The 142,818-nt window shown below is 35.9% G+C and overlaps 11 protein-coding genes, 1 long non-coding RNA gene, 1 other non-coding gene and 1 pseudogene across 25 annotated transcripts; 8 read left to right on the top strand and 6 right to left on the bottom strand.

Moving 5' to 3' along the window:
• Positions 1 to 165: 165 nt before the first annotated feature.
• Positions 166 to 3,405, top strand: LOC122021766. Its single transcript, XM_042579921.1, has 4 exons — positions 166 to 306; positions 405 to 500; positions 2,207 to 2,728; positions 2,800 to 3,405. The coding sequence occupies exons 3-4, from the start codon at positions 2,210 to 2,212 to the stop codon at positions 3,037 to 3,039; spliced, it is 759 nt and encodes a 252-aa protein (XP_042435855.1). The 5' UTR covers positions 166 to 306; positions 405 to 500; positions 2,207 to 2,209; the 3' UTR covers positions 3,040 to 3,405.
• A 3,745-nt stretch (positions 3,406 to 7,150) lies between these two features.
• Positions 7,151 to 7,639, bottom strand: LOC122019028 (E3 ubiquitin-protein ligase RNF181-like). Its single transcript, XM_042576539.1, has one exon. The coding sequence runs from the start codon at positions 7,637 to 7,639 to the stop codon at positions 7,151 to 7,153; it is 489 nt and encodes a 162-aa protein (XP_042432473.1).
• A 38,963-nt stretch (positions 7,640 to 46,602) lies between these two features.
• On the top strand, positions 46,603 to 57,715 carry LOC122019922 (endoplasmic reticulum-Golgi intermediate compartment protein 3-like). 2 transcript variants are annotated; one of them, XM_042577553.1, is made up of 12 exons: positions 46,604 to 46,985; positions 48,636 to 48,709; positions 48,868 to 48,951; positions 49,065 to 49,145; positions 52,418 to 52,498; positions 52,654 to 52,746; positions 53,522 to 53,701; positions 53,823 to 53,890; positions 53,991 to 54,042; positions 54,279 to 54,332; positions 54,404 to 54,493; positions 57,268 to 57,715. In XM_042577553.1, exons 1-12 carry the CDS (start codon positions 46,847 to 46,849, stop codon positions 57,424 to 57,426), a joined length of 1,155 nt encoding a protein of 384 aa, XP_042433487.1. In that variant the 5' UTR covers positions 46,604 to 46,846; the 3' UTR covers positions 57,427 to 57,715. The 2 variants fall into 2 exon arrangements, with proteins under 2 accessions (XP_042433488.1, XP_042433487.1); XM_042577554.1 differs by lacking the exons at positions 53,823 to 53,890; positions 53,991 to 54,042 and having other exon boundaries at positions 46,603 to 46,985.
• A 473-nt stretch (positions 57,716 to 58,188) lies between these two features.
• Positions 58,189 to 64,883, top strand: LOC122021288 (thioredoxin H4-1-like). 3 transcript variants are annotated; one of them, XM_042579390.1, is made up of 6 exons: positions 58,189 to 58,370; positions 60,064 to 60,128; positions 62,951 to 63,070; positions 63,952 to 64,074; positions 64,597 to 64,767; positions 64,858 to 64,883. In XM_042579390.1, the coding sequence occupies exons 2-5, from the start codon at positions 60,108 to 60,110 to the stop codon at positions 64,738 to 64,740; spliced, it is 408 nt and encodes a 135-aa protein (XP_042435324.1). In that variant the 5' UTR covers positions 58,189 to 58,370; positions 60,064 to 60,107; the 3' UTR covers positions 64,741 to 64,767; positions 64,858 to 64,883. The 3 variants fall into 3 exon arrangements, with proteins under 3 accessions (XP_042435324.1, XP_042435325.1, XP_042435323.1); XM_042579391.1 differs by having other exon boundaries at positions 58,189 to 58,349; positions 64,597 to 64,883; XM_042579389.1 differs by having other exon boundaries at positions 64,597 to 64,883.
• Positions 64,884 to 66,088: 1,205 nt separating this feature from the next.
• LOC122020489 (B3 domain-containing protein Os07g0679700-like) lies at positions 66,089 to 79,685 on the top strand. Of its 3 annotated transcripts, none has more exons than XM_042578437.1 (13): positions 66,089 to 66,432; positions 66,517 to 66,686; positions 68,218 to 68,299; positions 68,395 to 68,496; positions 69,863 to 70,572; positions 70,684 to 70,780; positions 71,029 to 71,203; positions 73,436 to 73,512; positions 73,682 to 74,074; positions 75,286 to 75,335; positions 75,821 to 75,934; positions 77,351 to 77,418; positions 78,588 to 79,685. In XM_042578437.1, the coding sequence occupies exons 2-13, from the start codon at positions 66,571 to 66,573 to the stop codon at positions 79,361 to 79,363; spliced, it is 2,760 nt and encodes a 919-aa protein (XP_042434371.1). In that variant the 5' UTR covers positions 66,089 to 66,432; positions 66,517 to 66,570; the 3' UTR covers positions 79,364 to 79,685. The 3 variants fall into 3 exon arrangements, with proteins under 3 accessions (XP_042434371.1, XP_042434370.1, XP_042434372.1); XM_042578436.1 differs by having other exon boundaries at positions 73,673 to 74,074; XM_042578438.1 differs by lacking the exon at positions 66,089 to 66,432 and having other exon boundaries at positions 66,640 to 66,686; positions 68,218 to 68,294; positions 73,673 to 74,074.
• Positions 79,686 to 82,175: 2,490 nt separating this feature from the next.
• Positions 82,176 to 90,188, top strand: LOC122019751 (putative potassium transporter 8). 4 transcript variants are annotated; one of them, XM_042577260.1, is made up of 11 exons: positions 82,176 to 82,387; positions 82,923 to 83,008; positions 83,090 to 83,225; positions 83,409 to 83,643; positions 83,724 to 83,969; positions 84,433 to 84,486; positions 85,304 to 85,564; positions 87,055 to 87,107; positions 87,190 to 87,316; positions 87,436 to 87,690; positions 88,994 to 90,188. In XM_042577260.1, exons 3-11 carry the CDS (start codon positions 83,187 to 83,189, stop codon positions 90,052 to 90,054), a joined length of 2,331 nt encoding a protein of 776 aa, XP_042433194.1. In that variant the 5' UTR covers positions 82,176 to 82,387; positions 82,923 to 83,008; positions 83,090 to 83,186; the 3' UTR covers positions 90,055 to 90,188. The 4 variants fall into 4 exon arrangements, with proteins under 4 accessions (XP_042433194.1, XP_042433193.1, XP_042433191.1 ...); XM_042577259.1 differs by lacking the exon at positions 82,176 to 82,387 and adding an exon at positions 82,447 to 82,576; XM_042577257.1 differs by lacking the exon at positions 82,176 to 82,387 and adding an exon at positions 82,457 to 82,707.
• A 1,569-nt stretch (positions 90,189 to 91,757) lies between these two features.
• Positions 91,758 to 91,829, bottom strand: TRNAP-AGG. Its single transcript has one exon. It is a non-coding gene; the product is annotated as a tRNA-Pro (tRNA).
• Positions 91,830 to 91,893: 64 nt separating this feature from the next.
• Positions 91,894 to 100,260, top strand: LOC122020182 (DEAD-box ATP-dependent RNA helicase 18-like). Its single transcript, XM_042577980.1, has 11 exons — positions 91,894 to 92,228; positions 92,815 to 93,051; positions 96,634 to 96,891; positions 97,211 to 97,290; positions 97,419 to 97,524; positions 97,600 to 97,713; positions 98,037 to 98,135; positions 98,251 to 98,340; positions 99,084 to 99,190; positions 99,261 to 99,404; positions 99,674 to 100,260. The coding sequence occupies exons 1-11, from the start codon at positions 91,956 to 91,958 to the stop codon at positions 100,113 to 100,115; spliced, it is 1,950 nt and encodes a 649-aa protein (XP_042433914.1). The 5' UTR covers positions 91,894 to 91,955; the 3' UTR covers positions 100,116 to 100,260.
• Positions 100,261 to 101,799: 1,539 nt separating this feature from the next.
• Positions 101,800 to 112,060, bottom strand: LOC122020609. Of its 4 annotated transcripts, none has more exons than XM_042578610.1 (8): positions 111,889 to 112,060; positions 110,584 to 111,606; positions 104,431 to 104,554; positions 103,662 to 104,318; positions 103,208 to 103,587; positions 102,384 to 102,485; positions 102,162 to 102,305; positions 101,800 to 102,056 (listed from the first exon to the last, which is right to left on the bottom strand). In XM_042578610.1, the coding sequence occupies exons 3-8, from the start codon at positions 104,483 to 104,485 to the stop codon at positions 101,922 to 101,924; spliced, it is 1,473 nt and encodes a 490-aa protein (XP_042434544.1). In that variant the 5' UTR covers positions 104,486 to 104,554; positions 110,584 to 111,606; positions 111,889 to 112,060; the 3' UTR covers positions 101,800 to 101,921. The 4 variants fall into 4 exon arrangements, with proteins under 4 accessions (XP_042434544.1, XP_042434542.1, XP_042434545.1 ...); XM_042578608.1 differs by having other exon boundaries at positions 110,584 to 111,589; XM_042578611.1 differs by having other exon boundaries at positions 110,584 to 110,735.
• Positions 112,061 to 113,371: 1,311 nt separating this feature from the next.
• On the bottom strand, positions 113,372 to 118,050 carry LOC122019826 (beta-1,4-xylosyltransferase IRX9-like). Its single transcript, XM_042577372.1, has 3 exons — positions 117,294 to 118,050; positions 115,477 to 115,735; positions 113,372 to 113,837 (listed from the first exon to the last, which is right to left on the bottom strand). The coding sequence occupies exons 1-3, from the start codon at positions 118,037 to 118,039 to the stop codon at positions 113,688 to 113,690; spliced, it is 1,155 nt and encodes a 384-aa protein (XP_042433306.1). The 5' UTR covers positions 118,040 to 118,050; the 3' UTR covers positions 113,372 to 113,687.
• A 621-nt stretch (positions 118,051 to 118,671) lies between these two features.
• On the top strand, positions 118,672 to 124,345 carry LOC122019827 (UDP-glucose 4-epimerase GEPI48-like). 2 transcript variants are annotated; one of them, XR_006122047.1, is made up of 10 exons: positions 118,672 to 119,007; positions 120,118 to 120,167; positions 120,435 to 120,570; positions 121,680 to 121,781; positions 121,865 to 122,092; positions 122,995 to 123,076; positions 123,271 to 123,353; positions 123,446 to 123,537; positions 123,726 to 124,015; positions 124,092 to 124,345. XR_006122047.1 is itself a non-coding variant. In XM_042577373.1 (9 exons), exons 1-9 carry the CDS (start codon positions 118,807 to 118,809, stop codon positions 123,883 to 123,885), a joined length of 1,134 nt encoding a protein of 377 aa, XP_042433307.1. In that variant the 5' UTR covers positions 118,672 to 118,806; the 3' UTR covers positions 123,886 to 124,345. The 2 variants fall into 2 exon arrangements, 1 of the variants encoding a protein (XP_042433307.1); XM_042577373.1 differs by having other exon boundaries at positions 123,726 to 124,345.
• Positions 124,346 to 124,515: 170 nt separating this feature from the next.
• LOC122020959 (probable serine acetyltransferase 1) lies at positions 124,516 to 125,824 on the top strand. The gene has a single exon (XM_042579020.1). It carries the CDS (start codon positions 124,569 to 124,571, stop codon positions 125,460 to 125,462), a length of 894 nt encoding a protein of 297 aa, XP_042434954.1. The 5' UTR covers positions 124,516 to 124,568; the 3' UTR covers positions 125,463 to 125,824.
• A 1,547-nt stretch (positions 125,825 to 127,371) lies between these two features.
• On the bottom strand, positions 127,372 to 128,530 carry LOC122021592. The gene is made up of 3 exons (XR_006122580.1): positions 128,028 to 128,530; positions 127,882 to 127,929; positions 127,372 to 127,671 (listed from the first exon to the last, which is right to left on the bottom strand). It is a non-coding gene; the product is annotated as an uncharacterized LOC122021592 (long non-coding RNA).
• A 1,303-nt stretch (positions 128,531 to 129,833) lies between these two features.
• LOC122019968 lies at positions 129,834 to 138,880 on the bottom strand (annotated as a pseudogene).
• Positions 138,881 to 142,818: the final 3,938 nt, after the last annotated feature.

The following is a 142,818-nucleotide window of genomic DNA, read 5'->3' as shown; positions in this document are numbered from 1 at the left end:
CCTCCCTTTTCTATTTCACCGTGCCCTAGTTTTCCCTTTCTCCACCACGCCGGCTTCCCCCTAGCGACGCCGAACCCTAGCTGTCTCCATCGCCGCCTCTCAGCACCGACCCGAGCCCTCTCCGTTCCCCTTTCTCCTTCTTCATCGCGGCGCCGGTGACGCTCGACCCGCCGCCGGCCGAACCTCCTTCTCCCCTCCCCTTTCTATTTCACCGTGCCCTTGTTTTCTCTACATTGGGGCATCAACTTACTAGAAAAGAGGTTCTCCAGAAACGCACTGACAGAGGAAGAAAAGAAGGCTTTCAAGGTAATTTGCTTTAGAAGAAAAATGTCTTTTTTGTGTGCGACTGGAATTTAGATGAGTAATAGAATGGACACTGAATCGTTAAATTTAATTTGCTGCAGAAACTATTGAAAGAAGATGGCTACTATACGATCAGAGTGTCATCTAATGTGTTAGATCCTCCGGGAAGAGATTTTGTTGTTTCATCAGTCAGAGTTGTGAGTAAACAACCCGTTGATTTTTTGATCCTTCTGTTTAACTTCAAATTTTTTCCACTTGTTCTATTCACTTTTTCATTCTAATTTGAACCTGAAAGGCCAAATAATGTTTCTGAAAATGCAGTTTTGTTTTGTAAGCACCATATAGTAAAAAGATAGTGTCAGATCTTGAGGCCCAGTCTTATAATATGAAATAGTAAAAATAAAGTTCATTATAGAGGTATGCATGAATTACAAGTCAATGACATAAGACTTGGATGTACATACCAATTTTTTTTCTCTACATGCTTTAACTTGCTTAGGGTATTGCTTTGGGCATTACATTTTCTAATATATGTTGCTCTACATTTTTATGTCGGCTTTAATATTGGCAATTTTTAGAGATTACATTATGGGAGGGCATAATTCAAGTATCGAAATTGAGAAGTATGATTGGTCAAAGACAAATGTTGCCATGTTTGTCGATATCATTTATGAAAAAGTGAAGCACAATAAGTTACAAACATCTACCTTCACTAATACGGTTTGGGAGGAGATCAACAAAGAATTATATCAGGTTACGAACAAGAATTATGGTGTAGAAAGGCTCAAAGGTAAATGGAATCGTCTACGCACAAGACAACGTCTTTTTGCAGCATTGCTTGCGCATACTGGTGTGACAATGGATCCTGACACCAATAAAGTGAATGCTCCAGAGGAAGTGTGGGCAGAATTTTATCTGGTAAATACTTATATCTTATCAAATATATAATTTTATTGTATGTTTATGTATAATAAAATGTATTTTTTTGTAATCAATGGAACAGAAAAATAAAAAGGAGTATAAGTCAATACGAAAGGAAGGATGTGATCATTTTCACATTCTTAGTGAAATTTTCGGCGGGACGACTGCAACTAGTGATATGCATAGAGCTTCTACTCAATTACCTCCCACATCTGATGAAGAGAGAGAGCTCGAAGAAGCATTCATTAACAGAGGTGTCAGCTCATATGTTGAAGTTGTCGATGACGAGAATGAGGACGTTGGAGGGGAACCTAACAATCGCCGACGTCGTAGTACAGAATCAACTGAGAGTCATCGACGAAAAGATCCTAAGCGTTCAAAAACTGAAAAATATGTTGCTTATATGGACAAGTGGAGTGATACCTTGCAACACCTGAGTCAAGAATCTATTGCTAGGCAAAAATACCTGGATTTGAGGGCTACTAAGTTAGAACGCGAACAAGAAATTTCTTCCTCTACTGGAACGAGCGGGTTCAGTGATCCTTACTCTATAGATATGTGCATGCAGGTTTTAAATCAGATGGATGACTTATCAAACCAAGTGTACACAAAAGCTACAGAAGCTTTCGGTAAACCTTGGCTACGAGAGGTTTTCATGAAAATTCCATCAAATAGGAGAGTCTGATGGTTGGATTGCCTCAATCTCGACCGTGTGTAGGGTCATATGTTGACAAGTTCATGGGGATTGCTTTTATTACCTAGCCAGAGACTTTTTAAGTAATGATGGTTTTTGATTTTGTGACTTGAATGTGTAAGACATATTTGCTATTTTGTGGATTGAATGTTTAAGACATATTTGATATTTTGAAATTCAATGTTGATGACTATGTCATGCTTTTTAAATTTTAATTGTTTATTGGTTTGCCTCAATTCATAATTAATTTTATACATGTGTGCTGAGTTTAATATTGATTTATTGCAGATCATGTCAAACTCTGATGATGAATCTGATGACTATGATGAATTAGGCTCAGATATCAATTTGCTTCTTATTTTGAGCCATGCAAATGATTTTTTTCATGAAATGACTCAGTTTCATAGATCTATTGATCGGATGCCTTGTCGAACGTCATCTCTTACTGGGAGGATGTATATTCAAGAAATACTTGATGGGCACCCTCAAGTTTGCTTTGATAATTTTCGTATGTCGAAACATGTGTTCGTGAATTTTTGTAGGACATTAAAAGAGATGAATCTATTACAAGATGGAAAGAAAGTTACTGTTGAAGAAGGTGTCGCTATGTTCTTACTAATCATCGGGCACAACACACGACATCGAATATGTGCAGATCGATTTCAACATTCATTGTACGCTTGTAGCAAGTGGTTCAAACGAGTTTTACGAGCTGTTTGTACATTGGGCACACATATTATTCGACCATATGAACACAATGGTGTCCATCCTCACATATTGCATAATCCAAAGTGGTTTCCATATTTTAAGGTATATATTTTACCCTAATGTATCTAGTTACATTAACAACATATCTTTACTAAGACATTGTGTATTTTTAGAATTGTCTTGGAGCTATTGATGGAACTCACGTATCGGCATGGGCACCGACATCAATTCAAACATCTTTTCGTGGTAGAAAGGTTATTGTCACACAAAATGTGATGCTTGTATGCGATTTCGATATGCTTTTTACATTTGTGTATACAGGCTGGGAGGGGACAACAAATGATTCAAGGGTGTTCATAGACGCTTTGACTAGGCATGAAAATCATTTTCCTAAACCTTGCGGTGGTAAGTAATAGAAAAAATGCTCTATATATATTCATTTATGTAGGTATTTTACATTATTAATTAATATGATAATACTATCACAGATCAATTTTATTTGGTTGATTCTGGTTACCCAAATATGCCGGGGTTTCTTGCTCCGTATCGAGGTCAACGCTATCACTTGAGAGATTATCGACGGCAAGGCAGACCAAGGGGGAAGGAAGAGTTGTTCAATTATAGGCATAGCACATGTCGTAATATTATTGAGCGATGCATTTGTTGGTCCCTTTGGAGGCCGGCAAGAGGGGAGGGGTGAATTGCCCTACAAATTAAAACACGAACCTTTCTCGGATTTCAACTATATAATGAACACTTGTAATAAATAAATAAAAGAGACTAAGTAAAGAAAAACAGACACTGGAGTTTTACTTGGTTTGCAATCAGGGGATTGCTAATCCAAGGAATGTAAGCGCACTATCTGATTCTCCTCTGGGCGGAGTAGCCTCTTACAGCGTTGAACGTACAAGAAGAAAAGTAAAGCACACAGAAGTTGATTACAAGTTCGTTGTTCTGATTAATTGATTTGCTTCTGGACCAAGGCTATATTTATAGCCTTGGTCGGGGCGCCTGGAAGGGTTCCGGGCGCCCTGGGGGGATAAAACTTTATCCCCCAACGTTCAGATCGAGTTTGACTCGATCTGGTCAAAAACCTCATTCCGGGCGCCCCGGACCCCAAAAGTCAACTCTGGTTGACTTTTTCCGTCTGGTCGCTCCGCTTCGGTTCAGCTCGTCTCGGTCCGGGTCTTCTGTTCCGGCTCCACTAGCTTGGGTGATCTCGGCCATCCGGAATAGGGCTCACCCGAACCCATGTTCCGGCCTTCTCCTCGAGCAGCCTTCCTTCCCGGTTTCTCGTCCCTCGAACGCCGCGCACGTTCTTCTCGTCCACCGATGTACTCTTCCGCGGACACCTCGTCCCTCGGACGCACCGAGCCCGTCGGCTCTCTCCCGTGCCGTCCTTCTCGCTAGCCGCGTCTTCCGCTCGACTTCCTGTGTTCCTAAGTTCCTGCACACTTAGACACAAGGGTTAAACAACGCAGGACCTAACTTAACTTGTTTGATCACATCAAAACACCTCGGGGTTCCAACAGCATTGGGGTGCTTAAGGCAAGATTTCGAATTTTAAAAGATATGCCAAACTATCCAATTACTAGCCAAAGATTAATTCCACTTGCATGTTGTGCGGTGCATAATTTCATACGTCGGCATCATGCAATGGATAATTTATTTATGGAGTATTCATCTGAAGATATGCTCATGTCTGGAGTTGAAGATAGTTTTGGTGATCAAGAGTCGATTCCAATTGATCCAAGCCAAACAGCTCAGATGGGACACATACGTGATGACATTGCAAGTCATATGTGGAATGATTATATGGAGCATCATCCGTAATTAGCTAATGTCTGGTTTCAGCCTTTTATGGCTCTTGATTTTGTTATGAATGACTATTATAATTGGCTGTTTTTTGTTTTAAATTTTGGTTGGGAAGCTTTTTGTTACAATCTGTAATTAGCTCAGATGGGAAGCTTTTTGTTACAATCTGTAATTAGCTCAGATGGGAAGCTTTTTGTTATAATCTGTGACTCTTGATTTTTGTGAAGGAATAGAAAAGACAACTTTACCCTTGAATATTATGTTACAATCTATTTTATATCTGTTTTATAATTTCATTGTTCAATACCATTTCCTTGCAAATAACTGCTACATCTAGATTCTTATTTGTTACTTTCTAATTTTTGTTTCCAGTTCTTTCCTTTACTTCTAAAGTTGATTGTGTGGAATGGGAAGAGGTCAGCATTGTCACTCATTTGATGTTATGATATGTAATGCTTTCTCTACGTTATGTGATATTTTTTGAACTTTTTTTATATGATGTTAAAGTTTTGTAATGCTAAAAGCGTAAAGAACGCAACAGTTTGTTTTTATAAGTAGCTAATGTCTTTTGTAATTAACTTTCCAGATTGGCGAATGCATTTATGATGCTTTTGCCAGCAATGATGTCAACTGGATGATATGTAGAGTTTGGTTCAATCTAAAGTTACTGTGATGAAGGTATACACAAGTTATCATCACAGTAATTTTTCTTGTACATTTGGTCATTTGGTCATTTGTTATCAGTTATTCCAAGCATGTTTTTTTCTTGTACATTTGGTCATTCGTGATTGCCACTAAAATTTTGTTGAAATGTATGCAGACACTTGAGGATCTAGGTTCATCTTTCTTTCATAGATAAGGATTTTGTCGATACAAATCACAATCGCGTAGAACGTGCCATGTACTAGAAGACCAGGAGAAACTACAACTGTTTCATGCTTATTGCAGAATAAGTGAACTTTTTCCCATTCCAAAGTTCTAAAGGTCATCAAAAGTCATGTTGGATTGTTTTGTGAAATGCGAATATATTTTTATCGCAAGTGGTTCTCAATTATTACAAATACATTTATCCAACTATTACAAATACATTTATCGCAAGAATAGGATCATCTCCTTGGGTTATATTGAATTGAGTAATGTGACTCAATGAGATCAAATGTTAGTCGAGTGGCATGTAGAGAACTCGATTGCTGAGCTTGACAGGCTCTATAGATTGATGACTTGAGATAAATAACATTTATATAGAAGTATAAAATAACATTTATATAGTTTAAATAATTTAATTTCAAAATTTTCTATTTTAATAAAATTCTTAATTTTATTAATTTTTTTACATTTTACTATATTTTTTTAAATTTTCAATATAAACGTACCAAACGCATTTTCTAATTTTCTTTTTCAGAAAATAGAATTCCAGTATATCATACCAAACACATTTTCTGTTTTCTGAAAACAGAAACAGAAAACAGGAAAACAGAAATAGAAAATAGAAAATATTTTCCAAACCAAACGCCCCCTAAGGTTTTTGTTGATTCCGGGGTTAACCATTTTTTTTTACCAAAAATACCCTCCGATAAGAAAAAACATAAAAAAAAGAGAAAAAATGTAAAAAAATATTAAAAAATGTAAAAAAAATAAAAAAATGTTTTAAAAATAAAAAATTTAAAATTTAAAATTTAAAAATAAAAAATAAAAATTTAAAAAATGTTAAAAAATTTAAAAAAATAAAAAAAATTTTATAAAAATTTTAAAATTTAAAAATTTTAAAAAAATTTAAAAAAATTTAAAAAAAAAGATTAAAAATTTAAAAAAAAAATAAAATAAATAAATAAAAATTAAAATTTAAAAAATGTAAAAAAATAAAAAAAAAATATAAATATAAATAATATAAAAATATAAAAACATTAAAAAATAAAAAAAACACATAAAAAGTAAAAAAAAAATATACAGGAAAAAGAAAAGTAAAAAAATATTAATAAATAAATAAATAAATATTAATAATAATAAATAATAATAATAATAATAATATATTGTATAGTTGGTTTTATAACTTAGGGTAATACGGTAAAATATTAAACTAAGGTATTCATTAAAACCTTCAAACAAATAAGTTTTTGTTACATTACCTAAGTTGAACCAAACAACATTTGATTATGTTTTATTCCCTATAACCTTGGTTATGTGATTACCTGGTAATCACATAACCAAGGTTATACATGATGACTTGAACCAAACGCACCCTTAATGTTTTAGGCTGTTGGATCTGATGGAGATTTGATGATCGATCGAACTTGTTAAGGAGAAGGAGCACAAGTGAGAATAAAAAGATAACGATCATTTCTCTATGCTCCATGAAAAAACAAGTGTCTCAAAGATGAAGTAGCCATATCAAAATTGCTCGATTTCGGAAAATCTTTAATTTAATTATGATGAAATCTAATTTAAGACAATTTTACAGTGGACATAATAATAATAATTCAAATATCAAATTATAAATAAAATGTTATTTTAGTGTTTTTTTAAAGAGAAGTATTTTTAATAACAATATGAATAATTAAGAGTTTAAAAAAAAATTACCTCAATATATGCAAATCGACCCTTTATTTAATAGAAAAGAAAAATATTATCCTCCAGTGCAAATAAATTTTGCAGCGTCACCTTCCTTAATGTACAAAAATGGAAAATAAAAGGATGAAAAAGAAAAAAAAATCACCACGCCCACACCGGAACATAAGCGAGCCAATCCATGGCCGCATCGTCGGCCTCCTCCTCCTCCGCATCCAGCAAGGCGTCCCGGCAGAGGGGACACGTGGACCGCCGGAGGACGAGCCAGGGGTCCAGGCACCGCCTGTGGAAGAGGTGCTCGCACCGCAGCTCCCGCACCTCCTCCCCCTCCTCGATGTCCGACAAGCAGAACACGCACACCACCGGCGACGGCGCCTCGTACCGAGTCACCCCCAGGTAACTCTTGCCGCCACGAGCGTCCCACTGGACCCGATCTCCGTCGCCAGAAGCCTTAGCATCGTGGCGGTGGTGGCCGGGCCCGTCGCCGGAAAACAGAGAGCCCGGCGGCCACGCGTGCTGCTCGATGAGCGCCGCCACCAGCCGTAGAAGAAGCGTGTTGACTGAGAGGTATAGGAGGTCGGAGAAGTGAATCGAGAGGAAAGAGATAAGAAAGCATGCGAGAATGAATTCCATGGTTGATTAACGAGCATCATAGTCAAAAGAAGAGTATTTATATCCAAAAGAAAATAAATCATTTAATTTTATTTTATTTTATTTTAAACAAAATTATTTAACCCTTTGTAGTATAAATAATAAAGAATATCAAATTTTGAATCTCAAATAAGATAAATATTTTAAGTACTATTTTCCTATAAAAAGCATGATTATAATTAAGTAGATTCGCTGAGCATGACAATTAAACATATTGTTTCACTTCCATTGGTTTGGATAGAAATTTGAGTAATAAAAATACTTAATTTAAGTCTTATAGATAAGGAAAATTAAAATCTACCCTTCCTTTCTTTCTTTGCTTTAGTTCATTCCCTTTCAAGTAAGACTTGTAGTTCCCCTTCACTTCCATGCCCTTCTCTCACCTCCTTTCAAACCACGTTTGGTCCCACCTCTAAGACCTAATCTCCTTCTCTTTCCTGTTAGGCGTTAAGTGATTCTCATCTTATAGAAAACTTTATAAATAAGTATAATCCAACGTCTTATTTATTAGTCAACGGTTCTATTCTCTGGAGTTCCCCTTCTCATTTTCGGATAATTCGATCATTTTGTACAGGCAGTGCCTCAAATTAATTCAAAGATATCAATGGGACCCATCCGGGGTCAGTGGCGTTCACCCAATTTGAGTCACGTTTGGGCACTACACAGACAGCCCTCCTTACATCACCTCCTCTCAAACAAAGGATTTATTAGTCATTTTTATTAGATTCCATTCCAGTGAACATCCATCATTAATGAATGTGTTTTAATTTTAGTCGCTTACTTTCCCAATCCAAGTGGAGTTATAAAGTCATCCATTAATGAATACGAGCGTTAAGCCTTGAATTCGAGCTACCAAAGTGTTTTTCAAAAGCACCTAATGATCTTTCATTATTCAAAATTAACTACTAAGAGCACAATTATACTCGTCTGCAATATTAACTAGTACAAGGGTATTAATGCATATTTTCACTAAGAGTAAAAGCATGGCGGCCTCGATGTGATTTTCATGAGCGTATTAATTGTATACACTTCAAAAATACACATAAATGTGATCAAAGTGTCTTTTTTTAAAACAGAATGAAACTGACTTTAACGATTATCCGCTTTTTCCTCCTCTAAATATTACGGATCACGGGGATGCTAATCTTTTAAGTTGTTGATCGTGACATGAAAAATTTTATAGAATCAATTGATCATCCTAAATTTAATATTATCTGATTCAATATTTTTTCTAAACATTTTGAATTTATTTATTTATCTTTAATTATACTTTAAAACTAACTAAAAGTTTATTCTGTGACCGACAAATAACCTGTCTTAAGTGGTTCGGGCGGGCGCAGCAAAGCACGTCGAGGCCAGAAGCCATACCCTACTCACCTAATTAAAGATCTCTGTGGTGGCGTGTGCATAGATTGGTGGTGGTGGTGGATCCGCAAGGTGGTTGCCCATCGACTTCGTGACGGGGACGTGCTGAGTGAAGACCTTGACACGTTATTAAGAACACCAATTCATTCGGCTAAATCGACGGCTTAATTTACGTCGGTCAACGCTCCAGCTCGGGCGTTTTAATTCTGCCCTCGCGGTTGATCCTGGCAGATCTCGAATCCGTTCAGATTTTAAATCACTGGAAATTAAAGGCTCGACCGGGTCGAACTTGATAGACGGGTCGATTAACGTCGACGAAGAGAAGAGCGGAACGGAAAGTGATGGCTACCTGCTTTGTACGCAATTAATGAGTTTCCTGTGCAGCGGAATACACCGGTAAACGCAAACTGAGTTGAAACGAAATGCAGTGATACTTTGGACTTTCGAACAATCAATCGTGTCTCTAGGCATTAAGGCATTAAGCTATTTGGGCAGACTTAATTGAGGAGGCTGGCCTACTCTCCTGAAATTTAAACAGGGCGAGGATATGCACGTCTGTGGGGCCGCGGTGGCTGAGATGTGTGACGCTTACATTGGATAGGTAGCAAAGCGGTCAGGCAGGCTTGATCTGATATGATTAGCTTTATTGTGGATGGGCTATGCTGGCCTTGGTCTGACTTAGTCCTGGGTTGGGTTGGATGGAAATGACGGGCTTAAAGCCAGTTGTGACTTGCACATTTAAAAAAAATTATAGTAACTATTTTTTTAGAAATTGATAATTATTCAATAACCTCTTCGTATTAGTCACCGTGCATACACATTATACACGTAATATAATATATGAATACATATAAATTAATATCACAGACTCATAAATTGAACTTAGTAAGGGTGTGTCGGGCCCATATAGTAGTGCAACATAAGGACGACGCTCGAGAACTCCAGCAGCAAGTTGTAAGCATCCCGGATTGGTTTGATGCGGTCAATCAAGTCAAGTTAAGTCCTGTTGTATTTTGATCTTTGTGTCTAAGTGTGCAAAAATTTAGGAACACAAGAAGACAAGCGAGAGACGCGGCGGACAAAAAGGATGACACGGGAATCGAATCAACAGACTCTGTGCATCTGAGGAACGAAAAACTACGGAAGAGTACACCGGTAGAGTGAGAAGGTTGCACGCGACGCTCCCGAGGAAAGAGAAACCGGAGCAGAAGACTGCTTAAGGACAAGACCGGAGTTGAGTTCAGGTGAGCTCAACTCTTGATGGTCGAAGAATCACCCAAGCAACTAGAACCAAAGTCGAACAAAGTCAACGTTGAGTTGACCTTATCCAGGCTCATGGACCAAGTCCAGCTGCCTAGACTCCAAGCGCCCGAAGTGGGTCTGGGCTCCCAGACCCCTTGGCACTGCAGGGGTGCCTCGGTGAGCTGTTGTTGCGGATGACTTCATATATCTACATCAGCAACACTCCAAGAGCCCCGCGCGAGGATAAAGTTTTATTCTCAAACCATTGTATAGCCGTTGTGAGCAAATGAGATGCACCGCTGGGGGCGCCCGGATCGGCTCTAGGCGCTCCAAGTGCCACATCGGCAAATAGCTAGCTATTTTCGACCGGTGGGCTATAAATATAAGCCTAATCTTCTTCATTTGGAATAAGACTCGACAACATTTTCTGTACTTTTATTTTCACATTCTGTACTTTCTTTTCTGTTCTTCAACGCGTGTACGAGGCTTCTCCGCCTCCGTGGATTCGCTCATAGAAGGAGATAGTAGTGAACTTTTATTGTCTTGTAGTAGCAATCTTCTAATTACAAACTAAGTAAATCCAATCATCTTGTATTTTCTTTTTATTTCATTTTAATTTAATTAAGTACTTGTCTAACTTAAGTCGAAAGTTTTTTAGAAGGGTATTTTTATAATTTCAGACAATTCACCCCCTCTTGTCGGCCACACGAGACCAACAATTGGTATCAGAGCCATGTTACTTCAAAAGGATTAACCGTCATCTAAAGCACAAGAAATGGTTAGAGCTAATATCTATCCACAGAAGTTCGAGGGAGACTTCGCGATTTGAAAGAAAAAGATGAAAGTATTTTAAAAAATGGATTTTGAAATATTATTAACTATTAAATATAGCTTTATAGAACCCAAATATTAGCATGGAGAGGTGAAGGAAGAACAACTCTGGAACAAGAAAGAACAGAGTGACTCCGTGGCAAACGAAAAGACAAATTTCCATCTGCTTAGTGCTCTGCCACCTCAAGAGGTTAACCATGTCAGAAGCTACACCTTAGTCAAAGAACTTTGGGAGAAATGTCTGGAGTTACATGAAGATACCTTGGAAGCAAAGCTAGGGAGAAGGGACATCCTCATAAATCAACTAACAAATCTTCAGATGAACAAGGGAGATAAGGTGGCCCAACTCTAAGTGAAGATCAAGGAACTAATCACCAAACTCAACTACCTCGAAGAAAAGGTAACAAATTGAGACGCAATTCGATACGCGCTCAACACCTTATCGAGAACAATGGAGTGTCGACTTTAGTAGATGTTTATTACATCTCTAAGGATTTGAGGTAAGTAACTTAGAAGAACTTCTTACAACTTTCGAAACATAAATCTAGATGTACATGAATGATAAAAGAAGCAGAGATAAGCTATAACTCGGCACTAAGCCAAAAAGAAGGACAAACCCAAGTCAGAGTCATCCCTTGACAAAGATCAACAAGCATTTATGGTAAGAAAGTTTTAAAAAAATATATATATAACAAATTTAAAGAGATGCAGACTCAAGAAAATCCAAGGAATAAATGAAAGATTTGACGCTACAATTGTTAGAAAGAAAGGCATATTAAGGATTGTTGGACAAAACAATCTGTTATCGGAGATTTTGAAAATTAGCTGAATTTAAATACACCAAATTAAATTCAACTTATTTATCGAGATGACCTGAGCGAGCGACCTAGCGAACTAACCAAGCGAGCTGAGGCCGAACAGGCGAGCAGCCTAGCGAAGAAGGGGTCGAGCGAGCTGCGACCGGATAGGCGTGCAACTGAGCGAAGAAGAGGTCGAGTGAGTTGCGGGCGGACAGGCGTGTAGCCGAGCGAAGAAGAGGTCGGGCGAGTAGAGAGGCCGAGCGAGTGAACGGCCGAATGGGTGAGTCGTAGACCGAGTGACCTAGTAGCCAAGTGAGTGATCCGAACAAGCAACCGAGCGAACTGGGCGAGTAATTGAGCAAACTAAGGGAGCGAGCTGAGGCAGAACGGGCGAGCAGCAGAGCGAAGAAGGGGTTGAGCGAGCTACGACCGGATAGGTGTGTAGTCGAGTGAAGAAGAGGCCAAACGAGCAGAGGGCCGAGTGAACGCAAAGTCTGATCGAGTTTGCGGAAGCAAACGTAGAATTCAAGTGGGCGGATGGACCGAGGCCTATGAGGGTCGCAATTTCTTTGAAACAGATTCACCCTACCTCAGATTGTGCTTCGAGGTTTTCTTAGGTCGTCTGTTTTCTAGGATACAACGGTGAACCATGATTCCTACAAGCACTGATGGTCACGGCGAACTGAGAGGTATCTGACTGCTATCACGGGCACTGCACTCCGTCGGCAAAAGATGCACGACAGAAGAGAAGGGGAACATAGGTGGAGAGATTCAACTTTTTGAGCATGTAACCTTTTGTCTGTGGTCGTAGCCTCCTTATATAGGAATTCAGACTAATGAGCAACATTATTGATAGTTTAATGATCATTATTCGCTAGTTGTGAAACGCTAACATTTCACTCGGCTGTATTAATCTTTAATTTAATGCATCCGTTACACCCTTAAATAAGCAGCAACAAGTTTATGTAGCAAAATATTGGTTGTTCCACTTGTGTAAATTTTTCCTTGATAAGTCCAGTATTTAGCACGCATAGGTGGTGCTCATACACAAGTCAACTTGGTTCAGTGCAATCCGGGCTTTGGATTTTCACCCCCCCCTGTGCACCCACGTGTGAGAGAGAGCATCTCCCCATGCATTTGTTCACATCATCAATGCATATCAATATGATGGACCCTAAACGGTCGACTAGAGGAGAGTGAATATCCTTGTAAAATTTAAATGAACCTTTCTCGATCTTTATAGATTAAAAACAATCAACACTTGCATAAACAAAATAAATGACTAAAAAAATAAGAGACGCAAAAGGGTTATTTGATTACAACCGGGAAGGTTGTTAATCCAAGAAAGCTAGAAGCGCACTAAACTCTCCTTCAGGCAGAGAAGCCTCTTTACATCAGTTAACACACTCAATTACAGAACAGAACTTAAGAAGATTTAGTTACAAGTGTTGTTTTTCATTTCCTAGGTCCAGGGGTCTTTTTATAGCCCTTGGAAAATCTTATCCTAGGCTGGAAGGCGCCTCCAACACGATGAAAGACACCTCCAATGAGGCAACAAGGGATAAAATTTTATCCTTTGCCAATGGAAAAATTTGCCCAGTTAAAGGTGCCTTCAAGTGATTGAAGGCGGCTTCCATGAAGTGTTAAAGGCACCTTCAAGCGACTAAAGGTGCCTTCCACTAGAAGGTTGTGAGGACGCCTTTAATCCATTGAAGGTGCCTCCAACAACTACTACTGAGCACCAAACTTCTCCTTTGGCTCTTTCGCTACTCTGCTCGCTTGGATGATTTTGGCCAACCAGAATAGGGCTCACCCGAACACATTTTCCAGCTTTCTCCTCGAGCAGTCTTCCTCCCAGCTTCTCGTCCCTCGGATCACCACGCGCATCCTTCTTGTCCGCCAGTGTACTCTTCCGTAGCACCTCATCCCTCAAGACGTATAGAGCCCGTCGACTCTCTCTCATGTCGTCCTTCTCGCTAGCCGCGTCTCTCGCTCGACTTCCTGTGATCCTAAGCTCTTACACACTTAGACACAAAGATTAAATACTAACAAGATCTAACATGACTTAGTTGATCACATCAAAACTACCACAATGTACTAACAGAAACAATATAAACCAACTAATATGTATTGAAACTTTCAATGTGGGACTAAAGTCTCATTCACAATGGAGCTTCATGCGTCTTCTACCTTTTCTCCATTCACATATATCCAACAATCCCCCATATGAATAAAAATAGGGTATGTGATAGCATTAAGCGGTTGATTACAGTATAGGATAAGTAGGTTTTACCCTTTGAACATTTCCTTAGGAAGATCTGTTTGCTTACTAACTGACAGTAGACGTGATATCCTTGAACTGTTCTTCCATCTATATAAGCATTGACATATCTCACCCAAGACTCTCCTTGATATAACTCAATTTTTATGAGTGTGTTCGTTCTTAGCCATGAACACGTCTGGTTCTGTGAGAAGTTCTAAGAATTGTACCTCTAATTCTCTTCGAAGCGGCCCCACTTCTTTCTCATATAGGATATCTCTTAAGAGTATTCCACATTACTCTTCTTAGATCATTAAAAGTCTATGCTTAACCTCCATCCTTCACTAATTTATTGGGTCATTCCCCCACAGTGAACAACTTTGTTGGTACAATTAGGTTGTCTAGTTCTTGGGATCTTCAGTCTGCATAGGTTAGGTTTCCTTTGCACCAACATTTCTCAACGACATCAAACTCATCCCTCGTGAAGAGCTTGTAACTAACTCTCTGTTTAACCCCTTAGTTAATGAATTTTCTAGGTTATCCTTTGACTTCACATAGTCAACAGAGATAACTCCTATTGAGAGTAGTTGTCTAATGGTAATATGTCTACGACGTATATGCCTAGACTTACCATTATACAGATGGTTTTGTGCTTGATCAATTGCTGATTGACTACCTCAATGTATGTAAATTATCGGTATAGGTTTTGGCCATCTCAGAATATCTTCTAAGAATTATCGTAGTCATTCAGTTTCTTCACCACATTTGTTAAGAGTTACAAACTCAAATTCCATTATGGATCTAGTTATTACTGTTTACTTAGAAGATTTCTAGAATATGGTTGCACCTCCAAGAGTGAATACATATCCAACTCGCATCACTGTATCCTTCGATCAAAGTAGGATATCTCATATAGTACAGTCTATATTCACGAGTATACCTCATGTATCTCAGTATTCTTATTATCCCTTTCTAGTGCTCAATACCAGGATTACTCATGTATCTACTCAGTTTACTTACTATGTAGGCTAAGTCTGGTCGTGTATAACTCATCAGGTACATCAGACTTGTAATCACTTGAGAGTACTCTATCAAAGAGATACTTTCATCTCGATGTTTCAATAGATGTTGACTCGTATCTATCGGTGTTCATACCAACGCAGTATCATCCTTAGTAAATTTCTCAAGAATCTTATCTACATATGAGACTGGCTAAGAACAAGTTCTTCTGTTGTTCTAAGAATTTAGATTCCTAGAATCACATCAGCTAGGCTCATATCTTTCTTGTCAAATCTTGAGTTCAACATATCTTTAGTGAATTTGATTATCTTATCATTACTCCTATTGATAAGTATGTCATCTATATATAAGTACAAGATGACGTAGTCATTCTCTGTGGCTTTCATATAAACACTATTGGTGTAGCGGAGTCGGCAAGAGGGAGGTGGGGGGTTAATTGCCTATCTAATATAAAAAGAAACCTTTCCTAATCTCTCAACTCAGTTTAGTAGCAATGGCATAATTATAATAGGTTAATTGAACAACTATAAAATAAAAGAGGCAGAATAATTTACTTGGTTACTGTTGGGACCAAAATGTAGCTAGAGGGGGGGGTGAATAGCTCGGCACGATCTCGTGCTCGTCGGATTTACTTGGTATCCACCTCAACAAGAGGTAACTAATCCAAGGATCCACACACTCACGCACCCTCCACTATGAAAACACTCCTTTTCGGTAACTACCGAAGGCGGAGAAGCCCTACAAGCTCACAGTACAAGAAGAAAGGGAATGGAAATATAATACAAGCAAAAGCTTACAAGATATGCACAAAACCCCTAACCCTAGATTCTTCCTCGCCTCTTGACTTGGACGTGCACCAGCACAAGCCTCCAAGAACCTTCGAGATCTGGCGTGAGAGCTTTGTGGAGTCGTTGTGAAGATATGCGTTGAGAAAGAATCGGAGCCGTGAAAGTTCTGTCGAGAGAAATGCTCGCCAACAACTATATCCTGCACCAACGGTCAAATCCCAATCAATTGGGGAGGCTTTGGATCGATCGGCCGATCGATCCAGAGCGCCTCTGTGCTCTTGGGAATCGCCTGGATCGATCAGCTGATCGATCTAGGGCTTATTGCGTAGAATCACAGCTCCCAATCGATCGGTTGATCGATTGGAGGCTCCCAATCGATCGGTCGATCGATTGGGAGGCTTTCTGTGCGATTGGCGATTCTCCCCAATCGATCCACTGATCGATTGGGAGAAGGCTTGTCGCAGGGACTCGCCCAATCGATCAGTTGATCAATTGGGCATGAGTCAATCGATCGGTTGATCGATCCAGCTCTTGTTTTTGCCTAAAAATAAGTCCAAAGTCTCATAGACCAACATCCGGTCAACCATGACCTGTTGGTACATCATGCCTAGCATCCAGTCACCCTCGACCTGTTAGGACTCTCTCACCAAGTGTCTGGTCAATCCCTTTGACCCACTTGGACTTTTCTCCTCGTGCCAAGTGTCCGGTCCTCCATGACCCACTTGGACTTCCACCAGATGTTCGGTCAACCTTGACCCATCTGGATTTCCTCGTGTCAAGTATCCGGTCAATCCCTTTGACCTACTTGGTCTTTCCAACACCAGATGTCCGATCAACCTTGATCCATCTGGATTTTCTGTGGCTGGCTTCACTCAACAGGACTTTCACCTAGCTTCACTCACTAGGATTTTCCTTTTGCCTAGCTTCACTCACTAGGACTTCTCATTTACCTGGTTTCACTCACCAGGACTTTCCATACTGCCTAGCTTCACTCACTAGGTCTTTCACCTGGCTTCACTTACCAGGATTTTCCATACTGCCTAGCTTCACTCACTAGGTCTTTCACCTGGGTTCACTCACCAGGATTTTCAGCTGCCCAACTTCACTCACCGAGACTTTCACCTAGCTTCACTCACTAGGATTTCCCATCTGTCTGACTTTACTCACCAGGACTTTCCTTCTGCCTAGCTTCACTCACCAGGACTTTCCAGTCAAGTATCCAATCAGCCTTGACCTACTTGACTCTCCTTCACAATCTCCCCACATGAACAATCACACCTGCAATCTTCATGTGTTGTCTACATGTATTGTCAAACATCGAAACTCAAACATGAAGACTCGAGCTTGATCCAATTCAAACTCAGTCAACCAGGTCAACCTTGACCTAGGGAATATTGCACCAACAGTTACAACCTAGGTGGTTGTTAATCCAAAGCAAATGAAAAAGCACTAAAAATCTTCTTCATTGAAGGTGGAGAAACCTCTTACATTCGTTGAATGCTCAAAGAAGAACTAGGAAATGAATACTAGAGTTGTCTATTTTCTAAGTTCAGGGATCTTTTTATAGCTCTTGGAAAACTCTATCCACAGCTTGAAAGTGCCTCCAAGATGGTTCAAGGTGCCTTCTATCAAATAAGTTTTATTCGCAGCAAATAAAACTCTATCCGTGGTAAACGACTATCGGAAGGCACTTTCGTACTATTCATCGAAGGTGGCTTCCATCCATAGAAGGCGCATAAAAGGCCCCTTCCACAGTGCAACTCAGCTAAACGCTGATCTCTTCGCGTAGTTCTTCACGTAGGTGATTCTCCAGCTACTTGAAGTTGAGCTCACACGAACCCAACTCCAAACTTCTTCTAGAGTAGGTTTCCTCCCCGGCTTCTCATCCCTCGAATGTCATGCACATCTTTCTTGTCCACCGGCATACTCTTCCACAACATTTCGTCCCTCGAATGCACCGAGCTCGTCGACTCCTTTCTCGTGCCACCCTTCTCGCTAGTTGCGTCTTCCGCTTGACTTCTTGTATTCCTAAGCTCCTGCACACTTAGACACAAAGATTAAACACAACAAGACCTAACTGAACTTTGTTGACCACATCAAAACTACCCCAGAGTATTTACAGACACATTTATCACATTCATTAATCTTGAATTCACATTCCTTCATTGTATTATTAAGTTTTTCATGCCACTGCTTTGGTACCTGTTTCAAGCTATATAATGAATTTACCAATCTACAAACCTTATTTTTCCGTCCTAACACAGAAAACCCATCTGATTGTTCCATGTAGATTTCTTCTTATAAATTCTCGTTTAAAAAGGTTGTCTATCCATCTGATGTATTTCGAGATTCCATAAAGCGGTAATAGCCAACAATACTCTAATAAAAATTATTTTCGACACCTGATAATATGCATCAAAGTAATCGAGACCTTCTTATTGTCAGTATCCTTTGATTATCAATCTGGCCTTATGCTTATCAACTATGCCATTTAATTTCATTTTCTTCTTGAAGATCCACTTGTTGTTGGTACGGGAAGTATCCGACGATCGAACTTGAGTTTTGATAATGGAAAAGGGTTCAAAGTTAAGGTTATTTGTGGTCTAACAAGTTTGAATGAGATTGCAAAAAAGTCCTAAGGGTTCTTAGGCTAAAGACCTAGCTGCGGTTAGACGGGTGGAAAACCTAAGGGATGGTAACCCTAGGTCCTAGGGGGTGGTGACCCTAGGTTCTAGGGGGTGGTAACCCTAGGCGGAAAGTCTTGGCGTGTCGAAGGCTTCGGGAAAAAATCCTAAAGTCAGGGATTCTAGGTTGAAACCCTGGTGTCGCGAACCGGCTGGAAGTCTGAGCGGGTCGTGGAGCGAACATCCAGCATGAAGACTGGAAGCTTTAGATGCTGAGCAAAAGTCCAATTGGTCTGGAGGATTAATCTGGCAACAGGTAACTTCTACTGAGAGGAGTAGATAAGCACGCGCTCCCCGAAGAGGGAGCAGTAGGCGTCGATTTAACTTAGAATTTTGACAAAACTCAAAGTCAGAACTGGGCAGTCAGAGGCTGTCAAACTTCAATTTATATATATTATTTTATACCTAGACAAATTATATTTTGCAGAAAATAAGGGGCTGGAAAAAACTAGTCTGAGCACCCGGACTCCGGGCGCCCCGAGCTTATCCGGGCACCCTGAGCTTATCCGGGCACCCGGAGTCGGTCCAAGCATCCGGAACTCAAAAATTATCGCCAAGCTGATGTGGCGCGTGCGGAGTGGCCGAGCCACATGGTCCAGGCGCCCGGAGGGGTTCCGAGCTCCCAGAACAGCCTATAAAAGTAGCTTCGACTAGGAGCTTCAGGACAAGACAATGAATGACTTTCGCTTCTTCGAACTGCTCAGAAAATGCTTCTATGACGCTCGAAAAGCTCCGACGACGATTCTTCTAGAGACTTCCTCATACAAAGTTGTCGGTATTATTTTACTTAAAAGTTACTTGTACTACAACTGTAATCATTTTATATTATTTTGGATTGATTAGTGATTGTCCATCGAAAGCACTCTTACATACGGGGCTTGGAGTAGGAGTCGCCACAGGCCCTGAACCAAGTAAAATCTTGGACTTGTTAGTATTGTTGTGTTTTCTTTTCTTTCATTATTCCACTGCGTATTTACTTAAAACGAACGAAATAGTCATGAGCGTTATTCACCCCCTAGTGCTTTTTAATCCTACAATTGGTATCAGAGCAGGGTCGCTTCGAATCGTTGAAACCACCATTCAAGCAATTTTTTTGTGGTATTAATTCTTTTGTTATATTTAATCGGAATTGGTATAATTGCCTTATTCCGATTGTTTTATCGTGATTTAGAATTTGTCTCTCTCAAAGTTGGTGCAACACCACTCGAGCTCGCCTATTTAAATTTTTTATCCCACACTACTAATCCAAGACTAAATCTTGGAATAAGTTTTCATGTTTTTCTGTTGTGCTAGATTTTTAAATTGCCCACCAAGAAGGGTATAGCACTGCACGCTCTCCCCTCTTCTCTGGCGAGGATTTTGGCTACTGGAAGAGCCGAATGGAGTATCACCTCAAGATGCAAGTCGAGATGTGGATAATCATCCAAACTGATCTCGACCTTCCACTCGACACGATGGAAAGCCAGTATCATGCGTGAACTGGGACACCAACTTGATGAAGAAAATCGAGGTCAATGCCAAAGCAACCTGCACCCTTCAATGCGACTTAACCAAAGAAGAGCTGAACCGAGTCATCCCATTCTCAAGTGCGAAAGAACTATGGGAGAAGCTGATCGTGCTGCACGAAGGCACTTCCGATACAAAAGTAAGTAAACATGATTTAATTTTAAATAAATTATATAATATAAAATTATAGGAAGGTAAGTCAGCGAGCCATATTCATGCTACCATACAAGATCTACTGAACGGACTCCACGCGATCGGACAAAAGGTGGAAAATTGCAATGCCATCAAGTATGCATTAAATGCATTTTCAAGGAACACCTTGTGAGCATCCATGGTAGATGTCTACAAAATGTCTAAGGATTTGTCGTTAATCAAATTAGACGAATTATTTTCTGAATTTGAGTTACATGTGCAGACTAATACTACTCTGGCCGAGAAAGGTATTGCTTTGATTGCAGGTACAAGCAGAACGCGGGAAGTAAAAGCAAAGCACAAAACTGAACTTAAGTCTGAAGATGAACCAGACTCAAAAGACGACAACGACGAGATCACAGCCGAGCTGGTAAATCTGGTACAAAAACTCTACAAGAAGAAGAGAGGATTCACCAAGAAGGGCATCAAGAAAGTGATTCAGTCCAAGATGGTACAATCAAGTCTAAAAGTAAAATCGGAGGTAACTTGCTACAGATGCAACAAAAAGGAACACATCAAAGTCAACTGTCCGAACCAAAAAGAAGCGAAGAAGCAAAAGAAAAAGAAAACACTACAGGCGACATGGGATGAGTCTTTCTCAGAAGATTTTGATGAAGAACTCGAACAGACGAGCTTCCTCGTGCTTATGGCTCGAGAACAAGTCGACAAATCAGAAACCAAGAGTGAGTCAGAAATAGAATATGAGAGAAGCCACAGATCCATATCTGTTTTCGAAGGGCCTAACCCCACTGTAAGTACTTCTCAGATAACTAAATTGCATAATTTGGTTAATTATCTTATGCATAAGTTAGCCAAATCTAACCTCCGAGTCAAGTCACTCCAGAAGGAGGTAATAATCCTTAAGGAGGAGACTAAACTAAGTCTTTTGACTGAGCCAGTTCAAAATGAAAATTCAACTCAAATCCAACAACTTGAGGAAAAAAATTTCAATTTGAAAACTCAAGTTAAAGAACTAAAGAATATGTTAAAACGGTTCACTTTGGGTTCCATGAATCTTTATCTGATTCTTGGAAAACTAAGAGCCGTATACAACATATCTGGACTTGGATTTAAGGCTAAATTAAAATACAAGTCTTACTTATCACTTGTAAATAGAACTAATAGAAAAATAGTCCAAGCATGAGTCTCGAAGTCAAACTTGGTTAATCAAATTGGACTTGATCAATATTGGATCCCCAAGGATCAAATCTACTATCTTGATAGATCCTATCGAGACTATAATCTAAGGGAGCCAATAGAAAGACCATTTTTATCGATAAACAGATTTGTTTGATACTTGCTTTACTGCTTTTCTTATACATGCTTAGACTAGGCTAGATAACGACCTAAGCGTGATTCACACTTGACTAGTTAGACCTAGGAGTTTTAGAAAGAAAATTAAATAACCAATTTCTTTGAAAAACTTTGTCTAAAAGTGGTGGATGATCTCATACCCAAGAAGGTCAAGTGCCTCGCCACAGCCTGGAAGCCAATCATTGAAATAAATATTTAATTGACTAACTGTAAAACTTTAGTCTGACTCAATTGTAAATCAATCCTTAGATAGTAATCTAAATTAAAGATAAAATTAACCATCTCACAAAAACTTATAAGGTTTCCTGATTGATAATTTAGAAAAGGGTGAGATAGACTTAGGTAAAAATTTAGAATAAAACTTAATCAAATTAATTAATTAATTAAATAAACTTAATCAAACACTACAAGAAAAAAGCCTAACAACAACAGTTTTTCACCGTTGTCATAGGCCCTTTCGGACTGTTGTTAAATGTCGTGTTGTTAAAGAGGATGCCCAAAGACAACAATTTTTAACCGTTGTCTTTGAAGACAAAGACAACAGTTTTACAACGGTAAAAAACTGTTGTCTTTTTATTCAACGACAACAGTTGTTCACCATTGTCTTTGAGCGTATTCCTTTAATAATATGCTCTTCAACAACAGTTTTGAACTGTCTACGACAACGGTTAAAAATCGTTGTCTTTTTAGCCAATGACAACGGTTAAAAACCGTTGTCTTTTTAGCCATCAATGTTATTTAACATCAGTTTGACAATGATTTTTCACCGTTATCTTTTAATGCCATTGACAACAGTTTCGCATATTTAAACTGATGTCTTTGGGTACAATATACAACATTTTGACAATAAATAAAAAACTGAATCTTTTCCATCATTTTATAACCATTATTTTATTTAAATAATATATCTACAAAATATCATTGATCAAAAACCTACAATCCAAACATCATCATCCAGTGCAAATTTCATTAAAGTACCAAACATCATTAAAGTACCAAACATCAACATTCAAACATCACAAAAGTTTACAAAACTAAATAGTACCCATAACAATATATCACACATATATATAAAGTCTAAAATATCTTGTTTTGTTGGATCAAATCTTCTCTACCTGTGCATCTTCTAAACACCCTATGCATCTTCTAAACACCATATCGAGAACTGCAACCTTTTCTGCTTTCTCCTCCCTCCTAGCTTTTCTTTTCTTTTTTTCTCCTTTCTAGGTATGGTCATTATCTTTTCCCTGAGGTAAATAGCATATGATTGCAAGTTAATTCATTTCCCAGGAGTAAATGGCATAAAGATGATGATGACAAAGACGCTGTACACAACTTTTAGAAATCAATGCAACATAATCTTAAAGAATAACATTATAGCAGGATAAAGATGCTAAAAAGAGCTGTAGATTGAAGAACAATCTATCATTGATCTAGACTTCTTTGATCAAAAAATATGCTACAATCCCAAATTAAGGCATCTCATAGCGCAAAACAAATATCATTGAATTTTGAACTACGATATGAAATAACAAAACAAATATGAAATTAAACCTGAGGAACAAAAGAGTAAAGCAAGTATGGAATCTAATCCTAATTAATGAAAGACATCCTATCTATCCATTAGTAGTGATCTCATAGCGCATTGTCACTCTACACTACGATTTCACCATTAACGGAACCAAACTAAGGAATGAAAGAGCAAAGCATTAAATGAACCTAACCTAAGAAATGAAAGACGATGCAAATAAGAAAACCTAGTCTAACTTAAACTATGATTGTAAGGAAATTAAAGACAACATAAAATAAGCAACTAAAGAAATTAAGCATAGAACGTAATCTAGAGCATTAAAGAAATCTAATCCTAATTGCATACAATAAAAGGACAACTATCACTAACATTTAACCAAACAAAGCATTGAAATAAATTAAGGAACTAAAAATCAGTTAACAAATGTGTATCTTGAAACTTTGTGAGCATGGAATCTCTTGATGCATTCACTTTTGTTGCAAAGTTAGTTTTGTAACCAAAGGTTGTTTAAGCTTGAACGAAAATAGATGGTTGGTTTATGCACTCATTTTTAATGAAGTGCTTTTACTATTCCTTCAAATAACAAGTCAAAGTTCTCTAAATATTTACTTTACACAAATGAAAACAAGAATATATTTATTTCTTCGTTCAGGGGATAAACTCCAAACAAAGTAGAGGCTACATAGAAAAAAGACTACGGAGAAATGTGATCAATCCTTTTCCTATTTCTTCAAACTAAACAACTAAAAGATAACAAATCTTTTTAAAAAAAAATTAAAAAAACAACTAAAAGATAACTTATAGATATTTCATTCACCAAAGTTAAAAATATGTGCCAAAACTCAATTGATTTGAGAAGGAAAAGGAATGGGAGTTGTGACTTACTTGTAAAGTGCAAAAAGTGAAGAGGGTGATGACAATGTTCCTGTGATTGGTGTGCACAATGCCCTAGGATTTGTTCCCAAGGACTAGACCAGTAGCCTAGCCAGCAACACCAATGACATAACCAAGCATCTGGCAGGAAATATGGAGGTAAAACCATGCAGGGTCTGCGGACTTGAATGTCTTCAAATATCTGGCAAATATTTGACCCAGTGGAAACAAAACACCCCAACTAACAACACAAAGAATTCCATGGGTCTGCAAAGTATGGAAATCACAATCAAATCGATGATCAAAGGTTTATAAACAACTAAAAATTAAGATTGTGAAAGACCTGTTTTCTATCATTGATCATCGATTTGATTGTGATGACCTGTTTTCTTCCTACTGGGGTTTATAAACAACTGACAATCAAATCGATGCTTTGTTCGGAATCTGATGAAGGAGCTTCACACAAAACGCCCAGCTCCTGAACTCCCAGAACCGATGAACAACAACCAAATACCGGCTATGCTTGCTGCAACAACGGTGATGATGAACGAATCTTCCACCAAGGAACCCCCTGGGATGGAAGATGAACGGAAGTAATGGAGGTGTTGGAATGAACCACCGCCAACCTCTGCCTCTACCGCCTGAACCCCAGTAGGAAGAAGTGAAGAAGACCGCCGTAAGGTGAAGGATCTTATCGGAGAACCCCTCCGACAAGGTGGATGCTCGTTGCTGCTGCCGTCGCTCGCTATTGCCGCCAAGAGATGTTTGCTGCTGCCGCCACCGATTGGAATCCAGAAGAGGAAGATTGGGCAGTGGATGGCCGGCCGGCGGCGGTGTGTGGGCAGAGGTTGCCGCCGACCGTTGGTGAAGGAGAAGAAGTGGAAGGGCGGTGGCGTCGCGAGCCCTAGCTCGAGGAGAAGCCGCGCGAGATCAGAATCGAGGGTTCTGGTACTGTGTCGTGCGAAGAAATAAAGGAAAGGGAATGGTTTTCTCCTCCTTTAATCTGGGCCGTCCGATTTGATGAAGATGGATCCATTTGATCTAGCTGATGAAGAGATGAGTGGTGCGGATCTAGTTGCCTTCTTGCTTCGATCCAATGGTCCATGTAGCTTCAAATCTGGATGGAGGGTTGGATGGCTTAGATCTGAATGAAGGAGGAAGATTTCTCTTGATCTGGATCAACGGCTCATATTAATTCTGCTTGATCTCCATCATTTGACCTCCAAATAAAGTCAAATTTGGAGGAGGAGCGTCTTTCGCGGAGGAGTCGCGAAGGAGGAGTCGGAGATAGGTTTTTATTCGTTTGAAGAGTCACAGAGAAGTGGGTTTTAGGTTTTTTTCATGAAGTTAAAAAAACTATTGTGTTTTTAGGATTCAACAACATTCAATAGACAACAGTTTAATAAAACTGTTGTATATTATCACATAAGCAACACTAAAAGATAATAATTTTTTAAAACCGTTGTCTTTGACACACATTAGACAACAGTGTTTTGAAAAACTGTTGTTATTTAAAAAACATTATGGTGAACAACAACAGTTTTCAATAAAATTGTTGTTAAATGGAAGAAAGACAACAATTTCTTGAAAAACTATTGTCTATTAGGTGTAGTTAAATCCAGAAATTCTTGTAGTGAAATAAATTAATCAATTAAATAAACTTAATCAAATAAATTAATCAATTAAATAATCTTAATCAAATAAATAAATTAATTAAAAATCTTAATCAAATAAATTAATCAATTAATAAATAAATAATCAATTAATAAATCTTAATAAATTAATTAATTAATAAATAATTAATCAATCTAGCCAATTTATAACTTAACTTAACTTAATAAATCTAATTAACTTAATAAATTCAATTAAACACAAAATTATCTCACAGCTACCCATAAAAATAACATGATTGAAAATCTAGATTGAGTGAGATGGAAAATAAGAGGTTGAACCTAATCCAATCTATCTTACAATCCTTTAAAATTGGTTCCAAATCAATACTTTATGTGTAGGAATATAACGATTTGGACCAATGGATGTTGGATAGTGGATACTCCAGACACATGACTGGAGACCGATTGAAGTTCACCAAGATAAAATTCAAAAATCTAGGGTTAGTTACATTCGGCAACGACAGAACACTTAAGGTAATCAGAACAGATAATGTCAAATTGAGTTCCGATTTTTATATTTGAAAAGTTTTATTGGTTGATCAAATGAATTTTAACTTACTTAACATTAGTCAGTTATGTGACTCAGGGTACTTAGTCACATATTCAAACTTTGAGTGTCTAATTAAAAATGTCAAAAAACCTAAAATTACACTTAAAGAAATTAGAAAACAAAATATCTACACAATTGACCTATCAACTTCCTCACTAAGGTGTCTCCTGATACAATAAGAGGAAACTAAGTTGTGGCACAGAAGACTGGGTCACACTCATACCAGGCTAATTTCAAAAAGGAGTCAAAATGACTTAGTTAGAGGTTTACCCAAATTAAAAATTATAGAAAATACAATCTGTAATGCTTGCCAATAGGGTAAACAAACCAAGTCAACCCACAAGTTAACTAACTTAAATAAAACTAACTCAATACTTGAGCTCCTACACTTAGACCTATTTGATTCACATAGAGCCAAGTCACTAAGCAAAAATCAATATTGCTTAGTTATAATTGATGATTACTTAAGATTTATTTGGGTAAATTTCTAAAAACTAAAGATAAAACTTACAAAATCTTTAAAACCTTTTGCAAGTTGATAGAAAATGAAAAATATACTAAAGTTAAAAGAATTAGTGATCATGGAGGGGAATTTGAAAATCGTAAATTTACTGAATTTTATGGAATTAATGGATGCAAACATGAGTACTCATGCCCTAGAAACCCCCCCCCCCCCCCAAGGGTCTAGTAGAATGGAAAAATAGAACCCTACAAGAAGTCGCTAGCATCATGTCAAATGAATATAACCTAATAATCAATTATGGGTTGAGGCAATAAATACGACTTGTTACATTCAAAATAGAATTTTTAATCAATAAATTTCAGAATAAAACTTATATGAAATATATTATAATAAAATCTCCAACCTAAATTATTTAAAGGTATTTGGATGTAAAGTCCACATTCTAAATACTAAGGACTACTTAGGAAAATTTACGTCAAAATAAACCCCAGGAATCATTTTAGGGTACTCCATAACCAGTAGGGTTTATAGAGTTTATAACAAAAATACCCTAAAAATTGAAGAAACAACTAATGTGATTATTGATGAAGAAAATAACTTAACTAATTTAACAAATGAAAATATCAATCAAAATACAAAAAATACTAATACAAGAAACATAGACGATGATGAAAATTTTCAAATTAAATCTAGTGAATCACAAGAACCAATTATTGACACTAATATAAGACCATCAAGAATAAGTTCCAATCACCCATCTGACCAAATTTTGGGTTACCCAACCCTAGGTGTACGAACTAGATCATTTTATAGAAACCTAAGTCAGATAGCTCTTATTTCTAAAATTGAACCCAAGACTATAGAAGAAGCTCTATGTAACAACCCACCTTCTACACTACTACTACTACTCTAAAGGTGGATGCTACTTAACTACTAACTCTACTTAACCGGTATAATTAAAAACCACATGAAAACCCTACCGAAAAATTTCGACAGAGTCTCCCCTGTATCGGTGACCTTAAACTGATATACAAACACTATATACGCAGCCACAGGCGGCTGGAACTTATTTCAAACAACCACGCAATTTATATATAACAAAAAGAAGCAAAATACCAAAGGAAACCAACTCTAACAAAACACGACAAAACAATCCAAAAAGTAATATGTACAAGTTCTAAATACTTTAAACAATTAAACCAAAACACTCTTAATAAATTCTTGACAACTTCTTAGATCACTTCATAGTCCAAACATCACACACCCATCAAGCCTCCCCTTGTCGCCTCCTTCATATCATTTTGGCTTTTCCTTTATCTACAGTAGGAGGAAATGCAAACTATAAGCATAAAGCTTAGTGAGCGCTATCTAATTCACAAAAACTCGATATACATGTATATAATTAAAAACATGCTAAAACTGAATGCTAACATGTAAAGCTACTCATGCTTATACATAGCAAAAGAATCATACTAACTGAAATACTAAACATGTATAGCTAATCATGCTCATAAACCAATAAAGGAATCATACTAACTGAAATACTAAACATGTATAGCTACTCATGCTCATAAATAGTGAATAACAGTAAGCTAACTCATGCTCTTCTAATAGTAAAGAAACATACTGAAAGACTAAACATGTAAGGCAAGTCTATACTATCATGCTAACGTAAAGAACTTAACTTACTGAATTTTAAACACCTTCTGTATCTTATTTCACTTGCTTAATACTTATACTTTAATACTTTTATACTTCAAAATAATAATAAACTTCTCTTGGGCCCGGCATTGTACCAATTTGCGCGCATCCTTAATAAGAGTCGAGGTAGCTAATACCGAAACTACTAAGGTACTTCTAGGCGATCTTGTGCCTAGGGGTGATCTAGGAGCCCACCCAATGGACCTTGTGTCCGGTACATGTCATTTAAAAGTAAAATACTTATTTTCTTTTTAACTATAACTTCCTTATACTTGTTATTCTTTTAGCTCTTCTAATATAAAATGCCTTGGCATTTCTTCAAGCACCTTGCGTGCTGCTAATCCTCAAATGCTGGATTTTAGGATCAGGTTTAAGACCTTGGTCTTTTCTTACTTATTACTTCTCATAATCTTCTAGAAGAGTTTAACATGCTTGTGTAGTAGCAAGAAAAATCTAATTCTGCCTGCTTAAAATTAAATGGCTAAAAATAAGATCTTAAAACTGAATACTAGCATGGTAACAAAAGATTTAACTTGCTGGAACTTAAAGAAGCCTAAACTGCTTACTTTCATACAAATTGTCTAGTTCATGCTTAGTAAACCAACAAGAAAACCAAACTTGTAATGTACAATATTGCTGTTCGTGCTAGTTAATTGCAAAGGAACATCTAACTAAAATGTTATTCATACTAACATAATAAGAATCTATTCATGCTTGTTAATACTAACAAACTTCTTAAACTATCTACTCAAAATAAGGGGTTGTTCATGTATGGTAATTAGCAAGGAGGAATCAAAACTAAGACGCTGCACATTCTCAACTGATAGCAATGAAAACTTCTGTACACGTACACATGATAACAAACATAGGCTCTTGTTAAGGAACTAAATGAAACATGGAAAAGTACACAAGGAGGAGGGATGTTCTATGCTCCAAATGAAGCTGTCCGTATCTGCAGAAATACACCAAGGTAGGTTATTCTATACTCCAATTGGAGTTGTTCATATCTACTGCAAATACCACAGAAAATAAGACTGTTCGTGCCCCTTTCACAGCGCAAACCGAAACCTCACAGCAAGCTCCAACTCAAGCTAAAACCTACTGGGATCTTCAAACTTATGTAAAACTTGTTCCATTTGTTCATAGCTTATACCTTAATTGACAATTTGAATGCTATAGGCTTACAAAACCCAAGTCGAAGGTAAACATGAACTTGAAATTCCTTTAAGTTAATCACAACCTATTTTGAAGTATGTCCGCATCTCAATCTGAGAATGAAGCTACAAGATGGCATTTAAACATTTGTAGATTCATTTCCATAAGATACAGAACTATATATAACTACATATATATGTAACTATTTCTTGTTATTTAATGTTGGTGCAACATCCCTCAGGTCAAGGTTGACCTGGTTGACCAAGTTTGAGTCTTGGTTTGGGTTTCGATGTTTGACAATACAAGGTTGATTGAAGAAGAGTCAAGTAGGTCAAGGATGACCGGATACTTGACTGGGAAGTCCTAACTGGGATGTTAGGCAGAAAAAAGTCCTGGTGAATGAAGCCAGGCAGAATAAAGTCCTGGTGAGTGAAGCTAGGTGAAAGTCCTGGTGAGTGAAGCCAGGCAGAAGAAAGTCCTGGTGAGTGAAGCCAGGCAGAAGAAAATCCTGGTGAGTGAAGCTAAGTGAAAGTCCTGGTGAGTGAAGCCAGGCAGAAGAAAGTCCTGGTGAGTGAAGCCAGGCAGAAGAAAATCCTGGTGAGTGAAGCCAGGTGAAAATCCTAGTGAGTGAAGCTAGGTGAAAGACCTGGTGAGTGAAGCCAGGCACGGGGAATTTCAGATAGGTCAAGATTGACCAGACATCTGGTGGGAGTCCAAGTTGGTCAAGGGAGTGACCGGATACTTGGCACGAAGAGAAAAGTCTAAGTGGGTCAAAGGGATTGACCGGACACTTGGTGGGGAGTCCTGGCAGGTCAAGGGAGTGACCAGATGCTAAGCATGATATACCAACAGGTCAAGGTTGACCGAATGTTGGTTTGAGAGGCTTGGGACTTGGTTTTGGGCAAAAACCAAGAGCTGGATCGATCAGTGGATCGATCCAAGAGCTGGATCGATTAGTGGATCGATCCAGGCTTTTCCCAGCGAACAGAAAGCCTCTGGATCGATCAGTGGATCGATCCAGACCTTTCCCAGCGAACAGAGAGCCTCTGGATCGATCAGTGGATCGATCCAGAGGTCCCAATCGATCAGCCGATCGATTGAGACGCTGCTGGTTCGCGCGATAAGTGCTGGATCGATCCAAGCATTTTTCCCAGAGCACAGAGGCGCTCTGAATCGATCCGTGGATTGATCCAAAGCCTCCCCGATCGATTGGGAGCTTTCGAATCGATCGGGATCCGACAGTTGCGTTATATTTGAGCTGCAGGCATGCGATGGCTATGAAAGAACTTCACCGATTCACTCCAGATACTCTCGAGGACCTCCATAGCTCTCTCCAAGCTCCAGATCGCCAGTTCTTGAAGATTCTTGGAGGCTTTTCCAAGTCAAGAGGCGGATCAAAAACAAGAAGAAGAAGTTAGGGTTAGGATTTTTATTGCACATCTTGTAAGCTTTTGCTTATCTTGTATTTCTCTTTCTTCTTCTTGTATTGAGAGTATTGTAGGGCTTCTCCGCCTTTGGTAGTTACCATAAAGGAGTGGTTTTCTTAGTGGAGGGTGCGTGAGTAGGTGTGGATCCTTGGACTAGTCACCTCTTGTGAGGTGGATACCAAGTAAACCAACCTTGTTAGCGTTGTGTGGTTTGTTTCTTGTATTTCCGCTGCGCATCTTTGAAGAAACAAGCAACGACGAGCACCTAGCACGCGACGAGCTATTCACCCCCCCTCTAGCTACTTTTCGGTCCCAACATTTAATTCATTCTAGATGCTCAATTAAACTAAACCATTTCTTGATCCTTCTTTGAAACCCACGGCAGCAACACCAAAATCGCAAGAACTAAAAGGAAACCAGCCGAACAACAGGAAGGCACAGAAATACCAAATCAGAGTTCATTCACAAATCAAGACTCGCGGAACTACTCCTACTGCAGGTGAGTAGCAACTCACCTCGCTGTTCTTGGACTTACAACCGAAAAGGAGAAATCTAGGGTTCGGAGGTATGGCTGTTTCGACGAGCCCTTGACACTTGTGTGCTCTCCTCGACGAGGTGACCACCACCGTGTGAAGATCTCACGAAAAAGGTGCTCGGCCGGCCGTCAAAGTCGATGCCCTAGGCTCGGCGTTGTTTCCGCCCGATCATAGGAACGTCGTCGCGCGTGAAGAGAAAGAGGAGAAGGAAAATTAGGTTTCGGCTAAAACCTAAGTTCTCCTTTTAATACCTAAAACTTCTGTCATCAACTACTACTTAAATATATTCGCTTCCCTTCTTAATCACAAAACAACTGCAGACCGATTGGTTGGGCTGGGTTCGGCTGAGGTTCTGCTCGGGTCGAGGTCTTGGGTTCGAGTCTCACCTTCAACGTTTTTTGTCAAAACTTCTTTCTTTTTGTAACCCTACTAAACGACCTCCAAAAATTACGTAAAAATACTCTAAAAATTACTAAAAATCTCTATAATATTTTAAAAGTATTTCTAAATATTTTTATGGACTTTTAGAACTTGAAATAGGGAAAATTGGGTCGTTACACCCTACCTGACCCAAACTGGATCTTAGCAATGCAAGAGGAGTTAACCCAATTTGAAAGAAACTAAGTCTGAGAACTTGCACCTAAACTCATAAGTAAAACCATAGTTGACACTAAATGGGTATTTAGAAATAAATTGGGTGATAAGGGTGAAATAGTAAGAAATAAAGCTACATTGGTAGCAAAAGGGTTCAACCAAGTAGAAAAGTTAGACTATTATGAAACCTATGTACCCATAACCAGACTTGAATCCATAAGAATGCTGCTAGCCTATGCAGCACATAAAAGATTCAAGTTATACCAAATGGATGTAAAATTTACATTCTTAAATGGGTTCATCAAAGAAGAGGTGTATGTAAGTCAACCCCCAAGATTTGAGGATTTGGACCACCCAAACCATGTCTTTAGGTTAAAGAAAGCCCTATATGGACTAAAACAAGCACCTAGGGATTGGTATTAATGCCTATCAACTTATATAATATCTAAAGGGTTAAAACAAGATCAAATAGATCAAACTTTATTCATAAAAATCTTAGAAGAAGACATCTTTATAGCCCAAATTTACGTAGATGATATAATTTTTGGCTCAACCAATACTAAATTTTTTTAAAAAATTACCAAATTAATGTAAAATGAATTTGAAATGAGCCTAGTTGGGAAACTTAACTTTTTCTTAGGCTTACAAATTAAATAAACCAAAGAAGAAATATATATTTTTTAAACAAAATATGCTAAGGAACTAATTAGAAAGTTTGGCATGAAAAATTCTAAAAATATAAATACCCCAATGGCAACTAATATTAAAATTGACTCTAATATAGAAGGAAAATAAGAAGACTTAAAATATTATCGAAGTACTATAGGAAATCTACTATATCTAATTGCAAGTCGACCTGATATTCTGTTTGCAGTAGGTATGTATGCTAGATATCAATCTTGTACAAAAGAATCACACCTAACAAATGTTAAAAGAATACTTAGATACATTAAGGGAACCTTAAATGTAGGACTTTGATACCCTAGGACTAGCACCTTTGATGTAATTGGCTATTCTGACTCAGACTATGCCGGATGCAAACTAGATAAAAAATATATAAATGGAAGCTGTCAATTTCTAGGTCAGTGCCTAGTAAGTTGGTTAAGCAGAAAGCAACACTGTGTTGCTTTATCTACTACTGAAGCAGAGTATATAGCCATGGGGGAATGCGCATCCCAACTATATGGATAATGCATACCTTAAAGGACTATCAATTAGAATATAAAAATATAAAAATTTTAATTGATAATATAAGTTCAATTAATCAATTAACTTAACTAAAAATCCAATCCAACACTCAAGGACTAAACATATAGAAGTGAAACATCACTTTGTAAGTGATCATGTAACTAAAGGTGATATTGTAGTTAACTATGTTGAGTCCAAGTCAAACCTGGCTGATATTTTCATAAAACCCTTACCTGAACTTGAGTTTAGTGCACTTAGAAGTCAAATAGGGATATGCTTAGTAGAATAGAGTTTACTTTAAAAAATATTCCTATTTCAAAAGTTATAATTCTAGGAAACATATTTTGAAAAATTCCACTTTTACTAGATTTTCAAAAGATTGGACTTAGCCTAGGTATTTATCCCCAAAAAACATGTTCGCCTAGGTCTCAGCCAGAGCATCTCACAAGCACACTAGGTTTACCTTACTTGTGTATGAAAAATACTTAGAATGGTGTGAGATGTATAGGGTACTGCCTGGACTTTAGAATGCTTATGTCTATGCATCAACATAAGTTTGGGCAATAAATATCAAAATCAAATTAAGTTATCAATGTTTAGTCAAACTGGGACACTTATTTAATTTGACTAACCAAGTGAAAGCTACTGCCTCATGATAAATAACTAGTAGCTAAAGGCTAGACATTTGTTTAAAAGAAGATGCTTAAAGTTGGAAAATATGTTGTTACTCATGCTTGGACTCTAGAACTTTAAAACTAGGGAGTGAAAATAGTCAAGTTAAATATCCTTGAAAGTTAAAGTATTATTTTTCAAAATTTCAAATTATTTTTGAAAAAGAAAGTTCAGTTTTTATTTTTTTATGATTAAACAAAACTATTTAAATAAAATTATTTTTAAACTAAGTGTTTTCAAGCTAAGTGTTTAAACAAAATTATTTTTAAACTAAGTGATTTTAAGTTAAATGTTTAAATAAAATTATTTTTAAGCTAAGTACTTACCTAAGTTTTGATCAAATTTTTTTTACTAAGCTTTTATCAGAATGTTTTTATCAAACTCTTTTTAAAGCCAAGTTTTTATCAAACAATTATCAAAAGTTTTACAAGAAATCTTTTTATCAAAAGTTTTTCAAAAATCTAAGTACTTGACAAAGTTTTTTTTTGAAAAGTTAAGTCATTTTTCAAATCTAGCAAAGTTTTTGGTAAACCCTAAATCACTTTTAAAGCTTAACAATTTGCTAAGAACTTGCCAAAAAAATTTTCAAGTAAGAGTCTACCTTTCTGCGGGAGCTAGGAATTTCCTATCTTTACATCTTTCTCTCTGTTTAATATTTTTTTTTTGATATATGACAAAGGGGAGACAAAAGTGAAACTTAAGCATGAAACAAGAAAGGTGAAAATTAAGTAATTAAAAAGTGAATAAGTGATTAAGGGGGAGCTACAACAAGTTGTTCTAAAAATTACATTTTTTTAATTGCACTTGATATTGAATCTTGATATTGCATCATTTTAACTTATATGCATTTATGTTCTTATAATCAAGTTATATTTTACTTAACTTTGAATTTTGTTGTCATAATAAAAAAAGGGGGAGATTGTTGGTGCGGGAAGCATCCGACCATCGAATACTTTAAAAAACTATTTTAAAAAATCATTAAAAAAACTAATTTAAAAATTCTTTAGAAATTATTTTAAAAATTATTCTAAAAATTCTTTAAAAAACAATTTTAAAAATACTTTAAAAAACTATTTTAAAAAATCTTTAAAAGCTAATTTAAAATTTTTTAAATTTTTTTTAAAAATTCTTTAAAAACTATTTTAAATTATTATAAAAATTCTTTAAAAAAATTATTTTAAAAACTCTTTTAAAAAAATATTTTAAAAATTCTTTAAAAGACTAGTTTAAAAAATCCTTTAAAAATTATTTTTTTAAAAAACTATTTTAAAAATTATGTAAAAATATTTTAAAAATTCTTTTAAAATTTATTTAAAAATTCTTTTAAAAATTATAAAAAAATATTTAAAAATTCTTTTAAAAAGTCATTTTAAAAATTCTTTTAAAAAATTATTTTAATTTTTAAAAAAAATAATCATTTTAAAAATTATTTTTTAAAAAATATTTAAAAATTCTTTTAAAATTTATTTTAAAAATTCTTTCAAAAATTATTTTACAAATTATTTTAAAAAATATTTTAAAAAATATTTTAAAATTTCCTTTAAAAATTATTTTTAAAAATCATTTAAAAATTCTTTTAAAAAATTATTTTAAAAACTCTTTAAAAAATTATTTTAAAAATTCTTTCATAAAAACTATTAAAACTCATTTTAAAAATTCTTTTAAAAATTATTTAAAATTATGTTAAAACTTATTTTAAAAATCCTTTTAAAAATTATTTTAAAATCCTTTTAAGAAAAACTATTTTAAAAATCATCTTTAAAACTATTTTAAAAATTATGTAAAAAAAACATTAAATCATTTTGAAAAATTCTTTTAAATATTATTTCTCACTTTAATAAAATTCTGTTAACAAAATAATAATAATAATAATAAATTATTTTTATAGATTATTTTCACTTTAAATTATTATTTAGACTTTAAACTTATTTTTAATCTCAAACATTATTTTAACCTTGAAATTACTTTTAAACTTAATTTAACTTAGCTAAAAATTAAAACTTAATATTGAAATTACAATTTAAATTTAAAAATTTAAACTTAAACTTAAAATTAAACTTAAACTTAAATTAATCACTAATATTAATTTAAATCTAAAATCAAAATTGAATCAAACTATGTTAATTTCCATGAAACATATTATAAAAAACATTTTAAATTCCCTTTAAACATTGTTTTAGTAATCCCATTAAAAATCCCTTTAAAAATAAATAATAATAATAATAATAATAATAATAATAATAATAATAAAAATCTTTTAAATTCATTTAAAACTTAGACACCTATTTTTAAAACTTAAATTCCATTAACTTAAACTTTAAACCTAATTAAGTATAACTTAATTGTCTCACTTTAGTTGAGAACTAAAATTGACTTAAATTAAACCTTACCTAACTGTGTTTAATAACTTTAACTTCACCCTAACTTCAAACTAAATTAATACTACTTAAAAGGAAGTAAATAAAAAATAATAATAATTATAACTAACACTTTCATTGATCAACTCAATCAATTAATACGAAATTTAAATTATTTCACTAAGTACTAAATTATTAAATTAAGTAAAAACTAATCAATAAATTATTGATAATGGTTAACTGCTATTGAATTAATAAAATTAACCTTAAACTAAAGTTAAACACTTGAATCTAAAATTAATTATTGATTAATCAAAGTCAAATAAACAATTATACCAAGGATACAGAGATAATTATGTGTTACTAAATCCCCTAGAACACTTAGGTAGAAAATATTAACACACTCAAACCTTAGCATTATATTAAGGGGGATAATAAAATAAGAAAGATTAATAAATTAAGGGAGAGTAATAAGTTAAAGGAGTATCAAATTCAGGGGGAGGTTTATCTTTTTATCTCCTTAAGTGTTATTTTTTTTTCTCTTTAAAATCTCTTTAGAAAATATTCTTAGCAAATATTTTCAAAAGCTTTATTTTAAATGTCAGGTTTAGGGGAGGATTAAATCAACTTATTTTCACACTTAGCACCAAAATTATTTTCTCGTTAAGTACCTAATATATTCATTTTTGAAAACTAGCGTTTATAAAACTAGGCTTTTAAATTGGATTTTATAAACTAAGGTTTTGAAAATTGATTCGTTTACAAACTTATTTTGAAAAATTTTAATTAGTTTTGAAAAAGTAGGTTTTTCAAACTTAGCTTTGAAATTTTGATTTTGAAAACTTATGTTTGAATTTTTTTTTTGGATTTTATAAACTAAGGTTTTGAAAACTGATTCATTTACAAACCTATTTTGACAAATTTTAATTAGTTTTGAAAAAGTAGATTCTTCAAATTTAGCGTTGAAATTTTGATTTTGAAACTTATGTTTGAAAAGTGTTTCAAAAGTTGAAACTCATTTTGAAAATTTAAACCTTGATCTTGAAACCTTGGTTTTAAAAACTCATGCTTGAAAATTTAATTTCTTGAAATTTAAATTACTCAAAATATACTAAGTTAGGTTGCTAAATTAAGTATTTTTCAAAACTTAGTTATGTTACAAAAGTTAAGTTACTATATGGTGAATTTAAAACTCCCCCAAGTTGACTTGACATCATTCTAGTCGAGATCGTGACTAGATTCCGGTCTCGGGAAGACGGAATCTAAGTCATACTTTTTTGTTGAACTCATAAACTGTGCTAACACTTTGTTTTGCAGGTTACACATTATATATTTGCCTCGGACTAACCTTGTCTTGCAGGAGAAGGATTTTCTGGAGAAAGGAGGTCCGGGCGCTCGGAGGCAAATATTATCCATTTTGAGGCGTATACACATGGAGCTCGCTGGTTGAGCCTACCACGTCACACCAGGGCGTCCAGAGGGGATCCGGGGCGCCCCGAGCCTCATATAAAAGAAGGGTCAGGAGTGGAGCTTCAACAACAAGCTAAAAACGCTCAGACTGCTCTACTGTGCTCCTGTAACACCGCGAGGCCACTCCGACAAAAGCACTCTCTTCAATTTAATTCTTTTCATTTTGTCGATATTTTCTTTTCTGTCAATTCTTGTACTTAATTCTTTTGTAATCATCATTCGAATTGATAGTGATTGTCCAACGAAAGTACTCAACGTGTACGGGCCTTGGAGTAGGAGTTGACACAGGCTCCGAACCAAGTAAAAAGGTTGTGTGTTAGCATTGTTCTTTCTTTTCCGCTGCGCTTACTCTTTTCGAAAGAATTTTCGTAATCGATATTCACCCCCCCCTCTATCGTACGATCACGATCCAACATTATATGCCCACTTTGAGGAGTTAGCATCCTCTCGGATCTTATACAGAAACACATGCTCAAAGAATGAGGTATTTCTCGATTCTATTATCAAGTTCTTGTGTATCTCCGATATTTATAACTCATACACAAAAATTGATATGCACTGTTGTTCTGTGCATATCCAATAAATATGCAATCAACATTTTTTGGTCCTATCTTAATCCTTTTCGGATCAGACACCAAAATTTTGGTAAGACACCTCCATATTCGTAAATATTTATAAGATGGTTGTCTTCCATTCCACAACTCATAAGGGCTCTTATATATTCTTTCGGAGAATTTTATTTAAAAGGTAATTAGCTATTGACACAATTTCCTTCCACATGAACTCTGGCAGTCCAGAGCTTAATATAAGAGTATTCATCATCTCCTTTAGAGTTCAATTCTTACGCTCGACAATTTCATTTTGCTGAGGACTATAAGGAGCTGTAATTTCGTGTTTGATCTCATGTTCAACACACAACTCAATGAACGATGATACATATTCACCATCTCGGTCACTTAGAACCACCTTAATCTTTCTATTAAGCTGGTTTTCAACCTTATTCTTATAGAGTGCAACTTTCTCTATAGCTTCATCCTTACTTTTGAGAAGATATACATAAAAGTATTTTGTGTTATCATCTATAAAAGTGGTGAAGTATTTATTCCTATCATATGTTGGTGTACCTTTGAGGTCGCACACGTCGGTGTGAATTAGCCTGAGTGGTTCGTTGCTTCTTTCAATATGTTCAAAGGATGACCTTTTATCATTTTTACTTTAACACAAATCTCACACTTGTGTTTCAGGTCAAGGTGGAATGCATGTATGCTTTGCATATTTATTAATCTACGTAAGACATTGTAGTTAACATGTTCTAGTTTACCATGCCACAAACATGAAGACTCAAGCATATAGCTTTCATTTATATTTATCTTAGGCTTAATGGCCATTACATTGAGCTTAAATAATCCATCAGATACATAGTCTTTTCCAACAAACATTCCATTCTTAGACAATACAACTCTATCTGACTCAAAAATAATACAAAAATCATGCTTGCTTAATAGTGATTCGGATACTAGATTCTTCCGAATTTTCATAACATACAACACATTGTTCAGAGTAAGGTCCTTGCCTGAGGTCTTCTTCAGCACCACTTTTCCTTGGCCCATGATGTCCGAGATTGCTGAGTTCCCCATGAATAATTTGTCTCCATTGACTTTTTTAAAGTTGTAGAGAAGCTCCTTGTTGTAGCACACATGTTTGGTGACTCCAGTATCGATCCACCATTACCATGAGTTTGAACCGATTAGGTTCAGTTTTGAGACCACTGCGCAGAGGTCATCCATTTCTGGTCCCTCGTTCAGGTTGACCTCTTGCTTCTTCTTCGGCTTTCTGCATTCTGAAGATTTGTGACTGGCTCGGTCACAATTGAAGTACTTCCCAGAGAATTTCTTCTTGTTGATGCCTCCTCTGGGTCATATCTTGGGAGACTTGGGATTCTTCTGTTTCGAGTTTTAATCGTACTCGACCTCGTTGACTTTCATAGTAGTCTAAGAGAACAACTTTCTCTTTGAACTCTTATTGTCTTCTTCAATGCGAAATCTAATAATGAGTTTCTCCACATTCATCTCCTTCTGCTTATGCTTCAAGTAGTTCTTAAAATCCTTCCAACTGGGGGGCAGCTTCTCAAAGAGAGCAGCCACCTGGAAGATTTTACTTAGAACCATCCCTTTTGAGTGGATCTTGTGCAAGATCACCTTAAGCTCCTGGACTTAGCTGATCACTGTATTGGAGTCAACCATCTTGTAGTCCAGAAATCGACCCATGATGAACTTCTTGTCCCTTACATCCTCCATCTTGTACTTCTTGTCTAGAAACTCTCACAACTCCTTAGTTATTCTGTTCATGCTATATACAGCGTACAGTGAGTCAAAAAGGCAGTTGAGAATGTAGTTTTGACAAAGGAACTCAGAATGAGTCCATGCCTCCACTACATTGATGGTCTACACATTAGCAGCCTCAACACGCTTGGGAAGGTCCTCGGTCAAAAACCAAGTCAGATTGAGCGTGGTCAAGTAGAAGAGCATATTCTGCTGCCACCTCTTGAAGTTCAGTCTACTGAATATCTCTGTCTTTTCCTCGTGATTGATTGACACAGTTCCAATCGGGGCAGAGGGGGTATTCATGTGTTGAGTCTATTGCACCTCAACACTTTGTTCTATGTCCATCTCAACAGAACCGAATATATTTCAAGATTGTTGGATAAAATAATCTGTTGCCGGAGATTTGGGGAATTAGCTAAATTTAAATACACTAAATTAAATTCAACTTATCTGTCGAGATGACCTAAGCAAGCGTTCGAGAGAACTGACCTAGCAAGCTGAGGCTGAACTGGTGAGTAGCCAAGTGAAGAAGGGGCTGAGTGAGCTGTGGCTGGATGGGCATGCAGCCAAGCAAAGAAGAGGTCGAGCAAGCTGTGGCCGGACGGGTGTGCAGCCGAGTGAAGAAGAGGTCAGGAAAGTAGAGAGACTAAGTGAGTGAGTGGTCAAACGGGCGAGTCGCAGACCAAGTGACCGAGCGGCCAAGCGAGCAAGTGAACGAGTGGCTGAGCGAACTAAGCGAGCGATCGAACGAATTGACCGAGCGAGTTGAGGCTGAATGGGCGAGCAACCGAGCGAAGAAGGGGCCGAGTAAGCAGTGGCTGGACGGGCGTGCAGCCGAGTGAATAAGAGGCCGGGCGAGCAGAGGGTCGAGCGAACGCAGAATTCGAGCTGACGAATGGACCGAGGCCTATAAAGGTTACAATTTTCTTGAAACAAATTCACCCCACCTCCGGCTGTGCTTTGAGATTTCCTCGGGTCGTCTATTTCCCAGGATACAATGGTGAACTATAATTTCCACCTAGCACTGACGGTCACGACGAACTGAGAGATACTCGACTACTATCACAAGGGGAATGTAGGTGGAGAGCTACCTTTTTCTTGTGGTTGTAGGCTCTGTATATAGGAGCTCAGACCAATGGGCAACGTTAATGATCGTTTAATGATCATTATTCGCCAGTTGTGAAATACCAACGTTTCACTCGACTGCATTAATCTTTCCACTTGGGCAAATTTTGCCCCTACCGGTCCGGTATTTGGTGCGCGTAGGTCGTGCTCGCACCTAAGTCAACTTGGTTCAGTGCAATCCAGGCCCTGGATTTGCACCCCCCCCCCCATGCACCCACACATGAGAGAGGGTTTCTCCCCTATGCATTTGTTCACATCATCAATGCATGTGAATCAATATAAATCAACCAATATGCCTTGAAACTTCTAATGTAGGACTAAAATCTCATTCACAATGGAGCTTCATGCTTCTTCCACCTCTTCATGTTTCATGCTTCATGTCCCCTTGGGACGGTCTAGTGGCTAGTACATGAGGTGTTGCTACTATGAGGTCTGGAGTTCGAATCTCAGCAAAGTCGAGATAAATGTCTCCCTTATGTGCTAGTCATTATTCCAAAGACTAGTAGCCGCCTATGATTTACCTCCTCCATGTTGGCCCTGGGACGAGTTGGCGGGGGCGCTAGGAGCGAGCATATTCACCTTTTGCCACTACATATATCCAACAAGGATGACTACCCAGAGCTCAAGAATGAGAAAGACAAAGGGTCAAGGTGAACTAAACACATAAATCTCAAGGCTACCTGAGATTAGGGGTGTCAAAAATGAACCCGACCCGATGACCCAACCCGAGTCGACCCAAAAAAAATCGGATTCGGGTTGGGTATTTTCGGGTTCGGGTTGGAGGGTTGGAGAGTAAAAAAGTTTCGGGTTGGGTCGGGTCGGGTTGACCTGGATTGACTTAAATATAGGGTTTTGTGGGATTTTTGGGGGTTAAATCAAATTTTATTTTAAAAATTTAGATTTTTTTATGTATATTAATATCATGTCTGTATGATAATGATGGAGTATTGAAATAAAAGTGAAGAATTATAGAGAAAATAGCCCAAAAAAGTCGTTTTGAATCGAATTTTCGGATTATATGGGTCGGGTTCGGGTGGATCAGGTTGGTCGGATTCGGGTCGTGTTCGGGTTGGGTTAAAAAAAAACTCAACCCGACCCAACCCAACCCAACCCGACCCGACCCACCCAAATTGACACCCCTACCTGAGATGAAAGCTACTCAGAATCTGAGATAGAAGCTTATGCTGCACTGACACTGATGGTGAGTCACGAAGAATCAAGTAACTTAGAAGCAAGCATCGATGGAGGGGGAGTCATATCAGAAGACAACAACGATGAAGGGGAAGAATCGAACTTCATATCCGATACGGTAAGTGAGGTATATCTTCTACCTCCTGATTAATTGTATTCAGGTATAAAATCTATGTCTAAGGCTCTATAATAACTTAAAACAAAAAATTAAAAAAGGAAATTTAGAATTAAGAATAACCCTAGTAAAATTTTGTCGATTAGAAAATTTTGACATATTAAAAGTTGAAAATGAAAACTTAAAGGATCAAATAGAAAAACTAGAAAAAGATCATTTATAACACATGTTCAAAATTCTAGGAACTATCAAGCGCTAAATTGGTATTTTAAATATCACAACGATCAAATTAGAAAAGTAATAAGAAAATATATTCTACTAAAATTTTTAATTAATTCAGTAGATAGGAATCTATATTGAGTTTCTAAATCAAGTTTAGGTTAAATATTTATGTATATTTTAATTTTAATTTGCCTTAATATTTTCTTTTCTTTGTATACTTAAAATTGTCTAAATTTTCAAATAAATTGTCTCATTTTTTTATGTTTGAAATTAATTAGACTTTAATTTTTTTCCTGAAAAAAAAGTTATTACTTATTAGTAGAAAAAATTTGAAAATTTTTCGACTATTAAATAATTTTTTATAAATTTTTTTAACCAAAATCATATTTTTAATATTTAAAAAGTTTTGCAAGTTATTTTGCAAAAAAATTATTTTTCTATGATAAAATATTATTTGTTTACAAGATATTTTTTTAATATTTTTTTATTAGCTTATTTATTTTGAATTATTAATCAAAAATAATTTCTTATATTTTAAAATTATCTAGACATTATATTTGAAATTTTTAACTTTTTGCTGGATAAATATTAGATTTTCTATATTCAAAAAATTTATCATGATTTTTAGATATTAAATTTTATTTTTAAGCATTTAATTATGAAAATTGGTATCTCTGATTAAATCATTTGTGTGGGTCAAAATAAATATTTATTTGCCACCAAATTTTTATTTTGACCTTTCTATTTGACCATTAGAATAATTTTTAGTATTTTTTAAAAACTTAAAAATAATTTTTAAATGTTTTTTTTTTCGAAATTGGTTGTTTTTAACTTTTGAAAATTTATATAGTCACAACATAATTTTTGAAAAATCTTCTAAACTTAGAATTTTTTTCAGCTTTTTTAACCCTTAATTTTTTTGATGTAATAAAGGGGATAGTAATTTTGGGGTTAAGTGGGAGATATTTTGCAATATTTCTTTGTACTTAATAGAAATATCCTACTTGTAATAATTATCAAATTATTGTATTATTATAATAATGGCTTATTTTATGTTTTGATTAACCCTAACTTAACTTGGATTAATGCATATAAAAAAAGGAGAGATTGTAAGTACCCCAAGTTGATTTTAATGTGATCAACCAAAACTAAGTCAAATCAGGTTCTATTGTGTTTTGATCCTTGGTATGAAAGAACTTAAAAACATAAGAAGTTGAGCGGAACATGCATGAGGCGGACGAGAAGGATGATACGGAAATCGAGTCAATGGACTCGGTGCATCCGAGGGATGAGAAGCTATGAAAGAGTACATTTCTGAGGGATGAGAAACCTGAGCGGAAGACTACTCGAGAACAAGGCCAGAGTTGGGTTCGGGTGAACTCAACTTTGGATAGTCGGAGAATCACCTAAGCAATCGGAGCCAAAGTTAGAGCTGTCAAACGGGTCAACCCGTGGCGGGCCGGGCCGGCTCGTGGCGGGCTAACCATTTGACGGGGCGGGGGCGGGCCAACCCGTCAACTTGGCGGGTTGAAAATTTTCCAACCCAACTCATTCTAAGGCGGGGTTGCGGGTTTGGCGGGCCAACCCGCGGGCCCATAAAAAAATTTAAAAATATTTTATATCTTCAACATTTTACTTCAAAATTTTTTCTACAATTAAATGTATACATAAACATGTATTTTAAATATAAATGAACACAAACGAGTACTTATGTTGGATAAAAAGTACTATTTTTATTTCAAAATTATAACAAAGAAAGATAATAAATTGACATAAAACTTAGCTAACATGTGTTTTTTAACCCGCGGGCCAACCCAAGCCCGAGCGGGCTGACCCGCGCGGGTCGCGGTCCTAGGCGGGTCGGCCCACGGCGGACTTGGGTTGATAAAATTCTAACCCAACCCGTTTAAATTGTTTGGCGGGACGAGCCAACCCGACGGTCCCAACACAAATTGACGGTTCTAGCCAAAGTTGAACAAAGTCAAAGCTAAGTTGACCTTATCCAAGCGCCTGGACCAAGTCTAGGCGCCGAAGTGGGTCTAGGCGCCCGGACCCCTGGCACTGCAAGAGCCGCCTCGGCGAGCCATTGCTGTGGATGACGTCGTATGCCCACGTCAACAACACTCTAGGTGCTCGGATGGGATCTAGATGCCCGGACAAGGATAAGTTTTATCCTCATACCATTGTGTAGCCGTTGTGAGCAGATGTGATGCACTGATGGGAGCCACCCGGATCAGGTCCAGGTGTCCGGAGTCGCCACATCAACAAATGACTATTTAGACCAATGGACTATAAATAAAGTCTCAATCTTCTTCATTTAGAACAAGACTCGACAATAGTTTCTGTACTTTCATTTTCACATTTTGTACTTTCTTTTCTGTTTTTCAACGCGTGTATGAGACTTCTTCACCCTCGAAGATTCACTCGTAGAAGGAGATAGTAGTGAACTTTTATTGTCTTGGAGTATCAATCTTTTGATTACAAACCAAGTAAATCTAGTTGTCTCGTACTTTCTTTTTATTTCATTCTAATTTAATTATGTGCTTGTCTAACTTAAGTCGAAAGTTTTTTAGAAGGGTATTTTATAATTACAAATAATTTATCCCTCTCTTGCCGATCGTACGGGACCAACACAAGCTACTATAAGAAACTTTTCTCATAAAAAAATAATTTAATTTTTTATCTTAAGCTACTATAAGAAACTTTTCTCATAAAAAAATAATTTAATTTTTTATATAAGATATTAAATTGATAAAACAGATACTACACCTGATCCTTACCAAAAGATTGAAAAAGATATGATTTCTAATATCGTCGATATAAGGTGTTGTCAATCTTAGTATGTGAGACTAAAGAGAACCATGATAATGTGTATTTTTTATATAAAAAAATAATTTAGATAAAATTATTAGTAAATTTTAAAATTATTTTTAGTATGAAAAGAAAATATATTAATATAATTTAATTTTGTACTTTATCAAAAAATAATTATTAAAGGTTTTAAATTTTTAATTAAATAGTAAGATTTTATTTATTCCATTGGGTAGATTGAAGAAGAAGAAAAATTAAGATAGAAAAAAATCTCTGCTGAAAAGAAATGAAAAGAAAGACCAGAAGAATGGAAAGAGAGGGGAAAAAATTCGGAGATCGTGTGGGTGCGTGTAGAAAAATTGGAGTTTTTCTGGGACGATTAGTGGTTAGTATATAAGGGATTAACATTATAAAATATGGAGTTTAAATCTTGATAAAATCATGATAAATATCTCTCTTATATGTTAATCATTATTTCAAAAATTAATAGTTGTCTATAATTTATCTTCTTGTAGTTATCCTGAGATGAATTAGTGAGGGGCTAAGCTAAACGTATTTATTTTTACCACCGTGTAAGAAAAATTGAAGCAAGAAAAAAAATTGAAGACCAAGGATAAAAAAAACTCGTTTTATCCCATTTTGAAATGCTTAAAAATTGACACAGAAGAGGTCATTCTTAGTAAATTAATGATCAAAAAATAAAATCCCTATAATAAAAATTAAAAAATATATATAGAAATATCTAGTCGATTTAACAAAAAATTTAGTTTAGTAGATGTTTAATGTGTTTTATGTTTTTATTTTATATGATTGTAGATAAAAACACTCTTTTATCTGGTGGATTAAAAATCTATTTAATAAATACTTAAAAAATGTATAAAAATATTTTTGTTTTAGTAGAGTCAGTGAACAAAAGGCTTAAGCATGAGGAGATTGGATCCGACCCATTTGGCCACTCGCGGTCTCGCAATAAATCTGCTCCAGTAGAGAAATGACTCAATTAGGTAGCTTCCACAAGACGCCGGCGGCGACCTAATCGCGCTCTCGCCTCCGATCCGGTTCTTCTCGACCTCGGTCGGAATCGGCAGCGGAGGACGGAGGAGGGGGAGAGAGAGAGGGAGAGAGAGTGATCCTTGAACTCTCTCCGGGGTTCTTCTTCCGGAGCTGGTGCTACAGAGGGGTTAAAGTGGGGCTTTCCGCTGTCCTGCGATGGAGATCTTGAATAAGTTGAGGAATCTGGACGCGTACCCCAAGATCAACGAGGATTTCTATAGCCGGTCGTTGTCCGGGGGCTTCATCACTATCGTCTCGTCCGTCGTCATGCTGCTCTTGTTCATCTCCGAGATCAGTGAGTCCGCCTTTTTATTTATTCCCTTGACGTTACGTGCTCTCTTACGTTATGGATATGGCAAGTATGGCGAAAGCGGTTTTCGTTTCTCTCCCAATGCAGACTTTTGATCAGCAGCTAGTTCTTCGGACACGTAGCTAGGTTAACTTTGGCTTTCTTTTTTCCCCCCTCAGTTTCCTTAGAAAAAATGGAAAACAAATCTAGTTGTTCGCCATTCATCGCCGTACACTCTTCACTAGTCTTTGCATAATGGACTTAAGGGGAATGTGGGTAAGATTGCATTTTGTTGCCAAAGATCTCCAGAACCTTTTGGAGATAAGATTGCATTTTCTTTCTATATGTGGATATATATAATAAAAGAAAACAGAAAAGCTAGAGAGTAAATTTGATTAAAGTAGGCAACTTTTTAGGCTATATACAGCTAAAAAAAAAAAAAAAAGACACCCCGGTGCACGAAGCTCTCGCTATGCGGGGTCCCGGGGAAGGATCCATTGTACGCAGCCTTATCCTACTTTTTGCAAGAGGTTGTTTCAAGATTCGAACCCGTGACCTTTTGGTTGCATGGTAACAGCTATAAAGTTCACTATAAATTGCATCGCACCTTATTATAGACACATCTCCCTTGGGAACTTCTTTTACTCTGCTTATGCAATCACACAGTTCATCTCGACTTGGCTGCATGAACTAGATCTCTATGTCGTGCAAAGAGATAGTTGCATAATGCAAGAATTTTTTTTATATTGAAAATAGACAACATATAAATTTTAACAAGTTGCATTGTAACTTATTATAAAGCTTAATCATTGACTGTTCAGTCTTTAAACTTCTTTTACTCTGCTTACAAAGACAGTAAATTCAATTTGACTTGAGCATGAATTATATTCTATATGTCCCTGGTTTGCTACTCTCCATGATTCTAATCGTCTTGGCAATGTTTTGAGACCAGTATATGAGGGTTTTTTCTTGTTCACAATGGAAGGTTGGATAGTGTCAATATGCTTATCTAGAATTGAATACACCCTCATGATATTGTTTTGACATCTAATCTTCTTAAAATGAATGTTTGTCCATGTTAAAAAATACATGTATTTGTTTGTATTGCATTAAACTGCTCTTACCAATATATTTTATGTTGCAATTATTATGACAAGGAATATGATTTCGGATGTGTTATAAAGTGTTTTGTAGATGTTGTACATATACTAACAAGTCCTAGAAACTTCTCTTCTCTCTTGATATCTTCTCCCTCTTTTTTACTTGGGTTGATAACAAAGTTCTTGTCCACAGAATAAATTATGTGGTTGTTTAGCTCTGCTTGATTAGCTTGGAAGTATTGTCGATATGCAACGTCATGTTTTCCTTTGGTGTATTTTTTTACTGAAAAATTTTTTATGGATGATGGTATTTGTACACTTAACTGATAGCCTTTGTAACATTTTTGGTTGATGGTGTACTTGTACACTGAACTAATAGCTTTTGATTTCTGCATGCGAATACATTCATGAAGATCTTGGAAAGTTGTTGAGTGTTAAACTTTTGCAAACTATATATTATTTAAATGTTTTCAAAAGTTGTTGAATGTTAAGTTTTTGCAACCTTTCTATTATATAAATGTTCTATTATTCAAAAGTTGTTGAATCTTTTCTGCAGGAATGTACCTTTATGCAGCAACTGAAACTAAGCTAATAGTAGATACCTCCAGAGGGGAAATGTTGCGTATCAATGTTAGTAAACACATTCTAAAGAATATGTTTAATTTAGTTATGTAGTAATTTCATGCTTCTCACTAAATGATTCTCCCAACCTAACTTATTGAGTTCTTTAAGGTTTTCTCAGCATCTACGTTACCATTAGAGCATATTTATATTTCATGTTGTTGCAGTTTGATGTTACCTTTCCAGCAATTCCTTGTTCTCTTCTCAGTGTTGATACAATGGATATCAGTGGTGAGAGGCACTATGACATAGTATGTATATGCTCTTTTTTGTACCATGGTTATTCCCTTTTTGTTTCTGCTTTCTGCTCTCCATATATAACTTTCTAGTGACATAGTTCAGAAACCACTAAATGATATTGCAGAGACACGATATTGTGAAGAAAAGAATGGATCATCTGGGTAATGTTATTGAATCAAAACAAGATGGTGTTGGTGCACCTAAGGTAGGTATATGAGAAATTTTGTATTCATGAGAGATATTATGTAATACCCATAGTTGTCAAATAGTGAAGAATCACTAGGAAAAATGTCTCTGGTTATTTCAATTTTCTAATTTTTAGGTTTTTAGTTTCAGAAAATAAAAATAGAAAATAATAAACATTTTTTACATCCACTTTTTGATTGCATTGTATAATAATTCCCCCGCTTTTTGACCACCCAGAAAATACTTGATCTTTCCCAAAAGAATTACTGAAATGGTAAAATCAGAGTAATGAAAGTATAAAATAGTTGACTATTTTCAAAACCAAACAAGACCATGCAATAAAATTATTTCATGTATAAGATTAGAAAAGATTTTCAAATATCTTAACAGTTTCATATCATGTATCATGAAATATGAAAAAATTAATTATAACAACAATCAAGTCTTATCCCACTAGGTGAGGTCGGGTATATGGATCCTTTTACGCCATTGAGCTCTATCTCTTACTATATCATCATTTATACTTAAATAAATTTTATCTTATTTTATTGTTGCTAACGAAGTCTTTTTTGGTCTTGTTTGATATGTGTGTTTGTCATAATTTCATATCGCTTAACTGGAGCATTTACTAGTCGTCTAAGTATATGCTCGTACCATCTTAAACGTGTCACTCAGAGTTCTCTCTCAATAGATGCAACTTTGACTTTCTCTCTAATGCTTTCATTTCTTATACTATTCATCCTCGTATGTCCACACATTCACTTTAACATTCTCATCTTTGCAACTCGCATCTTCTTCTGCTCATGTGCTCGAGTCATAGTCTAATATTCAGCTCCATACAACATAACAAATCTAACTGTGATTTTATAGAACTTTCCTTTAAGTTTTAGAGGTACTTTATGATCACATAAATCACCCGATGTTCTCCATTTCAACCATTATGCTTGTATTCTACATAGGACATCTCTCTCAATCTCTCTATCGTTTTGCAAAAATAATCCTTAATATTTAAACCTCTCGGTCTGGGTAACTCGTCGTCTCCCATCTTAACAATTGTTTCATTACGTCTAATATTACTAAACTTAAATTCCATATATTCTGTTTTTATTCTACTAATCCTAAAATATTTTCCTTCTAGTGTTTCCTCTAAGATTCTAGTTTAGCATTTACTCCACGTGTTTCATCTATCAAAACAATATCATCTGCAAAGAACATGTATCATGGTATTGTGCCTTGAATGTGTGCAGTGAGTTCGTCCATAATTAGTGTAAAAAGATAGGGACTTAGAGTTGATCTTTGATGTAACCCTATCTTTATTAGAAATGCGTCCGTTACTCCACCTGGTCTTTACTCTGGTCGTTACATCCTCGTACATATTTCAATATATGTTACACTAACACATTTCTTTTCTAGAATTCTCCATATAATTTATTTTGGAACTCTATTATTAGCTTTTTCTAAGTCAATGAATACCATTGTAGATCTTATTTTGTGCTCCCGATATTTTTCAATTAGTTGTCTAAGAAGATGTATAACTTTTATTGTTGACCTTCATGCATGAATTTAAATTGATTTTCAGTTACTGTGTATCCTTCCTTAATCTCTATTACTTTTTCCCAAAGTTTTATGGTATGATTCATTAGTTTAATATTCTATAGTTTGCATAATTTTGTTCGTCTCCTTTGTTCTTATCTAAAGGAACTAGAGTACTTACCCTCGAGCCGACATTTTTTCATTTTCAATATCATGTTAAATAATTTTGTAGTCATTCAATATCTTGTTTCTCTAGGCACTTCCATATCTCTATTGAAATATCATCTAGCCCAACGAATTTTTCATTGTGCATTCCATTTAAAGTTTGTTTTACTTCTAAAGTTTGAATTCTACGATAAAAATTTAAATTTCTATATTCATTTGACATACTTAAATTACCTAAGTTAAATTGGTGACCTAAACCTTCATTAAAAAGTTGATAAAAATACTTCTTTCACCGATCTTTTATATCTCCAAAGATATATATATATATATATATATATATATATATATATATATATATATATATATATATATATATATATATAATATAAAAATTAATAATAGAATTAATAAAATTTTATTAATAGCATGTTATAATTTTATTTTAATACTATCATGCTATTATAATTAGATAACTATTAGTTGATAAAATTGTATATAACTTGACATATTATGTCTATTATAATATTGATAAATAAAAACTCATATTAATTATTATAGAATTTCTAAATACTACTACATTATTAACACATTTTATCTTGCCAAAATGATAATACTTATCACTATTTCATGCTATAGGGTTTATTTGAGTGTGCTCCATTGATCTCTCTTAATGCACAATAGTCTTTCCCCAAAGTGTGCAAGAACAAATTTGTTAGCTCTTGGGTCCAGTGAATGAATTATGAAGGTTTACTACATTGAAAGAGTAATCATTGGGTATAGAAAAGAGAACGATGAAATATTTCCGAATAGAAAAGAGAACAACTACACTCGTATATATTAAATAGCTAATCACTAAATACTCTATGTAGGACTAAAACTGTGTTCCACCATAGTGAATTATCCATGAGCTTTTGTCTTTACCATCCATTTTTAGACGCTTAACATTTATGCCTTTCATCTATTGAACCATCAGGAAATACCAATAGCAAGCTTTTATATATGAAACTACTTATACTAACAAAATGTAGTTTTATATTGCCAAAATTAATTGTTTTTCCACACCAGCGAAGGTTATGCATGGAAAATATTTATAAAATATAGGGTTCTCTCTATTTGTGCAGTATCAAATATAAATTATAATATTATATTCATATTGTCATAAGCTCAATGAGAGTTAGCTCCATCAAGACTTAGATTTTGAGACTTAAATTCCAAATCTAAGTCTCTATTTATGAGGATATTTATAAAACTCATGAGAATCAAAATTTAATATGCCAGACATAAATCACTGTTGATTCTTTTTTGAAACATCTCAGACTATTGGGACTATTGAGTTTATAGTAATGCTCTTGTTGTACATCCTTGAATACTGAGATGTTCCAGATTTGAATGTTTGTTGCCTTTGTAATCTATATAGGCCATATTATCTGATAATTGAGTTCATTTGTCGCCTAATTTTCCTTGGACTCAATGGTCAAGTGACCTTAGTTTTGAAATACTACCCAACACAACATGCCTTCTTCTGTAGAATCTAAATCTATCTCCATTTCTATCTCAGTTTATAATATATTTTAAGTTTCTCTTTTCTTTTAGATCGAAAGACCTTTACAGAAGCATGGTGGAAGACTTGATCATAATGAGTCCTATTGTGGTTCTTGTTATGGGGCAGAAACGGTATGCACTTGAGTGGTTTTGTCTTTGCATCTTAACTCCACTTTGCAGTCTTGTGCTTTTGCCTGTGTGGATGTTGTTTCTAATTTTTGGCAGCAATACTAATGGTTAGCATGTGAGAACATATTAAGATGGCATAGATAAATTTTCCTTTGTAGTCAGATGATCATTGCTGCAACTCATGCGAAGAAGTTCGTGAAGCATACCAGAAGAAAGGTTGGGGTATGACAAATCCAGATCATATCGATCAGGTATGGAAAATCAGTCTTTTGTGTGCACATTGTGATTTAGAAGTCATTTCTTATCCACTTGTGCACTCTTGAATCAATCATAGGATACAATTGTAGTAACCTTCATTATCAATTTAAAATCCTAACCATCCAATTGATGATCTCAATGAACTCTGTTGGTTGCTTTCTAACTATAGTCTGTTGCACTTATAAATAAAAAGGAAAAATTCGTTCTGCCTTGGTGAACATTCTTGGGTTCTGATTATGAAATAGGCAATTGGGATTTGAAGCAGAAGCAAATTACTGGACTGGTTCCTTAAATCTCCGTGAATCCCTGTGAGATTCCTCAAGTCAGTCAAGGTTGGCAGGATGTTAGTTGCATTCTGTTGAAATTGCCTTTCCAAACACTGAATTGTCCTGTAAACTCTTTTCTAGTACGTTAATCAGCCTAAATTCATATAGATTTTCTCCACAGAAATGCTGACTCTGTATTCTCTCAATTTTGAAATTGTACATAATTGACCAGCTGACTCAAGGTTGCTTCAACCTTGTACAATGCTTTTATGTTGTTAATGATAAACAATTCTATTTATAAAAGACAATGTGATGTTGAAAATACTAAGTAAGAACAGCTTATACTCTGTTACCGACTTGTACCATGAAAAGCATTTCATGTCTTGTACATTTTTTTGGAAGATAGCTGTGTGATTGAGCTTGTTGATTCAACCTTCTATGGAGGTTTTTGCCTTTTTATGCCTTACATCCTTAACTTTATGATGCCATTTAACAATTTCAGTGCAAGAGAGAGGGATTCATTGAGAGAGTAAAGGAGGAAAATGGTGAAGGATGCAACATTGATGGTTTTGTGGAAGTGAGCAAAGTTGCTGGAAATTTTCACTTTGCCCCTGGAAAAAGCTTCCATGGATCTTTCAATTTTTTGCAAGATCTACTAGGCATTCAGACTGACAATTATAATGTGAGAATAAAGTCCCAAATATCATCATCTTTTACCTTGGTTATGAATGCATTTTTCTTTCAGCATCATGTAAAATTTTCAACTGATGATTAACATATTTTTTCTTTCTGACTGAAACTAGATAAGCCACAAAATAAACAAATTATCTTTTGGAAAGGAATTCCCTGGTGTCATAAACCCACTTGATGGGTAAGTTAGGAAAAACTGTCTCCCATTGTGGTATTTGTATTATATCTGGCAATTTGTAGTTGTTTTTTATTCTAAGTTTTAATGGTTTCAATAAATCCAGTGTCAAGTGGACGCACACAACTACTTCTGGAATGTATCAATATTTCATCAAAGTGAGCATACATCTTATATGCTCCTCAGTTCATTTGCATAATTTACAAGTTACTTTGCTAGAATTTTGATTGGTTCTTTCACAATTCTTGATCATCACTTGTAGTTATTTATCATGTTTGCTTCAGTTATTTTACCTCTTCCATTTCAATGCTTCAAATAAGTGTCAAATCTCTCTTGTTTGTCATCAGAAATATATATACTATACAACTATTTGATTGATTTTCCTGCATCACAGGTTGTTCCTACAATCTATACTGATATCAGAGGCCGTAAAATTTACTCCAACCAGGTTAGAAAATTGTGGATGAGATTATTTCCTGTGCAACAAGGATAGTCACAATAAATTCTGTTCTATTTCAGTTCTCAGTAACAGAGCACTTCAGAGATGCAGATGCATATCCGAAGCCGCCTGCTGGCGTTTACTTCTTTTATGACTTCTCCCCAATCAAGGTGAACAAAATTGAGAATAGCTAATTGGTTGAGATGTTTCAGATATGCTTTTAATTGCTACACACACATCCCTTGATGGCAGTGTTCTTTATTGGGATCCATGTGTAAATATATAGCTCAGTAAGGTGCGCTTATAATACCTTATTTTATCAATAGTATATAGTGGGGACTACATGGTATCAGAGGTGTTGTTACAATCCTCTGTTACTCTGAGCCTTTACTCCACACCATCTTTCGAAACTACTACTTTCTTTTTCCCCCACACCATCTCTATTAACTGATGTGGATAATGTTCTTCATATTCCTACACCATTATCATGGAAATACCTCTATGAATATTCCTATGACAGTTACTAAGGCTCCCTCATCTGGGAACCTACTTTATGGGTGTATAGTCAAAGATGATGCCTTGAAGATGCTCCAGTGCTTCCTCCTCTTGATATAGTTGTACCTCCATCACCTACTCCTGTTTTAGAAGCCCTCTAAAGGCTTTTTTTTATCACAGCTTGGAGGTTGGCTATTATTGATGAGATGTGCACTTTACTTTAATGACACTTGGGAATTAGTAACTCTTCCCAGTGGGAGATTAAATGTAGGGTGTCGATAGGTATTCACAGTCAAGGATTCTCTAGATGTTTTGTGGATAGCCTCAAAGCTCATTTAGAGGCAAAGGATACACACAAATTTATGATGTTGATTATCTGGATACCTTTTCTTCAATGCCCAAGATCATTTCATTTTGTAGCTCCTCTCCCTGACTCCTACATTCCACTAACCACTTCATCAACTTGACATAAAAAGATGAAGTTTGTATGGAGCAACCTTCAAGATTTTTTGCATAGGGGAAGAATGACCTCATGTGTAAGCTAAATAAATTACTCTACAGACTGAAGCAATTTCCAAGAGGGTGGTTCGAAAAGTTTGGCTCAACTCTTATTCAATATGCCTTGATCAAAAGTTTTACAAACCATTTAGTCTTCTAGCTTCTTATTGTGTATGTGGATGATATTATGGTTATTGGTGATGACATCAATTGATTACACAACTAAAAAATTATTTTCATCGACAAGTTCAAACTCAAGGATTTGGGTGACTTTAAGAGGAGAGGAAGATATTTATATTTCACAATGCAAGATATACTAGATATGCTTAAAGAGATTGACATGATGAGGGTTAAACTAGATTCAAGTGAGATTAGTACTAAGATATGAGGAATCATTGACTAATTCAAAGAAATAGAGAAGATTGGTTGGAAAATTAAACTATCTTACAGTCGCTAGCTCACAATTATTGCATCTCACATCTCATTTAGTGTTAGTGCTGAATCTAACATCTCATTTAGTGTTAGTGTTGGATATAAAATCTCATTTAGTGTTAGTGTGTTATCTTTTGGAGAATTCGTGTCATGATCACTATGAAGCAGCTATAGAATTCTATAGTACCTTAAGAGTGCTCTAGGAAAAGGTCTTTTTTGTTTTGTTTTGTGACCAAGGTTATCTACAGAGCATGGGGTACTTAGATGCAAATGGGCAGATCTCCCACAGGTAGACGTTCTACTTCTAGATATTATGTCCTCTTGGGAGGAAATCTTGTCTTTGAAGAGTGAGCAAGAAGTAAATAGTTATAACAAGATCAAGTGCAACGGGAGAATATAGTCATTGCCTTAGTGATGTACAAACTGATTTGGGTAATACATTTTATGACAGATAAAATTTACTCCTATAGAGCCACTGAAATTTTACTATAATAATCAAGCTGTTATGGCATCACTTGGAACCCTTTATTCCAAGAGAGTAGAAAGCATATAGAGAATTGATTTTTCACTTTATTAGAGATAATCAATCTAATGAGATGGTCACTTTCTTTATCAATGCTAATGATTTATTCATATATATGTTGCTAAATTATTGAGAGGGCTTAATGATGACTACATTTGTAACAAGCTAACAAACTGAGTATTTTGCATTATATTTGAACTAGCTTGCTTGAAGAGAGTGTTGGGATCCATATGTGAATATGTAACTCAATAGTATACTAATACTTGGCCAAGGTAGTGAGGACTACCTAGAGTTACTCATTCACCGATGATAATCCACCATCACATTTTTAATTGTGTTTCAAACCGACAGGTTAATGTCTATATTTATGTTCAGAGGGACTGCAAAAAGATGAGTTACACTTTAGCCATTTTGTTCTGTGCTAATGCAAACATGTGAGATTTTCAAATGAACCCTTACACTGATAGTAGATGAGTCATCAGTGAAATTCATAAATAGTTAAATACTCATGCAATTTTGCATAAACTGTAATCATCTGCCTACTTTTACAAATTAGTCAACTACCTTTTCTGTGAGAAATAAGTATAAATTATATAAAAAATAGTAATACTATATGTTTCACATTCTCTGTATAAAGATGTGTCTAGTGGAAAACCTTCACTTAGTGTGTGACAACATTTGCATTGCAATTATTTATGGTTCTTTCTTTTGTTTCGTTGCCTTTTTTTTTTCTTTCAAAGAACTAATTAAGCTATTGAGCTGCTCCTTTGATTTATTTATGAATTTGGCTGGACTTCTTTTCTTACTCTCACCTCTCCTTCATTGAAGGACCAGATGGAGAAGAATGTACGACAATTAAACAATAGCCTCATGATAGAATTTTGTTAAGATGCAAGCTTAGTTGAAACTTCTCGGCATTCTTGCTCAATAGCCATTTCCATACATGATATGTTGTACTAGTGAACAAACATATGACTTCTTTTTACTACTTTGCAGGTCATATTTACTGAAGAAAATGCATCGCTGCTGCACCTTTTCACCAATGTGTCTGCTATTATTGGAGGTGTTTTTACTGTCTCCGGAATCATTGATGCTTTTATCTACCATGGGCATCGGGCAATCAAGAAGAAGATGGAACTTGGGAAGCACTCATGATTCCACCATGGATTGGAATATGGTTTACTTGAGGGAGGGGTCTGCCAACTCCATTCGTTTGTGGGCATATAAGCTAGAGCGCAAAGATGTATACAACGGAAACAAAAGTCTGATGAGAATCGTCTAGTTGATGTGTAGAACTCCATTGCTGTTGTCAAGACCAATGATTTCTTTCCTTCAAACTTGAACAGATGGAAAATGTGGTTCCCATCTTAGACTCCTAAAATGATTTTTAAAAACCATATAACATCTTTTTACATAGAATAAAGTTTTAAAAGAATCATAAACATATTTGTTGTCTTTTTAAAATATTAGAGCAAAATGTAAATTTTTTATATTTTGAGAAATGCTGCAAGTATTCACATTATTTTGACACTAAATACTTTAGTTCTATTTCATTTTTTTAATTTAACATTTTAAATATTTTCAAAAGTGAGATTTGCTTATTGAATTGGATATAAATACACATGATCGTCAGTAATCATAACTCTAAAATATCCCTATAGTTAATTATCTCAAGTATTTCAATAATCGTAAATTGAAAGCATAGAGATTTTATCTTAAATTTCAACTTTCATAATATAAGTGTTAGATATATGTAAATTGAAAGCATAAACATTTTCAGGAATTGTTTTTTTTTAATGTAATGTTGATTAATTTAATTATGTGTTTATCTAATGTATTTACTAATATTTTTCAACCTTAAAATATAATTGTCAATAACCGAAATGATGCTTTTAGTAAAAAAAATGCCTCGTTTAAAAAAAAAAAAAATCAAAAGCGCAGTGGCAAAGTAGTTAATTCAGCACGGAATTGTGGCTTTATTAAACAAAATCCTCGGCTGACCAAACTCTCCTGGTCGACTCCGAACTGTTCTTCATCTCTCTCCAGCTTCGGCGAACTTTTCTCTCCGGCCGCCAACGGTGACAAACTAGGAGCAGCAAGTAATGGTTTTTTTTATATGACTTTTTCCTTATTTTCCTGTGCGCGTATTTGTTCGGATCAGCTATTGCCATTGATTAAGTTTGTAGATTTAGGACTATTTTCAGCTATTTTACTTTCTTGTTTCCATCTAGGGTTGTTTTAAAAGTAAAGAGCTTTATGTGTTGTTTTCTAAGAAATTTCTTGTAGGCGTAGCTTTTTTTGATCCGTATATGTGATGATTTTGTTAAGTACTTAAGTTCTTAATAAATAAGAATTTTCGGGAAAATTCTCGTCAATTAAACTGAGTCTTAACGGTTTAATTGGTGAGAATTGGCGGCTCTGATTTTAAGGGTAGTATTGTAAAATATGATTGGTGTGCGCTTGGTTACTGGATTCTGTCAATCGAGTCCAAAGTATTTTTCGGAAAATCCATCTTATTTTAAACTTTGTTAAAGTGTTTCTAGCTTGGACTAGAAGGATGCTATTTGTGTTTCTTGATAAGCTTAAATTTTAGCAAGGCTAACGAGTAGAGTTATCTCTTTGATGCACAACTTAAGGGAATTGGAGCTGCGTGTTATAAAAAAATGGAGATGTATGAGGATTTTTTGGAATTAGAAGGAATGGCAGTGGTGGCAATTGGAAAAATTCCAACTCATTTATGCAGTATATAATGTAAATTCTAAGACAAATTTGTTATTTAATGACTATGCCTATTAGTGATAGTGTACTCAAGACAATTAAATTGTATAGAAAAATCATTTTATTACATATTTAATTGATGAAGTTGTTTTTTTTTTTTACAACCTCGTTATCTTGTATGCAATTGGTGGGTTGTAATAAAAGTTTCTATAGGATTGTTGTTGTAGTGAAAGGTATAAATATGATATGATCCTGAAGCAAATGGCGATGGTATTGAAAGGCCCTTACTCATAACAACTTTGAGACAAGACATCGACTTTACAGACAATACGGCTAGCATGTGCTATATTTCTGCTAAGTAATACCAATAGGTGATGATATTGAAGAGGACTTATCACTTTTCCATTGTGCCAGTGAATTTCCTTTAGCTGTGACGATCCTAACACTATGATCGTCACAGTAACGCAAGATTTGCTTCAAAATATACAATTAAAAGGTAACGAATAGATAGGATATAAGTATGTTCATTGTAGTACACTCTTGAATTAATTTAGTTCTTGATCAGTAATAGTCGTTGATATACTTGGGTATAGGCCTATAACTATCTTATGAATCTTATAGATTGTTATTTGGGTCATTAAAGTATTACCAGTTTCTGCCTCTACAATTTCTTTAATCCCATTTAACTATTAAGAAGTGTTTTACATCATTTTCTTTGATGAACTTTTTCAACTTCCACAACAATGATGACCACAAAATGCAGATCCTAACTATAATGATTGTTTAATGAATCTTATACAACCACTAAGCCCTATGAAGTCATTTTATAGTCATACCCATTTCACTTATATTGAGTTTTGCCTCTTCTACTTTGCAAACCTTTAATTTTGGTTGATTTAAGTTTTGTAATATACAACACGTTTCAATTGCAGATCCTCATATTCAGAAATTTGCTTTTCGACATAATTTGGACATACTTATTTTGTCAGAATTTGTTGTTTCAATTTCATTGTTCCTTTTCTGTCATGGACATTAATTTATACATGCATTTTCTTGTGTTTCTCGTTTTGGCAGAAGAAGCTGGTTCTCCTATTATCCAGTCACACCTTCTAACTCTAATGGGAAATTGTTTTGGCAAGGTGTGAAATTATCCACACATGACATGAGAACTAGTAATGATGACTTTAATGCATGGCTTTATACTTTTTCAAAAACTTTTGCATGCTTCTAAGGTTGCTTCTTGAATTTCATGCTTTTGTTGTTTGTCCATAGTTTTAATGCTGGTAAAGTAGATGTTTATACTTGTTGTTTCCTTGAAAACCTATGAATTTATGCATATTGATACATGTTTTGGTGCATTTGCATGTGTTCTAGGATTTGCATGTGTTCTAGGATTTTAGAAAGAAATAAGGGGTTATTGTACTTAGCTAGCATGCATTTGAATTAGCAACAGTTCTCCAAAGAGTTATGCTGCAAGTATAAAATATAAACCCTTTGATTCAACCGTGATTCCTAGGATGAAGTTTCATTCTCTATCAATTGACTATAAAAGAATATGATGTGGACGCCGAGGTGGACGCTTTTGTTGGACGCTACTATAGTCGGAAGCAAAAAAAAAACAAATTAGCTACTGCCTAATTGATATAGTACAAATAAATTAGCTATTGCCGAATTAGTAGAAACAAATAATGACCTAATTTAACTACTGCTGTAATAGAAACAAATAATGGCCTAATTAGCTTTTCTATTTTTGATTTCTTGTTTCCTTTATGGGTTGTCGTGTCCTGTTTGACTCCTTATATAAGGAGTGAAGGAGTGTTATTGTTAATACAGAGAGGAAGAAAAATTGAGTAATTGGACTTTGTCTAGAATGAGTTTTTCCCCCTCCCTTCCACCCTTGAGTGTTGCATGACCAAGTCCGGATCCGGATCTCGACCTGTGACTCGATCCTGCACTCGGGATCATAACAACTTGGTATCAGAGCTGATTATGGGTGACATGGATCCTATCACATCTAAACTTGATGCTTTAATGTAAAAATTGACCTCGTAACAACAAGTTTTCATGGAGCAGAGCACCTCCACCAGCGAGGACTGGAGGAGCATATGGCCAAGTTATCCCATGCAAGAGACAAGATGACAACACTGCAAACAACCCTACCGGCGTGGAGTGCGGCCCTTCTAAAGCCTTGAAGGCCAGACCTGAACAACCAACTAGCGACACCATAGTTCCGTGGTACTCGAAAATGGAGTTCCCCACCTATTCTGGAGAAGGGGATCCACTGGATTGGGTTAAAAGGTGCAAAAAAAATTTTTGCCAACCAAAGGACTACAACAGCCGATAGGGTTGGCCTTGCTACCTTCCATTTGGTAGGGAAAGCCTAACTTTAGTTTGATTAGATAGAACAGGAAGGGCCAGATATGACTTGGAATCAATTCAAAGACTATTGTCACATCCGCTTTGGGCTGCCTATGAGCAACAACCCTTTGGGAGAGCTATCAAATTTGAAGAACACTGGCTCGGTAGAAGACTACCAACGGCAGTTCCAGTTCCACCTCACTCGGACACCTCCGACCATGGCAACATGTTGACTTGTTCACTAAGAGGCTAGTTGAAGATCTCCGTAGCAACATCTAATTGCAAAAGCCTGGAATCCTGTGCATTGCAATGAATATGGCTAGGGCATTAGAACAGAAGCAGTGCTTCCATTGAGGCGGGGGGCGACTGTGCACAAATTGGGGCAGGACCACAACTGAGCTCAACATGAGCAATGGAGGCCCTCTTCTGGCGAAGACCAAGACAATGGGAGACATCAGTAAAGAGACTCCACCTGCTTTATTCTTCAAGCGTCTAACCCGTGCTGAGATGGCAGAATGGAGAGCCAAGGGTCTTTGTTTTAACTGTGATGAGTCCTACTCCACAAGTTACAAGTGTAAGCGCATGTTTTGGATTGAAGTGCCGAATGATGATAGGGAAGGTGAGGAAGAGGGGGAAGTGAACTCGGAAATTTCCCTCTATGCTATTAGTGGCGTTATACCCTGCTTTCGAGCTTGAGGATAAGCTCAGCATTGAGGGGGGAGGATGTGGACGCCGAGGTGGATGTCTTTGTTGGATGCCACTATAGTAGGAAGCAAATAAAACAAATCAGCTACTCCTGATTAGCTATAGTAGAAATAAATTAATTATTACCTAATTAGCAGAAACAAATAATGACCTAATTTAATTATTGCTATAGTAGAAACAAATAATGACATAATTAGCTTTTTTATTTTTTATTTCTTGTTTCCTTTATGGGTTGGTCTTTGTGCTATGTTTGACTCCTTATATAAGGCGTGTTCTTATCAATAAAGAGAAGAAGAAAAATTGAATAATTGGATTCTATCTAGGATGAGTTGTTTCCCCCTTCCTTCCACCCTTGTTTGTTGTAGGACCAAGTTTGGATTCGGATCTTGACCTGTGACTCAATCCAATAACACTCCTTATATAAGGAGTCAAACATGACACGATTTAGAAAAGATCAACCCATAAAGGAAACAAGGAATCAAAAATAGAAAAGCAACTTAGGCTATTATTTGTTTATAGTTAAATTAGGTCATTATTTGTTTCTGCTAATTAAACAATAGCTAATTTATTTCTACTATAGCTAATTAAGTGGTAGCTAATTTGTTTTATTTGCTTCCGATGGCGTCCAACAAAGACGTCCACCTCGACGTCCACATCAGAATATAACTCTGGTCTTAAAATTAGTCAAAAAGAAAGCTGAATAAGTATTTCAACTCTTTCTCATTTTTTTTTCTTGCTAGCGACATTCCAAAGTAGATGGTTTTAACATCTGACTGTTGTTTAGTTTAATCTCGGTTTCTGGCATTTGCAAGAATGTTTGTTTGCTAATATCAGTTTTAAAAGAAATGGGTATTAGTTAAAAAAATCTAAGTTAATCTCCCTTTTTCTTTCTGCTTAGGAAGGGAAAGATGCTGATCTTCAAGAGGAGGTAGACTTCAAAGGTGGAAATGTGCATGTAATAACTAGCCAAGAAGGCTGGGACCAAAAAATTTCTCAAGCAAAAAATGATGGAAAGATAGTAAGTAACTCGAGAGGATATTTCTCACAAACAAGATGCTTGCTGTCAGATCTTATGCTAGATTTAATATGAACTTCCTCCACTTACATAAGCATTGTGCAATCCTGAAATGTAAACACACTTTTTGGTTCCAGGACTATTATTTGCCAGTTGTTTTTAGGTAAGATAGTTGCAAATTTGAAGGGGAGCCATTGCAAATTTGAAGGGGAGCCTTTTGTGACCAAAAGGTCACGGATTCGAATTCTAGAAACAATCTCTTGCAAAAAGCAGAGTAAGGCTGCGTACAATGGATCCTTCCTTGAGACTCCGCATGACGGGAGCTTCGTGCACCGGGCTGCTCTTTTTTTATAATTGCAAATCTGTCTTACTTTAGATCCTTACTTTTGGTATCTTGATTAGTTTCGTGCTTCCACCACCATTCCATACTTTGCCTAGTCGTTTTTTGCTCTTCTATGATGTCAACTTAACCAATATCTGCATTTCAATGATAAAATATGTTTTTGTCATTTGAGGAATTCTAATGATGTACACTAAAAATAAAATCTCATCTAGAATTTAAATCATTGAAGTGAATGCTATTTAAATCATTGATGTACTAATTTGGCCTACTTGAAATTGTTTTTCTTTTGGTCAATCATTGAGTTTCAAACATTGTGATCTGAAGCAACTTCAATGTTATTACTGAAACACTTCAAACTCGTTAACATAGGTGAGATTGTAAGTTTAATCTTTAATTTTTAGTGTCTCTTAATACTACTACACTACGACCTTTAGGAGGTTTGTGATTTGAAAATTATCATCGAAGTATCATGATAACTAAATTGTGTTGCATCTTACTGCATATCTAGCTTTATTCTGACTAAGTGTCTTTCCTCCTGCAGGTCGTAGCAAATTTTAGTGCTACATGGTGTGGGCCATGCCGACTGATGGCACCTGTTTATACAGAGCTGTCTGAGAAGTATCCTGCACTGATGTTTTTGACAATAGATGTCGATGAGTTATCGGTAAGATCTTTTTCCAGATTCATCCTATCTGTTTTAGTTTTAGGTACTACTCTCCTGTAGATTTTGCTTATCCTTGTACTTTTCCTCGTCATAGGCGTGTCCATTAGTTAACTCCGCATTTGTTACTAGAGATTTCAGTCTACCTTTGATGCTCTTCAATCAGTATTCCTAAAAGTGAAGTTCAATGTGTGAACTGATTGATGCTCTTCAATGTGTGAACTATTATATGCAACATGTTATTGTCGAAAGTTGCATAATTTTTCACAAGTTCGCACTTATTTAAACTCTACAAGTTCGACATATCTAAATATTTCGCATCAGTGACTTCTGTTCTTAGTTGGAGCATCTTTCCAGGGTAAATGTTATTATGTGTTGAACAATCAACAGATTTGCATGCTGTGCTCTGTAGATCAACACAACTGAAAATTCTTAAAAACATCTTTGACACACTACTTTTTAGCCGAATCATGTTTCACTGAAGTAAAAAAGGTTTGTACACAATGATAACTATTTTTTTTTCAGGAGTTTAGCTCATCATGGGACATCCGAGCAACTCCGACTTTCTTTTTCCTGAGAGATGGGCAGCAAGTGGACAAGCTCATCGGCGCCAACAAAATTGAGTTGGAGAAGAAGATAGTCACTTTCATCGAGCCCTCAGTTCGATGATCCAAGACTCAAATCTACGATGAGAAAGTATATTATTATTCCTCACTCTCATGTCTTACCGTTTGAGTGTTTGTGTGATGAATGTGTTAACTACAAACTGTAATAATTCTCCTCCAGAATCAAGAACTTTAGTGTGCAAAATATGTACTGAATCCAGTGGCTATGGTCTGGATCCCGAGCTTCGAGGCGACGCCATCATTGTCCGTGGTCGTTTCAGGCCTCGGCATTCGCGAATGCGTTAAGTAGAGACTTGTCTGGTAATTAATGATGTGATGATCACTTCTGTGTCCTGTCAGGGACGTTGAATCACATGGCGGCCATTCTACGCAAAAAAGTGGACAGGACTTCACCTGCACAATTGCCAGTTTTCAAAGAATAGTCTAAAAATTAAATTTTAATTAGCTAGCTCCACTTGTTGTTATCATTATTATTTAAAAAAAAACAAATAATTTTATCAATCACTTTGATCGTTTGACATGGTCAGCCTGATCATTCCACTCCTTGAGATCCATCCATTTAATTTGATTGGGCTATTTCGGCTTGATAGATTGGACCATGTTAAATTGTTCCGTCTAACTCACTCAATTTTATTAATTTATCTTACTCATTCCAGTGACTCTCTTAGGCCGAATTATAGTTTGATTGAGGTGACATCATGCATATCTAATTAAGGACTCATCAAATTATCTAAGACCGACCCGACCAACAACATCCACCAGTGGGCCCGGTGATGTTAAGCACTCACAGATCGAAACTCCCTTACTCGTTACCAAATTTTGTACCGTCGTTATGTATGGCTTCATGTCCGACATTTCCTCAAACAGTCGCTTGGTCGGCGACGGGTCGCGTCCTTTTTTCGCCTTTCCACACGCACTCGACGTTACCTGTAAACCACCGCATTGTGCAACCCTCACCGCTCCTCGTCCACCCGCGTCAACGTCCAGTCTCCGAGACCACGATGCGCGGCCCCATCGACGGCCCGGATGTCTTCGCTCCCTCCACCGACGGACACCATGCGGTCCACCTGACCCCACGCTTAACTACCGCAGCGCCTCCTCCCGACCAATCCCCTCGCGTTTTCGTGCGCGCCATTGAACCCAGCGTCGCACCCGGCATCATTGCGCCCGCCACGTCGGAGTTCATGTCACGGGCGCCCAGGCCCAGCCCATCGCGCCGTGCGATCGCTACCACGCGCTCTGGTGCTCGAGTGCCGTCACCGCCGTCGGCGACAGTACACGCGCGGGTAATCCGACGGTTGGGATCGTGCCATCGGGGCGATTGTGACCGTTGGAGTGACTCCGTGCGCGTGCCGTTCGTGCGCGAAGGTGGAGGTCTTTTTCTCGATGCCTTGTATTTCCCCCTCGGCAGAGGAGAGATATCATCGTCATCTGGTTTCTCCTCGCTGGTCCATGCAGAGCTCTCTCTCTGCCCCTTCGTTTCCTTTCTCTGTCTTCTCGCCACCGCCACCGCCAACGCCAACGCCGCCGCAGCGCTGGATAGCTGAGCTCCTTAGCTGAGTTGCTTCCGGGGGGCGATGGGAGGTGATCGGGAATCGAACTGAAAAAGGGGGATCTTTCTCTGTTTATATCGACTTCAACTGGGAGATTCTTGTTTGACTCCTTTCTCTCCGCTTATTTCTGAGCTCTGACCGACGGGCAGATGGGGTTTCCGTGAAGAGGAGGGCAGCGATCAGTAAGAGGAGTGAAAGGAGGGATCTTGTTTGTGTGTTCCTTTTAGATTGATTGTTTATCCAATTTTATTTGTGTCTGATTTTAGTTGGGAGGATCGGCGTTTGACCTTCGATTTGAGGGCGATTTGGACGAGTCGCGGATGGAGACTGCGAAGTGCATGAATGTTGCTTGCGGGGCGACGGAGCCTGGGGGAGAGTGGAGGAGGGGATGGGGGCTGAGATCAGGCGGATTCGCTTCTCTCTGCGTCAAATGCGGGTATTGCATTTTTTTACATACTGATCGTTTTCTTCATACTATTTTGGTGCAGTTTCCATTTTTAATATCTTTTATGGCTTTGATATTTGGTACCTGAGTTGGATAAACTGGCATTGGAGGTAATTTCTTATTTTGTATATTGAGCATTCAGAATCAAGATTGAACCTTCCATTTGTCATTTCTAGAGGAATTTTGATTTCCATGTCTACAGTTTGGCTTTCTCTATTGTGTTTTTTTCTTTAACTCCCTGCTAACTCAATTTCGAAGATGCTTTATTTGTGTTAAGTTGGTATGTTTGAACTATATTTGGATGCAAAGAATACTGTTGATTGCTCTTCTTTGTGCAAATTTTCTAATGCTATTTTCAAGTGAAGAAGATGGATTTTTCGGATAAAAAATATTGACAATTGCATGTTGTGAGTTTGATATGCATGATTGTTACTTTGGTTAATATATGTGATTGGATCAGCTAGTGCTTTTTTTTGAACTTTTCAACAATTGCAACTCCATCCACCAAGATTGTCGAGGATACTTCTGTGATGAGGTTCTCTTGTCAATACTTAGTGTGCAGCCTGTCTTTTCCACTTTTATATGCAATTGAAACTATGTTATTTTGTTTAACAGGATAGTATTAGCCTTCAATGTAAAAATGGTTGCAGCAATTACTGATTACCTTGTTTCAAGTCCTCTTCATGTCCAACTTTTCAAAATTTTCTTCATAAGAATTGGTTTGTCTCCATTATGAACTATTAATTTATATATGGTGACTTGAACGTTTCATAATTTCTACAGTGAATCCAATGATGTCATTGTTCACTCGACTGTTGGGAATTGGTTTTAGGGTAGGATTAGCGATCCCTTCATCTTGGTAATGAGTAAGATTCTCAAGATCACAACGCCAAGAAGATACTTACCATTCCCTTGTCATCTTTGTGATAAGTAAGATCCTTGAGATCACAATTTCGGGTGATCATCCTCTTGTTTTAAATGGACCCTTTCGTAATCATTTGGAGACCGTTCTGGAGGCATAACAAATTTTCGAGCTGAGTAGTTTTCATCAGCTCGAAAAGTTGTTGGCGCAACGGGAAAGTTTTAAATGACCCTTTCTTAATCATTTGAAGGGAAGCTTTGGCGCAACGGTAAAGTTGTTGCTTTGTGACCAAAAGGTCACGGATTCAAATCCTGGAAATAGCCTCTTGTAAAAAGAAGGTTGCGTACAATGGATCTTTCCCCGAGATCCCGCATGCACCAGGCTGCCCTTTAGTAGTTTTCATCAACCCACTTACATGAAGTGGATTTTTCTAATGCACTAAATTTCAACTTCAGAAAATTAATTTCTGGTCTGATTATTTTTTATTCAGTCACCAATGCTATAACATTGATTGGTGTATCATGGAGATGATAGCCTTTCTAATAGTACGATACTCAATGCATTTTCTCATTTTCTACACTGTTATTACTTCTTGACTATGGTCCTTATTTGTGATAAGATTCTTATAATTCATCTGTCAATGCACTCTCCCATATTCAGGATGGCGTATGAGCAGTTAATATTTTGTGACATTTTTCACCAGAAAGAGTCTGGGTGGAGGGAATGTTGTTCCTGTGGTAAGGTACTGAGGACTCGAAAGCTTGGGCATAAATTTCCAACTTTCCTAGTTCGTAAACTATTTCTGCATTCTGACTTTGTTGTAACTGTTATTTACAGCACTTACATTGTGGGTGCATTGCTTCAAAGTCTTTCTTTGATCTACTGGATACTGGAGGAGTTCAATGTATTAACTGCATAAAGAATTCAGAAGTTCCTCTTGTAAGATTATAACTTTCACATGAATTACATCATTTACTAGAGAGAAGCATTGTTGTATGTTTAAACCTTAGATTTATGCCATGTGTTTCTCTCATAATCATATCTCATTTAGTTGCTTAACATAGGTTGTCAAATCAAGGTTTGTATCATGAATCATTTTGATGAATTTTTAAATCAGGAAATATTGAATCATGAATCTTAAGTTTCATATAATTTAGAAAATATGTTAAGAAAGGACCTGCTTTGTTCATAATATTCATAATAGTTTTGATACCCAATAGTGTGCAAAAGAATATAATATTTTATTTACTAGCATGGTATTATAAATGGTGTAAATTGATGTTGTTTCTTAATGAAAAATATATTATATCTTGCATTGGCGATGTACAAACTATTAATTTTTCTGTCCATTGTTAAAATTAAAATGAACAAATATGGAATTTCTTCTTCAAATGATTTTGACATAAGAAAATTATTTGCAACTTCACTCTTTCCAATGTGGCAAAAGGCGATTCCCTCGCCCCAGCGCCCCTGCCCAATCGGTCCCTAGACCAACACGGAGGAGGTAAATTATGGCCCGAGGGGACAACTTCACTCTTTCCAAGACTCAATGCTGGGTAGCATTAACCTACTTGAAGATCGAAAGAAGCAGATATCAACTATGCTACATGAAAAAGAGGAATGGAAGATGACTTTGACTTCTAAGTCGCCATTGATTTGTCGAAATTACACTCTATATATTTTGTGACTTGTACTTCTTAGCCATAGTTAGGTGAAGAATTCACTTTGGCTGTTGCTGATTGTCTTGGAAGATTTTCTTCTTCTCATTGTTTATTTATAGATTCCCTTCACCTTGCCTTAACTCATCATACAAATATGGGGAGTAAATCAATACATACAAAATCACAATCAGGGTAAAATTGATGGTGACTTAACTGAATTGTGAGTGATATGATTCTGATAACTATTCTCACATCCTCTCTTCTAGACTCTTCTTGGATTGTCCCACCTTCCACTCCCACCCACTAAATGGTTCATTTGGCATGACACAATGCACAACCACCTCGTAACTGTACTACAAAGTAGTATACAACAACAACTACTACTACTACTACTATTACTACTACTACTACTACTATAAGATAAATAGGACTTCTAATGATACAACAACAACAACAACAACAATACCAGTGTCATTCAGGTCACTACTTCAAATTACTGCTTTGTGAAAATCATTAAATTTTACATGCATCTATTTCCCCTTTTTGTTTTGAGGATCTGTTACCTTCCGAATTGATTTTTGTACTATATGAACATATATTTTGAGGAAGCATTTCATGGAGTATTCTGAATATTTTTCTTTCAGATGACTAATGGAATAATTCAAAATTTTGTGTCTCAAAACCATCAAAGGGTACTAGCTCTTTCAGCTAGGACTTTTAAGGAAGATACTGATTCAGCAGTAACAACTCATGCTTGTGAAATGTCAGCTAATACTGCTGATTTCAAAATTGACGGTGGAACTTTTTCAAAGGGGAAATGCACGAGTAAACCGGATCTAGAACATAGTGATTGTGGAATCAGATCATTTGCACAAATCAAATCAGAGCAACATTCACCTGATGTAGTGATTTCAAGTTTGTCAAACAGATACCAAGGTCCATCGGCCTCCTCCCAAATCTCTCTGAGGGATGAGAAAGCTTTAATGACAGATAATTCTTTATGTGAATCATTATCCCAAGGATGTATTAGCATGAGCTTGGGAAATACAAACCAAATTGGCGATAGAGAAGTTTTAAATATTACAGAAAGGTCATTTCTTTCCCTTCCCATGGCATGTTCGATATCTGAAGGAAAGGATGAAAGAAAAGCATCTGCTACCTTTCAGCAAATGCAAAGGCCTCATTCCTTTGTTGTGAAGTGTCCTAGAACGAGTAATCAAACATTCTCAGATTTATCTAAGAACTCACTTCCATACATGCGAGTTGCAAGGCCACCTGCTGAGGGCCGTAACCAATTACTTCCACGTTATTGGCCAAGAATCACAGACCAAGAGCTACAACAAATATCGGGAGAGTATCCTTAACTATATGATCATTTTATTCCTTTTATGAGTTGTTGTCTTTAAATGCATGTTTCTTGTGTTAAAATATATATGTTTTTTCCCTTAATCTTTGACCTGTGAAGTTCAAATTCTACAATTGTGCCACTATTTGAGAAGGTTTTGAGTGCTAGTGATGCAGGTCGTATTGGGCGCTTAGTTCTTCCAAAAGCTTGTGCAGAGGTAATATTCAGATTTACTTGATTTGCATAAATATATGTTTACTTTTAACTGATTCTCTTAAATAAGCGCTCTGCATTTTCTGATGCTAAGAGGATCAGTTGAGAATGTTACAGTTGCACATATCATGTGTCTATTTTGGTTTGGTTTATTTTCTTGGCAGATTCGTGCAGTTTATCTAGATATTTACTTGTGCATTTTGTTTTAATGTTTCCTTTTTTTTACATTTTCTTTGTGGAATTTCTGCTTAGGCATATTTTCCTCCAATTTCTCAACCGGAAGGTGTTCCATTAACAATACAAGATACAAAGGGGAAAGAATGGCATTTTCAATTCAGATTTTGGCCAAATAACAATAGCAGAATGTATGTTTTAGAGGGTGTTACTCCTTGCATTCAATCTCTTCAGCTGCAAGCTGGTGATACAGGTTATTGCTTGCACACACTTCAAGATATTGCTCTGTCTAAAGGCTAGATAATGATAATATTGTTTTACAAGTTAAATTTGACAATGATACTTATTTGAGAACCATGGAGGGGATGGTCTCTGTTAGGAGGTAGTTTCAAGTAAAGCATGCCTTAATACCTGAGATGTTGTTTAGTTCATGGAAATTTGAAGTTTTGAATTACCATGCAAATAGATTAACTTGACAGATTTTTCTAGTAATCATGCACAAGGTTTAAAATTTTGAACCCTAGAGTTTTGATTTATGACCAAAACAATACACTTTCGGTACCCGTATCATGTCGTGCTGATACAATTTGATATTTTTTTATATAAAATATATTAATTAAAAATATTTTATTAATATTTGATCATTATAGATACTTATTAGAGTTATATTTGAGATATTGAATGTTGAGTTTAAATTTTGATACTATCTAAATGTTTGAAGTTATTGAATAAAAGCCGAGTTAGGTGAATAGGTTTAAAAATTTAGATTTATTTTGATCAGTTTAAAATTAAATCCAATTTATGTATAAAATAATTTAGTTTTTAATAATAATATATTTTATAAAGTAGAAATTATATTATGTATATATTGTTTATCTTTTTTAATAATTTGTTTCCTTAAAAAGTTTTTTTTTATATCGTGGGATAAAGAAGTCAAAAGAATAATCATCTTTAAAGAGGTTAGGAGATTTTGTTTTTCCTCTATTTACCTTAAGAGGTATTTTTTTTTCTCTTTGTTTATTTGGAGGAAACAAAATAGTGATGAAAAAGGAAAAAAAAATTAATGGACAAAAGAGAAAAAAATAAGAAGAAGAGAAAATTTAATAGGGAATACTTGTTTAAAAAATAAAAATTGCAACCTCTAAAATTTAAATTAAAAATAAAAAATTATGGTTGCTACCGCGAGTGTTGCGACCCCGCAGAGGTGGCCATCGTGACCATGAAGATTGTGGCACCCTCCGTGACCATGCAGAGGCCTTCACGAGGTAGTTACGACCTCACGGTGTGGTGTCGGTACAATGCCGATCGGCAGACCAAATGGTAAATTCTGCCCATGCCTATCGACAAGGCACAAAATTTAAATCCTTGATCTTGCACTACAAGGTTGGTTACATGAAACGATCCTATTAAAAAACTATCAAAAATATTGCAAGATGGCATGTTTAGTATGACAAACAAATTACCATGAATGTTGATTCAGTTTTTGTGAACATCCTTATAAAATATAATCAGTCACATGTGTATTTTATAGAGTAAACAACAAATTACACAAACCAAAGTAAAGGCATTACAGGAATTGATTCAGTCTCAATGTTTTAATAGATACAAACAAAATTTGATGAGAGATATCTTAAAAGGATAAATTAAAATTTTATACAACACATATATTGTAGAATAGTTATGTCGAGATCATCAATATTACTCCCATTGTTAATATAAATTATTTTTCTAAATATAATGTATGAATAGTACTGACAATCTAAAATGGTATACTAGTAAGTCAAACAATCAAATTTCTATTTCAATACTAGTGTAAGGTTAAATATATATTGAATTAAAAGAAACTAATGTGTTGCAATTATGAATATGGAATTGTCACTAAATATGTTTAAGTAAGCATGGTTATTCTTGGTGTAAAATGCTATTACTGTATTTCACCCTCACTGGTAATTTAGATTTCTTTCCAATTCTTGGGTTTCCATGTCAAAGATTATCAAGAAAACAAAAACATAATCAAGAATGGTCCTCAGATTACGACCATTTACAAATTTCCTAAATTGTTCCTTTTATTTTTTTACTTGTATACACTTATATGTAGCATGTGTTGGTGTTGAAGGAAATGTTATGGTATAGGTGCAAAAAGAAGCATGAATTTTATAATAAGCATGAGATGACCCTTTAAAATGAATATTTTCCAAAATAAAAATGACAATCATGAAAATAGAACATACTCTATAAATTAAATCTGTCAAACAAATTGGGTGTAATTAGAATAGACAGATGTGAGAAAATGGAAGGTGATTAAACTTATGACATAGCCAAAATTGTGCAATAACTAAAGATGTTTCTTGCAAGATATTTATAGCTACTTAATTGACCCAAAATTTAGAAATTGCAGGCACATAAATGAAGCTGTGAAAATGTTTCGGCCAATGAACACTATTTCAATAAACTTATTTGTCTTATCTTCGATATCATATTGCAGTGACTTTCAGCCGAATAGATCCTGAAGGAAAACTTGTCATGGGTTATCGAAAGGCAACAAACACCGTTCCGCTACAGGTAAGAAACTTGTGTTTGCTGTTAATTCCTGGTGGTAATGTTCTCCTATTATGTGTTTTAGTTTTTCTCTTTTTCTCATTGGTTTGGACTTTAGAGAGTTAGTGTTAACATGATCTATATTGAACTTTTTTCTCAGTTTGACTAGATTTTATATGCTTAGGACTGTCAGATTTCTGCAATTGCTAATGGTACCTTTGGCAATGAAACATTGTTCTCTGGCATCGATGAGAACATGACCATAGCAAATGGCTATTCTGGACTTCTTCAGTCAATGAAGGGAGCTATAGATCCATATTTGGCATCTCAACCAGAACATCTGAATCAATCTGATTTAGACGTTAGTTGGCACAAAGGAGGAAGGTCAATTGAAGGATTGCTCTGGCAGCCCTTGCAAAGTAGTAGCCGAAACATTGGCTCCAAATCTAAGAGGTTGCTCATGGATACTGAAGATGCACTGGAGCTCAAGATGAGTTGGGAAGAGGCTCAAGAATTGCTTCGTCCACCTCCAAGTGCTAAACCTAGCATCGTCACAATTGAGGACCATGAAATTGAAGAATATGAAGTAAGTCCAATCTGTCAAAAAACTTGGTTAATATTGCTGCATGTCATTTAGATATGCAATGATCATTTAGGGTTTCTCCCGTTTTCCGTGTACACTTCTGATTCAAGTTGACAATATAAAGGTAGCCTGGTACCATATCAATTAGTTCTGTTTTCTTGTTTTCCTTTTTGGTTGAGATCTTTGTTCTTCATGAACACAACTCATACATTATTGTTCCTCTAGATATCCACGCCCCAGCAAATGTTTTGAAGTAGCAATGTAGGTATATTTCATAGGCTTACTCATGGTTTGAAATTTTATACCATGCCAAGCGACATGAATTGTTCTAGAAAAATACCAAAACTAGATACTCATTAGCATATAGGTAATCTCTCTTGGATACTAGATGAATATCATTTCATAACGACACTCCTTGGCATGCTACAATACATGTCAATATGAATTCATTTTTTTTTTTGTATTTTGTGTTCGCACAATACACTAGTGAAACTATACCAGTTCAAACGAACTAACCTTGCATATATTGTGTGTATAGAGAACTGGGAAGTTACTTTTTTGTTGTTTATATGATTCCTTGGTTTCTATATAGTTTTTTTTTTCTGTTGCTTGTCAAAATTGTGTTGATTATGGCCATACACAATTGTGAATTTGTAAGTAATTTTTACCTTACTAGGTTACAAATACACCCTGCAACTGATGCCAGAAATTATGTTACTAGCAGTTCTTCATTAGCTGTTGTCATTTATTTTCATTTTCTGTAGAACAATTGACCTTAAGGATTGTCAAAATTGGCCTGTCTCCACCTGGACCTCAAGTTGGATCCGGAATAGGCATGCTCAATGGATTTTGTGTTGAGAAAATGGATATCCACAGGACTCCTTTGGAAACTTGTGGAAGACACAATCATATGAACTCTAAAGAATCAACCAAGAATCTATAAAAAATAGTGACGTCCAATCTTGCTATTTGTACCAATATTAGCAATCATGCTGGCATCTTATCTATATGGTATTATATTGGTCTTCCGTGAACAAAAGCAAATGTCCAAACTGGCCTCAAGAATTCTTTAAGTCACAGTTTCAGTCCCTGATGTTCCAAAAATTCTATTTTACTTCCGCAGAGTTTTCCATCTTGACAAACTTATATTGCTTTTAGGACATTACTATATTGAAAATTTTCCTTCCACTAACCTCTTTCATGCTTGGCTGTAGGAACCCCCAATTTTTGGCAAGAAAACCATTTTTACAGCTCGATCTTCAGGGTAAGTTTATTTGTATCGCGAAAGAGAGAAAGATATCTGTTAGATCAGAAGTTAGTAAAATTAGTTAAACAGGCTTTATGCCATGGTTGATAAATATAATCAACCAAGAAAATGTTGAAGCATATCATCTTTTTCAACTCCTAGATACTTATTTTCTCTATTGATTAATGATCATCACCACCTGAGTTATCTTGTAAATGGTAGTACAGGCTTTGTAGTCATTGAAGTAGTTCTGATCTACTACAACAAATTTTTATCGTTACAATGCATTTTTCCAAGTATTTCAATTACTTTTTAATTGGTAGACAAATTAATATTTGATCATAAAACAATTGGAATAAGTTGACTATTCTGATAATGTTAGAGGAAGCTCTTACTATGTTGAAATATTAATTATTTTATTGGTATCTTTCAACTTTTCTTTAAATCAAAATATTACAGAAAATGGATCTTTATGTTTATTTTTTTCTTCCAAATATCATTAGAGAGCAAGATCAATGGGTTCAATGCGATGATTGCTTCAAATGGCGTCATATACCTGTAGATGTTCTTCTTCACACACGATGGAGTTGTGTTGACAATGTGTGGGACCCTAAAAGGTATGAGACAGATTTTCAACTTGGAAGATACTTATTACTCTTATTATGTAATGTCTCCTGTTTGACTTGATAATCAAAATGTTTAGTATCTCAATATTTTTAATAGACCACTTAGTGCCTCAATGAGCTATCTCATGGGGTTGCATCAAGTGGTGTTAGAGCCCACTTGATTCTTTCCTTTCGTAATGGTTCAAAACAACCCACTCAAGCACCATCCATGCTAATCTCTTGTATCATTCTCTCAAACCTCTCCACCACAGACACTACTATATCCATCTCACTGCCGCATACCATGTTGCTTTCCTTAAACTTGTAAAATCCTATTCAGTGGTAGCCCTATACAAACCTATTGCAGCATCCTCATTATAGCAGACTTGGTAATCCCCCTCCCAAAATAAGACCCATGGCATCCTTCTCTAGCTACCTGAATGCCCATCCAGCACTGTTTCTGCAATGCTTGCATCATCAACTTTTACTTAGCTTCCTCATCTCATGCAGGGTCCATCACTTTTTACAATGCATGAAACAACAACCCTACAAAGATTCTCACAATTCTCTCATCCATCATTTCCTCATTGAAAAATTTCTTCCATTTCCTTGCATGGCATATCTGCTTCCCCCTGCTGATTTAAATCCTATATCCCATGATCCCATCCTCCTCCATCTCCTTTTTACTGAAACAACCCCACAACCACACCACCCCTCTTGTAGTAACCTACTTGGAGCTTTACAATCGTCCCCTTTTTGTTGTCCATCCCCATTTATCTTCTCACCCTTTGTCATGAATATGCATTGCCTCTCTTCATCAGTTACTACGGTAGAGAGATGTTGAATGTGCGGGCTTTTCCAGTGATATGAAGGCAATTATGGAGGATTGGATATCCTTAATATAATAAACATCTTAGATTTGTCCCAACTTTGAAAATTGTGAAATAATGAAAGGTGTTTATATATTTATAATTTTGGATTAAGGCCTAACAAAATATAATCCTAGGAGGCATGGTGAGGTATTTAGATAGAATTGACTGGCTATTGGACTTCACATGTCAATTAGGAACGATGATATTGGGCTATGAGTTTGTGTTGAGATCTTGATGGGATTTTCAAATCTTAAATGGGGGAGACCATGACATGCTAATTTAGTTTTCACGTGAAAAATTGTGAGCTAATGACTAATTTAAAGACTATTGAACTTCGATTACTATAAGTGGGGCTTAAGCATTTCGGGCTAGTTGTTGGACCTAACATGGTTAACATGTTAGTTCTATCAACTCTGCAGGTTGTGCCAGTTGCATTCACATAATCTGCAGCTCCAAAAAAAACTATATATATTCATTGGTACTTTTTTCATGTCCCTTGGCACTAACAATAATTGGCCATCATTTTACTGAGTCGTACTTGATGACATTCATGCAGGTCTTCATGCTCTGCACCTGATGAATTGAGCCAGAAAGAAATGCAACTTCTTCTCAGGCAGTATGAAGGTTTGCATATTGTTTTTGAAAATTACTACAAAATAATGTTATGCTGTTGCTGAATGAAGGTTAACTAGTTACTCAGTTTTTCATTTCCGTTGAAATATCTACTTTCTATTTGTCACTTTTTCATTCCCACTGAAATAATTACTTTCTATTGATACTTGTCATGGATGTTTCTGCAGTTTATCTTTGTTAATTACCATTTCATGTAGGAACTCTAGCCCCTCTTTTCAATTTAGTACATAACACGAATTTATATTGTCCAATGTCATACGTCATGTTCCCTTGTATTTATTTGGAAGGAGATGCAAAATCTTCTTGGATGCTCATCAGCAGCTATTTTTTCATCATTGGGGTTATTTATTCAAGATTTTCTTTTAGTTATTTTCTAGGCAATCTATTCTCCCCACCCAAAACTCATACTCTCCGCTTTTTACTCCACTTCAACAAGGAGAGTGGAAGCGAAAAGATGGAGGCAGAGAAGAGAGTTTGAGGAGAAAGTGAAGAGGAAAGAGTATTAAGATAACTGTTGATTGGAAAATGACAAACTATAATACTTGATAAAAAGGCTGTTGATTTTAGTGTCCCAATTAATTGTTCATTTACCCCTATCAAATAAGTTTGATGAAGCAACCAATTGTATACACTTTTGGAAGTCAATGACAAAAATATTATAGCAAAAAGGGTTCGTGTAACTAGCATCTTTTGGAAGTTGACTCTATACACTTCTATTTCAAGGTGGAAAGATCACAAGGCACTTTTCTACTTGGGATGGGCATGCATTGGACTCACACCTTGCCAAGGTTTAATTTGTATTTTTTTTGTTCTGTAGAACTTCTGTTTGTTCTTTCTGGATTATGGTTATATTGGCTAGTTCCACCTAGCTGAGTTGATGATGTGCACTCATCTTATGCAATTGTCTTTTCTGCTGGTGAGGTTAATGCAAACAACAGAAACTGTAAGCATCTAGGAGACCAGTTTGGAAATACTATTGTTTCAAATTTCTTTTTGGAGTTGCTGTTAGAGAGAATGAAATGCTTATGAAACCGACATATATAGATGCTCCTACTGAATATATGTTCATTTCATACTCATTCAGTGTAGAACCTATGCTACCTATTAGCTCCTTTTACCTATACCTTTCTGTTGTCTTATACTGTATTATATACTTGCAGACTTTCGACAGCAGAGTGCCTGTGCAAGTTGGAAGCGTGCTTCATCAGAGCTAGTAGCATCTAGCCTTGATGCCTTTGCCGCTGTCGCAGCAGTTGGGGATGTAGGAAACCAAAGTATGACCACATATTCTACTACCACTAAGCATCCACGGCACCGTCCAGGTTGCACATGCATCGTCTGCATCCAGCCTCCCAGTGGCAAAGGTCCAAAGCATGATCCCTCGTGCACATGTAATGTTTGTATGACTGTGAAACGCCGCTTCAAGACTCTTATGATGCGGAAGAAGAAACGTCAATCCGAGCGCGAGGAAGCTGAGGCCCATAAGAAGGTTGCGTGGAACAAGGAAGAAGCTGAAGGAACTAGCAGCTCTTCCAAGGGCTCTCAGCACCCAGACCTTCACCAGGAAAATGAATTTGGCCATGTGGGTAGCAGGGCCGTCATTGAAAATCCTGAATCAAGCAAGGAAGGCATAGACTTGAATTGTGACCCTGGGCGCAACGGAGACTCGCAGACAACGAATCTCCGACTTAGCATGATGAGCCTTCTCCAGAATGCACAACGACCTCTGGAGATGTATCTAAAGCAAAATGGACTTGCAAGCTTGGTCAATGAACAAGGTAGCCAGGAGAGTCCCAGTTCATTAATTCCTGAAACTGTCAGTGAAACTGAAGGAAAAGCAACAGATGAGAGCCATTTTACATCTACAAGTAAAGAGCAAGGTGCTGCAGTCGATGAAGATGCTAAAGCAGAAGCAGATACGAGTGATACATCGTGAACATGTTTCTTTGTGTTTGCAACAACAGATGACTTCTCTAAAAAAGAATGCATTCCCCTTCTGGCTGTTCAGTGAAGTTGTAACTCTCTTCACCCAAGCATGCATCTTAGAATTTTCGAGGCAATATGTATATCATCGTCTGGAGCACATGTATCAGTAGTTTTCTTTCTCCCTTTAACAGTGTTCTATTTTATGCACGTCGGGCACTGGTTTGATCTGTTGTTCCTACTTCAAGCAAGGTTTTGTGTTTGATGTAAGATGGCCTGTTTAAAGTTTGTGTTATATTTCTGTGGTTTAAAATCCATTTTATTGTTTCTCTAAACTCTCAATGAGTTGACTACCCTTTGAACATTCACTTAGACAAGCATCCTAAACCTGTGCTTTAAATTTTTCATAATTATGCAAGTTAACTAGTGATTACTTAGAATTCAAAATTCAGATTGTTTTTGGTGTAAAAAAGATTTGTGGTAGAATAAACGTCGATTGTCTCTCTGGAGGTTGATAAGGAAATTTATAAAATTGTTGTTTGTGGATTTGTATTTTTCATTAGTTTTTGTGTTTGTTAAAAGTTAAATAGAATTTAATTATGCAGAATACAATAGGGGCAGGGGTGAATAAAAGTTTAGTTAAATTGAATTATTTGATATTTTGGAAATTTATTTTTTATATTTAAAAATATCTATTATTTTAGATCAGTTAATCATCGACTTTGGGGATTTGCTGCTGGCAATTATTGAGAAGGAATAAAAAAAATGGAGATAGGGGGGGAGTTCATCTGGGGAAGGAAGAAAGGGAGGGAGAGGAAGAAGCGGCTTGTGTGTGTTGTTTGAGTCAAAGTTTTCAGCTGTCCATGGTGTCATCCATATCTTTGATTATTGTAGAAGGTGGCATTAGTGTTGACTGTCGAAGGTGGCAGATGATCTGAATTCTGAATGAAAACTTATGTCGATAAATAAACACAAAAGGGCTAAACATCTTATTTTTCTTCAACTTCTTTTTTTCGATCTCCTCCTTCTCGTCTAGTATGAATGTATGATACTTATTGTTCAACTCTACTTGAACCTCTCGAATGGAGTAATAGGTTATAAGTGAGTAGTTATAAGTAGAGATGATAATGAGACGGGATGGGATGAGACGGGACACAGCGATGGGATCTCCATCTCTATTCTCGAATTATATCTCCATCCGCTTTCATCCCCGTCTCCATTCTCAGTTCTATCTAATCAGGAAATCTTTATCTCCGATTTAAATGTGCACAAAAATATTTTCAAATTTTAATTTCTTTCAAAAAAATATTAATACAAGAATTTAATTACATATAAATACTAATATTAATTAAATAATACATATATAATGATATTAATAATCTATGATTTATATAAAAAAAAGATCAAATCCAATATATTATTATTATCGGGTGGATTTAAAAATAGAGATAACATTTTAATATCGGTTCTTATTCAACTATGAGTCCTATTTTGGATTTCCCCATAGCGCCTTGAACTCATAGAAAAAATTATCATCCATAGTTATAAGATGCAATAACATTACTTATTGCAATCACACATTGAGTAGATATTTTCTCAGTTTTTAATTCAAACAAACTAATTTTGATGGTGACGGTTCCACTAGGAGAAATTTGGAACGATTTAGTAATTAATGTCTTAGATTTCTCATAAAATTCTTACAGTGCATCGAGTTGAGAATCAAATCATAAATACTTAGAAACCACCTCCACTACTACACCGAGGAGCAATCTTATAGATGCCACTGAATTGTACTATATAGGTTATCAAATTATGTTGTATATTGTCCTAGATGCTATTATAAAAAATTTATTTTATAAATATTAAAATTAGAAAATTTATTTTATATATATATATATATATATATATATATATATATATATATATATATATATATATATATATATATATATATATCTTGCTTGATTCTTCATGCGTAATTGAGTGTATCAGGATGTTCAAAAATGAGTTGAGTGTTTGAAAATAAGTTAGGTGCTTAGAATTCATATGAGTGAATCAGGACGTTTGAAAATGAGTTGAATGTTCGAGTTAGGTGCTCAGAATTAAACCGAATATCTTAATTTTTCAATAAATCACGGATGTCGTTGCACACTAAGAATTAGATTGGATATCACCTCTCTATATAAAATTCTATACGAATGTTTTATAATGGTAAATATATGATTTTTAAATTTTTAGATGAGATACATATGTATTTTTTTACATAGAGCTCCTTTAAAATGTTGCATTTAATATTTTAATGGATATTTTAAAGAATAGCCATGAAATATAAAATACTTTTAATGTTTTAAATATATACTTTTAAAATTCTCCTAAAGTTTTTTCATTGTCAAAAATATCAGTATAGTTTGTTAAGATAAAAGAAATATTTTGATAATAAATGAAACTTCAGGAGTATTTTGATATTCGCCAAAACTTTAGTAGGTAATTTAGATATGTATTAAATTTTCGGAGGTATTTAAAAATGAGCATGTTCTTAAGACGGCAATGGATGCTCCAGAGTTTGAGCTAAACGCGTTGGAGCTCCTTCTGGAGGTCGGTCGATCCCACGGCGAATGGGCAATGCCGGCCTTGGAGGAATGGATGATTTGCATTTACTAAAAGGAGATCCATAGAACTCAAGCTTTGATTTGGAACTTGTCAGTTGTCGCATTAGATATCATAATGGGGGTTCAAATCAAGCTCAAAGATACCAGCTTTGCTTTCGTCAATGCAGTGGTAAAGTCTCCATCTGTGAGATCTGGAGTGTACTGGCCATTGCGGGATGCGTTGCGGTAGGCATGGAGACAAAAGTGAGGGGAAAGCACTAGGAAAAGGGGGGAAAAGTTGATGATTTCGAGGATTAGGGTTTGGTCGGTTTCTGAGCGGTAAGCGTGACGGGTAAAGATCGCTATCAGCTCAGCACTTAGGCAGCAGTGCTCCACATGGTTTGGCCCACACTGACTTCTCCAATCCGACCTTTTCCAGCCACATGGCGGTTTGTGCTTCCCTTATCGCATTCATTGCATTGTTTCCGAGTAAAAAATGTTGTAAAAAAGGCATCTTTCCATTTGTCCTACCACATTTCTTAATTTCATCGTGTTCGAGTTTGGCAGAGAGTCATCTGTGAAGAGGATGAAACTGGCTCTATAAGTTGAATTTAAGACGAATTTTGCTGATGGAAAAAGTAGGTTTGCGGTGAAATTCTTGTTTCTAAGTTAGCTCATTAATGCTACCAGTTCTAGGTGGTGGTCGTGCTTGACTGGGGTGCCCGGTAGATTGAACACTTTGCTCCCTGTGCTTTTGCCCTTCTTCGCGGTATTATCATGGTTCCAGTGTCTTTTACTCGTTATCCCTCTTTTTGGCCATACTTCCCTTTTTTAACTGTAAATCCACTTGCTTGATGATAATCTTAACGTGGAGATGATAGAGTCTAGGTTGGGCATGTCAAAAAGCACACTTTGAATTGTGTGCGTGATCTTCATTTCTATCTACATTAATTTTTTTTTTTTTTGCTTTTAATTAAATTGCAGGTTAGAATGGATTTTCTTTGCCATATGTTTAAGAACAGAGGAATCTTGAAGTGCCAATTTTGGAGGAAATTGACCTTCAAGCGCAGGTATATGAGAGGATAAGCAATTGATTTATAGATGGACGTCTTTGCTTTCAAAACAGTCTTCTGAAACTTCTTGTTTCTCAGCTGAGGGCCCTGTGGGAGAGTAGTATTCTCTTAAGCAGCCTGTGAAAGTAGCAACCAACAGGGTATTGCTTGTGTAGGAGTTGCTTTGGGTGGAGAAATGGATCCAGAGACTGGAGGGTTTCCAAAATCTCTGAAGGTCTAGATTTGTGATCTGATAAGGCTGCATTGTTTGTGATCATTTTTCATATTTCTTCTGATCCTATTAATTTGTTACAAGGCTGCAATTTACAAGTGGACATGACAAATTTTAGTGAAATACACTACACTGTTTCCTCTTTGAACTTTGACTATCATGCTGAAAGATTTATTTTGTTTTTAGGGTAATTCTTGGAAAGCCACCTTGGTTTTAGCATACCAGAGCTTGGGCGTTGTTTATGGAGACTTGAGTATATCTCCCCTATATGTCTTCAGAAGTACATTTGCAGAGGATATCAAACACTCAGAAACAAACGAAGAAATTTTTGGTGTCCTCTCCTTTGTATTCTGGACTCTTACACTTGTTCCCCTTTTTAAGTATGTCTTCATTGTTCTTAGAGCCGATGACAATGGCGAGGGTAAGTTTATGTGAATTTTAAGATATCTTTCATGTTAGCGAATTTGATATGTATTAATTATCTGCTTCATCATTATGCAGGGGGTACTTTTGCTTTGTACTCTTTGATTTGTCGACATGCCAATGTCAGCCTTTTGCCTAATAAACAGGTTGCAGATGAAGAACTCTCTACGTACAAATATGAGTGCCCTCAAGATACAGAAAACAGGTCAAGAATCAAAGTTTGGCTCGAGAAGAACAAAAGACTTCATGTTGCCCTGCTGATTGTTGTAATGCTCGGTACATGTATGGTTATTGGAGATGGAATCCTAACACCTGCTATATCGGGTAATTTAATTCAATATATGCCCTGCTTTAATCTAGGGATAAATCACCTTCTACATACATTAATCCTCCACTAGGATCTTTGGCATAGCATCCTAATGCTTTTCTCTTTGTTGATCTAAATATTATTTGTAGCAAGATTTCCGCTGGCTCTATAGTAATATAACCATAAAAATTACTCAAGATACATGTGTGTCTTAAGTATAAATAGTTTATAGATGTGTTATTCAATTACTTAACGGCAAACAACACTTAATTAATAAATGTGATCTATCCTCTATGTTATTCATCACTATTAAAGAACAGAATACAAAATGCATTTTGTAAACATGATATTTATACAAATTACTATTTATCCATAATGAATAAGCAATAATTTGGGTCTCTGAGACAGAATCATTTTATTCACTATCACATGCTATGCAAAGTCTCATGCAATTATGCTAATTGTATCGTTTTTCTCCAGTTTTCTCTGCAGTTTCAGGGCTTGAGTTGTCCATGTCCAAGGAGCACCATGAATGTAAGCTTACCATTCAAATCATGTTAGATATTCTTGCTCTAGAGAAGCCCATTTCTATCTCTATCTTCTTTCACTAGTTTTTTTTTATGATGGGAAAGTGTGCAATAATATTATCCAAATAACTGAATTGAGTTTTGCTGCAATTTATCTATACCTTTTGTTGAAATAATCAACAGATTGCTGATATGCAGGAAGTTCATTACCACTGAGCACACTGTTCCCATCTATGACATGCTTTGTCTGTGCTGACTTTTTGTTGCTGAATCTAAGCTAAATGAATTCATGAACACAACTCTCTTAGCTTCAGGCTGCAGTTATCCTTCAGTAACAAGTCATTTTATAATGAAAAAAAAGGCTATTTCGTTTAGCTATTTCTTCAGAGTTTTCGTTGTTCCTGATCATATTTTACATAACGGGTGTGGTTGTCTAATCATAATTTTAGGATGATCACAGTTATCTAAAACATTATTTTCTGCCAGGTATTCATCTGAGTGCAGCACTATGGCTAAATACCACATGGACTGAAATCACAGAAAATTTAGAAACTAATATTTCAAACCTATAAACCTGCACTAGTATTGATATGTCATGGACCTGAATTAAGATCTCTAGTGAGCGATTCTTCTAACAAGTTCTATTTCACAAGTTTTTGTTTCTTAGACCATGTCTGATAACAGTTTTTAGTGACAAATCAGTTAACAACCAGAGTAATCCAAGCTAATGGGAACGCGAAGACTTCATTTAATTTTTATCTTGTATTTAGACATCAAATACATTATGCATCAGAATTTGATTCCAGTGCTTTGTGCAAGTGCAGATGCTGTGGTTCCTATAACATGCTTCATATTTGTATGTTTGTTTGCACTTCAACACTTTGGAACTCATCGGGTTGGAATCCTCTTCGCACCAATTGTTATGACCTGGCTATTATGTTTAAGTGGACTTGGAATATACAATGTTCTTCACTGGAACCCACTTGTATATCAAGCACTTTCCCCATATTACATGTTTAAGTTCTTGAAGAAGACCAAAAAAGGTGGCTGGATGTCTTTGGGAGGCATTCTACTTTGCATGACAGGTAATTTTTTAAATGGTAGTTCTTTTGTAGATAAGCTACTATTTAAATGTTTTGATTTTTTTAAATATATTATTCTAGTAAGCATTAAGTGTTGATCTTGTAAAATAAAAAAATGGAAAGATACACAAAAGGAGATAAAAGAAAGAAACACCTAGGATCAATTAAGAAAATCTAATGTAAGAAATTCTGAAAAATATTGAAGCTACAATGTTCTTTTATTCTCTAGGTTTTAAAAAGGTTTACAAATCACAACATAGAGTATATGTTTGTACGTGAACGAAATATATATTGGATGACCATTAATAAATTATTTAACATTGGAACCTATGGAGCCTAATTAAATTTTGATAATCCATAAATTGTGTACCCTTATCACAAAAAAAAATAAAATAAAATAAAACAAATGAGTTTGAAATTTGTAATACTTATCATTAGACAATACATGGTAGCACATATAGAGGTGAAGCTAGGATCTTGGTTCAGTGTAGGCAACAATATAATATAATTAATAAAATAAAAAACATATAAAATCTTATAATCATAAAGCACCACATCGAGTCTTCATATTTTGAAGCCTTTGTATAATAGCTTCATTATCAACTGTTAGAAATATATTTCTCAACATAGGTAATAAGATTATCATTTATCCAATCATCACACATTCCATTGCGCAAGTGTGTGTGTCATACATATAGTTGATATAAATTATAGCCATTGAAAGTTCCTTGAAAGATCATACCAAATAGTACCATCATTACCCAACACAAATGTTAGTATATACTATGAAAGACAATAAGATTGATATATTTTAGCCAATAGACTCAAGTTGTATTTAGAAAGTAAATATGATCAACATCAAAATCAACCCAAAAAAGTGAGGTGTGCATGCTTAAAATGCCCCCGGGGCTATGGTGCAATGGTTAGTCCCTCGAAGTAGTTAATCAAGCATCTAAGGTTCGAATCTTAGTTGCGGTGCACTGCAGAATTTTCCTCCAGTGAGACGACAAACCTAAGAATGTTTGCCAGTTGAATGGGACTCTGTGAGTGCTTTTCGATTTACCTGCCAGCAGAAAACTTCCGTGGGGCTGGTCACCTCCGGTATTAGTCGATTTGAAGAGCTAAATACCTGGATTACCAAAAAAAAAAATCAACAAGATATAGTACAATTTAAAAGATCCACAAATTGAGGAAAAAATTGCAACAAACATACATGGGCCCAGTTTGGGCAGACATAAAATCCAATAAACATATTGGTCATACTTATTTATGCCTAGCCTTTTTGTAAGATATCAAGATGAGTGAATTAGTAAACTAGCTTGGTCTTGGTGAGCCAATTGAAAACTAAAACAATGTATGATTGCATTTGCATATCTGGGTGCAAATGCAGTCTTATAGACTGCTTTTTGATAGTTCCACTTTCCAATTTCCAATAAACATTATGGAAGTTCTACCATTTATCAGCACATTGACTAAATTATTGCTGATAACAGGATCAGAGGCAATGTTTGCAGATCTTGGCCACTTCTCATACACTGCAATTCAGGTTCTTTTGTCTGAAATCCCTTTAGATATCAATTTTCTTCATCTTTCAGTTATGAAACTGATGTTTAATTTTATTGTTGTAGATTGCTTTTACTTTCCTAGTATATCCCTCACTGATATTGGCATACATGGGCCAAGCCGCTTTCTTGTCAATGAACCATAGCCCTTCCACCAGTCACCACCCAATTGGATTTTATGCATCAGTTCCAGGTTCACAATCTTAGTTCATACTGAAGTGATTATTTCTTGTGATTATGCAACTTCATTTTCTGTCGTTGGATTTTTCTTATTTTATGGAGAATAAGATTTTTGTTGTGCTTGTTCTGCAGAATGCATAAGATGGCCTGTACTGGTGATAGCAATACTAGCTTCAGTAGTGGGGAGCCAAGCAATTATTAGTGGAACATTTTCAATTATTAATCAAAGTCAATCCCTTGGATGCTTTCCAAGAGTCAAAGTAATTCACACATCTGAAAAAATTCACGGACAAATCTACATACCAGAGATCAATTGGATGCTTATGATCCTCTGTATTGTTGTTGCTGTTGGATTTAGAGACATAAAGCACATGGGAAATGCTTCTGGTATGCATATAATTATATTCTCTGTCTATTTTTATAGAACCCATATGTTTATAAGAATTCCTTCTCTTGACTGATATTGGATTAAATTTAGTCTGCAAATGCCTGGGTTGATTTGCATTCTGAGATACTTGAACAAAGTATTTATATAACCCTGAGTTCAATATTTTGTGTGATCGTGCATCTAAAACTTGGTAGTCATACTATCACGACTGATCCTTAAGGGCAATGAATTGAAAAGGTAACCTGCAGTAAATTTATGGCAATTTACCAAAAAAATATGCCCTAGGTTTTCTATTTTTATCAGAACACACTTGTTTATCAAATTTATGAGAACACATTTTTTTTTTCTTCCCATTCTACCTTTCCGATTGCACAAAATCTTTTTTTTAGGATTATCAAAACATGCCCTAGGTTTTCGATTTTTATTGGAACGTGCACTTATTTTTCAAATTCATCTGAACATGCCCTCAGTTTTTTTTCCTATTCAACCTTTCCAATTTCACAAAAATGGTTTACAAGCTGATCTTGAAATCTACTTGTTGCATGATTTTCACTTGTAAACTTGTATATGAGATCAATTGCATCTATATTTTGAGGATATTTACATAGTAATGGTTCCTTGATAACTTGTTTTGGCCCCAACAAACTAATATCAGAATCAGATTTTTTGGGGCAGAATGACACCGAATGGTTAATGAACTGCTTTTTAAATCAATTTGTCACATCACTTTCACATGAAATCTTGCGTGAGAGATCATTTACACGTACAATATATATAATATTTATTTGGAGTATATTCATAACCTAATGGTGTCTGAGAAACTCATAGTAATAGTGATGGAATTGCACATATGGCCATTTGTATCTAAAATGTATATTTTGAGAGTATTCACATCCTATCGCTAAAGCATATTGGCTCAACAAGCTAATTTCAGTGTGTCGGAGGTGTGATTGCATTTGTTCCATCATTTTCACGAGAATTTCTTGCATGTGGGATCAGCTGTACCTAAAATGTATATTCTGAGGGTATTCAGATTCTAATGACGTCTGGACAATTCAATTGTTCTATGCAATTAGGATGGTTGTGCTCTAATTAATATGGCGTGTCCCTATAAAAGCTGGAAACCTTTGCTTGTTTCAGTAGGTTGCCTTTATTCTGTCATCACTTTGATGGGCATTCCTGAAATCCTTTTGCATTCTCATGCCGAACGACATACAGTAAATTAACTATATTATCATCCTAGATAAGTTTTTGCTAGATCTCTGTGATTGTGACTTGTGTTTCTGTTTGCTCATAATGCAGGACTGGCGGTCATCACCGTGATGCTGGTGACCACATGCCTCACTTCCCTAGTTATGATTCTTTGCTGGCAGAAGCCTCCATTGGTAGCTCTCGCATTTCTACTCTTCTTTGGCTCCATTGAGATTCTCTATTTCTCTGCCTCACTGATCAAGTTTCTCGAGGGCGCCTGGCTTCCCATTCTACTCGCTCTATTTCTCATGACAGTCATGTTTGTTTGGCACTATGCCACAATCAAGAAATACGAGTACGACCTACATAACAAGGTCTCCTTGGACTGGTTCCTTGCACTCGGTGACAAACTTGGCGTCGTGCGTGTTCCCGGCATTGGCCTTGTTTTCACCGATATCATATCTGGAGTGCCGGCTAACTTCTCACGCTTTGTCACCAATCTCCCTGCATTCCATCACATCCTGGTCTTTGTTTGTGTCAAATCTGTTCCTGTTCCATTTGTGCCTTCTTCTGAGAGATTCCTTGTCGGGCGTGTTGGACCGCCCAGTCATCGATCTTACAGATGTATTGTTAGATACGGCTACCGTGATGTTCACCAGGATGTCGACTCTTTTGAATCTCAGCTCATTGCAAGTTTATCCGACTTCATACTACTCAAAGCACGATCCAGTGCAGAAACATCGATCAAGTCAGAAAACAGTTTCGAGAATCAACTTACTGTCATTGGAAGCAATATGTGCATGCACTATCCTGGTCACAGCACCCTACGGTTGAGCAATGCATCTGAGCACTCCGGCACGAGGAACACAATAGAGTTGGCTCGTCCGAGTGCGGGAAAGAAGGTCAGGTTTCTCCTGGAGGAAAAGAGTAACTCAGCTTTGGCCGAGGCCGAGATGGAGGAGCTGGAGGAGCTACTGACCGCCCGCGAATCCGGGTGTGCATTTATACTGGGGCATTCTCACGTTCAAGCAAAGTCAGGGTCATCCGTCGTGAAGAAGTTGGCCATCAATGTTGCTTACAGCTTCTTGCATAAGAATTGCCGTGGACCGGATGTCTCTCTGCGTGTGCCTCCTGCATCTCTTCTCGAGGTTGGGATGGTTTATGTTCTGTGATCTAGTCAGGAAGGTGGATCGGAGGAGGAACACTAACAGTGCAAAGATCTTTTTATGTGTGTGAGTGTGTATGAGACTCGATAGTTTTGTTGGGATATATAATCATAAAGAAATGTTCTAATTTTATTTGAGAACATTTTTAATAATAATTCTTTGCATGTTTCTTATAAATGCTTTATAAATATAAAAAATCCTTTGATTATTAATGACTTTAAAATATTGTATATAAAGCCTTATATAAGGAGGATAATATTTAAAGTATAATAATTTAATTTATTCTTAATTAGAAATTAAAGTTAGGATATTTAATTATACTAGCGTGGTTTATTATATTCTAACTGAAATAATTTATCTTCATTGTTAATAATGAGATTGTTGGCATATATATATATATATATATATATATATATATATATATATATATATATATATATATATAATTTTTTTTATCGATCATATTAAATTAACTATTTCTGAGATAATTGGTTCGGTCCTATAGAATTTTTCTATTGACCATCAGAATAAATCGAAAAGTGGTGTGACAATTAATCTAAGAATTAACATCTTTTGATTGTATTTCCCATAAAAGTTTCTATAAATACATTATAGCTGGGGATCAAACCGTAAATATTTAGATGATAATCTGAATATACTACTATGGTACCATAGCCCCGAGAATAATCGATTTATATATAATGACCATGTATCCATGGATTATTCAATCTCTTGAATAATTTTATATCTATTATTTTAAGAGTGCAATTCTAATTTATATTGAAGTAATTTTGGAATTAATGATATTAATATACTAATTAAAGAGTTTAATTTAATTAATATTATTAGAGCTTGACATTATAAGTCAATAATTCCCCATACCATCATGTGAACAAATAACACATCCAAACATTATATGTCCTTTTTTTGTCACATAATTTCCCATACCATCTCCAAATTACATTGAACGAATAAAAGTATTAGATTTATTAACTTAAAATGATTCAATTTTAAGTTACTACACAAGAAATTATAAATGAAAAATGTTAAAGATCACAAAATTATATTCCATCTTGATAAGTTATAACTTTTTAATATTTACCTTTTAATATTTAGAGTAACAATATTAGGGGTAGTCACATAAATTATAGGTCCCATCACCTTGTGTCTATCCCTAGATTTTTTTTTTCTGTATATCATTTTTAAAATATTTATTTGATGAATATTTGAATTAAATGAAATAATAATAGCATATATATATATATATATATATATATATATATATATATAAGTTTATGCGAATAAGGAAAAGTGGCAAGGGGGACTTTTGAAAACAGAAGTTTGGTTCGATTGATTTTTTTTTTTGAGAGATGGCTCAATTTTAAAACATAAAAAAAGGAAAAAAATAAATAACAAAAAGATGGTTCAATTTTAAAAATGAAAAAAATGAAAGGGGCATGCCAAGAATTGAATTGACCTTTGTTTTCCCTCCATTTAAAAAAAAAACGGAGGAAAAAATAAATAACAAAAGGATGGTTCAATTTTAAAAATGAAAAAATGAAGGGGCGAGAATTGAATTGATCTTTTTTCCCCACCATTTTAAAACATTTAAAAAAACGGAGGGAAAAAAATAACAAAAAGGGGAAAAAAGGCCACCATTTTAAAACATTTAAAAAAACAGAGGAAAAAAATAACAAAAGGGGGAAAAAGGGGCATTCCGAGAATTGAACTCGGGACCTCTCGCACCCTAAGCGAGAATCATACCACTAGACCAAATGCCCGTGTTATTTTGCTTTCAAATTATAATATATTATCTAAATTCAAAATTAACTGCCTGGTTGCACAAAAAAGGAGAAGCATCGTCTAAAACCCTCTCTGTCCATACGAAGAGCGGCGGCGGCGACACCATGGCAGAGGCTGAGCATGAGGCTTTGAATCGGGCGCTTACAACTACTCGTTTCTCGGATATAAACCCTTCTCTCTCCATGCCCGTCCTCGATGCTCTAGCCCTCGCTGGATTTCAATTTTGCACGCCGGTTCAGGCCGCTACCATCCCCTTGCTCTGCAGCCACAAGGACGTTTCTGTTGACGCCGCAACTGGTTCAGGAAAAACCCTCGCCTTCGTTGTACCTTTAGTCGAGATCCTACGACGATGCACCTCTGTCCCTAAGCCTCATCAGGTGCTTTCATCTCTCTTATTCTATGCATTTTTCGTGAGAGGTTACCTTATTGTTTTGTAATAGTGAGTCGTTTGGTAGCGTCTTCTCTCTTAAATGGAACGGACGTATATGAATGCCTGCTTACCTAGTCCTTGTTGTAAAGAATATTGTTTCTATGGTCGCAATGTATTGATTCTGACATGAATTCTAGTTCAGCTTCCAAACAGAGGCTTTGAGAATAGATTCCTCTACAGGTTAATGAACATCAAATTCTTAATTTTAACCAAATCAACCATTATAGTTATTCTGTTTGATATTACATAGATATTCTTCACTTCCAATCTGGTAACATATGCTTCATTCTCTTTTTTGCAAGATGGAAAGAACAGAAGTTCTTATAGCCTAAAATCTAGGCATGTCTAGGCTTACTGATTCTCATGATAATCAGCAATCTTCAGTAGATGTTGATGGTCATGGAATTTTTTTTGTGTGATAATTTCAGTTTTTGAATGGGAAACGTATTTTCTCTCTGTTGGTTTGCAACATTATTATATTCAACAACAGTGAGTTTTTTTTTTTAATAAAAAAATACATTTTTGTATTGCAGGTTCTTGGGATGATCATTTCTCCAACAAGGGAGCTATCATCACAAATATACCATGTTGCACAGCCTTTCTTCTCAACAATTAAGAATGCCAAGTGTGCTCTTCTTGTTGGGGGTCTAGACATAAGGGCAGATAAAGAGAAAATTGAAACTGAAGGCGCCAACATCTTAGTAGGTACTCCAGGGAAGCTGTGTGATGTAATGGAGCGCTTGGATGTACTAGATTTCCGAAGCCTTGAGGTATTTCTATCTGAAACCTATGTTATTTATTTTATTTTGGATTTTATTATATGTCAGTGCCTTTGCTTCTAAAGAAAAGATTCTTTTGAAATTTTATTTTTTCTTATAATGCAACTTTACTTTTGGAAGCTTTTCTAGAAGATATATATATTGATCTTAAGCATCTTTTAAAGTGAAATCTTAGTCCAGTCAAATATGAGTTGTATGATGTGCGATGGAACAGGCTGACTGTTATGGTTATCACTTCCAGATGTGGTGGAAAGTGTTACCATCAGCCATGAAAGGAAATGAGTAAAGGGGACTTGCAACTTTTACTATGCATGGTTGTGTGCTGGATGTGGCATCCATTCTGACGATAAGATAATCTAGGGAATAAAGTTACTGAATATGAGTGTAGAGGGGTGAGTTAAAATAGCCAAATAAGAGGATTGCTCTGTCAGATTTTATGTTGACTTGAAGGGATGGAGAATGGAAAAGCATTAATTTAGTTTGATAGGGTATAGTGTTACTTTTGGTTCGACAACACCCCTCCATCACATGACATCTTCAGATAACAGGAAACTCATGTGCAAGTTTTTGAGAACATAAACCTGTAGGATCGAAAAGTGCGCTAGAGAGGGAAGGCGTGAACATGTGTAATATGTTTTTTACATATAACTTGTCAAAATATGTAAAAATATTTCATTGTTGCTTTGTTTTTTATTACTATGAACTGGAGTGTGTTGGTGCTGGAAGCATCAGCTAATCAAACTTATGTTTTGATATTTGGCAAAGGTTCAAAGTTAAGCTGTGTTGTGAACTAACAAGTCTAGGTGAGTATGCAGGAAAGTCCTAGTTGGGGCTAGGCAAAGAAGTCCTAGTGGATAGTAGGAAGGTGGAAAGTCCTAGCTGCGACTAGAATGAAGTTCTGGTATGTGGGATTGGATGAAGTCTTGGTAGGTCAAGGATAAAAAAAAAGGGCAGCCCAGTGCACGAAGCTCCCGCTATGCGGGGTCTCGGGGAAGGATCCATTGTACGCAGCCTTATCCTGCTTTTTTGTAAGAGGCTGTTTCCAGGATTCGAACCCGTGACTTTTTGGTCACAAAGCAACAACTTTACCGTTGCGCCAAGGCTTCCCTTCTTGGCAGGTCAATGATGTCAGGCAAAAATTCTAGGGTCAAGGACACTAGGTGAAAGTCCTGGAGGCCGCGGACACTAGGCGAGAAATACTAGGGTCAAGGACACTAGGTGAAAGTCTTGAAGTCTCAGATGCTGAGCAAAAGTCAAGATGGTATGGAGGACCGTTTTGACAAAAAGTAATCTTTCCTTAGAGGAGTAGGTGAGGACGTGTTCCCCTAAGAGGGAATAGTAGGCCTCGGACCGACCTAGAGTTTCAGTGAAATTCAAAGTCAGGATCGAACAGTCTCCGGAGATTGTCAAAATTATTCTACTATATATTATTTGTACTTGTGCTAATCATTTTGTTGTAAAAAGTTGGTGGCTGAAAAAGGGGAGTCCAAGCGCTTGGAGCATGTCTAGGTGCTCGGAATTGCTCTAAACGACTAGGTCAGCAGTGAAGAGGAGCGCTCGGGTGGCTACCATGGCACCTGGACCAGCAAAATTTCATCTTCGAGTTGCGGTGACACGCTTCGACTGGATGACCCATGTCACGGTCCAAGCGCTCGGAGGTGGTCCAGGCGTCCAGACATGGATACACTTCTCAAATGAAGTTTGAACGAGAGCTCACTGCGTCAACACACTCCAGGCGCCTGGGAGGGGATCTAGACGCCCGGGAGGAGATCTAGGCGCCCGGATGGGGCTATAAAAGGAGGGTTCGACCAACACCTTGAGGGCATCAATCCAAACAACTTTCGCCCTTGTGCGCTGATCAGAAAAGCCCTCGACGATGTTGTAACGCTACTCCGACAATCGAAAGCGAGAATCTTCAAATCTGTTGTTGTTGGTATAATTTAGTTTACAACATTTAAATTATTGTAATTCTTGTACTTAAATATTGTATCCTTATTTGAACTTCTAGTGGATTGCCCAGTGATCGACGATCGCGGGCCTTGGAGTAAGAGTCGTCATAGGCTCCGAACAAAAAAAAACAAACTTTTTAGCGTTGTTTTTACTTCCGTTCTTTATTTATTCTGCTGTGTTTTACTTAGAGTTTTAAACAAACGTGAAAAGCCACGAGCATGGGCCTTGGAGTAAGAGTCGTCATAGGCTCTAAACAAAAAAAAAATAAACTTTTTAGCGTTGTTTTTACTTCCGTTTTTTATTTATTCTGCTGTGTTTTACTTTTTTAAACAAACGTGAAAAGTCACGAGCACCATTCAAACCTCTCCACCCCCCCCCTCTCTCTCTCTCTCTCTAGCACAACAATCCTACAACGTGTACTGGCTAATATTATATGGCTAAGCTTGTCTTGTGCCATATCTTGTTGCTTTCTCCATCTCAATCAATTAGATGCATGTTCACCATGTTTATTTCTCAAGTATCTCCTTAGTATTGTTTCTTTTATACCCTATTTCCAATGCAGTATAGACAGTGGGGAGAGTAATATGAGAGAGATAGTGGGCATAAGAGAAATGATCGAGTGGTTCCATCCTATTATTTCCTTAAAGGGAAAGAAACATATCAAATTTTCTTTTGGCCATTTCCGTAGAGGGATTCATAGGAGGATAGGATCATTATTTCATCTGTTTTTATTTTCCAGAATAAATTTAAATTATGATAATAATGAAAAGCAAAGGCAAGCCTTTGCACAATGGTACTATTGTTGCCACGTGACCTTGTGGTAACAGTTTCGAGTCACAGAAATAACCTCTTGTGATGCCGGGTAAGGCTGTATAGAACAAATTCATTCTCCGGACCCTACATTGGAGGAAGCTTCGTGCAATGGGCTCGCTTTTATGATAATAATGAAAAGTCTAATATAAGCAAATTCAAAATTTTCAGGGTATATATATTAAAAGAAGCTGACTGCAGCTGGCTTTCATGTGTTCTTCACTTCTTCCCAATTTGGGTGGAAATGTTATAGAGAAAGGGAGACGAATAGCTCTCTCTCTATTTATTTCTCTATGTTGCTTCATCCAAAGAAATGGAAAGGTGATTCTCTACCTACCTCCACTCCACTCTTCTTCACCCAAAGAAATGGAAAGGTGATTCTCTGCCTATGGAAAGGTGATTCTCTACCTACCTCCACTCCACTCTTCTTTTCTCTGCCGGTCTTTTCGCCATAAGAAACATTCCCTTAGCAGACCCAGTAAAAGTGAAAATAAGTATAATCTGTAGGTGTAAATTGAATAGGATGGGGACTTCTCCACAAATCTTCTTGAAATGCACTTTAAAATATTCCAAAAAAACATGCATAACTAGATATCTTCTATAACTTCACTAAAGCCAATTTTACCAAGGTTTGCTAATGTTGTTTTTGTTCTTGTATAATAAGATTCCAATAGATGCACCAAAATACTCAGAAATTTTTTGTCTTAATTGATTTTATCAGAAATCTATATCATTTGATCGCAATGCTGCATTTAAGCAAAGACCTATTTGCTTTTCCTTTGATCATCTTTGTTGGCATTTTTCACAAAGCAGATCCTGATTCTAGACGAGGCAGACAGACTTTTAGAAATGGGATTTCAAAAGCAACTCACTTATATAATTTCTCGTTTACCAAAGCTCCGAAGAACTGGACTTTTCTCTGCTACACAGACAGAGGCTGTTGAAGAGCTCTCAAAGGCAGGATTAAGGAATCCTGTGAAGGTTGAAGTTCGAGTGCAAGTCAAAGCACAAGGTGAAGCGTCAACACAAGAAGTAGCTTCCTCAAAAACACCTTTAGGGCTACATATTGAGGTATTGTGGTGCAATTTTTTTCTTTCCTATTACAGTTGTAAGGTATAGTGAGCACTAGTTTTTCTTTTTCCCTTGACGAGAGGCTTACCTTGCATTTCTTCATGGGAAACTCTTGATCTATTCTATCACTGATCATTCTTGTAATTGGATTGTACCTTTTTTCCTAATCCTTTCCCTAAGAAATCAATAAAAACCAAATTCGGAAAAAAAGGGAAGGCAATCACTTGATTTGATTTAGATGCATATATTCTCACATTATTTATGGGTAAATTTTATTTTCATCAAGTCAAACTTCTCAATGCTCTTTTTTATGTTACAGTACATGGTATGTGAAGCACAGAAGAAGTCCACCTACCTTGTTGATTTCTTGGCAAGAAACATGTCGAAAAAGATGATAGTGTAAGCTTTATATTCATTTCTAGTGATAATTTACTGATGTTTCCATTGGCATTATAATGTGTTTTCTTGATGATGTATGGTTAATTTGTATGACCGATCAGTATTCACTAGAAGTTCATGGATTGCAGATACTTCATGACATGTGCTTGTGTTGATTATTGGGGTGTTGTTCTTCCTCAACTTACTGAACTGAAAGGTTGTCCCATAATTTCACTTCATGGAAGAATGAAGCAGGTAGTTGTTGGCTGGGTCCTTAAAAAATTCTGCTAGGATATATAATCTTTTTCTATTGCACTATTATCTTTGTAGACAGCAAGGGAGAAAGCATTGGCATCTTTTACAGATCTTTCAAATGGTATTCTTCTATGCACTGATGTAGCAGCAAGGGGGTTGGATATTCCAGGTGTTGACTGGATTTTACAGGTAGGTTTATTTAGTTAATGAAAGTAGAAATTTTGGGAGTAATGATTTGGTAATTTGATTTAGATATTTTATGCTTCCTTTAACTTTTATTAAAATGGTTTTGTACAATGGATAACTCTACAATATCTTTTATGTACATATTCTTGTCACAGCTGGAAAACATAATAGTTAATTGAAATTGATGAGTTATGATGCTGCCATTTTTGTTTTGTTCAGTATACATCTTTTCTATATCTTCCAAACAGGGGATTTTACCTATTTGCACAAATATGTTTGTTATTAGCTCTTGATATTTATTATTATTATTATTATTATTTTTGCAGTATGATCCACCGCAGGATCCCAATGTATTTATACATAGGGTTGGCCGGACTGCTCGTATAGGCAGACAAGGAAGTGCAATTGCTTTCCTTTTACCAAAGGTTAGGCTCAACATTCATAAGCGTACAGAATTATTAACAATCATATCTATCTGGGGAAGTTCCATTTTAGTGGATCACACATTACCCATGACTTAATATTGTATTCTGTGTTCAGGAGGATGATTATGTAGAATTCCTGCAACTGAGAAGAGTCCCTCTTAAAGAGAGAACATGCTCAGATACTGAATTCGACATTGTTCCTCAGGTAAGATCATCCTTGAAGTGGAAAAAGAGGCTCCCGTCTTCCATTCGAAGTTTTTATTTACATAATACTTTTTTACTTGCTTGGTTTTGCTTTTGATTAGCAGCAATGATCGATATTTTTTTAGTACTCAAACATCTTTGAAATTATAATAGGCTTTTAGTTTGTCATTTCAGACTCCATCACAAGCTCCTTACACTTAGCAACTTCCATTCTATACTATAGCTTTGTTTAAGAAATAAAAAGGACAGCCCGGTGCATGAAGCTCCCGCCATGCGGGGTCCCGGGGAAGGATCCATTGTACGCATCCTTACCTTACCTTGCTTTTTGCAAGAGGTTGTTTTCAGGATTCGAACCCGTAACCTTTTGGTCACATAGCAACAACTTTACCGTTGCGCCAAGACTCCCTTTCGTTTAAGAAATGTGAAAAATAAATTTCCATCTTTCTTGTTGGTCATTAGTTTGAGGTTGAATTAATTATTTTTCATTAACTTCTAACTAGAAATAGAAGGTACACATTTTACCTACTGAGACCAGAAATATGAGAAATGGAAACAACATCATCTTTACTTTTCGTGACTCCCCGTTCTGACTTCAACGACCCAATAATCTCAAAAAAGAGCTCAGCTGTGATCTTCTAAATTCAACACTTCCTATTGAAAGCCCTGTGCTAACAAGTTGGAGCACTGCATTTCTATCTGTTCTGGAATGGCAATTATCTCAAAGATGATCAACATCTGTTTCAGATCAGAGCTGCAGCTAAAGAAGACCGCGATGTGATGGAGAAGGGGATCAAAGCATTTGTGTCATACATTCGTGCATATAAAGAACATCACTGTTCTTATATATTCAGGTTTGCCTTAATACTTTTTTCCCTTTGATCCTGTACCATCTGTAAAGTGTTTGATGGCACATCCTTGTAGGTGGAAAGATCTGGAGATTGGGAAACTGGCTATGGGATATGGTTTGCTGCAGATCCCAGCAATGCCAGAAGTGAAGCATCACTCTCTATCGATCGAGGGTTTCTCGCCCATCCATGATTTTGATTTGACACAGATCAAGTACAAGTAAGCAACTCCTCTTTATAGTATGGAATTCTGGCTCCAAAACATTATGCATTTTCCATCCTCATTACATGATTTAACGTCAAGAACTTGGATCTACACCTGTACCTTGTTAATTTTAATCCAAATTATATATAATTTGTGACGGTTCGCATCATGGGGTTTGTTTGTATGAATTTTATTTGACAATATATTATGTTTCTTTTAGGGATGCATTACACATTACCTTACGTTTGAATGATTCAGTTGCTTGCTTTGCATACAATCAATAGGAATAAAGCCAGAGAGAAGCAAAGACAGAAGATTTTGCTAAGCAAGCAAGAAGAAGAGCCTAAACAAAAACAGGTGAAGAAGAAACCGGAGTCTGCTGCCACTGTTATGAAAAAGAAAACAGGCAAAAAGCGCCGCGCCATTCAGACCAAAGAGGATGCAGAGGAGTTGGATCAAGAGTACCGTTTATTGAAGAAGCTAAAGCGGGGATTGATCGATGACGATGAATTCGATAAGCTTACTGGCTTTGGGGAAGTTGAGGAAGAAAGGCCTTCTGAAATTGATTCGAAACCCTCTGGTGCTGAAGTTCGTGCTGCTTCTAAAAGCAGCAGAATGAAAACAAATCAAAGAGCGAATGCAAGAAGGCCAGGGAGATCGAACAACAATAATGCTAAAAAGAGTAGTACACTGAGATCGAAGTCAAAGAAAGTTAGAAGGGTGTGATCCACCTCCATTATTTAAAATTTAATCAAAATCTTACAGTTCATAGATATATGTTTTTGTTATCCCATTTTGCATGTCAAAATTTTGAGCTGTAACGAATTGTTTACTAAATCTCAGGTCCTGCCATCGTTTCGTGCGTGATCAATGGATTTACTTTTTCATGCATAATTTCTTTTAGTAATGTAGTGTCTGTATTTTACTTGATTAATCTTACAAATGGATGATTTTTCTACTGGTTCAAGTACAATTTATGCACACTTGCTTGCTAATATAGTTAGAAAGCGAGAAAGAAATATCATAATAATAATGGACCAATATTTACTTTATTTAGTGAGTAAAATTCAGAGGATTTTCCTAAAACTTGAATTAATTATATTTTGAGATAGAATTAATTTTGCCCCTCCAAAATATTTCATACTAGATACAAAAAAAGTATTAGCATCAAATAAATGAATAGAGGTCTTTCTCGACAGAAACCGGGGGAAGCAAGCTATTGAAATTGTCTATTTCTACTATTTGCCATGCCCATGCGAGTCTCTAGACCCCGGGCATCTGAATCTGAATTGAGTTTAGGCACTTGGAGATGAATAGAGTTGCCTGAATTCAATTAGATTTTTTTTTTAAATTTTTGGGGAATATATTATATATTTAGAGTCTAAAATTTTAGAGCTTAAGATGTGGGTTATAATAAGTTTGAGTAAATAAATTTTTCTTTTAGAGTTCAGACTTCTCTCTTGAGTTATAGTATTCAAAATTAAAAATTTTAAATATTCATGAGGTATATTATATGTATTTAGAATTTAAGATTTTAGGATTTAGGAGTTAAGTTATAATGAGTTTAAGCTAATAAGATTTTCTCTCTAGGATTCATGTTTTCCTATTGGGTCATATTGTTTAAGATAAAAATTTTAAATACTTACGATTATATTATTTTTTTAAGGAAATATTGATTAAATATAAAATTTATAAATTTAGCTTATACAATTTTTTTTTAATAATTCTAGTCTTGGGTTATGAAAACATCTAATATAATCTAAATTCAAGAAAATATATGATTGTCCTCATAGGATATTATATTCAAGAAAATATATGATTGTCCTCATAGGATGCCTAGTTGATTAGAGGATGATAGATTTCTAATAATAGAATAGAGATTAATTTTCAATATATATACGTCCTCAGGTAAAAATTGCCTAGTTGATTCCAATATATATACGTCCTCAGGTAAAAACTTCTTCCACGTTCTAGTCATTTGACGATCGATTATGAACGGTTTCCATAATTTATTTCTCTTCATATAACTTAAAAAAAAGTATTTTTTTTTTTTTTAACAAAAGGAATGCATATGATCAATTGAAATAATGAATTTTTAAAATTAATATTTAAAATAATTATTATTTGTTTTATCTCACACCAGTTACAAACTACTAAGTTAGATTAGGATTTCAAATTAATTTGGTTAGTTCAAGTTGATTTAAGTAAATCAAATAAAGCTTTTAATCACATCTACGTGTATGAATTATTTGAGTATATAAATGTCATTACTTTATAATAAAATAATTCCGCCTGTGCTTAGTTTTTTTCTTGATCCTATTCTTTCCTGGGATCTTGCATTGAGAGGCAAATTCAATGAAGATGGACTTTGAACACAAATTTACAAAAAAAAGTTACTTTTTGCTGTTGCTTGACTCCAGGAACTGAACATGGTTTGGATGCTGTTTGTTCACTATGAAACCAGCAATGAGATGGAGATGAACCCATTCAATAAAATGTCGGGCGAAAAAAAGGAAAGAAAAAGACAGCTACTTAAGTATTACTAGAAGCAGGCTCCCTGCAGATTGGGCAAGCGTTCTTCATTCTCAACCACTCAGAGATGCAGCAAACATGGAAGTCATGCCCACACTCCAGACTTCCCAGGTTATCTTTACCCTTGTATTCCTCCTGTAAACACGATTCGCGCATAAGCTGTGATGTTTTGTTGCAGTTTATTACAGATTAAACTAGTTTCAGAGTGGTAGATACATGCTTAGAGATATTGGTGCTCACCAGGCATATGGCACACTTTTTTTCTTCATCATCTTCCATTTGTTGAGAAGAATGATAAACTCTAGTTGCAATGCAGCTCTTAACGGCCTCATTCGACAAGCCTGTACTGACATTTCCTATCCTTTCTGCCAAGGCAAGTAGTTCCTACAAAATAAAATAAAATAAAATAAAAAAGTGAGTATAAGTTGTGCTTGTTGGAGCAAGAAAAAAAGCTGTAACTACCTCATAACTCATGTCCTCAATATCCATTCTCAAGTCTCTGTGCTCATCATGCAAGTCTGTGGAGCTAGAGAATGTCATCCGTCCAAACATTAAATCATCACTCTGCAAACATGAATTAAGTACAAGGTGTGAATAAGTAAGATTGAACAGTTTATAGAGTCGTTAACAAATATCGAATATAATACAACACATTTTCAATAGCTAACAACAATCCAAATTAAAAAGACATGTAAATAATAAGATTTAATCTTGTGCAGTGCTTATATTGTAAACAAAAAAAAACAATTAATGTAAACTAAGCAACATTTTATAAGAGAACCACAGTTGAATACCTCGTAACCATAATAGTCATCCTGACTTTCTTTATTAAGAAAGATGTGAGTTTAGCGTAGCTTGAGAATTTTCAATTAGCTCTCAAATTTTTTGCAGTCAATATTATGTCAGCCCTAATCGAAGTGTGAATCTTTTTTTTTTATTTGAAACCATCAAAGAACTGTTTTCTTATACTTGGACCTTATTAGTTTTAACCAAGAGATCTCTTCTCATTTTGCCCATGTTTAGTACCTGAATTAAATTAAATATAAAGAAAATTGCTTCTTTATGGCTAACAGGTTTCACAAAGTTGGTTTGAGCAAACAAACAAACTTGAAGTTTGTGAACCAAATGAAGATCAAAAATATATGCAATTGGAGAAGAACAAGTGAGCATATGCAAATGCTATGAGGATGCATTGATTTCTAAAATAATAATTATAAAACATCAGAATGAAGAGATACCAAATGTCAAATTACTAAAGTACTTTAAAAATCTTTAAGAATACAAACCTCAGAGGCCCATCTATTGGAAGCATTATGTCCGAGGATTATCGAATGGGATCTACCACCAAGACCTGCACTCTGATTTCCAACAGGGCGTGTCCACCCTAAGTTAGGCGATGGCCTTGAATACCTGGAAGATGCAGCTGCTTCTACTCCTGCTGGCACTCTAACAGCTCTGCTGCTAGAAGGGATATAAGTAGGATTGTAGCCACTGGCACTGTGGGCTGACACCACTCTTGGAATGCAAGGGAATTGAGGAGGCCTTTGATTTCTATTTTGATTGAGAAGGGGATGATAAGCACTGTTAGTTGCAGTTCTCATATTTTCAACATTGCCACTAGCAGTGAGTTGGTTCAGGTTCAACCTGGGATTAATAAAGCTAGCATCTGCAATTTCCAAACCAAAAAGTAAGAAAAATGAGGCATATAAAGCCTAGCAACTAATACAATGATATGATTACCTGCAGTAGTAAGGTGTCCTTGAGAAATAATGGGTGAAGAAAAATGGCTCCATTGTTGTATCATTCTAACGCTTGAAGTGTTACGAGGGGTATAAGTAGTATAAAGCCTATCTCTTGAGAACCAAGTTGGGTTGGACTGCAGGTGAAATTCTCCACTGTTCCGACTTCTCACATTCCTTTGTGATCCTTCCCCAGGAAGACTGCTATCATTCTTGTAGCAGGCAGGCAGGCCCATGGTGTTCAAAGGCCAGCTTTCAGAACGTGGAGGAAGATATGTCTCTATACCAACCAGGTAAGAGGGTTGGATGGTAGAAGTTCCAACTTGGGGATACCCAACAACATTAGCTCCAGCTGCCCGAGGAATAGTTTCTCTTTTTCGTTTCTGTGCAACCATTCTATAGTCCAAGTGCGCAGGATGATGACTGCTGCATCGATTGCCCGTGATAGGTTGAACATAAGGAGGGTGCCAATGTTGAACTTGAGTTGGAGGAAAGCTTGTAGAACCCCCATTCGACATGTTCACATATGAACTATCTGATGCTCTGGGATTAGATACAAAACAGGTTGGAACTTCTGCCGTTAAACTAAATGAAGAATGACGATTAACTCTAGCTGCAATGTCTGAAGTAGTTGAAGAAGCAGCTGCGTTGACTATGACTGTTGTGCAAGAACAAAGAATAATTGGCTTCAGACTATGTTATTGATGTTAATAATTAAATAGCTATAACCCAGTCAATGCAAAAGAAAAGAAGAAAATTCTAGTTGGTACCTGAGGCTAAGCGAGGATGATTTTGTGGATGATTCCAGACTTCATTATGCTCCATTTCAGGTATCTAGAATCTATTGCAAAGAGACTGTGCCGGCAGATGCTACGTGATTTAAGCCAAAATGATCTGCTAAGAATATGTTTTAGCAACGGGGGAATGTTTCCCTTATTTTGGACCAAAAAAATAGAAAAACAAGAGAAACCAATTACTGAATATGAAGGGTATTCTAATGACAACTTGTATGTCTCGAAGCTGATTCTTTTTTTTTTAAGCTATTCCAGTGTACGAAACTCCTGCATGAGGAATGACCTATGATATGTAATCTTACCTTACTTTACACTCGAATCCACGTCAGAGATCACACAATAACAATTTTACAGTTGGTCTCGCCTTCTATTCTTTAAGAAACGGACAAAACAAACAAAAACAAATCTTCATGTTTGAAGGTCAGATATATAGATAATGACATGTCAAAATAGTGAGTAGAGCCATGTTTGAAGGTCCCAATGGAACAGATTTAGTCTGTACATGTAACCATTGCCCAACAACTAGTCACCATCATTAGGTAGCATCAATTCCAAGAATGCTACAGTTGAACTGCTGACGAAGCTTGAGTAGAGCAATGACATCGAAGCAGTAAAAAAATAGAGCAATGATACGGAAGAATTTTAAGAAAATGTTTAAGGATAGAGATATAAATTTATGATCCATCATTTCATTTTTTAATGGATCTATTATTTTATGTGTCTATCCTTAAGTATTTTTTTGAAATTCTTTCCCGAGCATATCATTTTTCAAAAAAATATCTATCTTGATTTACATCAACTGTCAAGTCTGCAATGTGATACCAAATTTGTCAAATGAGGCCAGATGATGAATATTACAGCAACATTGATATCTGCATGCTCGCTGTCTGAATTAGGTAGCTGTTGAAGTTTGAAAGTCATAAGGTCACACATTCAGAAAATCAGCTATATATTTGGAATTCCAAGTAGGGATGCATAAGACTCAGAAAGATCACTGGCACAGGCTAACGGGAAGCGTGGCATGCTGATTGAACAATTGGTAGTAAATCTCTCTCTCTCTTGGCCGCCGCTGTAAGGTTTCTGTGCCAGCTGAAACCGTTGACAAATCTCATTCCAATCCCACATCTGCATCGAATTTGTACAGTGAAATTACCCCCGTGATCAGTCATGGATAGCCACGACGACCGCTGTAGGGTGACTAGGCGGTGGTAAGTAAGTAGGGCCATTGGGTGCAAGTACTGAAAGGAGAGATGGCTAGTGGTGACGTGGGTCTCTCTCAGCTCAGGGACGTGGGCCGAGACCGCAGAACGAGGAAGAGAAAGCAATAGACTGGATGGAAGAGAGGGTGAGAGAAAGATAGACCTACAAGACTACCAACCTCAGCGAGGTGATCAGCTAGGTGGGGCGCATAGGGGCAGAGAGGGTATGAAATATCGTCTCAATAATACACTACACAAAACTCAGTTCCGGCTTGAAGTACATCTACTCCTTTAGCATCATAATACGAGTTCGGATCCTCATGAGGTCTGATCGATAAAAGGACACACGAAGGCATACTTTTAAAACAGAGGATCCTATTTCATCATAATACCCCTCCCATTCCTCTACCCAGAACTTACCATCCTGGGGAGGATGGAGGCCTTGGCATAATTTATCTCAGGTCCTTAAACCTGGCCTCTTGTGCAAGTGATGGAGTCTCTTGATTCCGGGTTCAGTCAGTTTGGGTCCTTGTCAGACTTCTTTATTTTGCACGCTCCTCCCTGCATGTAGTTTGTCTGATGGCATTCGTCCTTCCCTTAGAAAGGCGTGTGGCAAGTGCGAGACTTATACTGCCACCTGAGCTTTATCCAGACTGTCTCCTGCCTTTCTTCTGTCCCTTTGTTGGCATGGCGGTTAGCATCAAGATTTCAACCTTCAAATTCTGGTCACTGCTTTGTTCAATTCTTCTTTTGAGATGTCTGTTTTGATGACCCAACACTTGACTCGACTTTCCTTCCTGCTGTGCCTCTCAGCGAGCTTAAGGTGATGCATGACGTTGCCTTTAATTTAGCCCATCTGCAACACACAGATTCAGCTTGCTGGAGGTGGATGGATCAAGGTTTCTTTTATGTATAATCCTCCTTGGCAACTTAATCCTTCAACGACCATGTGGATGGTCCTTTGGAGATCACCTGACACTCTTATGGTCCTTTTCTTACTTATAAGATCCTAATTTGGCTTGCATCATATGACATGCTTAGCAAGAAAAGGCAATATCCAACCTCTCATATGTATTGTACAATCTCCTGACTCTAGAGTGTAGAATCATACTTCCATTTATTCTTTCTCTGCCAAATAGCAAGGTTGTTATAGCTGCACATTTTGACACTTTGGGCTGGCAATGGTCAACTGACCCAGCCTGAAGCTTGGAGAGTATGGTGTTCATTTGCTACTCACCAGACCAATAGAATTGTCAATACTTGCATACACTCATTGCTCTTTGTTGTTTGGTTCAATGCAGAGCGAAACTATCTGGCAGGAAATTACAGCTTCTCAGTCGGATTTCCTGCACCCGTGGGACACATTGCTTTGTTTATGGACAGCTCGCCTGGCACAGTATCATCAACTGCACTACAGGAAAGTCCATATAGTCCTTTGCAATATGAGCCACCTTTGAGTTTGTTAATGACTTCCTTCACTGTATCCTGCTGCTAAATTGTAGTGTTTTGTAAATGAGCTGCTGTTGGTACTGCTCTCAGGTGGACGGCTTGCATTATTAAGTGCTAGCTCGCCTACCCCAGTATCATCAAATGCACCAAGGAATGCTCTTCTAGTCCTTTCCCATATGAGCCACCGTTGAGTTTGTTGATGACTTCCTTCACCGTATCCTGCAACTTGTTTGTAGTGTTTTGTAGATGGGCAGCTATTAATACTGCTTTGAACCTCCTCTGTATTTTGCATCAGAGTTTTTTTGCTGATGGTTCTGCGGCAATTCTTCTCACCTTTGCAACAGTTTGACTACTAATAAAGAAGGTTTATAATTTTGTCTTACTCGAAACTTCAGCTGACCCGAAAAAATAATACCGTTTCGGTATGTATCATCCACTTATTTTATAAAAGACAATTAATTAAACTATTAATAATAAGAATTAACTTTTTTTACCGTAATTAACTATTTGTTTTTTTATTTACATTTATTAATTAATTTAATCATTTTCGTTTTAGTCTTCAGATTTAATATTAATTTTTATATTAGTTATATGTAAATTGTTTAATTCTTTTGCTTCATATGATTTGCATTTAATATATATATATATATATATTTTTTTTTTTTTAAAAAAGGAATTCCCTGTTAATGTAAAAGTAAAATTTCAAACTGGGCCAATTTTACTTTTAAATTATGTAACACTGGAACTTTTAAGCATCCATGACAGAAAATATTTAAAAGGGATATTGTTCTAAATATTCTCAATCTTAAGTATTTTCGATTGGGAGGGGATATTAAGTAGGAAATTTAAAACCATCGGACATAAAGTCTGATGATTTCTCTCTCTTTGTTTAAAAAAAAAATAAAAAATGTATTTAATGGTTGAATTTGAAATATTTGATAATGGGGTATTTAATAGATGAACCCCATAAAATATTTGGTTTATGGAATATTTGATGGTGGAATTTTGGATATTTAAGGAATAAAATATTTAATTGAAGATATGGATATGGGAGCTACAAACATTTAGAAGAAATATTCAATCTTATTATGGATGCTCTTATCTTAGGTTGTGAAAACCATAATTGGTAAGATTATAATCCACACGATTAATTTGGGGTCGAAATTGAATCCGTCGAGGTTACATGAACACTATACTCTCAAATTTATAATACAAAGACCATAATCGTACAGTTATACATACCAAAAACCCTTCAAAATTAATTTAGTATTGAATAGGAGGATAAATTGACTAAGAGAATGTTTGGGAGAGCTTTACTTATTTAAAAATTATTTTTATAGAGATTATTTTGAAGTTAGTGAGAAGCTAAAGTATAAAGTATTTAGAAATAGAAGTCAAAAGTTAATACAAGGTAAAGTTGGAATGTTTGATGAATAATTATTTCTAAATTTAATTTTTTAGTTAAATGACAACAATATCCTTAAACTGTATAAATTAATTCTTTTCAATTATCTAAATATAATTTTGATTTATATAATTATTATTATATTTTGAATATGTATCAAAATTATTTTATTATAATAAAAAAATTATATAAAATTAATAAAAATAACAAAAAAACATAAAATTTATATATATACACAAAAATATGTATAAAAATTCTGAAAATATAAATTATATAAAAATATAAAATATTATTTTAAAAAAATAAATATAGTAGAAGCGTGTTGGTAATTATGTAAAATGCTGAATTTATTAAGGGCAAAAATGTAGTGACAATTATATAAAATGATAGATTTATTAAAATATAAATATCAACATTTAATTTTAAACCATAAACAAAAAAATAGAAGCAAGAAAAATATCAATTCTTACTTTCAACTTTCAAGTAAAAGTTACAAAAACTGAAGTAGAAATTAACATTCACAAACACTTAAAAATGTTTCCATATAGTTAGCGTCGAAGCAATTACTAGAAACTCTACCAAACAATCCCTAATCAATTTAATATTTAATTAAAATTTATTTTAAAATAAATAAATTAATAATAATAATATTAATAGTGTATATATATATAGGATAATTAGATTGGGCTTAGAGAAAGTCTATTTAAACTATCTTATTTAAATTAGGAGTTGAATAAACAAAACATTCATAGGTCCAAAATCCATATCTATGAGTTGATGTTAATAGATCCACATCAATAGGTATTCAAATCGTTCATGTGAATAAATTGAAACTCTTCTTATTGGATGATTATGATACTTCCAAAAGATTGGAGGAACAAGATTATCATTTTACGTTAAAAAGATATCACAGTGGGTGATTGACTCGTTCCATACTAGAAATAATCTTAGAAAATCCTTTGATAACATGAATTCCTACTTATCAATGATATTCTATGATCGAAACAATTGACTGAATGCCGTGAAACTATTTCTTAGAAGTTCATTGATATTTTTTCTAATAAAGCAAATTCACTTCAATTCTTGAATGATCCAAATCTCTTCCGATTCTATTGTAACAAAAGATTTCCTTTTTATGTGGAAAATACCCACACCAATAATTATGATCTTACATATGGACAATTCCTTACTATCTTGTTCATTCAGAATAAAATATTTTCTTCATGCGTCGGTAAAAAAAGCATATTTTAATTAAACACCTAAGTTCAAATCAATTCACGCTGCTGCTCTCCTCTCCTCCTCACTTGTGCTCGCCACTCCCCTCACGGTCTCACCCACACAAGAACAACCACGAGAAACTAGCAACACCATTCACGTGTCCCCCTCTGCAAGCCGCCGACGCTACCTCCTCAAGCACAGTCGCATCAAAGGAGATCCTCTGGACCACTTTTTGCGGTCCAGAGGATGCTCCCTTTTCATGCATTGGTGGGGATGTATGGCCCCTGCCTATTTTATAAGTGGGGACCATGCATCTCCACCAATGAATGGAAAGGGAGCATCCTCTGGATTGCAAAAGCGGTGCAGAGGATCCGGGCTCCAGTCGCATTGGCACGCGTCCTGCCAGCCGAGACGCTGATGAGGACACTTGATTCCAGTGTCGCATCCAAATCGTTTGTAACGTAAGATCAATGATTCCACATGATACCATACGATTCCAACGATCCATTATCAATTCTATAATGAAATTCGATCCCAATTGATCTGGATCGATTTAGTGTTTCCAAATCGGAGGATCATACAATCTGGATCATGATTTTGTAAACCATGGGTCGGTCATCTCGTCTTGCCTCCATACTCACATAATTTCATCTGTGTCAATTGGTCCAACTCGGCACTAAAACCGTGCTACTAATATTCATATATCTGAAATCATTTTTAATTATTTATAATTTATCATATTTTGTTGTCAAAATATTTATTCAAGCCATAAAGAGAAGAAGATGAAACATATTCTTATCAAATTGAATGAACAAGTGCCGCAGAAATTTATTCAAAATTACATGGCATAGGAAGTACCTTAGCATATTGAAGGATGCTCCACTCTACATAAAATTGCCGATTAGTGCTTAAACAAGCAAGATCTTCCCTAAAAGGAGTTGTAATAGAAGGTGATGAGGAGGGTTTTGTACTTTCAAGTGTAGGTCACATCCTTGTCCATCAATCTCTGCCTACATCCAATTAAACATCCAAGATCACCAAGCAAAACAAATCAAAGCCGTACCACCAATTGTAGCAACAATGCATTGGCTTCTTCCACTCAAACCTAGTGTCCAGTCATATTAAGGCATGCTGATTAACCGTACCACGACCTTGTTCAAACAACCTGCTCATGCATGATCCAACATGGGTGGAAGAGAGGCACTCAGACAAGGCCACTCCTCAGTCTCAACATATGCAAAGCAAAGTGGTCTCACCCTCTCCAAGTAACAAAAAAGGTCACAACTTGGAGGTTATATACTTCTCTTGCCCTTCCTGTCACTCCTTTTTCTTTTTAGGATGTGACATAACTAAATCATCAAGGATAACTCCCCAGATTCCACTATGCTGTGCCTTATTTCCCTGTCCCCAGTGTAGGTTACAGTACGTTGTTGGCAGACAAGCTATGCTTGTTCCTACTATGTTTTCCATCACCCAACCATAATTTGACATCAACCATAGGCGATCCATTGTACGTGATGTTACAGGATATTGTCGGTACACAGACTAGGCTGGTTCCGACTATGTTTTCCATCAAACAGACATAATTTGACATCAACCATAGGCGATCCATTGTACGTGATCTTACAGGACATTGTCGGTACACAGACTAGGCTGGTTCCGACTATGTTTTCCATCAGACAGACATAATTTGAAATCAACCATAGGCAATTCATTGAAGATGATGCAGCAACGCATACACAAGAAAATGAGCAGCAATATCTTGTGACTTGCGGGAGAAGCGATACCCAATGATCAAAATGAAGTTAATTATCTTCTCACAATAGTTTGGACTAATGGTATTATGTAATCACAACTACAAAACCTGCAAAAATAAGCAATCTGCTAACACTTTAGAATCTATATAAGAACCCAGTTGAGGTTGATTCTTATATATAAGAAACAAGAATCAATCGATCCCCAACCCAATATTTCAAGTAGTTTAACCTAATTTTGTTCTTAAAGGAAAATCTCCAATCACTTTTTTTTTTCATTTTCTTAAAATCAAGTTGCTTATACTTACGAAAGGGATTCTACGACTCGCAATCGCGTTAATCTCAGCATAAAAGATGCAGGTAAAACAAAATGAGAGGATCAATAGGAAGACGGGCGATTGGAGAATACCTGGACGAAACCCCTCCGCTGCGGCGCTGTCGGGAGTCTCCGAATTAGGGTTCAATGGCGACAGGGCAACGCTGCTCTGTTCCCCTTCGCTGCAGCCTTTATATAGAGAACGCGACGATGAGCAGGGGACAACGGAACGGGTCCAGATCGTTCGAACGAATCTTTTCCGTTTCGCCCTTTCTGTTTTGCTGATTTATTTTTTTTTTCCGCTGCTTTTTTTTGCACGCCGCGCCGAACCTAGCTTTGGCTCAACCCGGTTCGGCTCAGATTGGACCCTGTCAACCGTCTTTTGAGAATTCCAATTAAAGAAATAATCGATCTATTTGTTCTGCCGCGTGGGAAAAAAAAGTATTAAAGTTTTTTTTTACTGAAAAAGTTATTAAAATTTAAATGGTCATAGGTAATAAAAAAATTAAAAATATATTTAAATAGTTGTGTTTTTTTTTAAAATAATCTTATCGAATAAACATAATCAATCAAGTTTATTCTATATATCAAGTTGTTTGATGAATCCCCACTTTTCTCTTTATTTATTTTTTTTGTTTTTTGAACTTTCATAAAACTGTATTCACAAACGAAGATATTTTTGGCATAAAAAAAGATAAAAAAATGTGGGGCCTCATTGAAAAATATTAATTGTTCAATCATGAAATAAAGGACTTTCCTATAAAAAGCTTGTTTTATTATTCGAGACCGTCAGCTGTGATTTATCTTTCTTTTCCTTTCACATAACTTAGAGATTATAAGGAGTGTCTAGATGAATATAATCATCATCTTTTACTATTTTTTATATGAATTTTTTATGAAGACTTTGTTGAGTAAAAACATGATAATTCTTTTAATTTTTATAAATTAAACAAATACTTCTATAATTAATTGTAAAAATAAAAACAAAATATTAATTGATTACTACTCCTTATTTATGCTTTTAGCTATCTTGCTAGTAAGAATATATTATTCCATTTCATAAACCCAAAATATCTATTTGTTTCCCTTGTTTAACTATCTTATTTGCCTCTATTCTTTATATAGTTCACTTTTTTTTAAAATTTCATTAAACAAAAATGATTAACAAAATGAATCTGTAAAATCCGACCCACTTATTATCAGGATAAATTAAAAAGTACTCATGACAAATGACCTAAAAGCTTAGTACCCCATAATTGTATATCCCATTTAAAAAAAATTCTTATAAATACATCGTAATTAGAGATCAAATCGCAACGAAGCGACAATTTGATACCCTTCCCAAGCCCTAGCCCCCGGGTCTTTTTTTTTTTTTTTTTTTTAATCTCATTCCAGACCAACTCTTACTATTTGTTGAATCATTTTCCTCACATTAATCATGAATGGAAAATAAAGTACTTGCACGGATTGAAAGGAAATAAGGACTCTTTTTCCAATCATATTTGGTAGACTAACGTAATTGTTAAAAAAAGAACAATAATGCAAATGTTTGACTAACAAATTTGGTGAATAACAATCTAATAAGTAATAGATTAGAACAAGAAGTTCCCTTCATCACATCACTTCCTGATCTTGTTACTTCAACTTAATCAAGAAAACAAATACAGAACGGAGTAGGTCATCAAAACTTGTCCTGACATTTAATGGTGGCAGGGATTTGAAACTAATGCCCTTAATTGTCAAAGCGCCAGCAGCGATAGAAAAAGAATAATGATCAATAATATTGTTGAGAGGAGCTTAATTAGCATTCCCCAAAAGAAAAGGAACTAAAATCAGAACTAACAATGACATATTTCTCTCGTATACACAAACCATTATCTCGGGCATTTCATTTATCTACCGTTGTTTTGATGGTGAAAGGGTAGAGGAATTACTCTTCGCATGTAGAGGTGCCACACCATGATCCTGGAGCAGTCAGCAGGAATGCCCTTTACCTTGCTCTTGTCTTCCAGGATCACTTCATGTACAAACTTGATTGAATCCTGAAATTTTCATCATCAGTCAGTAAGTTGAGCATTGTCAAATTTATTAATTCTATAATTTCGACAATTTGTCTAAGAGTAGAGAATCAATTGAGTATGCCACAATCAAGGTATTTTGAGTCAAAACACTAAGTATAGTAACATGAAAAAGGAAAAGGAGTCCCCTCGAGATGGTGCGGTGGTTAAAACATGAGGTGTTGCCATATTAAATCATGGGATCAAAAACTCGGCGTGTCCGAATCAGTCTTTTTATCACGTGCAAAAGGAAAAGGGAAGAGATATATTAAGATGAGTGATTTGGAGAAAAGTGAAACTGGAATGCGTGTGAAAGTTTGATTTCTTGATTATTAGCAACAACACTATATCCAATATGAGAGATTTATTGGACAAGACACCAGCAAATGGACAAAACCAGCTCCTAGTCATGATCAAACATCTCCTGTGTCAGACATTGTCTTACTTGGTCAGATATGGGATAATTATTGGAAGAGGTTCTTGCACGGACTGATAATTGAGAAAAGGTTGCTGACTGACCGGGGATAGGTGATTGACAACTCAAGCAAATAATCGTTGTTTTGGTGGCAACAGTTTGTTGAGTCTTCTAACTCCATTAAATTCATTACTTCTCAGAAACGAGGCAAAGGTACTCGCTGGGTTTCATTTATACCCAGCGGGGCATAGCACAGCAGAGCAGGTGTTCAATATTTCTTCTCCTTAACAAATATAATTTTTTTGGTAAAAAAATATACGCTTCAAAACGTGTTTACATCTCTCGGCCATCATTTTAAGCTTATAGAATACCAATAAACTATTTTCAGATGCAACCAAAGTAAATATGCATACAAAATGATCACCTACATACATATTGCGGTCTTGAAACTTATTAATTTTAAAACAAAAGGTGCCCCTTGCAACTATCCATCATCCACAATCATCTTCCTTAATATAGTTTTAGCTAAAACTTCTACCTGGCCCTCTAGAACTAAAAAACAAAAGAGCATTGTGACTCTAGAGGTTACAAAGAAGAGGAACTTTCAAATTCAAACAATTGAAATGCAAGAATAGAATATGAATGTAGAGGCTTCAAAGACAGGGATGATAATTATTCTCTATTTATTATCAAAATAAAAAATATTAATTACCATATGATAAAAATTAAATCTCTAAGTATCAATGTTGATTTTTTAAAATTTATTTTCATTTATCATGGATGCACCAATCTGAAATTTATCAGTAATTTTCTTTTTTCATTATTTGTTTCCTTTCTCAGCATCAGAAAACCAACTGACAAGTTCATGAATAGAATTTTTTGTCCCTGTTTATACAAGCATACATTCAAGGTGAAAAGGATAAACAGGAAAAGTAAATGTCAACAGCAAGAAGATTAAAAACAAAGATTTCTACTGATATTATGTTGCTAAAAATAGCTAAAAAATCATGTCATTGTTGCCTTTGTGTTCCTAAGTTCATAGTTTATCTGTTTATATAGCATGTAAACAACTGAATAGTGACCACCTCATAATCCTAAATCAAGTGACAGTTGACCAAATGCACCAAATGCTCATAAGAAATAAGCAATTTGTGTAAAAGATTCAAATTTGTTGTTTTTTGTTTTAATGAGAAAATGATTAAAGCTAACCTGTGATGTGTCAGGCAATGAGGTAGGGCGACCCCATCTCTCCGGATCCCATAAAATTGAACTGTTGAAGGCAAAACCAGAAATGTTTATCTTTGAAGGTTTAGCTCTCACATCTGCACTAGACAACGACAATCTTTTGTCATTGCTCAAGTCCTTTAAAATCCAACCTTCAATCCTTGACGAATGGCAAATAGGACCATCAACCAGCACTTTCATTCGGTTTTCTGACACTATTGCTACCGGCCAAGTCCCAAAACCCCTGAAATTGTGTTTTGTGAGGCATTAGAAACAAATTAAACAGTACATGAATTAGAGGAAGATAACAAATAGTTTAATTTGGCAACTAACATAATAAATATGAATCATAAAATGAGTAAACATTTAGAATAACAAGATAAAATGAAGAAGAAAACTCTGTAAACATTTTTGCCTTCCAAAACCAACTCAGGAATTCCAATGAATATTTGTAGGATAATCAGTATAACTAGATTTTCAAATTCAATGGCAGAGTTTCAAAAGTAGCAAAGAAAGGTATTGAATTGCCCATCAGATATAATTAGTTGGATTTGCAAATACTCCAGAACCGTGAACAAATTAATTCTTGAAACTACAACCATAGAAACTTGTTTTGTTTCATATATAAATCTTCAACATAAAAGTATATGAAATTCTAAGATAAAAGTTTGGTAAGTATGTTTTAAAAATTAAAACATCTTGAATGTAGAAAGAAATAGGAATATATATAAAGAAGTCAGAGGTTGCAAGTAATCTACAATTCTTATTCGAGATGTTTACATTAAAACTAGACCACACCTCGAACTCTATTGATTGGACTCAAAAAATCATAAAGTGGAGAACAAACAGCTGAAAATATGAGAGGCTTAGGGGGCGTTTGGTACGCACGTTTTCCATTTTCATTTTCTGGAAAACACGCGTTTTCTGAAAAATGGTGTTTGGTTTGCGTTTTCCGCGCGCGTTTTCTAAAAAATTGACTTTCGTTTTCTAGAAAAACAGAGAATGACAAAAAGTCGTTTTCTGTTTTCTAGAAAACGCGCGTTTTCCAGAAAATGAAAATGAAAACGATGCAAACCAAACGCACCCTTAGTATTTTATGAACGGAAAATATGGAACAGGAAGAAGAGGAAAGTTTTGAACAACCAATTTGTTACAAAGTAGAAGGCTTATGAAACTCTACATGGTAAACTATCTTCGCACTGTGTTTCCCCTGAAGATGATAAGGTAAAACTTTAAGGAAGAAGGGCTAAATTTCAGAAACTGCAATGGAGAACAGGCAAAATCAGAATCAAGTGTGGGCATCTGGTACTTGGGCATGCTTCCCAAGATAACATGCTGGCACTAACGCTGATTACGAAATAGATAGATGTAAACAAGGCTCTAGAAAGGAAGTTTCCTTGAAGACAAAGCATAGAAGGAATAATTGAAGAACAATAGAACAAGTAAATTATATTTAATCCCCTAAATTTTCTCACCTCAAAACTTCATGCTTGAACTTATAAATACTTTCATAAGATCCAAAACCAAGGAGCAGAAAAGAACAAATTAGAAGAAAAATTTTTATTAGAATATCGTGATTGATTCTCACATACACTTGAAATGGAAGTAGATCTTCGAAAAGAGAGATTTGAACATCATTGTGAAATTCGCACAATTTGTGGGAGTGTGTGATGGTCAAATACTGTAGAAAGATCTATTCTTCACTTTCATAGTTGATTCTAGTAAACAGACTGTGTAATTGATTCTAGTGAATATAAACGAGATAAAACTAGAGAAGCAGAAGAACGGGAAAAGGGGCATACTCGATCTCTCTGATTTCATCGAAGAATTGGAGATCGTAGACATTGGATGCATCCGCAAAATGAACTATCCCTGTTAGCCGATGGTCCTCAACGTGGCTTAGGGCGACGTTGCGCTGGTGGTGGACCTCTGCCTCGTGGTACGTGAAATTCTCCTTAAAGGTCAGGTGCCGATACATGACCCCGGTATCCCGGAGCATCGCCCCCGTAGCAGGAGCATCGGCGTGAGCCTGGACCACGATCCACAGGAGCGGCGGCGTGACCAGGCGAAGGGTGTACGCCAATCGCCGCAAGAACGCTGCTTGGAACCGTTCTTCTGACTGGGTAGTCGTCACGACAATAATAAGCCGCCGCGACGGCGCCACTGCCTCTCGCTCCGCAGCCTCCTTCGAGGGAGGAGGCGGATCGTCACCGCTATGGGCGCCGATGGTGTCGGCGGGGATGGATCTCAGGACCCCGGCCACCTTCCGGTTAGCGGACGCGTCCGCCCCGACCACGCGCTCCACCAGGTCGGAGGAGACGGCGGGGAGGATGCTTATGCTGCGGCCGGGGAGGCGGTCGGCGGCGCTGCCGGAGAAGATGGTGGCGGTGCTTGCCGGAGCGAATCCAGTGAAGAAGCCCATGACGAAGCAGAGGGCGAAGTGGGCGATCGCCTTCTTCCAGAGCGGATTCCTCTTCCTCGTTCGCTCGATCGAACCCATCTCCGAGGAGAACGAACGGGCGAACGTCGGCGACCAGACCAGATGCATATAATAAAGAAGAAAAATAAATGAAAATGGCAGGACTTTTAATTTGTGTCCTTATTCCCAGGGACTAATTTTTAAATATAGAATAAACTAAGGTTATATCATAAATAAAACTTCAAAATTATTAATTTTGGAGGTAAGAAAAAGGCTTTAAAATAAATCACTATGATAATTAAAGATAATGAAAATCTGAACTTACTCTGGGGTTGTACGGAAAAATATTTGGACAAATATTCAAATAATATTCCATCATAAAATTTATATTCAAATTATCCATATAACAAAAAATGATTAGCATTAAATTGGTAATTAAATACATGTTAATTATTTAATTAGTAAATAAATTACCGTAAATTATTTAATTAGTAATTAAATAACTGCAATTTAATTGGTAATTAAATAACTTCTAATTATTTAATTAATAACTAGCTATTTATCATTTTGGATTCCTGTTTCCCCTAATTACCGCGTCATTTATTGGATTCATGGTCATGGACCTTAAAATTTAAATACAAAATTACTAAAAAAAATGTTCTGCGATTCGTCGGGCTGCCTACGTGGCGGAGTAAAATTTCCTAAAATGAATAATATTTACAGTTAGTTATATTCGCCGACACCGCACGCTCGAAGACCATGGCGGTAAGGACTGGAATCACCCACTGGTATACATACCTTCCTCCCTCCCTCCCTACAGTAGTCCCAATTCCTTCCTCCCTCTCCTTCTCCGCACGTCTCGCCCCTTCAGATCTCGGCCCCTCGCCGCCGATCCGATGCCCTCACCGCCGGCCGCGCAGCGGACCATCCTGGTCACGGGCGGCGCCGGCTACATCGGCAGCCACACCGTGCTGCAGCTTCTCAAGGGCGGGTACCACGCCGTCGTGGCGGACAACCTCGACAACTCCTCGGAAGTCGCCCTTGATCGGGTCAGGGAGCTCGCCGGGGAGTTCGGCAAGAATCTCTCCTTCCATCAGGTACGGGGTGGAGTTGACCGCCTTCGGCTAGGTCTTTCAATCTTGAGATGGTAGTTTCGTTGGGATTTTGTAGTCGAATTGGATACCCTAGCGGAAAGATTTGATTATTATTTTTTCGTTACGCTATTTCTGTTGGCGATATTGCGTCAGATTTTTTCGAATGTTCCGGCACTTTCGCTTGATTTATTTTGGTGCTTTTCAATTGTATCCCATTTCTATCTTGTAAGATTGGGCAATGCCGAGATCTGAAGGCGCTAAATCTTTGTTAGCGCTTCTTGCTGCTGCCCCATGAGACCATTTCCGTCTCACAGTTGGAACTGCAAGCTCTAGTTGCCAGATCATGGATCTTAAATGCAATTTCAGATTTCGGAGTAATAAAAAGACTGGTCTTTCTTTCATCAGTTTAGGATGCATCAAGATGACAAAAAGAGAGTTTTAAACCCTTTTGGAGTCAAAGACTTTGTTTTGTTTCATTAAATTAGGTGAAAGGTCAAGTTCTAGATGGCAAATCACGTACCTAGATACATACTTGGGCCAAACCTAGATATAATGCCACCGAAACATACACTAATCGTAGAAAAAACTATAGATTTGTCCATTAACAGAACTCCCTAAAAATGCCAGAAAATTTTGAGAAATTCAGCTCGTAAAGATATTATACTCACCTAGGATGTGATTAAGAAGATCAGGAAAAAGATTTGCTTGACAATGTCAAAGCAATATCTCCTTTACTGTTTATACTATATTTTGATTGTTGTACTTTGCACGATGCTACTAAACATTTTGAAGCTATTTTAATATCTGTCATTTTTCTTAGCCCTAGTTAATCTAGTTGATGGAGTTCTAAAGGGTAAAGCTTCACTATTGTGCATATCAGGCGCACATCGTTTCACATAACTATGTTGATTGAAGAGTCCTGTTTTCAGTAAATGTAGTTTCACTAGTTAGGCATTTCTCTCTTAGCTAAGATTTGAAGTTGAACTATACTTAGCTCACTTGCTTGGTACTTATTTCAAAGAGCAGAGTAGCCTTATTTGATGATTCTTAAAACAAATTAAATATATGCAGTCTAATTTGATTTACGAGGCTTGTTTTCACGTTTGCTTGCAGATTGATCTTCGAGACAGAGAAGCATTGGAAAAGGTGTTTTCTTCAACTAAGTAAGTTTTGTTTAAGTATTGGTGAGTCATCATTCTTTCTCTTTATAAATAGGTTTAGGTGCGATATACATTGACCTTATGTGAGTAATGAGATGATGTTGCCCAACCAGTCATTATTCTTGGAATAATTAAACTCAACTTTTCTTATGGTGGTGATGGGCTGATGACTAGGATCTGGGTTTTTAGTTTGTTTTTTTAGTTATGTTATACTATCTTCTATAGGTTTCTAATTTGTTTATTATCTGGTGATCTTATTTTTCTCTGCAGTTTCGATGCTGTTATACACTTTGCTGGAATAAAGGCTGTTGGCGAAAGTGTCAGAAAACCTTTACTTTACTACAACAACAACCTTATTGGCACAATAATTCTCTTTGAAGTAATGGCTGCTTATGGATGCAAAAAGGTACTGTGGTTTCTATGCTTCAAAGTAATCTCATTACTCAGGCATATTTGTAAAAGTTGTTCAATGCTAATGGGCATCTTGAAATGTTTTAACAAAGTTGACCTTTTCCAAGTCATAACTACATCTGAATATCTGATTCAAGGTAGACTAACTAGTATTTGTTACAGAAATATGTTTATTATTTTTTTTTGACACAACTGAGTGACTAAATTTGTTATTTCTGTCTTTGTAGAATAGCTCATTTCAGATTTGATATCATAGTAGTTTTATCCGATGATGATAGATCTTCCCAAAATCGTCACAAAGAAGCAGCTTTTCAAGTTCTGTTCGTTTGCCAAACTATACATCCTCACAGCATAAATAACACAATTGTTGGGTTACTCTCTGGCTCCTGATCATGCCCTTACCTTTTATCAAGTACAATAAAAGAATTGAATATATAAATTATAAAATGTAACTTTGGCCACAGTAAAAAAGGTGAAGGTATAATGATCAAATGGAAAAAAAAATCACGAAAGTAAAATTTTTAAATATCTTCAGGCTATCATGAGACAGTGATAAAGATATCATTTGTCCCTATATATGCATGGTTGAAACTATGAGAAACTTTTGAATTCTTGTGCAATTATCAGGTCATTTTTACATGAGAAGTCAATGTATGAGAAATATCAGGAATAACCAAACAACACGTGCAAAATGTTATAACACACATTGAAAAATTATCCAACTTATGCAGCAGGTTATTTGTAGATGTTTTTGTTCGATAATAATTAGTTATGCTATGGTTACTTGAGTAATAACTTAGAGAAGCCAGATGGCTAAAATTATGTGTATGACTTGAGTGTATTGACAGCCACCTTTGACAACGTGTTCAATATGTTTGATGGAAGGCATACCCATGGATCTGTTCAATGACAAAAAATCTGTGTTGATATTAATAAATTTTGAGTTCCTAATTTGATCTCACCAGTTTTGTTTTCATGTACTATGATTTTACGGATTGTTTTACTTTTATCTCTGTACTTCATCCTATATATCATTCTGCAACACTTCCCTTGATTATTTTGAATGCTGAAACATGCGAGCAACTAATATCTTACTGTTTTCAGCTAGTATTCTCGTCTTCAGCCACAGTTTATGGGTCACCAAAAGAAGTGCCATGCACAGAAGAGTATCCCTTATGCGCAATAAACCCATATGGACGAACTAAGGTTTTTTTTTTCTCTTTGCTCCTGTGTTTTACTCCTAAATGCACATACTGTCTGAGCTACTCTTCCCTTGTATGTTATTGCAGCTTATGACTGAAGATATGTGTCGGGATATGTGTAAAGGTGATAGTGAGTGGGATATAATTCTGTTAAGGTATTTCAATCCTGTTGGTGCTCATCCCAGTGGATACATTGGTGAAGATCCTCGTGGCACTCCCAATAACCTCATGCCCTATGTACAGCAAGTTGCTGTTGGAAGGAGACCTGCTCTTACAGTATTTGGAAATGACTATCCAACCAAAGATGGAACGCCGGTACTTTTCTTTACCATGTGATTTGTTTTTTTTTAGGCGAACAGTCATCAATAGACTTGTTTTAAAAGCATAAATCTAGCGTTTCAAAGTGATTTTGACATAGCCTGTATGTACATGCCTAATGCTGATTATATCTTGAGGAAGTTAAAAAAATTAATTGTTTTCCATTATTATGATTTTGATGGAAAGATGAAATGTAGTGAGTGAATAGTTAAGACATAAAAGTTCTATAAGTAAGAGTTTTAGATATGTTGGTTATTATCCGAGGAGTAGAATATGTTATGAAGATATCATTAATATGATAAAGTGGGGGTCATTGAAATAGAGAAGAGCTTTTGGAATCTTGTCTGATTGTCATGCTTGCCTTAGTCTTAGAGAAAGATCTACAAGACTATGGTGTAACCCACATCACTTTAAGGATTAGAGTGTTGACTAATTAAGAAACAATATATATAAAAAGTTAATATAGCAAAGATGACGATACCAGAATAGATATGGGTTACTAAAAGTGGAATTTAAAAATATTACTATTTCACATGTAACTATTCAATATATAATAAAATAAGAGAATATAGGTTTAAGAAAATATATACATGTTCAAAATGATCAATATATTATAATCAATTAGAGTTGAAGACGCAAGAGACAAAGGGTGACAAAAGAAAACTAAGTCCATGTAATCATTTTCAAATAGTTGGGACTAAAATAACATGACATTGCTGTTGATTTTAATGCAATATAATCAGAAAGTGCATTGGAGGAGTTTTGTATGCTTCAGATTTTAATATAGTCATTGATACAAAATAACCAGTGCTACCTGACTTCCATAGCGCACCAATATATGTATAATTTGCCTTTATGATTCGCCATTCCTTCATATAGACATCAAACTATCTTTCCAGGTTCGGGATTATATCCATGTCCTCGATTTAGCAGATGGACATATTGCAGCCTTGCAGAAACTCTTTGAGGGCCCTCACCTAGGTATGTATGTATGTACATTATAATTTTATATCATTGCAATATATAAGAATCTATACATTTTTCCACATGCCCACATGAACCTACATTTTATCTAATCCTGCATACTTTAAAATGACCTGGTTAGAAAACAAGGGCTGGTGATCACCAGATAAGATTTATTCGTGTCTCAATGGAAGATTTTTTATATCATGCAGGATGTGAAGTATATAATCTAGCAACTGGTAGGGGGACATCCGTCTTAGAAATAGTTGCAGCATTTGAGAAGGCTTCTGGAAAGGTGCCACTTTTATCTCATGTCCATTACTCTCGGGTATCGTAGCATTGTCTTCACTCTTCATCTTCCATAGTTCTCACCTCCAATCCCTACAGAAAATTCCGTTAGTCATGGCTGGGAGGCGACCTGGTGATGCTGAAATTGTTTATGCATCCACTGCCAAAGCAGAGAAGGAGCTGCACTGGAAGTACGTTGTGGGTCCATCTAGAATAGCCTTCGTTTGATGCTTCATTGCATAAATTCGTTTATTTATTCTGGTCTTTATTATTTGTTGTTATAATTCTTATGATTGAAGAACTACTATGATATCAGTCTTGAAATTCTACGACGTGGCCAATGTCTTGATCCGTTGACAGATGATCTTACTTTCTGCAGAGCGAAATATGGCATAGAAGAGATGTGCCGAGATCAATGGAACTGGGCTAGCAAGAACCCTTGGGGATACAGATCACCCTCTGAGACTGCTAATGGGAATGGAAAGTGCCATACTTCACATTCGAATGACATCAGACCTCCAGCGGATCGAACAAAATAACTCACTGATGACCCCATACATTGGCATATGTCCAGCTGCTATCATTCTTCAATTAGATTATTTTGTGAATAGGCATGCATCCCAGATACGAAGAGTCACTCCTCGTGTGCTTGTTTTTGCACTCTTCAAGGTTCATTCTTTTTTGCCCTCGCGATGAATACATAAGAGATTCAATTTGGTTCGTAAACACTATGTCTATATGGCAGTTGATTCTTTGCCCATCGACGACCAGAAGTAGCTTCCTTAGCAGAGACATTTGAGGTGAATTTCAAAGTAAAGGAAGACGATCGAATTCACCTAATGTTTTTTACATCTGTTCATCTCATGTACATGCTGCTGTTGTGCTGGATGAGTGTCATTGAATCCTTGTTTATTAGCTAATTACTGACTAGTCAAGAAACACGTTTAAGATGATTGTTGTTGTAGTAACAAATCTTGAGTTGTTTCTTTATTTCTTTCATTCTTTGGTATTATTTGAAATTGGAGATAGTCAACTTTTTTTTTTCTTCATTCTACGCCACACACACACAAATCTTTCTTTTTCTTTTAAATAACCTTTTTTTTATTTTCCAAATCTTGACTATTATTATTTTCTTGGTTTTTAATTCCCATTTTGCCCTTATCTTTCCTATTAATTTACTGGGACGACGCGAGAGAGAGAGCCGAGCCACCACCACATCGAGATGCCAGCGGGGCAGATGAACCACAACGGAGTCGTGGCGGCGGCGGTGCCGACGTACCCGCCTCCGGAGTCGGAGGCCGAGGAATCGTGGCTGTGGGCGCAGATTAAGGCGGAGGCCCACCGCGATGCCGAGTCGGAGCCGGCGCTGGCGAGCTTCCTCTACGCCACCGTCCTCTCCCACCCGTCCCTTGCTCGATCTCTCGCCTTCCACCTCGCCAACAAGCTCTGCTCCTCCACGCTCCTCTCCACTCTTCTATACGACCTCTTCCTCCATTCCTTCTCCTCCTCTCCCTCCCTCATCTCCGCCGTCGTCGCCGACCTCCTAGCTGCCCGCCAGCGCGACCCCGCCTGCGCCTCCTTCTCCCACTGCCTCCTCAACTACAAGGGATTCCTCGCCGTCCAGGCCCACCGCGTCTCCCACCTCCTCTGGACCCAGAACCGCCGACCCCTCGCCCTCGCCCTCCAGTCCCGCATCGCCGACGTCTTTGCCGTCGACATCCACCCTGCAGCTCGCATCGGCAAGAGCATCCTCCTCGATCACGCCACCGGCGTCGTCGTTGGCGAGACCGCTGTCATCGGCAACAACGTCTCTATCCTCCATCACGTCACCCTCGGCGGCACCGGCAAAGCTGTGGGAGACCGACACCCCAAGATCGGCGACGGAGTCCTGATCGGCGCCGGCGCCACCATCCTGGGCAACATCCGCATAGGCGAGGGAGCCAAAATTGGGGCCGGGTCCGTCGTGCTTATCGATGTGCCGCCGAGGACCACCGCCGTCGGGAACCCTGCTCGCCTCGTCGGGGGCAAGGACACACCCTCCAGGCACGACGACCTACCAAGTGAATCAATGGATCATACTTCCTTCATCCAGGAGTGGTCGGACTACATCATTTGATATCCATGGTTTTACCCCCTTTCCTTCTTTCTTTCTCAAATTAGCTTCTTATGCTACATGGGCATGATGAATATGAATACTGTGCTTGCTTCCAGCCCTCATCTGCTTTTCCATCTTCTTCTGCTGCTTTCCCTAATGGCCTGTGAGAGCGGCCTTAGTCAGGGTCTGTGCTACGTCAATTATACCTTTATGTTGTATCTTCTGATATGCTTTGCTCTTGTGTTTGCCTTCTCAATTAACATACAGTGACCTCTTTACTGGGAGTATGTTTGAGACCTGAGAGAAAAAATGTGTTTTGTTTTTGTTGCATAGAATGCAGCTATTACATCCATATATCATCTGCATTTCATTTCTTTCCCTCATCATTGTTAGCTAACTTTAATGATTTCAGTAGGTTGGGTGAGATACATTTTTCGAAATTTGATTTTGCTAGTTTAGACTATTCTATTTCCTTTTTGTTCGCTATGATATGATTGTGTAAATCCAGATTGATAAGAGTTGGAAACTCACAATAGAGTTGGAAGTGAGATAGTTATATGGAAGGGAGGCAATAGATAAGAACAAATCATCGAAATAATAGAGACATGTAATTGGTGTATCAAAACATTCCAAAGGTGAAAAAGAGATTGTTGGGTTTGTTTGTTCCTAGTTTTATTCTTCATTGCATTTCTCATCAGATGGTTCTCTTTGAGAATTGTTTTACGTTAATCCTTTTAACCATTACTATCCTGACTTTATGTTCAATCTCAATATGGATAGCAACTGAAACACATGGTACTGATCCTCTTCTATTATCAATTCCATACCAAGCTCTTGTAGTTCCACTGATTAATTCTGACTTGTTTGTTTTAGATATGGGCCTTCATCATTCCATAGCAAATTTTGATTTATTATTATATTTTTGCAACATCTACATATGCCTTTCACTTACCTTATCATACATGAATCCTAAAAAAAGATGGTTGATCATGAACAGGTCTTTTTTTGTTCTAGTTGCAGCTCATTTGACTTATTGTTCTATACACGAACTACTGTTTCTTTGGATGCAGAGGAATTCCTCTGCTTCATTTTTTCCTCCAATTTTTCTACCTTGTTTTTCCTGGTTTTTAAAGCAAAACTTAAAGCCACGTTTTCCTTTCTTCTATACTGCGAAATTATTCCATCTCCTAAGAACACACAGTTCCTTGTTTTGAACTGCTAGCCTGAATTTTTTCGGCGAGAGTTGAAAGTAGAAGTGTGTTTACAATCTTCTTCTCTCATTACTATGGATTCAGTCTATTGGAAGACTTGCTAATATTCTCACATTCTAAACCTATTCTTCATGTTCTGAGATGTATGTGCTTGATGTTTGCCGTAATAGTGATGCCGATAAATTGCCAATGATGATATGTTTGTGCTTTGGCTTTCTTACATTTCGGATAATTGCATCTCTGTTAGTTTTACTTCATTGTTGAAGTAAAACTTCCCTAAAGTGCGAGCAAGCATAATTTTGAATGCATCCATCTAAGATTGCTTCATCCTTTTTATGATTCCTTTATTTTCGATGTTTAGATGGATCCATTTAAGATAGATTGCTCATTCCATTTTGAATGGTGATTCCATTTAGTTAGTTAAGTGTGGTCGACTATCGTAAGCTAGGTGAGCTAGGTCAAGCAAGGTGATTGCATGTAGTCGTCCAAGATGTCGAAACATTGAAGTTGGTGGTAGGGTCGAGTAAGCTCATTGAGTGGAGTAGTTTGAGTGATCGGTGCACAAAAGATCGAATAATAATTATTCGAGAAAATTAGGTAACTTGAGTTGGCAAAGTTTTAGAAATTAATCATGTGAGATTCATGATTTGTTCTTTAAAAATAAAACTAAAAATTATATTTAAATTAACAAAAAAAAAAAAAGAGTGCGTAACCCATCATTATATTTAAACAAACTATATATTTATATAATTATTTAATTACTACAGAGGTAGATTATGCTGATGGTAACCACAATCTCCTCTTAGCACACGATTAACACATTGCTTCTTCATAGAAAGCCACACACAAGCCACAACATTTTTTCTTATTGCTTCATAATACTAATTTCAGAGGCGGCGCAGAAGGTGTTCGATCATATGACGCCGCACTGGCAGTCGACACAAGCACAAGCAGGGCCGCACTGGCACGGCTCGTTCTGCTCGCCGGACGCTGCACCGTCCACCACTCCATTCAAGTAGCTGCCGGACCAAATCAAACACCAGCAAAAAAATTTAGATTTTTCGGCATTAAACATGGCCAAGGATCGTTGTGGATAGAGGATGTGTTGCATATTAAGGGGTTAAGGAGTTAAACGAGACTTCAAGAGAGTTGTTTTGACGTTCAGCTACATCGTTCCACCCTTTGCTCTATTTCGTTCAATAGAATAAATTCAAATAAGTGATACATACCTCTTCTCAGTCTCGACGATATCAACCGTATAGCTAGTTCCCTTCTTCCTGCACGAGCGCAATACATATTATTACTAGTGATATAGTCTTGCAATATAGAGTTAGATAACACCGTTAGTTATTACAAATATTAGGAGATTACTTACACGCACTGGGACTTGTCAGCGCAACTGCAATCGCCGCAGGTCGACATGGTGATCGAGGGATTAGGAGGGGATCGCAAAGAAGAAATTGGGAGGAATTCTTGTGCTTGTTCTTGGGGAAGTGTTTGGTAGGGTGAGGAGCTATTTATAGGGGTGCGATGAAGGAATTGGAGTTTGGAACTCTATCGTGCAATGCACACGCCAATTGAAGAAGGAGACAAAGGAATCCAATGGAAATCGAAAGATCGAGATAAAAGATATGGAGGAAGGAATCGAGTTGCTATTCACCTCTCGCGTCTTTGTCGCGAGCTTTATCCGTTCCAGAGGTAGATCAAAGGCATATTGGACACGATCAACAGTAGGATACTAATTTACACAAACCAATACCACAAACATACTTGTGGTGCAGGCAAGTAAGCACCAGCGCCGGTAGCACCAACGTGCATGTAAAGAAGAAATTTAATTTTGACCGCGTCAGATAATCCACAACAATTGTGCAGGTTAAATCGCCCAGTGTATCTATATATACAAATACCAGTTTATATTAAAATTATGAAAAAAAATAATTTAGATTAAATATAAAATGGTTTTAAAAATATGATGTGGATGGAGATAATATACTAGTAGCTAGAGCTAGAATGAACCAAGTTTGAGTTGTCGAGTGGCTATTGGGCAATTTTAATTTTTTTTCCTTCTTTTATTTTTGTCGATATTTGTCCTGGAATATCTTCAAGTGATTAAATAGCGACTCTGGCACGCCTCTCAATACAAACCGTTGATGGGTATATGATTACAAAGATGAATTCATAAACAACACAACAAAATATGATGATGATCTCTTTTTTTTTTTTTGGGAAAAAGACAAATTTATCTCGATCGAATCTGCAAAACTTTACTTAAAAAAATATTAATATTGATTCTGAGTTCATGTGCTCGATGATCGAATGAGATTTTTTCCCTTCAAAGGTGCTTGCAAACCGACTTTTATTTTTTAAAACATAAATTAAAAATAATTTTGTGAATTTTAAAAATATCCATTATAATTCAATTATTATGAAAAAAATAGACATAAAACAAACTTTGATTTTATATAAAGACCATTGCGATGTAAGGTTGTTCCCCTGATAATTTTGCCTAGAGAGCAATGGTTAGGGATGAGACCAACTACCTAAATAATGAGAATTCAAATACATTATATAAATTTAAAAAATTTATAACATTGGACCGTCAGTTAGAACCTATCTATGCTTACCAATTTATTCTATAACCGATAAAAATTTCTATAAAATCAAGTTGATCACTAAAAAAGGGACAATTGAATGTGGAGATGGAAATGGATGGGCAATGGGCCAAAACACTAACCAAGCAAATACAACACACATTTGTGTGGATAAGCTAATGGGCATTTGAGTGACCAAGCAAAATGGAGTTTTCTTTTTCTCATCAAAATAAACAAATTAAAACAAGAAGGAATCTATCCTTTCCACAACTATTATGAAGATAGGCATAAACTATTTGTTTGACATATGGGTAGCGCTGTTTTGGCTTTCTTTTTCGCTCAAAAAGGATGATGTATACTTGCATTGGAGGTCGGGATTCATTGACACCACCCATACTCAGAAAAAATAGATATCGACTTCACAACAGAAAACACACAAACTTCAACTTAATGCAACATTGACACTAAGAGAAGCTATCCTTGATATACAATGTCACCCAAGTAGTCCTGGTGCAGTCTGAAACCGATGTGACTTTGTATGGCTAGACCTGACAAAACTCTTCTTGACACAAAATAAAAGGAGAGGGAAAGAAAAAAAAAAAGTAGGCATACGTTCTGTTATTCTTAGGAGTAATGAAATGTGAGATATGTAGAACAAAATGTAACTCAAAGGCAATTAGAATAACATGAGTCAAAAGGAAGGGGAAAAAATGGTTCTTGTAGCATCCGATGTAGTGGCACGAGTTAGTAACGGTTAAGCGATATGTCACGCAGTAAATCAAAGAAATGGTTAAGATCCATCTTCTCTTGCCCAGAATAAATGGCGTCGGCACTTTTTCCATCTGAACCTACCGCAGCCATCTCCACAAGCATATGCTTCTTGATTGGTATCTGTATCCTCCTTCGTGTTGGTCCTGGGACGGGTTAGCGGGGGCGCTGGAGGCAAGCGTATTCACCTTTTGCCACAATTGATTGGTATTTGTAATCAGACACAGACATCACCTTTCATCCATTTGGAGTAGCAGAATTTAAGACGAGGTAAGATAGATTACGATCGATAATTGGTACGATCGTATAATCAAGAGAATTCAATGTTTAACGGATCTCAAGAAAGTTTTACTACTTTCAGAATGAAAAACTTACTTCATTGACTGTTTGAGCAGCATAGTCAAGGTCATCTTCATGGAATACGTTGAGCTGTTTCACCACGCTGAAAGTAAGATCCAAAAGCATATTCCCAATGTCACATTTGAAAATCTAGAGCATGTTATATGCTTCTAAATCATCTGTCATACTAAATGTTTTTGTTAGAGCATCACCTTTTTCCAACGATAAGGACTAGATGAACCAAAACCATAAAACTCCAGAGATAGTAGTAATACAATTGGTTGTTCCATAAACAACAGACTCACAAGGTGCAAAATATATCCTTGACCCATGTTTTATGATACTTAAGCTCGATACTCCAAAACAAGAAACAGAGATGCACGCCGTTTACCTTCTTAACATCTTCCTTGTGCAATTCCAGAACATTATATGAAATTGAGAATGCATCACATATAACAACAGACTCTAAGAAACCCATCGCACTCGTTGTTCCCATTACCAACAAGCGCTTATCCTGTGGAATACAACACAGGAAAAACTAGAAGTTATATGTGCATTCAGCATGAAATTTCAATTTAGTAGTTTGTGCATGGAACGAACACAATAGCTTTCAATGCGTCTTTTTTATTTTGGTTTTTGTTCAAAGAATACTTGAACAGTTCTAGGAATTTATTGAAAGAAGAAAACCTTTGGAGGAAGCCGTTTCAATGTCTGTAAAATTAACGTTGAAAAACGTGGTTCAATAGGTACAAACTCAACAGCCTGAAACATGGAAACATTGCAAGCTGTGTCAAGCCACAAGATAACAAGAACAAGGCGAACAGGAGTTCCTTACTGACAAAGAGCCACATTGAATTTTGGCTACAAAGGATGTGGTTCAATTTGTTCAAGTCGAATTACAAGTCAATTGACGAGAAAATTATAGTAGAATAGAAGTTACCTCTCAATATCATCAAGAATTATGATGCTTCGTTGAGATTTGTATGCATCCTCGAAAACCTGTGTTAAGCAATACTTGGTTACACTAATGGGACAAAACACAACTGAAGGACAAGCTTAGGTGACAGGGAAAAATTAGATGGAAGTTCTGAAGATTCTAAATAAAAATCGGATATTACTAAAAGTATGGACAAAAATTAGAGGGATAAATAGTTCAAATATTTTCTCATTTAAAGTTCAATAAATTGAGAACTTTTACTAAAATTGTTCTAGCATCCAACTCACCTTGACAATTTGTGCACATTTGCTTGCTTAACTGAGACCAATCATGGTTTCTGCCGGTATCTAATAATGGGAGGATTTTAATCATTTAACATGATGGCAATAAGGCAATTATTTTTCTTTCATCAATAATAGCAGAACTTACAATCTTGACATATGGGAAATCACTCTCTAAACCAATTGTAGCTGCCATTGCAGTTTTGCCACTGGCATAAAAGAATAAATAGCAGATTGAATCAGCAAAACAGTCAGATTAATCAATTAGAAAGCTGGATGTAAACTTACCTGCCACTTGGACTTTCTAGAAGGCATTTGACAAGTGGGCTACCCAGACCAACTTTCATTTGTTCCACAAGAAGCATGGCTCTCTCTTGGATGTATTTGTGCTTCTCACCACAATTGACAATCCCATTAAGCCTGAGAGCCGTTTGCACATTGAAGATAATGCCAAATTATGCAACATTAATACTTCAAATTAGTGTCTAGAAGATAAGTATGATACACAATTGTCCCATTTTGGAGTTATTAAAAGTGCAAGAAATGCTTCGACAGAAAGGTATGCTCCAATTGGTTTCCAATTTTGTTTATGCAGGAACAAACTGGCAATGGCTTAAGTACCGACAGAAAAAATCATTTTACCAACCTAATGTAAGCATCACCTACTTCCCCAGGACTATCAAAAGATGCACATTAGGGGCTGTTCATTGTCAAAATGACCCTGCTGTATTGCCATTGGTTTTCACATTTTATATTTCATTGAAAATAAATTGTAGATTGGCAATCAAAAACATATCTTATTAACCATAGCAAAGTGATTTTACTTGGAACTTTGCAGATTTTGAAAATAAGGAAAAGCAACAATGAAAATGTTTCACAATCACTGATCCAGAGAACTATATCCTTTACATACACACCTTGGTTAGGAAATATATCTTTAACATAAAAGTAAAGTGGTTAGCACAATTGTGTAACATTCAAAGACATGTAGTTTGCTTATTTGGATGGATGAATAAAAAGAAATAGGAGATAGAATGAAAAGGAACAACAAATGCACCTGAATGACCATTTCTTCATGTGCAAAATGTGTTCCTTTCCCTCCCCCGCAACATTCTCTCTTCCCTACTATTCATCCACCCAGTAAACAAGCAATTAGCTATGTTCCTTAGGTTCACTGCCTTGTTTTCAAATACCTACAAATTCTTCATTAAGAATCTATACTCGAAGAAAAAATAATTCTTCGGATATATTCTCTAAGAACTCTTAAGAGATAATCAGAGCACAAGAGTATGTAGGTCCTGAATATCCTCAAGTAGAATTGCTTTCAAGGATGTGGAATCAGTTTTAACAGAATGCAATGTTGAACTTGAACATACCTGCATCGTTCAAGATTATCCGTTGATGCACCAAAAGCTGGTACAATCTCATGAAGGGCATTCAAAAAATCATCCATAGTGACTTTTATGCTCTCCTCATCCAGGGATTTGGTCAAATCATCCAAGTTTATTTGTTGATTCAAGGCATATGAGACAGCACTTTTAACAACACCTTCCAGTTCATCCCCACTATAATTTTTAGTGCGTGCAGCTGCAATAGTACACAGATACTACATGTAAGGAAATATATAGCTTAGCAAGTCCATCATTTACACCTCCAAATGATCTGAAAATGCATGCCACCAAAAATCAAACTAGACTACTCTCAATGATGAAGAGACCAAGAACTAAAACTGCAATCTTTGAGTATCCAAAACTAAAAAAGCATGAAGAAAAATTTGCCTCCAATTGGAATATAAAGAATCCAATCTGAAGGCAATTGCTAAAAGAACAAAAGTTACAAAAAAATGAAGACGTTGGTCAGCAACAAAATATAGCCTGTGAAGTCTCAAGCTTCCACTGTTTGAACAAGGAGATTTCAAAAACATTGGCAGGTTCTCTTATCCAGTTGTTAGAAAACAGTTCCATTCCTTCAATAAGAAAAATACTCAAACAAGACCACAAGGATGATGACATTCTCTAACAAATATCACATTTAAGGCAGCAACAACTGAACTCCAAAAGAAGAAACAAGGAACACATAGAATTGTCATCTTTGTCCAACTATTTAGGCAAAAAAAGATGCTACTGTGCTGCAAAGTTTTCTAGAAGCACCCAGAGCTAAGTATGTTGAGAATGCAAACCTTTTAAGAGGTATTGAAAAGATTTAGTATGGGTTTATGGGTCTTCATATAATCAGGCAGATTTTATATGGTCAGATATGTCTAAGAATGTTCGAAGAAGCAATATGCACTAGGTATTGACCAGTTTAGTAGCATAAACCAAATAACACCTGAAAAGAATAAGCACATATCGAGCTCTTGAAGGCTTACATCAGCAGCAAGGAAAGAATTTTCTTTCATTTTATTAGCATGTATCTGAAGAATTTGTAAACGGCCATTCTCATCAGGGAGGTTGATTTCAACATGAACCTCTAATCGCCCAGGTCTAGGAGAAAGATTACATCATATAATAAATATAAAATCGAACAATCAATGTAAAATACTCTGAGCATAAGTGGCAGAATTAAGTAGAGTCAATAAAACAAGTAATTACAATTTAAGAAATGGACCTTAGTAGAGCTTCATCCAATAAATTCTTCCGATTGGTCATTCCAATAAGCAATACATTGTTTAAAGACTCAACGCCATCTATCTAGAATGCGAATACATTTGGTTAGTATTCAGTCCTGGGCTGCAAGGAAAACATGTAAGATTAAAAGAATCACCTTTGTAAGAAGCTGGTTGACAATGCCATCATGAACTCCAGTACCATCCCTAGTAGAACCTCTTGACTGCAATTATAATTTGGGAAATATTAGCAACAATATCTACTATGAGAAGAACCTAATTGGGAAAATTTTCACATATATGAAAGGTTATCATCTGATTCAACCACAATTATGTGATATGTTCTCTTGGAAACTTAGAACAAGGAATCCGGTTAAGTCCACCCCATTGAAGCAAGGAGAAGTACAAAGAACCAAAACTTGTTTTAAATCTTTAGACCGACCAAATCAAGGATAGAGGAGCATGGGAAGATGTGGGGTCAATTGACTCCACGAGTATTTAACAACTTAACAGTTTGCCCCTAGAAGGAAATAAAAAATATATTTTGACTTCATATATATAATTATATATACATAATTGATGCCATGTATTAACGGACCAATAAAAACTTTAGAACTTATTATATATTTTCCATAGTGCAATATTGAACCAATAAAAAATATTCTGGTTCCAACACCATTGACTAAATAAATGGCATTCCATTAATCATCAGATCCAGCTGGCAACAAAAACGTAATAACAATCAGTAAAATACTAGTCTAAATCACAGGAAAAATCAGACAGAAGTGCATGGAACAGATCTTATCTTCTATTACCACCATGAACTAAATTTCAGAATGCTGGAGAAATACAAGAATTAAAATAATCTATACTCACCTAAGAATCTAATGCCAATAAGTTAGAAATGGATGTAAGAATTGCAAAGAAAAAGAAAAAAATCATAAAAATTTCAAGAAATTAAACAGTAGAATCAAACAGTATATCTGTATATGTGATAAATTCAGGCAAAATACTTCAAAGATGACTAGGAAAATAATGTGTGGAAGCATTTGTAGCCTATGAAGCCAAAATTTGCTTATGCCAGATGTCATGCTTGAAAAATGATCATAAAATATATTTTTTTTCCTTTTTTTTTCTAAAAAAACAACTATAAGAGTGTACCTTACAAATAGCATCAATTTCATCAAATATGATAACACGTAAGTCGCTTGCATCACCTGGAAACAACCAAATATATGAATGTTTAAAAGATACAAAACAAGATCATGTAGCATAGAAATAAGCAAAATTTGCTACCTTTAGTCCTCTGGTCATTCTCAGCATCAGCAAACAAATCTCTAACATTTTCCTCTGTTTCTCCAACATATTTGCTCAGGACTTCTGGACCATTGACGATCTAAAGTTCAAAGAAAAATAGTCTCTCTTAAGTAGCATGCATCAATCAGACTAGCTATTATCTTTCTCAGATGGGTAGGTAAACAAGGGAAACATGTTGAACAACAAAGCCAAACTTTTGGCTCCATTCCATTCAATAGTTTCCCTATCTGACGAGCCATAAGTGTTTTGCCAGTACCCGGGATCTGCATATCATAACAGTAAGGAAGGAATTCCAGATTCATGATTTTTTTTCACGACTAATTCAAGAGCTTAATTAATAGTAAAATTGAAATTACTTATTAACAACATTGACAGGAAAAACTCGAGAGGCAAATGCTCATCAAAAAAGTTCTACAAATTCAGTATTTAGTCCTCCTATTCCCAGCTTCTCAAGGTCAAACTCCTTGTGACGGAATATTTGACTGCTAGCAGCTTCACGTTGATTAATGATCTATGTAAAAACACAAATCATCAAATACTCAAATTTTGACCAATTTTGATCTTAGTTAAGACTTAAGAGTAAAAAAAGTAACTGCTAATTCCTCTAAAAGAATTACTAAAAAAATCTTTGAAGGTGTGAGAAACTGAACCTTAATGCCAGACTTTGGAGAAGCTTCTAACACAAAATAGGTCTCAGTAGATATTATTCCTCTGTCTAAACCTTTGGTATCAACTTGGCCTTCTAGAAGAGCTTGATTAGCTGTAAAAATATAATTTGTTCCACAAAATTCAAATGATACCTTTTGCCCAGTTGTCATAACCTGTACAACAAAGTTGTTAATAGCTCCTAGTTAAAAATACATAAACCAAACAAGAAAACCTGAGGCATAAAGAGAAAGGAACAGATATTTAATAACCAAAAGCAAAAAGCCTAATATTTATTGGGATGTTTTTCTCTGCAAGTTGCATTAAAAGGCTTGAAATTGGTCGCTCAAATCAGGCAACTTTATTTGGGATAATGGAGCTCTGCTAGTAGGCACCACATCCCACATTTTCAAGGAAAAAAAGAGGATATGTTGAATTATGATATCTATAATATCAGTAGTTTCATAAGTAAATTGCAGTAACACTTCATGAGATCAACAACTTTAGCAAGTGGCATCACCATGAACTTATAAAGCATCTGCTAAGTGAAACAACTGTTGGGGAGATTCAAAAAGTAAAACTAGAAATCCCATTCAATCTAGATAATCCATGTGAAGAAAGTTCATCTAGTAAATTCGGTCACTAAAGCTACCTAGCAAGCGTTGACCAATTAAGGCTTACAACTTACAAGAATAGCTCAAGGTATATTATTGGGGCAAATATCTACACATTTCTAGAAGAGAAGTAAAAGAAACTGGAAAGAAAAAAAGATTTCAGTAAAAAATTACCAATTTTGACTAGCCTCTTGTATTAAGTAAATTTCAAATACGAAATGAGAGATTCCTTTTTCAGAGTAATATGACATTCACTAAAGCTGACCCATTAGACTGCTACCCAAAGTTGAAATTTTCTTGAATACAACGTTCTAACTTCTAATGGCTTTTTCTTAGAATAAAATTTGTTACAGATTCCGCCAGAAGATATCAAACATACAAACAAAAGAAAGATATTGGGTACTAAATAGACAAAGAGAATTATTACAATATAGTCAAATACAGACACACTATATTGTAACAAGTATGTTCAGACCAATTCTAAGAAGATCCAGCTGTGCCTGATCTGTACAAGACTCAAATCAACATTGGGCAATGGGTAGGTTAAGAAAGTGTGACTTGAACAACATTTTTCAGACTTAATACAGCAGTAGTCTAGCATTTGCATTATAGAGTACTAAAAAAATGACAGGTCATGCAACAAGAGCATTTACATAGCCCCCAAAGTAAGATGACTCAGGTCATACATAGTTCCCAAAGTAAATTGACTCAGGTCATGAAACTAATACCCTGCATCCTTTTACCCTAGGCAAGAAAAAACAATTTATTGAATTAACAAAAAGAATTAGCCAAGATGAAAGATTGAATATAGAAGAATGTTTCACATACCTGATAGTGTTCATCATGTAATCAAAACTACTAGTGAGAAAATATAGCATAACATCTAAAATTGAACTTGGTAGCATTCAAAACCATCAGTAAGTCCTTCGATTTCACATAAAAATTCCTAAATATTGGTATTAACATATCCCATTATGTTTCTGAACAGATAATTATCTTAAAAAGTTGAGAAGACACAATCAATATGAAGAACGATTTAATTTAATTTATAGAAACTGGAAACAAATTTACATAAGACAATCATTTTGTCGAATCAATTAACTTAATATTCTGCAATGGGAAAACTTTATTGTCATCTAAATAAAATGAATAAATTGGTCAAAATTCAGTAATTTGTGCAAAAAATAATAATCATAAAAAAGATCCCTTAGGATTATTTCTAGTAAAATAGGTGAATTCCAGAGGCTGGTGAGATATTCTACCTGGTTAATGAACTTTTTATGAAGTTGTTGTGCAAGAATTGCAGCATCCAACTACAACATGAAAATATATATGTATAAAAATTAAAAAATAAGTAGTCAAACAAGAAGTATAATTAAGACCATAATAAATGGGAATCATACTTGCTCAGTTCTATTAGTTTTTCCTTTAACAAAATCCAGATCAACTCTAAGCAATACCAGATCAAACTTATCCGGAGGAATAAATCTGAAAAACATATAGGCGATTAAGACGGCATAGTAGCAGAACAATCAATGAAACTTTCCAGAAAATATTGGGAGATAAGATCAAGAGTGCGTACTTGCTAACTGAGACTTGATCACCAGAGGAAACTCTTGTATGTCGACGTTGGATTGCATTGAGAGCTACATGATTGCTAGGAATGTTCTGATGAGCAGTATTTCTACGTTAAGGCTATTACAAAGTGATCTTTTTCCTCTCGTGAAATACAAGAGTATACCAACCAAAGAAATGTAATTAGAGAAATTCAACGTTGTTCAGAAAGAACTAAATTGAATTAATTAGAGACAACACTGTCGAACGGAAAATCCAGCGATGAAAGATGCAATGAGAAGTAAATGGAAGGATATCGTAGGGTTAGAACGACGGAATCGCCAACGACGACGAAGACATCCTTCGATCCAGGTGAGGCGAACCTGTTCAGATCCGTCGGGGCGCAATATGCGAAATTGGTCAATGCGAGATCTTGGCTCGGGGTGTTCACCACGGTCAGAAGGTCTGTCGCCGCAAAGGAGCCGAATCCGAACCTTCCGGCCATAGGAGATCCAAAGGTGAGCTGGTTTGTTCGAGGCATAACTTCATGAGGCTAGAGAGCAATCGCCTCACGGCTCAGGATCCATTTTTTTTAATTATACAAAAAAAAATAATAATAATAATAATAATGAGTGATATGGACCCTAAATGATCGTTAAATCTATTCTGTTCCAAGGTACACAATGACACACGACTCTTCTTTGCACTCAATTTCTTCTCCCGTGTTGTTTTTCTTTGCACGTGATTTCTTCTCCGACTCTCTTTCTACCAAGGTGCGGATCCACGGAACAAAAGGTAATCATAATCTTCTTCTTCGATCATCTTTTTCATCTTGCAAAACATGGCACTGATTATAACCTAATCGTGCAACAAGAATCATTTGTGTGACCTAATTGCGTTGATTCTCGCAGTGGTTATCTCACTCAACGCGAACTGACGGTTGGCCTTTGCTCACGTGACCTAATTGCGTAGCACAGGACTGTCGCACACTACCTCAGTCGCTTGTGCGAGCTGCGACCTAATTACATGGTGATTACTACTTGTCGCCTTGCTACTACCTGCAGCCACCACATTGGTATCAGTGTTACAGAATACACTATGGACTATTAATATTATCAATTGAGAAAAAAAGAGTTCAACGAGTAATGTTTATCTAATTATTTTAAATATGTACTATATTTATTTTTAGTTTATTTATATATTTAGTATATATGTTATTTGTAAATTCAACTTTTTTACTATTTATCGTAGCAAAAAAGTCATTTTTTAATATGCGCTTCAGGCACCGTCAAACACAAGTACGACTCTAATTCGAGGGACACGAAGGAGAGGGAGAAACACGGAGATGGGAGATGCCTTCGTTCGGAACCGAAACGAAGAAATGAGCATGAATTGCTTTTCACTCAATATTACATATCAAATAAAAATAATTTTTTAAATAATTAAAATATTTTTAAAAAATCAAATTTATATATATATATATATGAGCATGAATTGCTTTTCACTCAATATTACATATCAAATAATTTTTTTAAAAATATAATTAAAATATTTAAAAAAATCAAATTTACATGTAATATATATATATATATATATATATATATATATATATATATATATATATATATATATATATATATATATATATATATATATATATATATATAATTTTAATTTAATATCATACGTAATGTTAAAAGACTAAAATTTTAAAAAAATATTTTTTAACATTTTTATCCAAGATATTTATAGAAGTTTCGCTTTTAGCAGAACTATAACTCTGGATTTTTATTTGATTAATGAGAAAAATTCTCAATAATACACTGTATTCGAGTCTCGAATTCTATATCACTGATACATTTATGAAAATTATTAATAAAACTTAAAATTATTTTCAATGTAAAAGAGGTACTTTCATTTTAGACTTCACTTAAATTAACCGACACTCTAAATATATAAACTCAACTTCAGATTTATTATTCCAATATCATTACCACATCAAAAGTAAAAAATTCATAATTTTTATAAACCTCCTCATAATTTTTATAAACTTAAAAAATAACTTTATATTATGTCTCATCACATCATTATCTACCTTTTCTATTTACTATTTTTATTTATAATATTCATTTATACATAATCATAAATATATATTTATAATATACACTAGTGTGATCGTGCACACGCGTTGCGTGTGTAATATAATAATATATAAATTATTTGGGTCTTTGAAAATCCGAATTGTTTGGATTTTCTATTGTCACCCTTATAAACCAATAATTAATTATTTGGTAAGATTCGTCAGATTGCAATAGTGACGCTAGAGAATCCCAGCAACAAACAACTATAAAAAATTATTTTAAATAGAAGAGATTCTTAAGAAAATAAAATATAAATTAATTTTATTAAAAAAAACTTAAGATTAATTTTGAGAAATTATAATTCTTAGAGTATCCACAGTGGGAGCTCTGAAAGAGCTCATACTGTGAGCTGGCAGCAGGGAAAAACCTCCCTCCCATAGTGGAGGGAAGTTTTTCCCTTTAATCGAAGAAGCGGCTCCGTGGTTACGGAGTCGCTTCTTCGACTTTTTATTTTTTATTTTTATATTATTTTTTTTAATAATCGTAAAAAAAAAATAAAAATAGAACAACGACTAAAACATTAGTCGTTGTATCTCGTTGAACAACGACTAATTTTTAACCGTTGTTCAACCGTTATAATTTAATTTTTTAATATATAAAAAATCTATGAATATGATATCTATTTCATTCATTCCATTGCTATCTTTGCTCTCAATTCATTTCTCCCTTTCATTCCCTATTTGTATTCGAGATGGATGAAAATCTCAATACTTCCTTTACGAATCTTTTGAATTCTTCAAATACGGAAGGAAATACATTTTCTCAAAATACTCGCATTCCTCTAAATATCCAATATCCTCATATTTTCTCTCTCACACAATATCCTCTAAATTTTTAAAATATTTCATATGTTTCACAATATTATCCAAATTTCCCAAAGTTCTCAAAATTTTTTGCAGACGTGGAATCCAAGTAACACCGCCGCAGCTCCATTTGGTATGTATCCATCACAAGATTAGTTAGCCAACTTGGGATGTCTTATCCTTACGTATTTTCACCTACTCAACCACTTGTCATACTTTCGAATGAATCAAGAAGGGCAACTATTGATCCATCTATCAGCGACAAAGAATCTCTAACACCATCATCTGTTCAGCAACTCAGTTGCCACCACACTCATCACAAGAAAAGAGTGAAGTTGAGCTGGAGGAAAATAAATCGAAACGAAGATTTTGGTCTCTCGATGAACATGTGGTCCTTGCGAAGTCATGGGCAACTATAAGCACTGATACAATCGTTGGTAATAACCAGAAGGATCAAGCTTTTTGGAAACGTATAGCTGATTACTACAACAAACATTGCCCCACTGGATCTACGACGAGAAGTTATCAGCGGTTGAAATCACATTATTATAGGTTTGCACCGATAGTAAATGTAAAATACGATGTCCAAATAATAATAAGGTTATTTAACGAATATTCTTATTGGAATTTCTAGGAATTTTTCTGAAATTAATTGGAGCTCGTACGACGTATTTAGAGGCGATGTACTTTTGAGTTCGAGAAAAACCTGTTTGAAATATCTGGAGGTGGGAGTTAATTGAGAAATTGATCTAGGGTTCAATTTACAAATCCCTAAGTTATAAAAGAAAATTATACTGTGCCCTAATCTCCTTCCCACGTCGACCTCTCTTCCCTAGCTCTCACCCTCTCGCGGCCTCTCCCCCTCACACAACGAGCCACTGACGTCGCCCCCTCCTTCGCTGAACCCTTCTCCCCAAATCCTCGGCCGAACCTGCTCTCCTCCTCGCGCGGGCACCACAGCCGCTGATCCTCTTCCTCTCTTCGTCGTGCCCTAACCTCCGTAATTCCTCGCCAATGACGACCGTCGCCACTTCCTCTCGCGGCTTCAAAACACGCCGATGTCGTGACCCCAACTGTTAGAGTGTATACTGAAAGCCTAAGCTTTTGTAAACATTTATTTTAAATAAAAAATCACATTTGGTCAAATTGTCTACATTTAGTTGTAATTGTTCAATTAATTTATATTGTAGATAACATAGTATGTGGTGCCACATGAAGAAGATGATGTTATCAGTACCTTATAAATTATAAACAGTAGCTCACGACCAAAATGGAAAGGAACAAACCATTGGAAGGTCGTAGTGTAATTAGGAATTAATTTATCTTGACTATATAATTACACTAGTACACTTAGAGTGTAATGAGTAGGACCATTAGAGGTCGTTTCTTTTATACTGACTTTATAGAGGAACAAAGACCTCAGTTATTATGGAAGTGTGTGCTCTTAATCCTAATATAATAACAAGCACATATATTTGATATTTATTTCTTTAATTTATCAATGGGTGAGATTTAGCTAGATAAATCAATAAGCTCGATGAGTTGGGAAATGATATCACTTATAGTGTGTG

This window comes from Zingiber officinale, chromosome 9A (genome assembly GCF_018446385.1).
Source record: "Zingiber officinale cultivar Zhangliang chromosome 9A, Zo_v1.1, whole genome shotgun sequence".
Lineage (NCBI taxonomy): Eukaryota > Viridiplantae > Streptophyta > Magnoliopsida > Zingiberales > Zingiberaceae > Zingiber > Zingiber officinale.
The sequence above is the reverse complement of the archived record's forward strand: the minus strand, read 5'-3'. Positions and strand labels throughout refer to the sequence as shown.

Bases quoted from the DNA above. Each gene is read 5' to 3' on its own strand.
- LOC122021766 (XM_042579921.1), top strand. From the start codon at position 2,210: ATGTCAAACTCTGATGATGAATCTGATGACTATGATGAATTAGGCTCA. The intron at 2,729-2,799 runs GTATATATTTTA...GTGTATTTTTAG, and splicing joins AGTGGTTTCCATATTTTAAG to AATTGTCTTGGAGCTATTGA.
- LOC122019028 (XM_042576539.1), bottom strand. From the start codon at position 7,639: ATGGAATTCATTCTCGCATGCTTTCTTATCTCTTTCCTCTCGATTCAC.
- LOC122019922 (XM_042577553.1), top strand. From the start codon at position 46,847: ATGGAGATCTTGAATAAGTTGAGGAATCTGGACGCGTACCCCAAGATC. The intron at 48,710-48,867 runs GTTAGTAAACAC...ATGTTGTTGCAG, and splicing joins GGGAAATGTTGCGTATCAAT to TTTGATGTTACCTTTCCAGC. The intron at 53,891-53,990 runs GTAAGTTAGGAA...CAATAAATCCAG, and splicing joins GTCATAAACCCACTTGATGG to TGTCAAGTGGACGCACACAA.
- LOC122021288 (XM_042579391.1), top strand. From the start codon at position 60,108: ATGGGAAATTGTTTTGGCAAG. The intron at 63,071-63,951 runs GTAAGTAACTCG...TTCCTCCTGCAG, and splicing joins CAAAAAATGATGGAAAGATA to GTCGTAGCAAATTTTAGTGC. The intron at 64,075-64,596 runs GTAAGATCTTTT...TTTTTTTTTCAG, and splicing joins TAGATGTCGATGAGTTATCG to GAGTTTAGCTCATCATGGGA.
- LOC122020489 (XM_042578436.1), top strand. From the start codon at position 66,571: ATGGAGACTGCGAAGTGCATGAATGTTGCTTGCGGGGCGACGGAGCCT. The intron at 68,300-68,394 runs GTACTGAGGACT...TGTTATTTACAG, and splicing joins AATGTTGTTCCTGTGGTAAG to CACTTACATTGTGGGTGCAT. The intron at 75,336-75,820 runs GTAAGTTTATTT...AAATATCATTAG, and splicing joins TTTACAGCTCGATCTTCAGG to AGAGCAAGATCAATGGGTTC.
- LOC122019751 (XM_042577260.1), top strand. From the start codon at position 83,187: ATGGATCCAGAGACTGGAGGGTTTCCAAAATCTCTGAAG. The intron at 84,487-85,303 runs GTAAGCTTACCA...GTGCAAGTGCAG, and splicing joins GTCCAAGGAGCACCATGAAT to ATGCTGTGGTTCCTATAACA. The intron at 87,691-88,993 runs GTATGCATATAA...CTCATAATGCAG, and splicing joins GCACATGGGAAATGCTTCTG to GACTGGCGGTCATCACCGTG.
- LOC122020182 (XM_042577980.1), top strand. From the start codon at position 91,956: ATGGCAGAGGCTGAGCATGAGGCTTTGAATCGGGCGCTTACAACTACT. The intron at 97,291-97,418 runs GTAAGCTTTATA...CATGGATTGCAG, and splicing joins ATGTCGAAAAAGATGATAGT to ATACTTCATGACATGTGCTT. The intron at 99,191-99,260 runs GTTTGCCTTAAT...ACATCCTTGTAG, and splicing joins CACTGTTCTTATATATTCAG to GTGGAAAGATCTGGAGATTG.
- LOC122020609 (XM_042578610.1), bottom strand. From the start codon at position 104,485: ATGGAGCATAATGAAGTCTGGAATCATCCACAAAATCATCCTCGCTTA. The intron at 104,319-104,430 runs GTACCAACTAGA...CTTGCACAACAG, and splicing joins TCATCCTCGCTTAGCCTCAG to TCATAGTCAACGCAGCTGCT. The intron at 102,306-102,383 runs GTAGTTACAGCT...TTTATTTTGTAG, and splicing joins TTGAGGACATGAGTTATGAG to GAACTACTTGCCTTGGCAGA.
- LOC122019826 (XM_042577372.1), bottom strand. From the start codon at position 118,039: ATGCATCTGGTCTGGTCGCCGACGTTCGCCCGTTCGTTCTCCTCGGAG. The intron at 115,736-117,293 runs GTATGCCCCTTT...ACACAATTTCAG, and splicing joins GATGAAATCAGAGAGATCGA to GGGTTTTGGGACTTGGCCGG. The intron at 113,838-115,476 runs GTTAGCTTTAAT...TGAAAATTTCAG, and splicing joins CATTGCCTGACACATCACAG to GATTCAATCAAGTTTGTACA.
- LOC122019827 (XM_042577373.1), top strand. From the start codon at position 118,807: ATGCCCTCACCGCCGGCCGCGCAGCGGACCATCCTGGTCACGGGCGGC. The intron at 120,571-121,679 runs GTACTGTGGTTT...TACTGTTTTCAG, and splicing joins CTGCTTATGGATGCAAAAAG to CTAGTATTCTCGTCTTCAGC. The intron at 123,077-123,270 runs GTATGTATGTAT...TATATCATGCAG, and splicing joins CTTTGAGGGCCCTCACCTAG to GATGTGAAGTATATAATCTA.
- LOC122020959 (XM_042579020.1), top strand. From the start codon at position 124,569: ATGCCAGCGGGGCAGATGAACCACAACGGAGTCGTGGCGGCGGCGGTG.